This window comes from Rhinichthys klamathensis, unplaced genomic scaffold (genome assembly GCF_029890125.1).
Source record: "Rhinichthys klamathensis goyatoka isolate OS25496 unplaced genomic scaffold, OSU_Roscu_1.1 h1tg000019l_1, whole genome shotgun sequence".
Lineage (NCBI taxonomy): Eukaryota > Metazoa > Chordata > Actinopteri > Cypriniformes > Leuciscidae > Rhinichthys > Rhinichthys klamathensis.
Window position 1 is genome coordinate 890,606 of NW_026606570.1, and position 144,179 is coordinate 1,034,784.

General features: G+C 40.7%; 2 protein-coding genes across 2 annotated transcripts; both read right to left on the reverse strand.

The window, feature by feature from the left end:
• Positions 1–669: 669 nt before the first annotated feature.
• LOC130071111 (piggyBac transposable element-derived protein 4-like) lies at positions 670–59,942 on the reverse strand. Its single transcript, XM_056235734.1, has 3 exons — positions 59,856–59,942; positions 2,297–2,389; positions 670–2,095 (listed from the first exon to the last, which is right to left on the reverse strand). Exon 3 carries the CDS (start codon positions 1,984–1,986, stop codon positions 670–672), a length of 1,317 nt encoding a protein of 438 aa, XP_056091709.1. The 5' UTR covers positions 1,987–2,095; positions 2,297–2,389; positions 59,856–59,942.
• Positions 59,943–65,963: 6,021 nt separating this feature from the next.
• On the reverse strand, positions 65,964–72,875 carry sat2b (spermidine/spermine N1-acetyltransferase family member 2b). Its single transcript, XM_056235747.1, has 6 exons — positions 72,696–72,875; positions 67,301–67,352; positions 67,108–67,191; positions 66,492–66,593; positions 66,367–66,407; positions 65,964–66,188 (listed from the first exon to the last, which is right to left on the reverse strand). The coding sequence occupies exons 1-6, from the start codon at positions 72,756–72,758 to the stop codon at positions 65,964–65,966; spliced, it is 567 nt and encodes a 188-aa protein (XP_056091722.1). The 5' UTR covers positions 72,759–72,875.
• Between the last annotated feature and the right edge of the window lie 71,304 nt (positions 72,876–144,179).

Sequence of the window (144,179 nt, forward strand, 5' to 3'; positions counted from 1 at the left end):
GGAGTGGTAATGGCCTATCAATATTAATGAGATTCAGACCAGGGGTGTGACAGACACTCCCCCAATGGCTAATGGGCCATCAAGTGAGGCAGCCTGAACAAAGAATGAGAGGAGATTCAAAGGTTTTCAATCTGTTTTATTGTAATTCCTCTATGTGGAGAAACTAAATGCTCTAAATTTGCTCTAAGCAAATCAAATGTGAGTAAAATAAATAAATAATCAGTCAGCTATAAACAAAGCAATTGTGAGCGATAAATAAACAAAAGTAAAGGCAGGTATCTCACAGTAAATGCTTATGCCCTGTTGATGCGGGCTCTAAGCAAATCAAATGTGAGCAAAATAAACAAAAGTAAAGGCAGGTATCTCACAGTAAATGCTTATGCCCCATTGATGCGGGCTCTAAGCAAATCAAATGCTGCGTGTATAGTACCGGTGAAAAGTTTGGACACATTACTATTTCTAATATTTTAAAAAATAAATAAATAAGAGTAACACAGTCACACATCTTTATGCCACTCTTGAAAACAGTTCCTGTTCAACTGAAGACATAAGCGAACTTTGCATGCCTGGCATTTCCATGGTGTTAATTGCTTTTTACCACGCACTGCTTTGCAATGCACACATGTGCGGCGACCAAGTGTGGCAACATCCCTGCCTTCTGATGGCAGCTCAGCTCCTGGAACCGGTACTATTGGTCCGTTTTGGTGCCGTTTTCTGTGACACACCACAGAGGTCTGTGATAAGTTGCTCCATAAACTCTTTATGAGACAAGTTACCATGTAGCTCTTTGTGCACAATGAAAGAGTTGGTGGAAGCAATGTCCAAGAAGTGTAGAAAAATCGTTCTGTACCACTTCATGGTTTTGTGCTGTGTTGTGTAGTACTGTAACAGCTGATCAGACAGGTCAACACCACCCATATGTTTGTTGTATGCAGTCACAGGTGCAGGACATGGAAATGTCTTTGTCCTCCATGTATCCTGTGTTTTCACCCTCCTCTGTGCAGTGTCTCGCGTATAAGCAGGATGGATGGTAGAACAGACAGATACCTCTCGTGTGTCCATCCACTTCACAAATACAAGAGGTCCATCCCGAATCCACCTGATGGATCCCCTGGCAGATTTTTTAGCGAGTGAATTAGCTGCATTCCGAGGGCAGTCCTTCCTGTTGTCCCTGTAAGTCCCACATGCACCAAACTTCACTGCAAACATGTCTTTTAGGAGCTTTGGACTTGTATAAAAATTGTCCATGTACACATGGTACCCAGAACCCAAAAATGTGTGGTCTAAAAGAGATGTTACAGCATCATATGACAGTCCATGGCCTGTGGGAAAGGTGTTCTTTCCTGTGTATACAGAAAAGTCCACAGTGAATCCATTCGATGAGTCTGCAAGAACAAACAACTTGAAACCCCACCTGGTTGGCTTGGCTTTCATGTACTGTGTCATACCTGTGTGTGCTTTGCATGCCACCATTCTTTCATCCACAGCTAAGTTTCTTTTAGGATGATAGATGGCTTTACAAGCATGACGAATGGTGTCCATGAGAGGTTTGATCCTGAAAAGACGGTCATGTTCAGGTGTGCCCCTCTTCCTGTCATTCTCCTTATCTGCATCTGGGTGACTCATGTGCACATTCCATGAAATGGTGCGGTATCTGTCCCTGGACATAACTGTGGCTGGAAAGGGTACGGAGAAAACCCTGCTTTGCCGCCAGTAGTCTCTGATGGAGCTGACCTTCACCATTGCCATGTAAAACAGCAGCCCAATGTAGCGGTACATCTCACTGATGTTGACATCTGTCCATTTGTATTTGCAGCCCTTTGCAGTTGCCTTGGCAGCCTGGGCATTGGTGTTGTGGCACAGAGTTGACACAGCACTTTCTGAAAAAAATAGTTTGAATAGACTCATGGGCGAATGCGAGTCTACAGAGCTCAGTTGCAGTCCAGTTTCCCGTGCAGGAAGGAATCGCAGTGTCTGTGGAACCATGTCAACATCAGTCTCTGTTTTCCATGATAGAGTGGACTGCCTGTTGCTTGCCTGCTTGTTTGCCTTGGCTCTCTTCGGAACTGGTGGATGGACGTGTTCATTGTCACATCTGTTAAAAGGAAAAAGCGTGAGCATGCTGATAACACAATCAAATAAACTGTATTATTATCATTATCAATCACTAATTGCCATGGATAATTTTTTTTTTTTGTAATTTCACACATGAATAGGTAGCCTACTTTTACATTATGATGATGTAAACACAATTAGGCTAAATTTCATCTGTAAAATATTACGTCTGTGCACTTACTCAGTATGATTCTCGATCGCACTGAGAACTGAACGACACCTGCGTGTCCCTCTGCGAGGTGCTGGCGAAGGAGAGCATGATGCAGACACATTCCTAAAAAAATAATAATAATAAAAAAAAAACTGTTAGCATTAATTATCCAAAGTAAACTGATGGACAATTAATGGGTATGGATGCACAATGTATGTATATATCTGTTGGGCCATGGGACGGAGATATATCTGTTGGGCCATGGGACGGAGAAATATCTGTTGATGGCTGTGTTGGAACAAGTTTGTTGTAAAATATGTCATATTTTGTTTAATTTGATAACAGATTTATTTGTTATATGCCTGTAATTATTTAGTGTTATTCATGGCTTTAAATCTCCTGTTCACTTTATTTATGGTTTAGAGCTCCACCTAGTGGCAAATTTGACATTTCTTTAATTCTGCGAATTCTGGTATTCACGTGAACCAGGAAGTAGTGAGTGCTCCATGCGGGCAGCATTTTTCTGTAATCTCAAACCTTGCAACAGCATCGCTTGTAAGTATTTATTGATTTTGCATGGATGTTTATAATACTTGCATATAAATGTGAACTGTTACAGTTAAATACAGTTATTAATAATTTTCAATTAGGCTATTGCATTAGCCATATTGTGCTTGTATTCATTATATTTACATTACAAAAATGTCACGTTTAATTGTAAGCATATTATTGAAATGTTTATTTGTTGTGTTTGTAGTTTCACTCTATACCCAAGACCATTAAACCTGTGGACAAACAAGGCATACTGTCTTCAGAGTCGTGTGAGGGAAGAGTTTATCTGACTGTCAATATACTAAAATGATGTTGAGGACAGTACAGTGAAAAAGCGGCTGCAGGAAAGTTACAGTAGCAGCTCGTGAAGATTCAAGTAAATTGAAAGAGTATTGTGTACGCAATGGAATCCACACCCTCACTCAAAACCAGATCCTGTTTGTCATGTTCACGATCGGGCAGTTCCTCTACAAATGCTGCAGCCGCTCTGGCCAGAGCAAAAGCTGAAGCAGCCAAGGCACGTTTAATGTATGCAGATGAGGAGGAAAAAATAAAGGTGGAGAAAGCCAAATTGGAGGCAAAAATGGATAAAATGGTGTTAAAGAGAGAAACTGCTGCAGCCGTAGCCGAAGCAGAGGCCTTAGAAGCAGCGGTTGACACCAGCAGCGTCCATAGTAAACATGCTCCTCCACTGGAAACAGCTCCAGTTGATGTTATGCAGCGGACATGTGAATACGTGGAACAGATGAATCTACATGAAGCGACAGAATCAGCATCAAAAGCAGACCCACTTCTTCCAGATGAGATCATACAGCCACACACAGAGTTTGCAGACAGAAATTCTGTTCCCGCTCCACGTTTCAAGGAAGAGAGTTGCTCAGACGATGCTGAATTTTGCCACATGCAACCAAGAAAAGATTCTGCACAACCATCACAATTCTCACCAGCCATGAATCATTCTTCTGGTAACACTCCAATTAATAACCAGCGTAAAAAGCACGCACGTTTCAACAAAAGCAGCACACCGCCTTTCGCAATGGCAAGTCCAACACCTCAACCTTCCCAACAAGACAAGACAGACATTTCGGACTTTGTCAGATATTTTGCTCGGCGTGAACTTAACACTGGTTTAATACAGTTCAATGACCAACCAGAAGGCTTCAGAGCCTGGCAACGGTCCTTTCATAATGCTGTAAGTGGTTTGAACTTGACACCTAGTGAAGAAATGGACTTGTTAGTCAAATGGTTGGGAAAGGAGTCAGCTGAACACGCTAAACGCATGAGGTCAGTACACATTAATCAGCCATTGAAGGGTCTTGACATGATATGGACTAGACTTGAAGAGTGTTATGGTGCTCCAGAGGTCATCGAAAGAGCACTTTTCAAGCGTGTTGAAAATTTTCCGAGAATTTCAAGCAGAGATTACTCAAAGCTTCATGAATTGAGCGATCTTCTTATGGAAATAGAGTCAGCTAAAGCAGATGGATATCTTCCAGGCCTGTCATACCTGGACACAGCTAGGGGCATCAATCCCATAGTTCAGAAGCTGCCATTTAATCTACAAGAAAAGTGGTTGTCACATGGATCTGGTTACAAAGAAAGGAATGGTGTTTCATTTCCTCCCTTCAAGGTCTTGGTTGATTTTTTAAGTCAGCAAGCTAGAATAAGGAATGATCCAGGGTTCAACTTTGCAACTCAGACAGATTCACTTTATAAAGCAGACAAGGCAGGTTGGAAGCCAAGCAAATCAAGAGTAGTCTCAGTTAACAAGATAAATGTGTCTTCCCCTGTTCATTTTGATACAGATGAAGAGGAACGGACAACTGAGGATGATGAGAGACTTTGCCCCATTCACAAAAGACCTCACTTACTAAGGAAATGCCGTTCCTTCCGCGAGAAGCCTTTAAAAGAACGTTTTGCTTTTTTGAAAGAGAAGAAAATCTGTTTCAAGTGTTGCTTAGGCACAACACACACAGCTAAGTACTGCAGATTTGTGACAAAATGTGCAGAGTGTGGAAGTGAGAAACACATTTCTGCACTACACCCAGACCCAGCTCAGTCCGCTCAAGAGGCAACCTCCTCATTACAGCATGGCGGGGAGGGAGTTTCCACGGTACCAGCAGAAGTGGAAGCTAATTGCACTGAGGTTTGCAGAGGTGACCTTAGTAATAAGTCATGTTCAAAAATCAGCTTGGTGAAGGTCTATCCTAAATGCCAGCCTGAGAAAGCACTGAAAGTCTATGTGATTCTTGATGAGCAGAGCAATAAGTCATTAGCTCGTTCTGAATTCTTTGATGCCTTCAAAGAAAATGGCCCAGCTTCTCCGTATACCCTTAGAACTTGTTCTGGAGTGACAGAGACCGTCGGTCGAAAAGCATCATACCAAATCGAGTCTGTAGATGGAAAGGTAGTCCTCTCCCTACCAAGTTTGCTAGAGTGTAACAACATACCGGACAATAGGGCAGAGATTCCAACACCCAGTGCTGCTCTCTATCACTCTCACTTGAAGCCTATAGCTCCTTTGATACCAGAGTTAGACCCAGATGCTCCTATAATGATTCTTCTGGGTCGTGACATTATCAGAGTCCATAAGGTTCACAGACAGATAAATGGTCCTCATGATGCTCCTTATGCACAGAAGCTTGACCTAGGATGGGTGATAGTTGGCAATGTATGTCTGAACGGCATTCACAAGTCCACGACTGTGAGTACATTCTTCACTAATACAAAAGAACAGCGCCCATCCATCTTTGATCCCTGTCCAAATGTTTTTCATGTGAAAGAGAGAAACAGTGATGAGTGGAGAAATTACAATGGAATGTGTTCTGTGGAGCAACTTGTTTACAATCACAAAGGTGATCAGTTTGGTCAAGAAGTGTTTAAGGTTACCTGTGATGACAACAAAGTGGGCCCATCTATCAATGACCTGTCGTTCCTTCACATCATGGAACAAGAGCTGGAGAAAGATGAAAATAACAGCTGGGTAGCACCACTGCCTTTCAAAGCTCCAAGGTCCAGACTTCCCAACAACAGATGTCAAGCCATGAAAAGGTTGTCCACTTTGAGACGTAGTCTAGAGAGAAATCCGGAGATGAAAAAGCACTTCTTTACTTTTATGGGCAATGTTTTTAATAAAAACCATGCTGAAGAAGCTCCCCCTCTCATGGAAGGAGAAGAGTGCTGGTACTTGCCTCTCTTTGGTGTATATCACCCTAAAAAACCCGGGAAAATAAGAGTTGTCTTTGATTCCAGTGCCCGTCATGAGGATATCTCGCTGAACGATGTTCTTTTAACTGGGCCAGACCAGAACAACACTCTGCTTGGGGTGCTCATACGATTTCGACAGGAAGCTGTGGCCATAACAGCTGACATTGAACAAATGTTTTACTGTTTCTTAGTGAGAGAAGATGACCGCAATTTCTTAAGGTTCCTGTGGTTCTGTAATAATGACCCATCTGAAGACATCATTGAGTACCGCATGCGGGTACATGTTTTTGGCAACAGTCCATCTCCTGCTGTAGCCATCTATTGTCTCCGGCAGTCTGTCAAAGGTGGTGACCCTGAGGTCAAAAACTTTGTGAAACGTGACTTCTATGTCGATGATGGTTTGAAGTCTCTTCCTACAGTTAAGGCGGCAGTGGACCTCCTCAAAAACACACAGAGGACTCTTGCTGGTTCCAACTTAAGGCTTCACAAGATAGCTTCAAACAGCAAAGAGGTTCTAAAGGCCTTCCCACCTCAAGATCATGCCAGTGATCTCAAAGATTTGGATCTTGGGTTTGACATGCTTCCTACACAGCGCAGTTTGGGATTGAATTGGAGTCTGAAATCTGACACTTTTGCCTTTGAAATAGCTACTGAAGCAAAGCCCTTTACTCGTCGAGGTGTCCTATCCACCATTAATAGCATCTTTGACCCTCTTGGTTTTGTGGCTCCAGTTACAATCCAGGGCAAATCAATCATGAGAGAACTTAATAACCAGAATGATGACTGGGACTCCCTTCTTCCCAAAGAAATGGAGGAAAAATGGGACATGTGGCGACTTTCACTTAAGGATTTAAGTAAGCTCCACATTCCAAGATGCTACACAAACATATCACCTTCTACATCCACACGAAGGGAGTTGTTTGTTTTCTCTGATGCATCTACAAAAGCAATAGCTGCAGTGGCCTACCTTAGATTGACGGATACATGTGGAAGTAACCAAGTTGGCTTCATCATGGGTAAAGCAAAACTCAGCCCTGAGCAAACGGTTCCCCGTCTTGAGTTGTGTGCTGCGGTTCTGGCAGTAGAACTGGCAGAGTTCATCACATCAGAAATTGACATACCCTTGGATGACACTGCTTACTTTACTGATAGTAAAGTTGTGCTAGGCTACATATACAATGAGACCCGACGCTTCTATGTATATGTCAGCAATCGAGTCCTCCGGATTCGCAAGTCTTCACATCCAAATCAGTGGAAGTATGTGCGCACAGATGAGAACCCAGCAGACATTGCAACAAGGTCTGTCACTGCTGCTCATCTCCAAAACACCAAGTGGCTGCAGGGACCAGATTTTCTGATAAACAACCCTCAGACTCTACCTGAAGAGAACACATATGAGCTTGTGAATCCTCTTTCAGATGCAGAGGTACGTCCTCAAGTCTCCACATTGAAGACCACAATGATGAGTAAGAGTCTTGGAGCACAACGCTTCTCCAAATTTTCCACTTGGAAGTCCATCACTCATGCCATTGCACGTCTTCTCCATATATCTCGTCAGTTCCATAAAGATTCTATAGCAAAAACATCAAGTTGCAAGGGCTGGCATTACTGTTTCAGTGCTCCAACAGTTGAAGAACTCTCTTGTGCTGAAAAAATAATCATCAAAGCAGTCCAACAGGAGACATATTACGAAGAGTATAAGAGCTTGGAAACTAGGGATAAGCTTTCCAGAAAAAGTCCACTTAAAGCCTTAGACCCTTTCATAGATGCAGACGGCCTGCTAAGAGTTGGCGGGCGATTGACAGAATCGCAAATGGAGCTTGATGTAAAAAAGCCCCTTATCATCCCTGGGAAACATCACATTGCAACACTTTTAGTCAAACATCATCATGAGAACGTGCAACACCAGGGACGACATTACACAGAGGGTGCAGTGCGTGCTGCTGGCTATTGGGTTGTTGGTGGTAAGAGACGTGTTTGCAGTGTCATTCATGAATGTGTTACATGCAGAAGACTTAGAAGAGAACCACAGACTCAAAAAATGGCTGACCTTCCAGCTGATCGTGTATCCACTGACCCTCCATTTACGAATGTGGGACTAGATGTTTTCGGCCCATGGAGTGTGGTGGCACGACGTACCAGAGGCGGTCATGCGCAAAGCAAAAGGTGGGCAGTAATATGCACCTGCATGAGTGTGAGAGCTGTGCACATTGAGCTTATTGAGTCTTTAGATACATCTAGCTTCATTAATGCCCTGCGGCGTTTTCTTGCTATTAGAGGGCCTGTGAAGCTCATCCGTTCGGACAGAGGAACAAATTTTGTAGGTGCTTGCAAGGAGCTTAACATTTCCTCTAATGTTGACAATACCTCTGTTGCAAAATTTGTCGTTGACCAGGGCTGTATTTGGCAGTTTAACCCACCTCATGCATCTCATATGGGTGGGTCCTGGGAGAGGATGATTGGACTTGCTAGAAGGATACTAGATGCAATGTTCCTACAGGTGGGACCTTCAGCATTAACACATGAGATACTCTCCACTCTAATGGCAGAAATTGCTGCTATAATCAATGCTCGACCTCTTGTCCCAGTGTCGACCGACCCAGAAGACCCATTCATACTTACACCCAATGCACTCCTAACTCAAAAGGTTACAGTTGTTCCTGCCCCAGCAGGTGACTGGGTCAAAGACCTTCATACCCGGCAATGGCGCCGAGTACAACACTTGGCTCAAACTTTCTGGGCTAAATGGAAAAAACAGTACCTAACTCTTTTGCAACCAAAAAGAAAGTGGTCCACTAGTAAGCCTGACATTGAACTAGGAAGCATTGTGCTCTTGAAGGATGAACAGCAAAAAAGGAATGAATGGCCAATGGGACTTGTTACTCAAGTTTTCCCAAGCAAAGACAACAAAGTCCGCACGGTGGAAGTCAAGGTTGTAAAGACTCTGCTTGGGTCTGATCAATGGGGAATTTGCATGTCATAATTAATAATTAATAACTAATAATTATTCATACAGATTTGGATCAGCCCAGTCTTACATGTTAATAAATCTCCCATTAAGGGAGGCTTTGTCATTTTACCTGCGTGCATACATGTGTATCCCCACAATTAATCACAAATGAATTGTAACTAATTATACAGACCACGTTTTACAAGACAGGTAAAATTAATTAGCTCAATTAATTTATAGAGTTGTGAAAACAAATTCTGTGGCCACAAGAATTAGTTTTCTTGCTCTATAAAGTTTACACATACCCGTCTGAGGTATTTCTGTAAAGAGCTCGTAACGTTATCGAAGCATATCAGTGACTTGGGTTATGAGCAACAGGCAATAAGTCAATCAAAAGGATATAATGTATTTAATGAAGCTGAACTACTTAAGCATTTACTACAATGATACATGTATTTACAAACATTAAACACAAACTAAGACGACGCGGGGCGTTTAGACAATTGGTACCCATGTAAACATGAGTTGGAGAGAGAGAGAGAAAGGGAGAAAGTTGGTGAGAGAGAGCGAGGGAGAGAGACAGAGCTGGTACAATTTCACCTCGACATCAACCTTTCTGAAACAAGACGAAAACACCATTGTAAGGCTTCTTAGAAGCTGTAACGGGAATGATACTTGCAAAGCATATGAGGTCTGTGTGTGTCGCGGGCTCCTTGCGCGGTCTGGTCGGCCCGCATGTTGAACGAAGGTCCTGTCCTGCTTGCGCGCGTCGTGTGGAGCGCGGCCGCAGCGTTTTTGCACGGCCCGTCCCGGCGCGTGCATGGTTGGCCGCTTGCGCGTGGCCCCTTTGTTCCATGGGGGATCACGTGGCGTTCGTTGGCTTTCGGCGCGAGTGTTTGAAAGGCTTAAAGTCTTTGAGGTGACGTTACCCGAGGAAATAGTTCGGCAAAGTCCATTTCCTTTCCTGGGAGACGAACTCGGGAGTAAGTTAAAGAAGAGACGAACTTTAGACGAACAAAAGAAAAGATCCATGGTGGGATCAGATCTCCATGAGGAGATCGCTAGCATCACATGTTTCTCTGAGAAGGTCAGACTGCAAGAGAGAGTTGGGCGGAGCCGCGCTCCTACATTTATCACCTCGGAGAAATCCATCCCCTTCCTGTTCACTGGGCCAATCGGGGAATGGATGTTGCACGCGGGAACCCTTGGTTTATTGTCCTTTGTTTGGAAGAACGTGCCCCTCGTGGTAGAGGGGTGTGTTCAAGGAGGGTGTATAGTTTAACAGTTTGAATCTTCAATGGCGGTAAAACCTATTAAAAATACACTTTACTTTATATCTCTTTGCATATTCAGATAGCCCGTTCCATGAGCATTTTAGAGGTGTCAAACACATCAAATGAAAGTCAAAGGAAAAATACAGAGGTATTTAATATGCATAAAGAAGGTATTTCTAATGTCTATTTATGCCGTGGCCAAACAAAGATATTTCACTGTGACATGGGGAAAAACACATATACATTTAACAAAATATATTCAATGGTTTTTATGTCTTTACCCAACAGAAATGTCCGTCTCTTTGTTCAGAGACATTCTGCGACATTCCGATGGGTTATAAAGTCTGTAACAGGAGCTTCACTCGTGTGTTGGGGGAGGGAAGGGCTCGTGTGTGTGTGTGTGTGTGTGTGTGTGTGTGTGTGTGTGTGTGTGTGTGTGTGTTACATTCAGTCTTTTTGGGTCTTTAGCAGGATGTATTTAGTTATTCAGATTCACCCTTTTAGCCCAGTCCTTACAGTCCCCCCTTTTTGTCTGATGAAGTCCCTGTGTGGACTTAATCGGACAACAATCATCACAATGGACGGATGGCAGGTGAATCATGACTCATGCAGCAGGTGGTTATTAGGGCTGAGGATTCAGCTCTATGAGGTTCGAAGCTGCCTCTGGCCTGGTCTCTGACTTGGCACCCCCTTTTTGCGGGTTTCGTCCGAAACCTTTCGTGAGCTTGGCTGAAGATGTTTTGTATCTCGTTGAGTCTCCTGTATAGGATGAAGGTCAAGCACAGTGTCAGGGTGTGTCTGACTACCATAGAGGTACACCGTGCAGTGTCGGCTGCGGTCCAGGCTTGGACAACAGGTGAGGTAGTCAGAATGGGTAGTCGAGACAAAGCTTGGAGAGCTGTGTCGATAGGAGCAATGTCAATTAGCTGGGATCACCCCCCTTTCGCAAACCACAACTCCCGTTCTGGAGTTAGGGTGAAAGTGTGGTACCTGGAGAAGGATGGGATTTCCAGTTTTAATTTGTACTCTTTGCATGGAAGATGGTATCATGCCAGGTCGTCAAGCTGAAGGATGACACTTTCCGGTGCTTGGATTCACAGGCTCTAGTGGAGCGAGGTGACACAGGTGTCAGTGTCATTCTGGTCGTAAGTGAGTGCAGCTGTGCGCACAGGAGTGTTAGCGAGCCGCCTGTCACTTACACTCTCTGCTTGGGTCTTGATGCCTTGAGTGCGTAGCTTGGCTTCGGCAGGGCAGCGGGTGTCGCTGATCTGCAGCCCGCAGATTCCGTCAGTGTTGTCTCTGAGGAAAGGCTTGTTAGGGCAGAGATAGTGAATTTCTTTGGTCAATGTGCACACGTACGGGTTCGGAGCTTAGGCCGGCTTTGTGTTGCTGTCGTTGCAGTCAACCCCGTCCGGCGTGTGGATCTTGATGTGAATGTTACTTTTCAAAATCTGACCTTGACAATGTTCTTGAGCCGGTAGATTCGGCTTGACTCTATGATGGGCAAGTTCGAGAGAAAGCCCCCCCCCCCTTCTCTGCTTGTAGTCGACGCAGAGAGGGATGGCACTACCCAGAGAGTAGGAAAGGTGTATTTGTAAAGAGTCAGTTGGCGTGGTGATGGCGGACGCCAGCACGGTTTTCACGAGGCTTAAGGGTATCAGGTGCGGTGGAATTCTACCCCTGGCGAGGCTGTCGATGGAGGAGTTCACCCCCTGCAGCAGGTTTGTCATCAGGGCTGTTACCAGCTGCGTTTGAGCAAAGTCATTCACAGTTCCCTTCAGTGTCTTGTCGATGGTCTGCAGGGATGCACTCTGTTGTGAGTGCTCTTTTATCTGTGGAATCTCAGTCTGAATTTCGGCTACATGCCGTCCCACGTTGGCGAGGTTTGGTGCATTCATGCTGGACATACAAGTGTTAAACAGAGTTCTGACGGCAGTGCGGCGGTGGTTGTGGCCACCTGCTCCGCTAGCGTGACAGTCATTTTCTCAAGTTGCTTGGGCATGTGTTCAACCACGGTCTCAGCGTGAGTGCGGGAGTCCTTTGTCCATCGGCACCTACCCAGCTGTATTGTGTTGTTACGCTGGGGTAGTGTTCTGTAGGCGTTGTAAGGATCAGGTGGCACATTCACTTTCTGAGTGCGCGTCCGGCAGAAAAGGAGTCCTGGTGCCAGACCTGGTGAGATGTCCGATTGCGGTTGCCCTCTGGTTGGCTGGAGGCACAGCAGCATCCTGGTAAAAGTGAAAGGGAGAGAGAAAAAGAGAAAGGGAGAGAGAGAAAGGGAGGAAACATTTCGGCAGGTGTTGTCCTTGGTTGGCTCGGACAGTCCTTTCACGCCGGTATGCCACTTGCTTCGGTGTCTTGCAAGTGTCTCTGGTGCTGCGGCGTGCAGCGGCATACATTGGCATTACCCCCCTTTTGCACTGTGGCATCACAAGCTGTGGCGCGGTGATGGCATCAGGTGCAGAACGCTGAATGTTGTTGAGTGCACGCAGCATGTGCTTGTTGACGCAGGTTGTCTGGAGCACCGGTTGTCGGTTTGTGCAGACGGCGTCCGTGGGTGGTTGGAGGGGTATGAGTGGAGGTTTCTCATAGTGTCCATTGTTTTGTCAGTCTTTGGTAAGCTGAAAGGTTAAGGTCAGGTTAGGCAGGGGCTCTGTGGCATTCTGGCACACTTGTTGTGAGTGATTAATGTGTGGCCCTAAAAGTTCAGAACTACTGCTTAATAGGTTTGTTAAGCATTTACCATAAAGCTAAGTGTCTCTTGTGTCCTTATCTTAGCTGTGACTGTTAGGCTAAGTTTTGTGTGGTTCCGATGGTATTTCCTGGAAAGGACATAGCCGAGATGAAATAAATGACGTAAGGTGGTTCTTATGACTAAATTACTTCTCTGGACTTAGAGATGGTTCGACGAAGTGAACGATAATAGGGAAAAGGACAGCTTTCTTATTTAAATTCTGCTTATTGTCAATCCTCAGGACTCTAGTAGTGGTGTTGAAGGGTCACAAAACGAGTGCACTGGTTGAAATTAAGCCAAAATAACAAATAAGGGGGTCTGTTTCCTTTCTGGGCCCTATAGGAGATGGAACCACACTCGGACAAGAGAGGCAAAAAAAAAAATTAAATCATATAGATGACCTAATAGACCAGGGAATAGCTGCTTGCTATTATTATCAAGGTCAAAGGAATGAAATAATTAATGAGGAAAATAAAATAAAAATTAAAGCAAAATGGAATAAAATCATCAAACACAGGAATGATCTGAAGTCGAGAATAATCAGTGGCATTAGTGACTAAACTTTGGATTTGCTTTGATCAACACTTTATAGTGGGTTGTAGCGGTTGCATGTTCAAAACCACCTTGTGTGTGTCCCTCCAAAGGTTTAGTCAACATGCAGATGAAAATTCCTATGGTTATACAAATTCTTCTGTAGTTAGTTACGCAGTTTACATGTAGTTAAACTTAAGTTTAATTAACAGGGGATCTGCGAAGTTAGTCTTCAACGGTTAGCAAGGAGTATTCCTAAACCAGTGAAGGTGAACTTTAGCTAATAAGAATTTCAAACACGGAAAGTGGATAATTAGAAACCCTAACTGGTGTTGAGGAAAGTATTCTAGAATACTTTGCCCTGTGGAACACAGGCGGTGATTAAGGGTTCAAGTAAATGATGCTAGCTGCTAACTGTGGAAGTTATTTAGCTTAGCCTATGCTGTACGGGAGCTAGGTTAGGTTAGCTTAGCCTAAGTTACCTTGATGCTAAGCTAGGTTAGCTTAGCCTAAGTTAGCTTGATGCTAGGCTAGGTTAGCTTAGCCTAAGTTAGCTGGATGCTAGGCTAGATTTAGCATCAAGGTAACTTAGGCTAAGCTAACCTAACCTAGCTCCCGTACAGCATAGGCTAAGCTGTACGGGAGCTAGGTTAGGTTAGCTTAGCCTAAGTTACCTTGATGCTAAGCTAGGTTAGCTTAGCCTAAGTTAGCTTGATGCTAGGCTAGGTTAGCTTAGCCTAAGTTAGCTGGATGCTAGGCTAGATTTAGCTTAGCCACCCAGGCTGGTTTGTTTACAAAAGTGACATTACGAGTTAACACTTCCTGTGGCAAGTTGTTGTCATGGGAACCAGAGCATGTCAGAACAATTCAACAGTACTTGAAGAATGTCTGTACATTTTACATGAATCACACACGTTTTAACGGGTTAACAGGAGGCGCCTATACTTTGTTTTTCAAGAACTTGATGTTCCATTTAGTAAACTGCAGATGTGTTTTGGCATTTGCTAATTGTACTAATGGAACTTTGCTCTTTACTTTACATGACTTATTCTATTTGTTTACAAAGTAAGGAAATAGAATTGCTGCAAGTCAACGCTTGTCTAAGCGTATGTAGTTACGTCCCTTCTCGTGCATAAATGCTGATTTTTCAGCACGTGACTTGGTTTGATCGCTTAGTAGCTTTCTGCTTGTAGATGCAGCCAAAATTTAGGTGAATTACATCAATCTAGCAACAAATTTATTTATTTATTTTTTTTCTGAGGGCCTTTACATCGTAGAAAGGGGAGCATCACCCGGGTCTACATAGATAACACTGTTCTGAGTTTTCTTTGTCAGAAACAGGTTTTAGTCATAACGCGATTTGGATTTATTTTTAACCAAAGCGGAATGGATATCGGTACAGATTACAAGCTGCTGAGATGATACCTTTTTCACACAGACTTACGCTTTAATGCTGAAGTTACTGATACCAGTTGAGAATCTAAGGCTCTTTTACTTGAAGTAGTGATGTCAATTCCAGCTATTGTTTTATCGGCATTTAGACAAGCCAGCGATCGAAACACGTATTGCACGTTTTGTTTTAGTTGGATCGCGATGATCAAGTGCACGCCCGTGGGTTAACGGTAGTTTAGAACTCAGGTGATTTTACTACACTCTGGCGTCAAGGTAACGTATACCCTATTTGGAGCTGGTGTTCTATGTAACTCTTCACTGTCACGGAACCTAATGTTTAGCGGTGCCGATTTACTCAACATCTAGAAACCGTTTGTTTCAAAAGAGTCGTGCATAGTCTGTCGGCCGTTGAGGCTTACATGTCCGTCTAAGATTCCTTTAAATCAGTAAAATTCTAATTTTACAGACGCAGAGTCTTGCAACTCTTTGAGCACACTTTCATCTACTTTTAAAAGTTTTATGTCCGATGTTGATCAAGGACCTTTTAGCTGAGTCTTGCACGGTGTTCGTGCAGTGTGTCTTCTGGTTTTGCAGTTCAGGAATTTGGGGTTTTAGGAATTCTTACTGAGGGGACCTTCACGCATCGTTGAGTGGGCATTGCGTGGGGGCAGAAGAACTATGGTGGCTGACGGGTTTTGGAGGGAAAGTTTCTTGAAACTTGTGTCCTCAGTCACAGGTTCGTTGTAAGTTCCACAGCAAACTCGTTCGGAGCCGGTGGTGGTAGCACAGGTTCTTCTAGGTCTGTGCTGCTGGGTGTCTGTGACGTGTGTTCACCGGTTGGAGACTGCAGGTGAAAAATCAATGTCCTGTAGATTGTCAGAGATGTGTGGAAGGCGGGCTTTTTCACCCCCCTTTTCAGCTCTTGTGCGTTGGCTGAAATGTGCGGACCGGTCAGGGGAAACTTGTGGTGTGTGTTTCCCCTTTTCAGGTCATGCTGCAGTCTAACAGAGTGTGGCAACTCTGTGTGATCGGTGCCAAGTTCGTGTTCGAGATCTTGTCTCTTTTGAACGGGCTTGTGGATGGTCGCACGGGCCTCTTTTGGGTTTTTCGCAGGCCGTGCGCTTTCGAGTCTCTTTCAGTTCGGTCTCTGCTCTTTGCAAGAGGCTTCACTTTGTCGGAGTTTCTCGTCGAGTTCCTCTCTGGTTCTTTTCTCTGACTATTCACTTCGGTCTGTGTCGATGAAGGTTAGCCAGGGCAGTTTGAAGTCTTTCCACTTCCTTTTGTAGCTCGGGGTCGTTGTCATCCTCGGCGTTGCAACCTTGTGCTCCAGGGCGATGCGGCTCCTTTGTGGAGGCGTGCTTGCGCGGTGAGCTGGAAAGCGAGGTTTTGACGTGTTTGGCCCAGTCTTTGTCGTGGGAGCTTTGGCTGGGTTGGTGCGACATTAGCGTGTCCACGTCTGCGTCTAGCTGCTCTTGGCTCGGGCTCTGTCACTGGCGACCTTGGGCAGGAATGGAGGTGTCATGAATGTCAGCCATGTCTCCATGTTGTCCCAGCGGGTTGTGGGACTGTAGGACCGGAACATACTGGCTTCACTGTGGGCGAGAGGAACACAACACACACAGAGAGACCAATGCAAGTTCGTCTATGTCTAACGAGCTATAATACCGGCTAGGCCGTGTATGAAAATTCTGGTTAACTGAGGCAGACAGTTAAACCGTTCGGTGGGACAATTTGGGTAGGTCATCATGTGTCTGAATGAAGGTTTTTGACAGGGCGCTAGCTTAGGGGTCACCTGTTTATGCTAACGACTTGGTTGTCAAACTATTCTTCAGCTTTCCTTGGTGTCTCAGAGAGGTTCTGTCTCTAGGTGAACTGAAAGGAACAGAGCACAACAGAACAGAGCAATGGCAAGATAGCAAAGTTTGAAGTAACATGCAACCATCAAAAATGGAAAGGTCTGTAATGAAATGGCATTAATAGTACACGAGAAGTGTTAAAAGGGGAAAAGGAGGCCTAAGCCTGCAGTTTGTGGCTTTGAGAGGGAGCCAAACACTCCCATGACCGGGGAATCTCTAGATTCTGTGGCCAATATTAAGTGGATGGGTTTAATACCTTTTTCTAGTTTGCCTGGGGTGAAATGAGGTCATTCCGCTCGAAGTCAGCATCGTGGTTGGTCCTTCTGTCGCCCCAAACACTTGACAGCAGTGTCCCGGGCCTTTCGGTGCATCTGTACCTAAGTGCGCCCTCTCAAGCAACTTGACCTGGAACACAACCGGCGGTGCCGAATTGGTAATGTCGTGTTGCGGGCCGCACGAAGGGAAAGATACAGGAAAGTCCGAGACCCGTGCTCAGTCAGTGCTGGTGACGCAGATCAGACGAACCACCCGCCGGACCTCGAGCAGAGCTGACTGTCAAATCGCCACAGCCCGAGAGAGATTTCTACCTACAAACACAAAACAGGATGAAGAACAATTGAACCTCAACGTGAATTAAAGCTCTTTTATCTAAATCAAATTGAGTGTCTCTTTTTTTTTTTTAGAAAAATCAAAGGCAACGGCTTTACTAAAATTATGGTAAAAACAAAGGGAATTATGACAATGTTAATTATCAGAATAACCTAGTCTCCCTTCGGAGGAGAGTTTTAGAGCCGCAGGAAGAGCACAGGAGGAAGCAGGCTGTAGTGGCGCGTTTGGGCCACAAAGGGGTTTGGGCCACTTCCTCTTAGTGGTCAAGCTGGCTGACAGAGAACTTGGTTTAAATTGCATTCAAACTGGTTTAAATACGATTCAAATCAAGCGTATTCATAGATGTTAAGTAACTTCTAGAACAGCAAGGAGACAGTTGTAATAAAATCAAATCAAAATTATTAAAAATAATTTGAAAAGGGAAATATAGAAAAAGCCATAAAACAATTCCCAACGGGCAATGAGACTTAATTCAAATTAACCTTGAAATCTGTTTGTTTCAAACCAAATTTGAATAAGTGTAGGAAATTAAGGGTTGGCCTTATATTTGATGATCACGACCACAGTGAGGTGTCAGTGGTAGTAACCAACATAAGATCAACTGGGAGAAAGCCATTTCAAAACAGAGCGGTCATCAGAAACTGCTAAGACATAATTTTGAATTTTTAAGTTCAAATGTGGTTTGAACCAAAATCCAAAACAAGTGCACACAGTCAAGGCAGGGAAAATCATGTTAGTAAACGAGGCTGTAAATTGCCATGCATTGAAAGTTAGAAACACGAGTTCAAAATCTCACTGGTAAACTTTGAAGTTGTGGGAAGAGAAAATTGAAGAAAAGACACTTTACCGCTAGTGTCCACACGATGGCGCTATTTCGCTCATGGAGGGCATGGAGGCAATCTGATACTGGAAAACACTCAAGGGCGCACCCTAGCGTTTGGCAGTAGTATTGCAACCAGCCCGCTTTCGAGTGTCTCGGGGGACATGCACTGTCTCATTTAAATCTCGACGGATTTCTTTCCGGTGCTATACTTATTTTAAACACATTGGCAGGTTTTCTTCGCTGCGTTGTGCAAGGAAACAGGAATTATTCATCTGTTTTTCAACTCCAAATAACATTTATCAAATGGCATTGATTAAAAATGTTTTCAGTTTTGGATTTTTATCGGTGCTATATTTATTTAACACGTTAGCAGGTTTTCTTCGCTGCGTCGTGCAAAAGGAAACAGGAATTATTCATCTGTTTTTCAACTCCAAATAACATTTATCAAATGGCATTGATTAAAAATGTTTTCAGTTTTGGATTTTTATCGGTGCTATATTTATTTAACACGTTAGCAGGTTTTCTTCGCTGCGTCGTGCAAAAGGAAACAGGAATTATTCATCTGTTTTCAACTCCAAATAACATTTATCAATTGGCATTGATTTTAAAGGCGTTTCACCGCACTCACGATAAACAAGGTGCCAGACAGACACAACTAAACAACTCAGAAAATAAATAAACTGTCTGCACACTTGAATCCTTTAAAGCAATTTTAATCGCCAAGCTTTCGGTCACAAGACCGAAAGCTCAATTGGCATTGAAAATGTTTTCAGTTTTGGATTTTCGCGGTGCTATATTTATTTAACACGTTAGCAGGTTTTCTTCGCTGCGTCGTGCAAAAGGAAACAGGAATTATTCATCTGTTTTCGACTCCAAGCATATATCAAATAGCACTTGTGATAATATGCTTTTCGGTTTTTTACAATTGAGTAGCTAAGTCAATGTTTTTTCAAACAAGGAGTTCAGGCCTTTTAAGGACAGTAAAAGAACATCGTTTTACCGAAACCTTGTCTTCCGCAATGTCAGAAGAATCTCGTTCTGACAGAGGAGTAAAAATTATTAAAAGTGTTGTTTATGCGCAGAGGTTTCTCTTCCATCTGTGCCAGAACAAATTTAATACTAAGGAAACTGCAGTTTACTATTAGCGATTAAAAGTGACTAAGATGTTTGAACATTTAGCAGCTTGTTAAATCAGATGGGGAGTTCGCAAGCGTTCACTCCGATGCGCACGTGTAATATTAAATATTACATAAACAATATTAAATAACAATATACTAGGGGTGTGACGAGATCTCGTGCCACGAGATCTCGCGAGACTAAATATGACGAGATTTCTCGTCGAGTGAAAAAGCTGTCTCGCGATAAACCCCATGAATATTCCACCGCTACACTCACATTCGCCTAAACTATCGTTTTGTTGTTTTTATAAAAAAATAAAAACCATTATAAACTAATGCAAAAGTCTGCTCTGCTCATCCAGCACGAGTTGCCGTTGCAATCAGTGCAGCACGAATCACAGTTCACTGATCGCGTGAGGATGGCGGAGGATTCGTTGCGCAACAGACTAAACGTCTGGTAAATGTCTTATCATTTAGAATGCGCGCTCAGCACCGCTGCTCCCTATACGCGCGGTCACGAATTTGTAAGTGAAAGTAAAACACAAGCTCCCTGATGTGCATTGCGCACAAATTAGGCTGCATACATAAAATAATCCGTCTCCCAATACCCATCTCTGGACTGTTTATTTGCGGCTCTGGTCTCTGTTGGCACTGCGAATATTGAGAGAGCACTGTAACGTACAAAGGACAACAGACAAGGGAGGCTCCGTTTCTGAACTTATAATCGGAACGCAAGAACAACTGTAGAGACAAACAGCCTCGTTTCTCTCGGCCTTTTCCGAACTCACCGCATTAACCCTATAACTGCCGGTCCAAAATAAAAACGCAATTTCACAACAATTATAAAGAGTCTGTGTGCTTATGGTTGCACTCGCACTTATTGTTTGCACTTAATAAGACTAAGAGAAAACAGTTATTTATTTTTGTTATTTATACTGTTTTTATTTCTCTGTTAAATGTATGTAAAGGAGTTCAGTTAAGAGGTCACACACAGCCTCAATCAGAAGTTCTGAAAGCTCTTAAATGTACAGTAAGGTCTGAAGAGACTAATGTGAAATTATACAGGAGAAAAGCCAGTCAATAAAAACCTTTTACAGTGCTTGAATATTGTTTTCTTTCAATGCATTTGATAATTCATACTCATAAAGTAGACCTGAAATGACATGCATTAGAAGATTATAAGTTAAAACATTGAAAAATGCACCTGCATACTATTTTTCCAGTCATGAATTTTGTCATTGAGGATTTCTGAAAAATTGTGCAAAAATCTCGTCTCGTCTCGTTCTCGTGAACCCAATCTCGTGTCTCGTCTCGTCTCGTGAGATAAGCGTCTCGTCACACCCCTACAATATACACATTAGATTGAATCTGAATTGCTCATAAACAAGTTTGAAATGCCCGCATTCTCCACCAAACTGTAAAGACTCTGCTTGGGTCTGATCAATGGGGAATTTGCATGTCATAATTAATAATTAATAACTAATAATTATTCATACAGATTTGGATCAGCCCAGTCTTACATGTTAATAAATCTCCCATTAAGGGAGGCTTTGTCATTTTACCTGCGTTCATACATGTGTATCCCCACAATTAATCACAAATGAATTGTAACTAATTATACAGACCACGTTTTACAAGACAGGTAAAATTAATTAGCTCAATTAATTTATAGAGTTGTGAAAACAAATTCTGTGGCCACAAGAATTAGTTTTCTTGCTCTATAAAGTTTACACATACCCGTCTGAGGTATTTCTGTAAAGAGCTCGTAACGTTATCGAAGCATATCAGTGACTTGGGTTATGAGCAACAGGCAATGAGTCAATCAAAAGGATATAATGTATTTAATGAAGCTGAACTACTTAAGCATTTACTACAATGATACATGTATTTACAAACATTAAACACAAACTAAGACGACGCGGGGCGTTTAGACAATTGGTACCCATGTAAACATGAGTTGGAGAGAGAGAGAGAAAGGGAGAAAGTTGGTGAGAGAGAGCGAGGGAGAGAGACAGAGCTGGTACAATTTCACCTCGACATCAACCTTTCTGAAACAAGACGAAAACACCATTGTAAGGCTTCTTAGAAGCTGTAACGGGAATGATACTTGCAAAGCATATGAGGTCTGTGTGTGTCGCGGGCTCCTTGCGCGGTCTGGTCGGCCCGCATGTTGAACGAAGGTCCTGTCCTGCTTGCGCGCGTCGTGTGGAGCGCGGCCACAGCGTTTTTGCACGGCCCGTCCCGGCGCGTGCATGGTTGGCCGCTTGCGCGTGGCCCCTTTGTTCCATGGGGGATCACGTGGCGTTCGTTGGCATTCGCGCGAGTGTTTGAAAGGCTTAAAGTCTTTGAGGTGACGTTACCCGAGGAAATAGTTCGGCAAAGTCCATTTCCTTTCCTGGGAGACGAACTCGGGAGTAAGTTAAAGAAGAGACGAACTTTAGACGAACAAAAGGAACTATACTCTCATTCCTGCGTAATAATCAAGAAACGTCACTGCCGTACCATGAGTGCAGCAGGCGTGATGATATGACGCAGCGCCTGAAAATAGTTCCGTTGTGTTGACGGAAGGTGGCCTATTTTCAGGCGCTGCGTCATATCATTACGCCTGCTGCTCTCATGGTACGGCAGTGAAGTTTTTTGATTATTACGCAGGAATGAGAGTATAGTTCCTAGCCATATCAGCCTAGAAAATCGCAACTTTACATTTTCCGTCGGTCTTAGTGCACGATGTAACTACAGAAGAGTCAAGTTTTAAATAGGAAAAATATCGAAACTCTTTGGTCATTTTTCTTTTAGAAATGCTAATGGTCTTGTCCACTTCAATGATGTATGCTAAGCTATGCTAACCGTGGTACCGCCAGAACCGGAGATCGGCTGAATGGATTCAAAAACGGTAAAACTCAACAGTTTAACTCTGGGGAAGTTGTAAAATGAGCCTATTTCCAAAAAAAGTGGAGTATCCCTTTAAAGAGAGTTATTAATAATTTTCAATTAGGCTATTGCATTAGCCATATTGTGCTTGTATTCATTATATTTACATTACAAAAATGTCACGTTTAATTGTAAGCATATTATTGAAATATGTTTATTTGTTGTGTTTGTAGTTTCACTCTATACCCAAGACCATTAAACCTGTGGACAAACAAAGCATACTGTCTTCAGAGTCGTGTGAGGGAAGAGTTTATCTGACTGTCAGTATACTAAAATGATGTTGAGGACAGTACAATGGCCCATATAGATGAAACTAAACTGAACATTTATATATCTGTTGATGGGCCATGGGACGGAGAAATATTGATGGGCCGCGTCACCGCGAGTATCTGTTGATGGGCCATATAGACCGCACGCATTTAGTGATACACGCAATGAACGGATCGTTCGCGAACGACACATCACTACATTTCAAACATTTACACATGTATTCAGTTATTTACGCAAGATATAGTGTCATAGGCTAACCGAAACTGAACATTTAATTATATAAAAAATATATTGTATTTAGACCTCTTTTACCGGAGCCTGAAATATTTCTTGTTATATAACCTAAGCAGTTATTCACAAACAAAATACATTACGCATAAGGCACTATTTTAGCATAAGTAGTGTCATAGGCTAACCAAAACTCAACATTTTTATATAAAAAATATATTGTATTTAGACAGTATCACATATTTTACCGGAGGCTGAAATATATTTCACTAAATCAATAGGCTATATAACCTAAACATGCAGTTATTCGCAAAAAAAATACATAACGCATAAGGCAGTATTTTAGCATGATAATCAGTGTCATAAGCTAATCAAAACTATATATATTTAATATACAAATATGTTTAGAGAGTAATATCACATTTAAAAAGTTTACACGAGCGTATAAACGAATGTTAGGGATATTGTGAGGCAATCTTTTCTGTAAGATGTCAAAAGCTAGGCAAAATATAGTCTGAAAATTCATTTGAACTCTATACGATCAGAAAAGAAATTATAAAACACTAAACAACTTACTTCGAGCTTGTATCCTCGGCGGGGTCAATTTGTTCTTCAAAATGCAGCCGTTCGTCGTCGGAGTTACAATCTTCCTCTGAGGAAAAGGTGAATTCTTCCTCGCTGTCCAGAATCATCTGAAGGGCCTCTTTGTCGGAGTAGCGTGCCATCCTCAAAACGCAATGAACTATCAGTGAATACTTCGTGTTTTTATGCCATTGATCGCTGCTGGGTGTGTGCGATGCATAACGTTAGATCACCTATTTACCATGTGAAAAGCGCTAGGGCTAGCGCTAATTAAAGATAATGAACTGAGACCGAAAAAACTGTACCTCTCCTTGGTTTCAAACGAATTACATAAACTGGAAATATTTCTTTTTTTAATAAATTACTTCATTTAAAAGAAGAGAATACAAGCTTTAAAAAGACACATGTCTCGTGGTTCTGTGATAAGTATTGACTTAGTTACAGTTCATTTTTCGGACGCGTTTCAGAATGGACTTCACTGACAGAGAGAACGCAGAACGCGCATCATGCTTATTTTTCTTTATTTGGCGAAAAGCACAATACTTTGTTTTTATTGTGAGGTTCCACAAAAAAAATACAAACTTAACAGGATCGAATGATGTATAACACTTATATGTAAGATCAAAATCAACAGAGTAATTTGAGTCTCTTTTGCACTGATAAGGAAAAAAGTCAGCTGGTATCGCCGGCGATACCGCCGACCCCAGAGGGTTAATGGCCGTGTGAGCGTTGCCAGTAAGCGCGCGCGCTTGTGAGCGGGCACGTGACTTACATTCACAGCCCGACCAGTTATGAGCACTCAAATACGGCGGCTCGCTGACAGCGACAGCTGGCTGTTTTACATGTGACTTCCCGGCTGCTTTTAAACGGGGAACGTTTATGAAAACTTGTAATGTGCGAGCAGCGCCGGAGGCGATGTGTCTGTTAGTAAGCGTGAGCGCTCGTGAGCGGGGACCTAACTTACATTCTTAACCTGACATGTATGAGGCTGTTCTGGCCGTGTGACAGAGCGGGCAGAAAATAGGCGTGAGCACAGAGTTGTGGGCACGTTTCCTACATCTAGCACTCGAGCGGCATTTGCCAGCTTTATGAGAGTGGGCTCTGCGGGAGACACGGGGGGTATCGTGCTTGTGTTGAAGGGTGAACACCGAGATGTGGGCACCTTTTCTACACTCAAGACACCAACGGCGTGAGCCGGATAACCAGACATTATACTCACTTGAGATTTCTCTGGGTTGCCGCGAGAACGGCGGATGTGTGCAGGCGAGCGGGTTGCATTACCGGCTCGTTGGCTGCCAAATACACCGCTGCAGTAGCCTTATCTAAGGGGACTGACAGGGCGAGACATTTCGACGGCGACGCGCAAGCCCGTCCGGGTCGAGAGCTTGAGAGGGCTCTGCATGACGCGAGGGCGGGGTAGCTCTCTTGTAACTTAAAGAGAGCTAGCCGCGTGCTCGTTGGTCGAGCAAAACTGTATAAAAATTTCTGCTCTTACCACGCATCCAGTACGTCGCGTATGTTGATGCCCGTCCGGGTCATGCAGAGAGCTCGAGAGGGCTCTGCATGACGCGCGAACGGCGACGCGAGGGCGGGGTAGCTCTCTTGTAACGTAAAGAGAGCTAGCCGCGTGCTCGTTGGTCGAGCAGAACTGGGAAAAGTGTTTGTATGAGGGTGCGCGCACAAGTAGTGGGCACGGGACCTACATGTGACACAGATGATGCCCGTCCGGGTCATGCAGAGAGCTCGAGAGGGCTCTGCATGACGCGCGAACGGGGACGCGAGGGCGGGGTAGCTCTCTTGTAACGTAAAGAGAGCTAGCCGCGTGCTCGTTGGTCGAGCAGAACTGTATAAAAATTTCTGCTCTTACCACGCATCCAGTACGTCGCGTATGTTGATGCCCGTCCGGGTCATGCAGAGAGCTCGAGAGGGCTCTGCATGACACGCGAACGGCGACGCGAGGGCGGGGTAGCTCTCTTGTAACGTAAAGAGAGCTAGCCGCGTGCTCATTGGTCGAGCAGAACTGGGAACAGTGTTTGTATGAGGGCGCGCGCACTAGTAGTGGGCACGGGACCTACATGTGACACAGATGATGCCCGTCCGGGTCATGTAGAGAGCTCGAGAGGGCTCTGCATGACGCGCGAAACGGGGGCGCAAGGGCGGGGAAACTCTCTTTGTAACGTAAAGAGAGCTAGCCGCGCGGCGCTGTGGTTAAAGACTTCGATTCGAGCCCGCAGGGCTCCTCGCAGTGCTCGCATCCTCCATCGAGAGGGCGAGGCTGTGTGTTCCTGGCCCAGGCAGAGAGCGCAGATGGGCGGTCTCCAACGCTGAGCGGCTCTGCACGAGCCATAGGAAATGCGAGACATCTTGAAAAAGACGTCTCGCTGCTCTTTTAGGAAGAAAACACAAAATACAGAGATAAAAGGATATGTCGCCGGATAGCGTAGCTCGCACGGATGGCTGAAGGTTGCGAAGACGGCCGGCTTCCTCAGCGCTGTCCTAAGCTGGCTGTTTCGCTTGTTCGACGGCGGCGGTGGCTTCTCTCAGATCCAGCGATGCGAAGAGCTTGCTGAAGAGACGAAAAATCAGGGATGTCAGCCTACAGCCCCTATTTTATACGCTAAGCCATGCGCATTCTGGCGGGCTGTGACGCTATGAAGGCGCGGGCATCCTTCATTGGGCGTGACGTCACGCCGGGCTCACTGGTAGGCTGCAGCAGTTGCCCACAGGGCAGCCAATGAGCACGCGATATGGCCTGCTCTAGGTCTGCTAGCTGCTGCACTGCGTTGACAATGAATACAAAATTAAGGATAATTTTTTGGCTTCAATATCTCGAGAAGATGAATCTTTCCCGTAGCGTAAGCTAAACTTACGCAATACGAGAGAACCTCTCGTAAGAGAACTGAACATATCAAAAACGTGACAGTGACGTGTCAACGGTCGATTTGGCCAGGTGGTATTAGGCTTGTTTGAGATGCGCCTTGCCTCGCCTGAAATGTATGCGAGAGTAGGCGGCTGCAGTGAGGGGAGGAGTGAAAAAAGTGCAGGCAAGCCGGACAGATCTCTCATCTCGCAGTGGATCAGACACCTGTGAGATCAAAGACTGATATCACGGGATTCACGCTCGTGCACGGTGTTGCTAATAAACTGGATGTAATTTAAGTTCTGTTGCTTTTATATGAAAATAAATATAATGAACAAGACACCCAAAGTACTTATTTAATTCCATTTTAAATAGGCCTACGTGTTTATCAATAATTTTTTCTTTAATACAGACATATATATAAAAAAAAAAAATTACATCATATAACCCATAGGCCTATGAGAGTTTGGGAATATCCCATAGACTGTGGAATATCCACACATAATTTATACACATAAAACATGATATCAAAGGTTTAAAATCAAATATTTTAAAAGAGAACAATACATCACGGTTGTTTAAACCAATGAGCATTAAGCTGTGTCGTCAGCAAGTTGTTTCCCATCATGCTTTTGATCAGCGCAGTCGGTGGAGAGCAACTCCACGCGACTGCAGAATCTGACACGTGCGCCTTGTGGTCGCGAGAGTTTTTTGACATACGTCGGCATGACATCAGAGCAAGGCGGACTGCACTCGGACACATTTCTAACCGGCATGCATCTTGCGGTGATCGCCGGTGATCGGTTCTGCGCAGATTTTGCTCATCTCAAACAAGCCTATTTATAGCATAGGGGGCGGGATACTTTAGATTCTAGAGAGCATTTGATTAGAAAGAAGATGTGATATAGTCCTATAGAAATCCATGATCCATTTTAGCGGAAGTGAGAGACTGTAAGTTTTGAATGCTTATATCTCCTAAATGCGAATTTTGTCATTGTTTTGGAACACACCAGCTTATTCATAACCTTAAAGAGCATATTGCAGGTTAAAAAAAATCTAAATTAATATATAACCTTGTATGAAAATACCATATGAAAAGGTAATGCAGGATTTAAAATGTTTTAAAACGACATAAGGGCACAAATTTAGTAGATAAAGTGAGCATTTCTTTGACTGCTCGTAAAAACCGTTTTTTTTTCAACATCGCGTCATTTTACGTCACCAGAGGGAGGGAGCCTCAGCAGCGCAGATAGGTTTGTATGTAAGAGCGGGTAAATTTGCTTTTTTATACTCAGAATGACAATTTGGAATGTAAAGAACAACATACAACATATACAGTTATTTGTTTTATTAGGAAAATACCATATACATAAAAAGAATTGGGCTTTTTTTCACATTTTATAAATGCCTTCACATTATATGTACATCTCTTGGAACAAACTAAAAACAAAAAAGCAATGAAAACATGTAATGCTTTGAAAGCACTGGATTTTATGTAAAACTTTTTTTGTATTTATTATTTCCTGGCAGCTAATGTTAATGTGATATTGTGAATATGTAAAACCTCTTGTTCTTGTGGCATCGAATAAAAAAAAAAGTCAGTGAGAGCGGTCGTGAATCAGTGTTTTCGGTAGTTTTTGTATTTTAATTTATCATCGTCATGGTAAATTATTGTGTTTGTGGAGGTTGCAAAAACTCCGGCCTGTCAGGACATCGAGTCCACAGGTTTCCTAACAAGAAAAGGGACGGTGCTGTATATCTTTCGTGCCTGTGTGCGGTTTGTGCAGCTGCGAGACAGGATTTCTCTTCTGCATCGGCTTCGAAAAACGCGGTCGTGTGTAGCGTAGCCTACACCAGATCGGAGGAACAAAAACGTGTATATCAGGTATAAAAATATCTATCTGTCTCTCGATGAGAAAACGCTAAGTTATATCATGTAACGTTAGTCTGGATGGATATTAATGAGCATGACATACGCGCCTGATCAAAGCTTATAGTTTATTCTGTTATTGGTAAATTCCAATACTCCTAGATGACCAATAATAGCTTTGCTATTAACTGATATACGATGGTAATAATCTGTACAATATTGTGAGCACAATGTATATCATTAGCGAACGTGTATATCTATAAGTTAGCAGTGGTCTCTCTCACCACGACACCTGCCGTGGCGGCGTTTCAAATAGGCCTATAGGCTATGGCATTCCCCTCTGTGCATGTAGAACAACGACATTATCGAACGATATACACCTCACATTTTACCAAACAGAATGAACGATGCACTATTAACTCTATTACACTATTAATTAAAACTCACAGTGAACAGCATTAAATATAAAAACACATATACCTTACCTTTTTGTTGCAGTGCAGTTTTTATTGCAGTGGTATAATGTTTTGCCGACAGTACAGTCCTCATTTTTTTTATCGCTGCTTCCATTCTCCTGATTGCTATTATTTAATTTCTGCGTTAAAAAAAACATCCAGGGAAGATTGAATAGGCCTGTTCTTTTAATGTTTACTCAGTATCTGACAGCTAGGCTAATCAAAAATACGCATGATTAAGTGATGCAATAAACTGCGGCTGCGCACACTCACTCCACGCAAGTTTTTTTAATAATAATACTTTTGCAATAATGTGTGTCTCCTCTGACCGTTGTTCTGTCTAACATTAATCCTGGCTTGTCCCTGCTCTCTCAGCAGCATAGCAGGCTCATAATTGTAAGGCTGTCTCCGTGGTCTGTCATAGGAGTAAGTCCGAAATGTCATTGCGATCCATTGTTTTCCTGTTGTTTGAATGGTTTGAATCGACCGCTCTCCCGCCCGTTACGTCACGCCCGTCACGCCCATTTTCAGATGCGGAAGTAAATTTTTTTTTTATTTTTTTTTTATTTTTTTTTTATTGAACATTAAATGAACAAAACACAATTTACAAAATCTCTTGTTGGGAGACTCATGTGCAGAACATAGTTAAACACAGTTAAATAAAACAAGTTTCGATACAGAAAATAAATACAAATAAATTTAAAATAAATAAATTAAGCAAAGGCATAGTCCATAAGGCATGTCAAAGTTATTCACATACACATATTGTCCTCAGTCTACATATATTCTTAAAATAAAGTTACATGGAAGCTTTACAAATTATAATGACAAATATTTTGAGACATCTTCACAAAGAGAGTAAATGTTATCACTGGAGTCTTTCAGAAGTTTCAAAGAAGCAAAGTATTCCCTCAGTTCAATTTTAAACACCATTAGGGATGGATTTTTGTTTTGCCATTTACATTTATGAATATGGTATTTACCCATAATTGTTATGATACTGTAAATTCTAATAAGTTCCTTCGGAAGGTTTTCATTACCAAAAGAATTTGCTCTAACTTTAATTGTATACTTATCTCCATTTTTATTTCCAGCCAATTCATGACATCTTGCCAGAATCTTTTTACCACTGGACAACAGAAAAACAAATGTTCAATAGTTTCCTCTTCCTGGGAGCAGAACACACATGGCTCCACTTCAAAACCAAATCTCTTTTTAAGCATTGCTGCTGCTGGATAATATCCATTTATAATTTTGAATTGCATTTCTTTGATTTTAGGAGGTATAGGCCATTTCATGAACCTGATGTATTTATTTGTTATTTTGTCATCATAATGCCTTATTTTAATATTTTGGTCAAAATCATGAAATAGTCTACATTTGAATATTTTGCTAATGCAATTATTATTAAATTTTTTGCTATTTAGGGGAATTTGGTTTAGTTGCAGTTTAGGCAAATTTATTTGACTTTTGGAGTAATTTAAATAGTTTTGTATCATATTTAATAGGGCTATTGGTATTGCTTTACATACCTTATTATAATCCCTTATTAAACTTTGTATATTAAATTTTGTTTTAAAATCCGTAAACCTTAGAAAATTACCTTGTTCATCTAATATATCTGTGATGAAAATGATTCCCTTTTCAAACCAATTTCTGAAAAAAAGTGTTTTTCTACTTATTGTTATCACTCTGTTGTTCCACAAAGTGGAGCCATGTGGTGTAAAATTATGAGTAAACACCATCTTCCAGTAATGAAGAACTTGTTTATGATATTCAGACAGTTTTACTGGCAATTTGGATACCTCGAAATCACACTTTAAAAGGAACTCTAAGCCTCCCACATTATCAAAAATATTTTTGGGAATATGATACCATATAGAATCAGGTTTATCTAAAAAAGCTTTTACCCAGTTAACTCTAAAAACTCCAACCATAGATTCAAAATCAATTGTTTTTAACCCCCCTTTATTATAGTCCTTTACAAGTTGTGATTTTTTGATGTAGTGCGTTTTATTACGCCAGATGAATTGGTAAATTATAGTATTTGCTTTTCTTATGTTTTGTGAACTAAAATAGAGAGAATAGCTTGGGTAGATTAATTTAGAAATCCCTTCTGATTTTGACAATAGGTTACGTCCTAAAATAGTTAAGTCTCTTGTTAACCAATGATTTAAGTTTCTTTTTATTTCTTCAAATTTCTCTGTGATATTTTTAGATTCTCTTATTACCAAGTTTTTTGATAGATGGATGCCCAAGTATTTAACATCATTTTTAACAGGAATCATCTCCAAGACTGTCTCAGTGCAATTATATAAAGGTAATATTTCACATTTTTTTAGATTAAGGCAAAGGCCTGATGCCCTGGAAAAAACAGAAATCACATTTAAAGCCTTCTGAAGAATTGATTTGTCCTTTAGAAATATCACTGTATCGTCAGCAAATTGGCTCATTTTCAATTCGGTGTCAAAAACTTTTATCCCTTCAAGGTCTTTATTATTTATTACAAAATAGGCCAAAAGCTGTGTACAGAGAATGAATAATTTTAGTGAAATTGGGCACCCTTGCCTTATTCCACAAGAGATATTAATTCTTGGAGTGATGTCTGATTGAAGTGAAATATAACTGTATATTTGGTCATAAAACATTCTGATTACCTTACAAAAGTTGTTACCAAACCCAAAAAGTTGGAGCGATTTCAGTAAAAAGTCATGTTCGATAGAATCAAATGCCTTGAAAAAATCAATAAACAATATTAGGCTTTCTGTGTTAACCCTCTGGGGACCAGAGTGTTTTTGGGGCCCTTTGGATGTTTTGACAGGCTCTGACATTTGTGCTTTTTTCAGTTGCTTATAAACATATTAATGGCACAGGTGAAATTAAACTCTATTTAGCACAAACAGGTCTACCATAATGTGTGAGCAACATGTATGTACATGTTTGTATTTTTGAGAGAATATTGTTTATGCGTGGTTATTGAAAAAACTAAAAAATAAAGTATTTGAAATAAGGACACAAAAAACATACTAAATATGAGTCCACAAGACTTTTGACTAATGTACGTTGTTGCCTAGAGTTTTTGCTTCAAAATGATCTGAAAATCATCCTTCTTATCATTCACATAAAACAATAGATTGTTTTAAATTGTGAAAAACATTTTTTTGTTTGCCAAGGCAATATGCGGATGGGCGGAACGGCCCAACCCCTATCATGAATAATTAAGTGGTTCTCAGACAGTGACCCTGCATAATAATGAGCCTTTCATTCAGGGGTGTCACACAAGAAAGAATGTAAGGACAATTTATATATATATATATATATATATTATATGTCATTGCATTCTTTCTTGTATATATATATATAGCCTACATGTATATATATACATATATATATATATATATATATATATATATATTGTCATTGCATTCTTTCTTGTATATATATATAGCCTACATGTATATATATATATATATATATATATATATATATACACACACACACACACACACACACATATATATATATATATATATATATATTTACAAACAATCAAAATATAAATGAAAGCCAGAAGCACATGTATATATATACATATATATATATATATATATATATATATATATATTGTCATTGCATTCTTTCTTGTATATATATATAGCCTACATGTATATATATATATATATATATATACACACACACACACACACACACATATATATATATATATATATATATATATATATTTACAAACAATCAAAATATAAATGAAAGCCAGAAGCACATTTTTAGTCATACCTGGAAACAAATCCTGGTCAAATGCTATATGGGCCATTCTACAGAATTGGTTCAAAGTTACAGTTGGAAACATCTTGAAAAGAAAATAGTCTTTTCCCATAAATGTCTTATAAAGTATTATTTTTTAAAGTAGACCAATACAATAAAAATAAACCAGTCGCATTTCAAAGTCGCTCGCGAAATGACCGCCAGGTGGCGCAAAGGGACATTTATCAAAACGTATGTGGGGCTAATGTCAATTAACAGTAAGGATGAAATTCTACAAGTTATGGTAATTTACAAATAAGCCTACAACAAACATTTATTTTTAAACAAATATTTTTAAATATGCAACATGTACGTTTAAACAACAAACAATACAATCTGAACCAGCGCTTCCTGTATTGAGACATGCAGCGCGTTTCAGTTACGATCCTGGTTCCAATGGCCTTAATACATTCACGGCTTTTTAAAATGTCACAAAGCGTTTTGAGATGGTTTTGAATGAAATATTGAAGTTTATAATTAGGGTATTTTGGCACACCACGCCGAGTGGCTATGCATTATTCTAAAATCTGGCTTTATTCTGGCATGTTGAATTAGAGTTTGACAAACGCGGCGGCGGCGCGTTCATTTGGATTTATTTTTCTCATAACAGCTAAAAGAACTTACTGCGTAATTGTTGGTCATACAGATAAGATATCATCTTTTAAAACTGTAAAAGGTCTACTTTTATTCATGTAGGCTAAAGTAGGCCTACACTCTCTGGCTAACGACAAAACGTTTTCTCGCTTATGTGAGAAACAAACGTTTGGGCATTTCCTCAGTGAGAAAATTCATAGCAGAGCGGTAGAACTGACGGTTCGATCATCAAGATGACATGGGTTCAAATCCCGAACAAACATGGTCTACTGCAAATTTTATATTTATTAATGCAGAGAGATTTGTCTAGCTCTAAAACTCTGTTACACCATACAGTTTTTTGGTTATATTTATAAAATAAAATTACCATGCATTTCCATTTTACACTATCGAACAGAACGACGTTGCATCTGTACCAATCGTACGAGGCTACCAATCATAATTTCAAAAGCAGTTCTGTAAAAAAAGTAATTTTACATATATAGCCTATATATATTTTTTTTTATTTTTTTTATTAGGCCTATTATTATTATTATTTTGATTCCCTACAACCTAGAGTTTTTAAAAACATGGTTTTAAGTAAAGTGTGATTTGCCAGGAGGGACGGGGATTTCCTTCTGGTCTAAACATCCCTGCTTCTGCTGAATTATTTGAATCCCCACACCCCTCCCTCCACAGCTAATCAATGCTATAGGCTACTTCACCAATAGACCATATCAAATATAAAATAGAGATATGCAACAAGCACGTTTAAACAACGACAAACAATAAAATCAAAACCAGCGTTTCAGTTGTTCATTAGTTCAAGTGGCCTTAATGCATGCACGGCTTTTCAAAATTTCACAAAGCGTTTTGAGATTATTTTGAATGAAATATTGAAGTTTATAATTAAGTGTTTTGGCAGACCACGCCGAGTGGCCCTATGCATTTTTCTAAAGTCGGGTTTTATTCGAACTTTTGCTAACGACAAAAACAGTTTATCTGTCGTCTCTGTCTCCGGGAACTGCGCGTCACAAAAATGAACCGAAAGCCACTTCAGCTCAGTCACTATAAGAAATCGGCTCTGTCTAAAGCCTTTAAATGTCTAAATATTCTGGCTAATAAATGTTATCTGATTATGTAATCCATATGAAAACGAGAGGTACAGAGGATGTACTCAAACATGTAGCCTGTAAGCGCTTCCCAATGAGAAAATGACAAGACAAGGGTGAAAATCTCGCTCTAATTAAATGTAGCAGGCTAAATCGCCCTGAATTAAAATGTAAAAACAGATCAAATAATGCATTTGTCGAAATGTTGCGATATTGTTTCATTTAAGTTCATAATTATTCAATACATGTTATTTAATTTAGCAGCATTACCACGAAGCACCGTGGTTCGATATTTATTTGAATAAAAAATAAAAATAAAAAAACTTAATTCACAAATTGCATGCCTGGTTGAAAGGATCCAAAGATCCCTGTAGACTTTAATATTGAGTTGAACATTTTGTTCATGAAAACAAATTAACATGCGTTTTTTCAGATTATATTTAGTTTTGCTTGGAAAAAGCTGGCCCAAACCAGTTTTATTTCATCAATTACTGAAATAATTAAATATTTAGTAATAAGCTTTTATGACAGAAATATCACTAGGCTACATGTAACTTAAATCATTTAATTCCTTCATTATCAACACTGTCTAGAATAGCGATTTAAGTGTGAATTGTGACTTCTCTTTGTGTTAAATCAGCCTCAGACTCCAATAGCCGGTGGGGGGTTGGAGGGACAGTTCAGTGCTGTATCGAGCGCGCAGGACAATAGGCATAGGTGTTAATGTTCCTCTTTCATATGGAGAGCGAGGGAGACTAAATAAACTTGTTAAAAAGAGATTCAGCGCGAGAGAGGCAAAGAAAAACGCATGTTTTAATTTAATTATGTTGCTTTGGACAATTTTCGTTTTGTAGGCCTACTGTTTTAATTGTTTAATATAGCTGTCATTTCTTTGGCAATACAAATTTAAAATGTCGCAAGAATAAGATTAGCCTAGTGTTTCTTATTTTGCATCGCAAAAGAAATAAACTCTAAACCCGATGCAACCCTGTTTTAAATAAAAAAAACTGTCCCGACACTTTATTTAAACCTTGAAATGTTCGAACTTGGTTTCAAACTTAAGTAATTTTAGTGTTCTTTTACATTACACAATAATTTAGCAGACTAAAGACGTGCTTCTTCATTTTCATTTTCTGATGCAATCGGCTGACAATCTTCCTTCATCAGTTTATGTCCTTTGTGCAGCGGCTGCGGTTCCAGGAATGTAGCAAATTTATGTTGTAATAATAATTAAACAAAACTCTTGACTTTAAATAAGTAAACAGTTATAAACAGTTAGCTATTTAAGCATCAAGAAGGTTAAACATAAACGCTGTAGGGCAACATCGGTTAACAACATGTATGCTACATTGAGATTCGATCCGAGTCGATTGAAGCTCCTCGAAGCTCGTGTTGTTGCGTTAACCACTGAGCTATCGTCTATACGTCTGTGACTGTTTTTATTGCAATGTTTTACTTTTTCATTATTTATTCAATTTCATTTCAGTAGCCTAATTTCAGTATTGTGATTATGAATTATTTTAACTACGTTTCACTTGTTGAATTCATCTGCTACCAGCTTTCAAACGCTCTGAATCAGTGCGGTGCGGCAGCAGATTACGCATTAGAGAGAATAAACAAACACTTTTCAGAGTCTATGATTGTAGCGCCTCTTGGCGGTAAAAGGCAGCAAATACACCCCACATTTTACCGCCGCGGTGGAACGGCTGATGTGGGCATTGTCATGGCTTGCCTCGACATTTGCGTTTGAATAGCGCGCGTCCTCCGTGGGCGTGTCAGATTAACGCGTAATGAAGTGTAATGAGCTGGGGAAAAAAAATCTGACAGCACTCTCTTTTCATACAGATTACATAAACTGAGAATATTTGTTTTTTATATAAATTACATCATTAATAAGGCTCTGGTAATCTAACATGTCCATAATTAGTCTCACATTGTTATGAATATGTCTACCTTTAATAAAAGCTGACTGAAATTCATCTATTAACTTGTTCAAGACATTTTTTACTCTGTTAGCATATACCAAAGCTAGTAATTTATAATCATTGCAAAGTAGAGTTATAGGTCTCCAATTATCTAATAATAATAAGTCTTTATTGGGTTTGGGCAGCAAGGTTATCAGACCAGTTTTCATTGTTGGGGATAACTGACCATTTTTTATGCAATCTAGATACGCGTTAAATAATAAAATTTTAATATCAGACCAAAAAGTCTTAAAAAATTCTATAGATAAACCATCAATGCCCGGTGATTTACCGTTTTTCATTTGTTTTAAAGCCGTTTCAATTTCTGTTAAGGTTAAATCTCTTTCTAGTAAAAAAGTGTCTTCATCTGTTAGTTTTGTTACATTTTCGTTTACACTTTTCATAAAGGCATCACAATCGTCACTCTGAAATTTTTTCATATATAAGTTGCTATAGAATTGACATACTTCCTCTGTTATTTTATTTGTGTCTTGAATGATATTTCCATTTTGTTTTAGTTTTGTTATACATTTTTTAGTCTGTCTCCGTTTTTCAAGGCTATAAAAATATGATGAGTTTTTTTCCCCCTGCTCAATCCATTTGGCTTTTGATCTTACAAAGGCGCCTTTTGCCTTCTCCAAGTATATAACATAATTGGTTCTGGAGTGTGTGTAACTCTTGTGTCTCTTCTACAGTTATGTTAGGTTTTCCACATAATAAACTTATCTTTTCAACTATTTCCTTTTGTTTACGTTTACGGTTATCAGCTATTTTCTTTCCAGTTTCAATAGCCTGTTGCTTTACTTGAAATTTAAACCACTCCCATTTACTTATATCTGACAAGTCCATGTCATTAATTTCAAGACACAATATTCTAATCTGGCTACAGAATTCTTCATTCAGCAACAAGGTATTGTTAAATTTCCAAATATTGTTTGATTTTTGTTTTTGTTTGACTATTGAGACTGACAAACCAATAAGACAATGGTCCGTGAGAGGAGATGATTGAATATCACATTTGGGTGTAAGAATAGTAATATTTGGAGACACAAGCCAATAATCTAACCTTGAGCATAGGTTAGCATCTGCTGGGCTGATCCATGTAAATTGCATAGTTTTAGGGTGTGTCACTCTCCAATAATCTACCAAGTTATTGGATAAACAAAAATTGTTTAACATGTCATTATATTCTGGTTGTAACCCCTTGGGAGGTTTTCTGTCAAGCCAGGAATTAGGTGCTATGTTAAAATCACCTCCTATTATTATGCTATCCGTGCCATAATTTTCACTCCATTCCCTGATAGCTTGAGTTAACTTTAACATCATATTTCTATTGAGAGACCTGTTGTTGTACCCATATACATTAATCAAAATAATTTTAAAATCAAATACTTCCACCACAACCATTAGCCAGTGACCTGCTTCATCACTTTTATAATCAACAATTTTCCCCATAAACCTAAAAAATAAAATCATCACTCCTGCAGAATGAGAAGTTCCATGTGAATACAAAATATTGTCTCCCCATTGTTGCTTCCAGAATTTTTCATCGTCCTTGTTAGAATGTGTCTCTTGTAACAAAATAAGGTTGGCTTTGACTTCCTTACAAAATAAAAAAATGGCCTTACGCTTAATGTTATTCTTTAAACCTCGAACATTTAAGGAACTAAAACCAATAGACATACGAATGAAACAAAATACACGCTCTTATGCGCTTAAAAAAAGATAGGATTTAAGGCAGGAATGAACAATCTGTCATGGATTTCAACTTTGACATTAACAGTAACAGTCCCCTTTAATCAAACTTTCTGAATCACGGTGATGACACTATACTTAACCTGTGAAAGGTGCCTCCACTCTTTTTCCGTCTATAATAGCATACCCTTCCTTCAAGTAAGCTTTCTTCCCGTTACGTCTGGCCTCCTGTACCGTCGGATACAGCTTTGCCCGGGCTTCACGGTCTTCTTTTGACCAGTCCTGTCTGAATTGGACATGCAGCTCCTTGCAGACTCTGGCCTCCCTCGACCTCGTCCAGATCTCGTCCCTCGTCGTCCGCATGCCAAACTGCATGATGATCGGTCGTGGTCTCATGTTAAATGCAGGATCATCTTTCTTTCCCAGACGATGGACAGTATCAACCTTGTCTCGTAGTATTTCCACAGACAACGGAATCACTCTTGTGAGAATACCGATCACCCTTTCTCTTGTATCCTCGTTTTCCTTCTCCGGTAGCCCAATCAATTTGAGATTCCATCGTCGTCCGTATCGCTCGATTTCCCGGCATCTTTCCTTCAGCTCCTTATTCTCTTTTGTCAGCCAATCCACTTGCACTTTGAGTTGAATTATTTCATTTTTATTTTCTGTCACCTCTTTTTCGTTATTTTGGATGCGCTGTTCAAAATTTTCAAACTTTCTTTCGAACGCATCCAGTCTTTCCTCAAATCTTCGTGACAAAGTATGGATAGCATCGTATATGCTATGCCATGCTTACTTCTCTTGATTCATCTCTCTTTTTCAGTTTCTTTGGATTTGGACTCTGTATCGGAGTGTGGTCGCTCAGAGGTTTTGCCATCTGCATCTCCTCTTCAACAAATTCGTCAAAAACTGCCTCACGTATCCCGTCCACATTGTAGTCATGTTCATTGAGGCTAGCTTGGTCCTGAGTGTTAGCCATTTTTTTCCGAGTGTATTATTTTATGCGTCTTTTCATAAAAGTGTCTCACAATAGTCGTTTAAGAGTGATGTTTACCTCACAATGACTTGAGGGGTGACTGTTGTTCAAAATTAACTGTTTTGAATGTCAAAATAACTTTTTCTGTCGGACCCTGCTACTTTTACGACTGCTCACTCCGCCATCTTGCTCCTCCCCCCCCCCGGAAGTAAAATTCTCTCACAAAAACGACTCCAGAAGCCAATGTAACGTATTTATAAGTATATTTTAAAGAAAATCTAATTACTACATTGTTTTTCTATACATTGACTCGTTGGGTCCTCTAACCTGCAATATGCCCTTTAAGGCTAACATATTTATGCTAAAAGCTAAAAAACGTATATTTTTATTTCAGGGGGCCTTTAATGTGTCATTCGTAGTGACCCATGATAGATTTATTTAGAGTCTTTCCTAGAATGGGCAGTTTGTGACTGCGTGATAAATGATAAACAGTAGCACTGGTATTACAAAACATTCAATGCCATTCATTCAATACAGATGAAACTGACAACATTTTTTTAAAATAAATATTACCGACTTTAATGTGTTAAATTGACATCTAAAATATCACAAAGTTAGGCTATTAATTTAGGATTTTGTGTCACAATTATGTCAGTATAGCTGCTCAACTCATCTGTCAGTCACTACTGGAGGTGTCACAACATTCCTATCATTGTTTTGGGCACCCATGCCGCGCGCGCACCAGATTCCACACAACAACACACCTGCGGCTTTGGCTATAGTCACTCACCAAACATCTTCGAAGGACCATGGCGGCGAAGCCAATAAACAGGCTTGGTGGTCGGAAACGACGAGATGATTTATGGACATAGGCTACTTTCAGTTTCAGTATAATCCAGCGGTTCTCAAAGTGTGGGGCGCGCCCCACTGGCGTGACAGGTCTCCTCCAAAACGGGAGGAAATTTTCCGTTTTATGCCTTTTTATCTTTATTCGTTCATGGCGAGTCCGCATCGTCAAATTCATCTTTGCACCGAAAACAGCAGTTTATTAATAAACAATTAAATGTCTCCTTGCTATTTTTTTACACATTCATAATCATTACTTTTGCCGGTTCTTTGTGGCAAGCTTTATGCGTGCGGTCGTGCGCTTGAGTGCGGCTATAACGCTCAATATCCCGTATAGCCTATTGAAGTAATTAAATTAATATAAAGGGGCGATTTGTCCACTAATGGCTTAAATGAACAACTACTAGTCGACTAGAATAAAAACTTTAGTCGGAGGCAGCTCTTATTCCACATATTCTCGAACCAGCAGGCCATTCTGTGTTGAGCGCGCGACCCTGAATGAGCGAGCGGAGGGATATTCAGAAATGCGCTCTCAGCTCACATGCTCTGATCGGAACAAAGGAATATTAAAGTAATTAATCATTAGTTTATATCTTATACACTGCCCATACACTACCCATCATTTTAATCCCATATCAATCACAGTATGTTATGTCTATTTTATCTATTTAAAATATATATATATATCACGTTTTTAAGTAGGCTAAAGGCAGAGAGCTGTGTGCATTCTTCTTCCCTTTGCCACATCATATCTCTGTGAGATGGGCTTTTCAGCTGTTTCAGTTTCACTGAAAACAAAGTACAGATCTCAGCTGAACATTGAGCATGACTTTTGAGAAATTGTGCAATTCAAAACAGGCTCATTGCAGCCACTAATGCAGGGATAAATAGACCTGTCTTGCCAAATGGATTTCTATTCTTTTCTTTTTTTTAACAGATTGCAAAGTGGCACTTTTATTTCTTTTCTATTTTTGAACTTGATACCAATTTTGACACAGCCGCATTTTATTTTCTCTGTTTTTTTAAAGACAATTTTTACTAAAATTGACTAAAACTTGATTAAAACCTTTTTTTGTTTTCGTCGACTAAAATTTGACTAAAACTATTAAGTTTTTAAGTGACTAAAATGTGACTAAAACTAAAAAGCATTTTCGTCCAAAAGACTAAGACTAAGACTAAAACTAAAAGGGCTGCCAAAAACAACACTGTAGTTCAAACCTATATTGTGTGCAGAAGTCTCAAGATCATAACAATGATGGATCTCATGCTGTAAAATTATAGAGCTACTTCAATCAATAATGTAACAACATTATCAAAGATAAGACTCTAAATGAACTCAGTGAATAAGGCAACTACATGATGATTATATACTCATCAATACACAGCCAACATCATCTGACTCATTTTCTCTCTGATTTTCTTGCAATAATCAATGTGTTTTAATCAGATAAAACACAGAGTTAACACAGAGTTACAGCAGACAGAGAAAAACTAACGTTAGAAAGTCAAGGGTCAATATAGCAAATACTGATCACAATCATGGTAACTTCAAATGAAACAATAAATCATCAACATCTAAACCTCTGGTAATTCTCAAACAGAACTGTAAACGTCTGACAGAAATAAAGTCAGTCTGGTTAGTAATAATTAAAGCTGGTACGGCTGTTTGTGGAGTTGTTTAATCCTCCTCTGATGAGATCTTCACAGATTTAATGTCTTCTTTTCTCTTCAGTGGATTTCATCTAAGGATGTGGCTGAAGTCAGTTATAGTTCTTGTTGTTTCTCTATATTGACATTCCCAGAATTCCCTGCGTGACACTTCACATTTGATGTTATTTCATTTAAACAATTATGTTTCTGTTTAGTTTTTGTTATCAGTTATGAACATTTGGGGTTTATATTACATGATATATTGTTTAATGAAGTTATGTTTAATTTAATGTCCAAAGTAAGGTTGCTACAATATTTTTTACGGTAAAATACTGGCATCCAAGCTGACGTTTTCTTACCATAAATTTCACAGGTTTTCTTTACATTGTGTTTCTTTACTGTTTGCCCGTAAATTTAAGTCCCGTAAAACATAAAAGGTTGCCACCATATTCTTTACGGTAAAATACTGGCAACCACAGCTGCCGGTATTTTACCGTAAATTTCACAGTGTTTTTTAACAGTGTAAGCATAGTGATATGTGCCATTGGTTTCTGTGCGTCAGATGCCATGTCACTTAATGTTAATTAATTCCGCATCCCCCAAATCGGTTGCAGGCGATCCGTAAAAGGCCGTGGTGAAAGGTTTGGGATCGACATTTATGAAGTCTTAAATTATAGTTCCCCTTCGTCAGTCACTCTTAGCGTACGCCAGAGGTGACTTGACGAATTGGGGATCTCGCTTGAGAGACCAATCCACTTTCGAGTGTAAACTAAACGAGCCAATGCACATTGGCATGCGATAATTGCACCAGCTGCTGTGCATCTCGGCGCAAGCATATAATGAGCAACAGGTGCGTCGCATATTTGTCTTTCGCTTTGGAGCCAAATGGTGAATGCTGTTCCTGCTCTGCAATCTTATCTGAGAGTGTTTTAACTTAAAAAAACGAGTCTGCTTTTTCAAGAGAAGATCTCTTCAAGCTGGTGTTGGTGTTACAGCGCTAGCCACGATCTCACAGAGAGCAAAACAGTTGTTTTCACAGCTCAGAATGTTGCGCCTTCAATGAGAATGTGAGTGCTCACATCAGGCTTGCACTATCATCCTGTTTGTGTAGCCCCAGTCATCTCTGGGTGCTTCAGCACCAGAGAGAGCAGTTTCCTGAAAGAGCATGTTTCTGGATGCGGTCGTTTCCTGTCCTCATTTGACGGCCACGGTCACTGTTTCACGTGCCTGGGCTTAAGCGTGTTGAGACTGCGTTCGTGGGTGGTTCATGTTCTCTCATGAGAGCATGACCACGTCGGCACGTTGTTTGTCTCCCCTTTCTCGTAAAGGCTTGAGCGTTTAGCATGCCGTGTGCCGTCGAGCTGCCGGCTGACAGCGCGGGTTGTCACGGCAACCCAGGGCGCGTCGTTCGGCGATCTAGATGCGCGGTCGAGACTCAAGTGCCTCAAACAAGGTGGAGTCCCTTTGCCTATTCCCCGATCTAGTTCCTCTTCTGGTAGCCACCAGAAAAAGGCTACTTTGGCTAATAGCACTGGTGATCCGATGGTTACAGTGAGCATTCCCCGACGAGACCAACTCCTCGGGCCCCTCACTCCTCTAGCGCATCGCAAACATGCTGAGACTGCGTTCGTGGGTGGTTTATGCTCTCTCATGAGAGCATGACCACGTCGCATTGTTGTTCGTCTTGCCTTTCTCATGAGGGCTTGAGTGCTCAGTGTGCCGTGTGCCATCGAGTTTGATGGCCACGTCTCGCATGCCTGGCAGCTTCCGGATGGGATTACTGGTCCTTCTCATGAGTTAACCAAGCATTTCATTTGGGGCTCCAGGGAGATAGGGCTGTTACGCTCTGGAATTGAAGATGATACTGAGTTCCCACTATAATGGTGTGTGTGTGTGCTCATGCTGAATCAGATTCAGACTTGACAGCCACACTTTCCCGGGCTATTTTGGGGCCGCATTGCGACGCATAATCGCCTTGCCCCGCCCCCGTGCCTGCCCGGATGTCTGTGAAAAACTTTGGCAGTTTGGAAGCATATTGGCGCCAATATGGCAAGCCAAACATGCCAAAATCTGCAGAAAAGGGGTTTCCTCTCTCACTACCCTTGGTGATGGGCGGCTGTGCTAATTGCAGACCACCTCTTCCCTGCATGTGATGGTAACCCTACAATTCTGTGGAAAGTCAAAACACTTGATGCACGAGGGTAGTTCTGAGTCAGGGTTGAGCTGCGGATAGTGACTGACCGTGGTTTAAGTCACAGCACTGGCCCTCGGTCAGACGATGTCCACTCTGGTGGTCCAGGAGCGCCCTATGGCTAAACCTTGGAGAGGTGCGAGACATCGCCAAAGTTCGCTTTCTCAATGCTCCCATCTCACGAGGTGGCCTTTTTCTGTGACACTGTTGGAGACTGTGCCCAGCGGTTCTCCACAGTTCAGAAGCAGGCTGAGGTAACCAAGAGCTTGTCCCGATGTGCTACCAGAGTCACTCGTGGGGTGCCCCTCAGTCTGTTTGTCGCCATGGGTGTCAGTCCCCTGCAAAAAACAAACAAAAAAAAACTCAGTCACAGCCAGCTCTACTGTGATGTCGAGCCTTCGCAGGAAGACGCCGCCAGCCACCTGTCTCAGCGGCCCTGAGACGGGGACCCAGAGTTAGACACAGCTGCTCTTCCCTGGTGAAGGGCCAGGCAAAGAATCTTGTTTAATCAAATGTTGTTCCGCCGCTGGCGTCTCAGTCAGCGGTACCCAAATTCTCAGTAAGAGCAGCATCTCTATCTCTGGGCCTCAAGAGGGCGTGGATGGCAGTGCCTGGCTAGCGCCCCCAGCCCATCTCGCTGGCTCATCCGTACCATCAGACTCGGCTATGCGATTCAGTTCGCACGGCGCCCTCCCAAGTTCAGGGGCATCCACTTTACCTTCTTTTGAATAGACATTATTTTTACTTTTTTGAATAACAAAGTTCAGGGGCATGTATTAATATGCATGTATTCACCTAGAATACTGTCTAATGGCTGCTCTGTCAAGTGTTCATCGTCAGTTGGGAACCTGGGTGTGCTCTTTGATACCAATCTTTCATTTGAAAGCCACGTTTCTATCATCTGTAAAATATATCTAAATTACGACATATGCTTTCAATGAAAAATGCGTTAGTTTGTGCGTTCATGACCTCTAGGCTAGATTATTGTAATGCTCTACTGGGTGGTTGCCCTGCATGCTTAATAAACAAAGTCCAGTTGGTCCAAAATGTAGCAGCTAGAGTTAGGGACTAGAACCAGAAAGTATGACCATATCAGCCCGGTTCTGTCAACACTGCATTGGCTCCCTATTAAACATCGTATAAATTTTAAAATATTGCGGACTACTTACAAAGCACTAAATGATTTAGCTCCCCAGTACTTGAGCGAGTTCTTAACGCATTATAGTCCTTCACGTCTACTGCGATCTCAAAATTCTGGCCAGTTGATAATACCTAGAATATCAAAATCAACTGCAGGCGGTAGATCCTTCTCCTATTAGCACCTAAATTTTGGAACAGTCTTACTAACATTGTCCAGGAAGCAGACACACTCTGTCAGTTTAAATCTAGACTAAAAACGCATCTCTTTTAACTGGCATTCATATAGAACATTATACATTTATATTATTCAAATCAGTTAAATTATTATTAGGCTGCAAAGATTAGGTCAGCCGGAACCGGGGACACTTCCTATAACACCGGATGTACTCGTTACATCATTAGAAGAATGGCATCTACGCTAATGTTAGTCTTTCTGTTTATTCCGAGGTTTACTGAAGTCAGCCGGATCCGGGTCGTATCCAGATCAGATGGTGGACCTGCGCCTGGACCCATCCACAACGCATCCCTGAAGTGCCTCATCAGCCCTGTGAAGGCCTCATCGACACGACAGCCATCGGCACTGATCCTCAACAAACTCGTCTCCATACCGGCGTGATGACTCCGACTTCCAACCAGATGGAACTGGATAAATATTCTGAATGTTCTGATCCAATCTGACTTCTGACCTGTAATGCTGCCTGAATCATAATCATACACTGTTCATTCGTTGGCCAGAGGAGAACTGGCCCCCGACTGAGCCTGGTTTCTCCCAAGGTTTTTTTTCTTCATTCTGTCACCTGATGGAGTTTTGGTTCCTTGTCACTAGGGTTGGGTACCGAAACCACGTAACCGGTATGTAACCGGACTGAATCAAAACGCAGATTTCGGTGCCTCATTTCGGTGCCACTGCCTGAACTATCAATTAAAATATTTGCCCTCTGGTTCTCCGAAACGGACGTAAGAAGCATCATTTAACATGTATTTAGCATCTTTAACGCATACGATCGTTCAGTGCATCGCGTGATCATCTAGCCTGGCTGCACCCTCCTACGTGCTTCCGCTTAATTTTCATTTTCCTTCAGTACTACGTCTGGGTTTGTGGTCTACTCTTTGGTTTTCTCCGGTCAATTTTTTACTGGTCCAATCAGCGAACAGAGGGAGTGGCTGAGAACGATGACGTTGATGTCGTGCGCTAGTTTGAGTCGTCATACGTCACGACCAAACGTTAGCGATTGGTTATGGCAGATCCAGAGTGGCTCTGGTCAGATCCAATAGTTTTAAACTGCAACAGAGTACCCGCCTTTGTGGTAAAGGGACTGCATTATTTTTCCACTGTAGAATCTCCATGGTTCAGGTAAAAAAAAAAGAATCATGTCACTCACATTCACATTAACACATTTTCACATTAAGTCATGTGAAAAATTTGTATTTACTTGATGTGTTTAAAAACTGTGCTATTAAATTTGCCAAAAAATCCTTTATTTAATAATGCAGAGAGATGACCACTGCCCTTAATCCTCGCTACAGACCCCCATCCACGGATGATCTGTCCAACACTCTTATTCCTGCATGGTAATCTGTTGAGAAACAAAATGTTATTCAGGAGTTAGCACAAGTGAGTAAGGCTGCTATTACATGTGATGGGTGGACCAGTGTGGCACAGGACCACTATTTAACAGTTATTGTGCACTACACAAGTGATGGCCACATTAAGCAGATGCTAAACACCAAAGCTGTGTATGAGTCACAGACAGGCCTCGTGGGGGCAGATGAGATAAAGTCCATTCTGGAGGAATTCCAGATAAACACTAAAGTTGTAGCTGCCACAGTAGACAACGCCGGCAATATGGATGTTGCACTGAAGAATCTGTAGCTTTTAAAGGTGGGGTGGTTTGCCCATACTCTAAAGCTGGCAGCACAGAAGGTTTACAGCATCAGTGCCGTTACAAAGTGGTGTGCCAGACTTCGAGCTGTCGTGGTGTGGCTGAAGAGGTCCTCCATTGCTAAGACCGTCCTGCGTGAGAAGCAGAAACTTCTCAGTAAGTAGCGTAGCCTTATAAATCACAAAAAGATATGTTTGTTTCAAACATCTTCAGTAGATTGTAATTCAAAATGTGCATTTGTGTTTCAGATTTGCCAGAACACAACATGATTCTGGATGTCAGAACACGGTGGAACTCCCTTTTCCTGATGGTGGAGAGATTTTTGGAGCAGTACCCAGCCATCCAGCCAGCATCACTTGACCAACGAATCAGGAAGCCAATGGAGAAAGACAAGTGATAGACAATACGATCAGTTGTGAAATTAAGAACATAATTGTTGATATTTTATTCTTATCTTCACATCTTCTTTTTCCCCCCAGACTGGAAAGGCTGACAGATGACGACTTCCAGAAAGCAGAGGATTTTATAAAAATCATGAAGTTTTTGTACACCTGCTAAAATGCTTGCTAAAATGCTGTATTTTTTTAACGCATGAACGAATTGTTACGAAACTCGGTATGGGTCATCAGTACGATGCCCTGAAGGAGCCTGAGAAGTTTCGATACACCTCAACCCTCTGTGTATCCAGTGAGAAGTCCCCCACATGTGGCCAAATTCTCCCCATACTGACTAAACTGGAGGCGCATTTCACGGTGGCTGAAGAGGACACTCTATTTATTAGTGCTTTGAAAGAAAAGGTCTGGGGAGATCTGGAAATACGATATCAGGTATTTTCCATTTCCATTAAGAGCTTATGCTTTAAAAGAAAGAAAGGAAAACCACATCATTTTAACTGTTAGAAACTAAATAGTTTGTCATGTTTTTATAACAGGATGAAGACATTCAGAGAGGCCACATTAATGGACTTTCCTCCAGGAGGCCAGATTAATGGACCATCGCTTCAAAGGCAACCTTGGATGTGCTGTTGCTGCTGATGCTTGGGGCCGGTTGAAGAAAGCAGCAGTTTGTAATGAAACAGAACGTGTATTTTATGCTCAGCCTTGTTTCCCATGCCATGTTACAATTTCTATGATGAAGTATTACTATTTATATGTGCAACATTATTTCTACAGCTTCCAATGGAGGGCCTTCAGGACATTAACCCTCTGGGGTCGGCTATCGCGCCGGCGCGACGAGCTCACTTTTTTCCTTATCAGTGCAAAAGAGACTCAAATTACTCTGTTGATTTTTATCTTACATATAAGTGTTGTACATCATTAGATCCTGTTAAGTGTCTATTTTTTTTATGGATACTCACAATAAAAACAAAGTGTTCTGCTTTTTGTCAAATAAAGAAAAATAAACATGATGCGAATTTTGCCTTCTCTCTGTCAGTGAAGTTCATTCTGAAACGTGTCCGAAAATAAACTGTAACTCAGTAAATACTTGTCACACAGGCACGAAAGATTTTTCGTTATGAAGCTGAAATTCTCTTCTTTTAAATTAAGTAATTTATATAAAAAACAAATATTCTCAGTTTATGTAATCTGTATGAAAAGAGAGAGATGTCATTCTTATTCCTTTCAGCTCATTATAGTTAGGGGCCAAGCACCGAAGGTGCGGAGGCACCTATTGTATCTGTTCAGATTCTTTTTATTATAATTATTATTGGGGGCCAAGCACCAAAGGTGCGGAGGCACCTATTGTAATCATTGGCGTTCTTATTAGGGGCCAAGCACCGAAGGTGCGGAGGCACCTATTGTATCTGTTCCGGTTCTTATTATTAGGGGCCAAGCACCGAAGGTGCAGAGGCACCTATTGTGTCTGTTCCGGTTCTTATTATTAGAGGCCAAGCACCGAAGGTGCGGAGGCACCTATTGTAACTGTTCCCGTTCTTATTATTATTCTTCATTCTTCCGACTGGGCGTCTATGGCAGCCCATAGAACCGTTTCCGGGAAAGTTATGAAATTTGGCACACAGATAGAGGACAGTCTGAACTCTCACCATAGCAATTTTGGAGTCTCTAAATCAATCCCACTAGCGCCACCAACTGTCCAAAGATTCACTCATGTTTATGCTAATAACTTTAGAACCGTAAGGGCTAGAAACAAAATTCTTTGTTCCTCTGATTCCTGAGCTCAAGCCGATTCGATCATGACGTCATTTTCCGTCATGAAAAATTTTCCGCCATTTTGAATTGTCCAAAAAACCTACTTTTGCGAACTCGTCCTAGACGGTTTGTCCGATTTTCACCAAAATTGCACCAGATCATCTCCAGGCAGTGCCGACAAAAAGTTATGGAATTCAAGTTGATTCGCTTAACAGTTTTTCGGTAAACGTGCAAACTAATTTTACGTAGCGCTTGCGAAAACAGACGTAAGGCTGTATCTCCGCAATGCTTAATCGTATTCAGACCAAACTTGGTACATGTCATCACAAGCATGACCTGAGGCTACATGCTGCGTTTCGGCGCAGTGCCACCTACTGGTCCGGAGATATGAAAAATGACTATTTTCCCTCATAACTTCTGAACGGTTTGTCCAAAAATCATAAAAGTGGTCTCGTTAGATTCAGGGCGTCATGCTGAGTCGACTGATATCCAATTTTCCCAGTTCGGCCAATTTGGCTGTCGGCCATTTTGAATTATGTGCTAAAATTCTGTATTTTTTGAACGCATGAACGGATTGTTACAAAACTCGGTATGGGTTATCAGTACGATGCCCTGAAGGAGCCTGTGAAGTTTCGAAACAGCGCCAGCTAGTGGTCAAAAGGTAAAATTAAATTTCCAAAAAGGCTAATAACTTTTGAAAAAATATGTTTATTGTAATGACACTGATCTTAATAGATTCCTTGGGTCATGCCGAGAACATAGATACCAAGTTTGACGTATTTGGACGAACTTCCTGTCCGCCATCTTTATTTACTTTCAAAACCTTCTTTTTCGAACTTCTCCTAGACCATTTGTCCGATTTTCACCAAAATCGAATCATATCATCTCCTGACCATGCCGACTAAAAGTTATGGATTTCGTGACGATAGACAAAACCGTTTTCGTATACCGCAGCAGCAAAGTTGAGGCATGCTGCCAAAATGACTATTAAGTCTTTATCTCTGCAATGCCTTAAAATTTTACACCAAACTTTGTATGTGTCATTGTCACCTCACTCTGACCACATCACATCGATTTCGTAACTGCGCCACCTATTGGTCGAAAGTGATAATCCATTAAATCATACTTTTAGTTAATGTACCGTAATTCCTCAAATAAAAGTCGGGGCCTTTATTTACCTAAACTGCAGAAGGTAACCGGCTTTTATTTGAAGCAGGCTTTTATTAGAGGCAGGCCTTTATTAAAAAAAAATCAAAATCAAATTTCCGTCTGGGTTCCAAATGCTCCTCAAGACATTTTCGTTTTCAATAAAGTTGTTGAAAAGACCGTTATACTTACTAGCAGCACTAAATGATATCTGTGTTACATCTAATACTACCATCTATTGGCTGTACGTTACGATGAACTTGAATGCACATTAGGGGATGTTTACACGTGGCCACTTCATGCGTTTTCTCAGATCGGAAAGCTATCTGATTTATCAAAAAAATTCTACTTAAATCTGCTCACAAATGCATTTTCGCAAAACGGATATAAATCGCGCTATGTGCATAATTAATGGAGTTCACGCAACCGAAAGCAACAGATATGAGCTGCTGCATTTGATAGATCAGCCAATTTCAAAATCAAAAGACCACAATAAGAGAGCGCGGCAACAGCCCTGGTAAGATCATTTCGTTTCTTTACTTTTAATGATGAGGAGTATTGTCTGCGACTTACTTTCACTTTAATTTGCAATAGTTTGCACGTTTGCTTTATGAATATATGCTCAGCTGCCGTGATGCGTGTTGCAGTAGCGTTGTCACAACTTGCTATAACATTACATAGCCTATAACAGTGGTTCCCAAACTGTGGTCCGCGGACCACTAGTGGTCCGTGAGGGTACTGCAGGTGGTCCGTGGAAAGGCAAAATAAAATACAAAATAATATTTTTTTACCTTCATTTTACCAGGAAATTCCCATAAAAAAAGTAAAAAGAATATGTAGGCCTATATTGATATACAATTTTAATTAAATTGTCAAGTTATTGTGTGATTACTAAAATAGGCTAGTGGCCTATTTCGGATCGGTGGATAGCAACAGGTTCTCTGAAGAGAAAAGAGGCAGAGGCAAATATTTTGACATTATATAAAATTTTGTCTGATTATAATTTGACCAACAGTAATTCTGGATTGCCTCCACTAAACAAGTAAATAAGAAATAAGCAAATCAGAACACTGCTCGCCAAAACAGCAGTATGCGTGTGTGAACCACTAGTGTTTCTTGCTGTATCTTTTACTGGGGTCTCCAACACGTCGCTCGCGAGCTACCAGTAGCTCGTGGCCTGATTGGAGGTAGCTCGTCAAATGCTACATATCGTGTCATTTGTTCGTCAAGTTCGTTATTTCATGTAGGCGCACGGCAAGCGCGCTCATAATTGAAGCGATGCGCTCATTTTTTCCAGGCGCAGCGAGATGAAAACACCTCAACTTTTCATAATGCCGCAAACGCATCGCAGTTCATGTGACAAGAACAAACCAATCAGCTTCATCCTTTCCGTAAACATTGAAAGCTCAGTCAACATGAACAATGGGGGTGCACCCGACCCAAACACTACGGGTGTTTTTCTCTTCTCCGTAAATAAATCTTGTAGCAGAGCTACAGCAAGCGTTTTTCGATGGTGTAAATCTATTAGCTACTAAAACTTCTTTGTCGTTGTGGAGAGCGCAGTGCATGGTTGCATAGCAACGACAGACAGCACGGGAAATCGGACCGAATTTTACTTTTAATAATAAAAGATGGCTAATGTGCATCAATGTAAATGGCAAGTAATTTATATTTTTTTGACTCATTCTTTTAATAAAAATTATTTAAAGGCTGAAATATGTGAGGTTTATCTTTTTATAAAACCTTTTTTGTCAAAACTTTATTTGAATTTCATTTTACTATATTATGTGCCTATAGGGGTGGCAGGGGTTGGCGGCAACGTAAGTATCTGGATATTTGCCGCGGGGCGAGGGCTTCGATTACCTCTATCTTTTTTGACCATACATGTTTGCATCCCTGAAATTAACCTGATTATGCCCTCGGGCGCTTGAGTAAATAAATCAATTAAATATGTGGCAGCCGTTGTGTGCAGTAAACGTTCTTTTAACAAGCTGTTGTACTGATGTGATGACCAGTTATAGTTTTAGTGCTAGTAAGTCTATTTAGAGGTGCGGACTAATTCAGGTAGGACTGTGTGTAGACATATTTTATTATGTGTATTATGAGGTGGTCCGCGAAAATTCTTGATTACAAATAGTGGTCCACACACACAAAAAGTTTGAAAACCCCTGGCCTATAACACGCTCTCACACATTTATTTCTTAGCGTTTTTGGGAGGAGTAAAATTTAGATACGTGGTTTCAACAATCAGATGCATTTGATTTACATTTGTGCAGTTTCGTCTGGAATCTTGTCTCAGATCTCCTCCTGAAGAAGTGGTTTGAGTGATCGGCTTTAAATCGTCTCGAATGCGCTTCGGATGGCATTTATACCTGGTCTTTTCACAATCAGATAGCCATCAGATCACAGAACACGCATGAAGTGGACAGTTGTAACATTTCTTCAATGAAAGGCATTTAGGAGATTATCCACACTAATTTTCCCCCGGCCTCTATTTGAGACCGGCCTTTATTTGTCCGCGTTGATCACGCACCCGGCCACTATCAGAGGCCCGGCGTTTATTTGAATACCGGTTTTTATTTGAGGAATTACGGTATATGATTTTTCAGCCATTTTACCAATCACCCAGCAACACCGGGATGGTCTTGTTCAACAGAGCTCCTCTAACACTATCTAAGTTCTGCTAGATCCTTGTTGGAAAGGGCCCGTCCTCATCTAGCTTCGATTCGAGTTTGGTGCGATTTGGCCTGGGCATTCCCGAGATATAAGCCCACAAAGATATGCATTTAAACGGACATTACTCCCGCCCCCAATCACCCAGCAACACCGGGATGGTCTTAAAATGTCCTTAATTGCTCCTTGCTGCAGTTGATCTGCCACTCCAACCCATGATGGCATCTGTTGCCGCTTCTTGCGCTTGGCCCCGGTAATGGCTGCTTGCAGCTATATTTCTTCTTCTTCTTCCGACTGGTCGTCTATGGCAGCCCATAGAACCGCTTGCGGGAAAGTTGTGAAATTTGGCACACTGATAAAGGACAGTCTAAAAAGTCAATAGAGCAAATTTAGCGTCTCAAAATCAATCCCTCTAGCGCCACCACCTGACCAAATTTTCACTCATATTAACCCTCTGGGGTCGGCGGTCTCGCCGGCGATACCAGCTCACTTTTTTCCTTATCAGTGCAAAAGAGACTCAAATTAATCTGTTGGTTTTGATCTTACATATAAGTGTTGTACATCATTCGATCCTGTTAAGTTTGTATTTTTTTTGTGGAACCTCATAATAAAAACAAAGTGTTGTGCTTTTCGCCTAATAAAGAAAAATAAACATGATGCGCGTTCTGCGTTCTCTCTGTCAGTGAAGTCCATTCTGAAACGCGTCCGAAAAATGAACTGTAACTCTCCAAATACTCAGTCAAACAGTTATACAGGCACACAGGCACGAAGCCTGAATTATCTTCTTTTAAATGAAGTAACTTATATAAAAAAACTTTTTTCTCATTTTATGTAATCTGTACGAAAAGAGAGAGATGATAGTCGTTCTCGTCTCAGCTCATTAAAGTTAATTTGACCACGCCCACGGAGCGCGCGCTCTATTCAAACACAAATGCTCTGAGGCGATCCACGCCCACATCAGCTGGATAACCCACCGAAAGAGACTCAGATTTACGACGCTGTGAGGAATAATAGTATCTTAATAATAATCCTGGAAAAAATTACCTCAGAAGTCCAGGTAGTTTCATTTGGAGGAGCAACGGATCCAGCCGAGGAATAGGTACATTATTTATTTTCAAGTGCTTTGTTCTAATCGCGATATGGAATAGTGTCTGTAAACAAAAAGACTGTTTGAGTCGCGTTTTTTTGTGTGTGAATGAATGAACAGCTTTTACCTAACTATATTCCAATACTGAGATGAGTAAAAATCGACTGAAATATGTTGAAATAAAATATTTTTGTATAAGCAACGTATTAAACTGCAAATTAACATTTATATGTCCTAATCATAAAAACGATGTTACATATGAAAGACAAGATGTCGTTTTTACTGTAAAATACTGCCACATCAAATAAGCTTGTTTGCTAAGATGTTATTATAGTGTTTGTTCGATTGTAGGCTATATTTATTATTATTTCCTTTATTTTAACCAGGAGAATCACATTGAGATATTTCTATCTCTTCTTCCAGAGAGACCTGGTCAAGACGGCGGCACAAAAAAAAAAAAAAAAAAAAAAATTCATACACAAGAATCATTGAAAAGGAATATCACAATTTACACATTCACAGACAACATTGATAAAAATGAGTCAAGGAAAACAGTTACAATTTCCTTTAAAACATTGAGTAAAAGACGTTTCAAAGAGGTCAAGGTTGGAAGTGCATCTAGCTTCAATACATTTTGTAGTTCATTCCAAGTCCAAGGAGCGTAAAAAGAAAAAGCACTTTTACCAAAATCTGACAATACCCTTGGGACTTTTAGCCGGAGGCGAGAGCTAGACCTAGTTTGATAGGTATTTGTATAATAGATTAAAAGATTTGAGATATGAGAAGGTAACTTACCTAAAAGAGCTTTTGCAATGAATAAGTACATATGTAGTTTTCTCCTTTGATGTAAAGATGACCAAGCTAAGGAATCATAAAGAATACAATGATGTGTCCGTGACTCTGCACCAGAAACAAAGCGTAAAGCAGCGTGATACACGCAATCTAATTTTCTGAGTAGAGTAGTAGCTGCATGCATATATAAGAGATCACCATAATCAATGATGGATAAAAAAGCACTCTCTACTAATTTCTTTCGGGCCTCAAATGGAAAACAATTTTTTGAGCGAAAAAAGAAGCCTAATTTTGGCCTAAGCTTCTTCAGCAACATATCAATATGTACATCGAATGCTAATCTTTCATCAAGCCCGATTCCTAAGTATTTATAGGAACTGACTCTTTCTAGAGGAATACCATTAGAGGTTGAGATTGAGATATCAGCTACCTTGGAACGGCCACGACTAAAAATCATATATTTTGTCTTTTTTGTATTTAGAACCAATTTTAACTGAGACAATGAATGCTGCAAAACTTGAAAAGCATTCTGTAAATGGTTCAAGGCTTGATTTAAAGTAGGTGCTGTTGTATGAATGATTGTATCGTCTGCATACAAATGCAGTTTCCCTGACTCTATTCCATTGCCTAAATCATTAATGAAGATAGAAAATAAAAGAGGGGCTAAAACAGATCCTTGGGGAACCCCGGTATTGACTTGAAGGAAAGGTGAGTTATAGTTTTCCACAGACACACATTGGGTGCGTTCTGAAAGGTAATTATCAAACCAGCTTAAGGCTGCTTCACTGAGGCCTATAGACTGAAGTCTCTGTAACAATAATTTGTGATCTACGGAGTCGAAAGCTTTTGATAGATCGACGAATAATGCGGCGCATGACTTTTTACTATCTAAAGAGGATATAATATCATTAGAGACTAGCATGGCTGCAGTAATGGTGCTATGTCCTGTTCTGAATCCTGACTGGTAATCATGAAGAATATTGTTAGCCGATAGAAATTGTTTTAATTGATTATTTATCAGTGATTCAAAAACTTTCGCTAAAACTGGCAATCTGGAAATAGGACGGTAGTTAGTTGGATCTAAGGGGTCTCCCCCTTTAAATAGTGGGGTAACCATTGCCGATTTCCACGATTTAGGTATAACATTAGAAACGAGACTTAAGTTAAATATAGAGGCTATAGGGTCTGATACGAGATTAGCGGCCACTTTTAGAAAATAAGGCTCGATTTGATCGAATCCTGCCTTTTTTTTATGTCTAAATTCGTTAGGGCATTGTGAACCTGCGCAATGGTTATGGGTGCAAAATTAAAAGATTCTGACGGGCAATATTGAATAGGATCAGCATTTAAGATATTAACACCCGAATTAGTGGCATCGGACGTGGAACCTACTGAAGTAAAATGATTATTAAAAGTATCTGCTATAACTTCTCTGCCCTTGACTACAGTGTGATTAACATTTAAATGCTCTGGAAATTTAAATAGTTGATTTGGTACTGAAGTTGACTTAATTAATTTCCAGAACTTTGTGGGATTATTTATATTTTCATTTATGGTAGACAAATAATAATCACGTTTTGCACTTTTGATTAATTTTGTGCATTTATTTCGTAACGCTCTGTAGGTGATCCAGTCTAGGGGATTGTTAGATTTCTTGGCCTTAACCCAAGCAGCATTTCTCTGTTTTATGGAGGTGGAAACGGTGTCTTTAAACCAAGGGTTATTTTTTCCACTTATCCTAAATCTTTTGACTGGAGAATGTTTATCACAAATTGATAGAAATATCAATTTAAAATAATCCCAAGCTAATGTAACATCAGGCATACTGGAAACTGCACCCAGATCACTATAGTAGAGATCGCGTAGAAAAGCTTGTTCATTAAAATGCTTAAAAGATCTTTTAAAAATATAACGTGGTGGATTTCTAGGAATTTTACAATTTCTCACACAGACAACTGCACAGTGATCACTAATGTCATTGCAAAAGACTCCAGATGCTGAATATCTGTGGGGAGCATTAGTTAAAATTAAGTCCAATAAGGTAGATCTGTCCAAATCCTTATGATTCATCCGAGTTTTTGAATTAATCAGCTGTAACAAACAATGAGAGTCACAGGTCTCCTTGAAGAGATCAGAAGATGGCGACAGCCAATCCCAGTTGAAGTCGCCAAGAATAATCAATTCATATTTAGTCCAATCATGAAAAAAGTCCGCAAGTAAAGTACATACCTCGCTTGAAGACGATGAAGGCGGGCGATAACAACCAACCACAATAATATCGGAGCCGGCAGCGAGATTTAATTTGAGTGCTAGAAGTTCGAGACCATTCGGTTTGCTGGTTGTCTGTATGCAGGAACAGTTTAAAGTGGATCTCACATAAATCGCAATTCCTCCTCCTTTTTTTACACGATCAGATCTGAAGACTGTATATGAATCGATATTGATCATATCATTTGTGACTGAGGCATTTAGCCATGTCTCAGTTATGACCATTATGTCTGCACCAGTCGTGTCGGCCCAAACTCGTAGAGAGTCCATTTTATTAATCAGACTACGCACATTCAAATGAAAGAAACGTAATCCATGAGAAGATTTGAGATCGTTGGGCATTTGTAATTGGGATAATGTTGGACCAGGGTTGGGGTGAACATTACCCGATAATAGAAGCAAGATGAAAAATAGCCATGATCTCCTTGCTTGGCCATCTGTGGTCGAACCTTTACAGCAGGTAGGCATTGCTCTGGCTGAATATCTCCCGTTCTCATGCAGCCACAAGCAGCGTAATCCACGCGGGACATCACCGGAAGCGAGTACCGAATCACGAGAAAGTTCTCTCCAAGATATCCGAAGCATCGGGCCATGCTCATTAGGCGATACCGGAGCAGTCCCGGCATACAAAAGATACCATTGCGGCCATAGACAGAGCGCAGTCACCTCGAGCTCACTCTGGCCACTTTCAGCGGTGTCCTCGACGCCTAAAGGTGCATCGATCCCCGATTTCCTCGAGGTCATGCAGCAGCACAGAAGAAGCACAAAGAGGGGTAAACTCATATTTAAGCGTTATCTGGCCGCGTGCATCAAGAAAAATAGAAAAATAAATAAAATAAATAAATATATATTCAAATAAGTAGCCTATGACTCTTTGATTAAACAGTGGAGGACAAAGGAAGAGAGCAAACACACACATCTACACACATGCCGCCATCTTGAATATATTTTCAAACTAATTAATCCGCAACTGTGAAATATGTATGATAAAATGTATACTTTAGTATATACAAAGAAAGATTACATTTGAAATATACTTAAAATTTTAATTGTTGTTGCAATTGTAACCTTTTTATTAAAAAATATATGTAGGCTACATATAAATAAATCTTAGGTAAATCTTAAAAGCTCAATATAAGCCTCCTCTTTAAATTATTTGTATTGTGTTTTATTAGTGACACATATGGGATATATTCCCAAACTTTCTGTAAAAACAGTATGATAATTAACTGCACAATTACTAGAAATTTTTACATTTGATATTATACAATTTGCAAGCACAATTTGCAAAATAAATAAATAATTGGAACTGTGAACCAATTTTGTATATATATATATATATATATATATATATATATATATATATTGTCATTCTTGTGGCTCAGTGACACACCTGAATGAAAGGGTCATTAGTATGCAGCCCCATTATGCGCTCATTATGCGGGCCCATTGTCTTCTCAGGTGTGAATCACAGCAGGTCACACCCCTGCGCATATTGCCTTTCCAAACAAAAAGTGTCATTTTTAAATTTAAACCAATCTATTGTTTTATGTGAATGATAAGGCAGGATGATTTTCAGATCATTTTGAAGAAAAAACTCTAGGCGACAACATCCATTAGTCAAAAGTCTTGTGGACACATATTTAGTATGTGTTTTGTGGCCTTATTTCAGAAACTTTAAGTTTTAGTTTTTTCAATAACCACGCATAAACAATATTCTCTCAAAAATACAAACATGTACATACATGTTGGTAACACATTATGGTAGCCCTGTTTGTGCTAAATAGAGTGAAATTACACCTTTGCCAGTAATATGTTTATAAGCAACTGAAGAAAGCACAAATGTCAGAGTATGTCAAAACATCTCAAGGACCCCAAAAACACCTTGGACCCCAGAGGGTTAAGTCTAATAACTTTTGAATCATAATGGGTAGAAACAAAATTCTTTTTTCCTCTGATTCCTGATTCCACCTACTGGTCCGGAGATATGAAAAATTGCTATTTTCGCTCATAACTTCTGAACGGTTTGTCCAAAAATCATAAAAGGGGTCTCGTTAGATTCAGGGCGTCATGCCGAGTCGACTGATAGCCAATTTTCCCAGATCGGCCATTTTGGCTGTCGGACATTTTGAATTATGTGCTAAAATGCTGTATTTTTTTAACACATTAACGAATTGTTACGAAACTCGGTATGGGTCATCAGTACGATGCCCTGAAGGAGCCTGAGAAGTTTCGAAACAGCGCCACCTAGTGGTAAAATTTATTTCTCAAATGCTTATAACTCTGGCTGTGGTTGACTTATTTTCACGGGAGTCATCTCGTTGAGGTCTTGAATGCTTGCCGAGTCCACAGATACCAAACATGCTAGGTTTTGACTTACGGTTTGTGTAGCGTTGTGATTTAGCGCTTAACCCTCTGGGGTCTGAGGTGTTTTTGGGGTCCTTGAGATGTTTTGACATGCCCTGACATTTGTGCTTATTTCAGCTACTTAAAACATACCATTTGCCAACATATAAATTTGCTGTATTCAGCACAAACTCTGCTACAATAATATGTGAGCAAAATGGATGTACATGTTTGCATTTTATAGAAAAAAAATATTATGCGTGGTTAGTACGTTTTGGGGGAAAAAATGTCACCGCAATAAGGCCATTTAACACATGCTGAATAGTTGTCCACAAGACTTTTGAGTTACTATTCTTGTAGGGTAGAATTTTTACTTCAAAATGAAGTGAAAATCATTCTGACCACTCTTTCACAAACAACAATATAATGATTTAAATTTCTTACGTCAGTTTTTGGTCAGCACTGCTGTATGTGTGGGAGTGTGAATGGCCATGAATAATGTGATTTACACCTGGGAAGACTAAAGGCACTCCCCCAATGGCCCAACAAGGTGCTGTGAGGCAGCCTGAACTAAGAATGATTCACTGATGAATAAAAAGTTAAAAAGAACAGCATTTATTAAAAATAGAAATCTTTCCTAAGAACGTAAAGACTTAAAGTCATTACTATCACTTAACACATCCTTTCAAAAAACAAACATAAAAAGACCAAACTTGTTTTTTTATATATATAAAAAAAGTGGACTGCCTGTTGCTTGCCTGCTTGTTTGCCTTGGCTCTCTTCGGAACTGGTGGATGGACGTGTTCATTGTCACATCTGTTATAAAAAAGAAAAAAGCATGAGCATGCTGATAACACAATCAAATAAACTGTATTATTATCATTATCAATCACTAATTGCCATGGATATTATTATTTTTTTTGTAATTTCACACAAGAATAGGTGTATATACTTTTATATACTTTTACATTATGACGATGTAAACACAATTAGGCTAAATTTCATCTGTAAAATATTACGTCTGTGCACTTACTCAGTATGATTCTCGATCGCACTGAGAACTGAACGACACCTGCGTGTCCCTCTGCGAGGTGCTGGCGAAGGAGAGCATGATGCAGACACATTCCTAAAAAAAAAAAAATAAAAAAAAATAAAAACTGTTAGCATACATTATCCAAAGTAAACTGATGGACAATTAATGGGTATGGATGCACAATGTATGTATATATCTGTTGATGGGCCATGGCCCATGGGACGGATAAATATCTGTTGATGGCCCATATAGACCGCACGCATTTAGTGATAGGACTACACGCAATGAACGGATCGTTCGCGAACGACACATCACTACATTTCAAACATTTACACCTGTATTCAGTTATTTACGCATGATATAGTGTCATAACCAAAACTGAACATTTAATTATATAAAAAATGTATTGTATTTAGACCTCTTTTACCAGAGCCTGAAATGTATTTCTCGTTATATAACCTAAGCAGTTATTCGCAAACAAAATAGGCTACATTACGCATAAGGCACTATTTTAGCATAAGTAGTGTCATAGGCTAACCAAAACTCAACATTTTTATATAAAAAATATATTGTATTTAGACAGTATCACATATTTTACCGGAGGCTGAAATATATTTCACTAAATCAATAGGCTATACCTAAACATGCAGTTATTCGCAAACAAAATACATAACGCATAAGGCAGTATTTTAGCATGATAATCAGTGTCATAAGCTAATCAAAACTATATATTTAATATACAAATATGTTTAGAGAGTAATATCACATTTAAAAAGTTTACACGAGCGAATGTTAGGGATATTGTGAGGCAATCTTTTCTGTAAGATGTCAAAAGCTAGGCAAAATATAGTCTGAAAATTCATTTGAGCTCTATACGATCAGAAAAGAAATTATAAAACACTAAACAACTTACTCCGAACTTGTAGGCCTATCCTCGGCGCGGGATCAATTCGTTCTTCAAAATGCAGCCGTTCCTTGTCCGAGTTATAATCTTCCTCTGAGGAAAAGTGAATTCTTCCTCGCTGTCCAGAATCATCTGAAGGGCCTTTTTGTCGGAATACCGTGCCATCCTCAAAACGCAATGAATCTATCAGTGAAGAAACTTCGTGTTTTTATGCCATTGATCGCTGGGCGTGTGCTATGCATAACGTTAGATCACCTATTTACCATGTGAAAAGCGATGGGGGCGTGGCGGCCTCAGCTAATTAAAGATAATGAACTGAGAACGAAAAAACTGTACCTCTCCTTGGTTTCAAACGGATTACATAAACTGGAAATATTTATTTTTTTAATAAATTACTTCATTTAAAAGAAGAGAATACAAGCTTTAAAAAGACACATGTCTCGTGTCTCTGTGGCAAGTATTGACTTAGTTACAGTTCATTTTTCGGACGCGTTTCAGAATGGACTTCACTGACAGAGAGAACGCAGAACGCGCATCATGTTTATTTTTCTTTATTAGGCGAAAAGCACAACACTTTGTTTTTATTGTGAGGTTCCACAAAAAAATACAAACTTAACAGGATCGAATGATGTACAACACTTATATGTAAGATCAAAATCAACAGAGTAATTTGAGTCTCTTTTGCACTGATAAGGAAAAAAGTGAGCTGGTATCGCCGGCGATACCGCCGACCCCAGAGGGTTAAAAAACATTTGCCGATATCTTCGAAACCGCTAGTCCGATCGAGACGAAACCACCGTCAGAAGTTTGGTAACATAGGTTGATAGCTATATGCTAATACCCAAATGCCAAAATATTGATAGTAAGGGGTAGTAAAATTCAATCAAAGTCACGTGTCAGTCATTTTTTACGTGTTTTTTCATATAAATGTCTATAACTCTGAAGCGAATTGAGATATTTTCACCAAATTTGGCACACACATGTATGGGCTCATTCTGAGGACACATGAAAAAAATGGTGGGATTTTGCCTCTTGGTGGCGCTATAATAGAACAAAACATGAAATTCCCATTGACTACAATACAGTTTTGTGATGTAAAATGCTGTACTTAACAAATGCATTGCTGTAACATTATGAAACTCAGAATTTGCCACCAGCACTATCCCCTGAAGGTAGTTCAAATTAAATTTCCAAAAATGCTAATAACTTTTGAAAAAATATGCCTATTGTAATGACATGATACCAAGATTGACGTATTTGGACGAATTTCCTGTCCGCCATCTTTATTTACTTTCAAAACCTTCTTTTTCGAACTTCTCCTAGACCATTCGTCCGATTTTCACCAAAATCGATTCATATCATCTCCAGACCATGCGGACTAAAAGTTATGAATTTCGTGACGATAGACAAAACCGTTTTCGTATACCGCAGCAGCAACGTTGAGGCATGCTGCTAAAATGACTATTAAGTCTTTATCTCTGCAATGCCTTGACATTTTGACCCCAAACTTTGTATGTGTCATTGTCACCTCACTCTGACCACATCAAATTGATTTCAGAACTGCGCCACCTATTTGTCGAAAGTGATAAACCATTAAATCATCTTAAAAGTTACTGTATATATGATTTTTCAGCCATTTTGCCAAAATTCTCTTAAAATATCTTTAATTGCTCCTTGCTGCAGTTGGTCTGCCACTCCCACCCATGATGGCATCTGTTGCCGCTTCTTGCGCTTGGCCCCGGTAATGGCGGCTTGCAGCTATATTTTATTACGTGTTCGCTATTCAAACGCAAATATTGAGACAAGCCATGCCAACGCCCACATCAGCTGGATAAAACATCCAGTTTAATAAGAATATTGTACTTTACCTCGTCTTGCTGCGCTGTGAGGAATAATACTATCGTAATAATCCTGGAAAAGTTACCTCAGAAGTGCTGGTAGTTTCATTTCGAGGAGCACAGATTCAGCTGATGTAGTAAGTTATTTATTCTTAAGTGCTTTGTTCTAATCGCGTTATTGAATAGTGTCTGTAAACTCCACAAAGACTGTTTAAAGGGTAACTAAACCCTAAACCAGTGTTTCTCAAACTTTTTCTGCCATTCCCCACTTTGAAGGTAGGGAAGGGTTTGTGCCCCACCTGTCCCCATGCAATTGCCCCCAAAAAATGTTAATAAACTAGACTTTAAGTTAAAATGTATTTTATTAACATGACATTTTAAAAACATAAACATGACAGTAGATAAAAATAATAATGCATTGTGTTTGTATTTTGCCTCTGATAACATCAAATTCAGAAACGGAGAAAACAAAAGTGTGGTCTAGTTGTACTTTGCTTTATTTTGTCACTTCGCAAACTGCATGCAAAAAGAACAAACAAAATTGAAAAAGAATAATAATAATCTCAGGGTTTTTCCTGGCTCAAAACGAGGCGGAGGTGGTAAAATCCTAGTAGGCCTACGTATTTTAGGTATTTTTTGTTTTAAAGATAAATGAATAAATCTGGTGCACTTTGAAAGTTCAAAATTAAGTGATTAACTATTTAATGTCTGCAATGAGCCTGTTTTGTAGTAGGCTACACATATTTTCTGAGCCAGAGACGGAGAGCGCTCACCGCTTGACATCACAACTATTCAGTGTTTTCAACCACATAATGTTTATTTTAGGTTTCAGACATTTAAATTCACATAACTAAGTTACTAAAAAAGAAATACATTTAGAGTTTGTCCAATACACACTTATGTCTATGGAAGCGGCAATAATATTTATTATTAAATATTTATTTCCATTATAATTAGACGACACGTATTATTCATATCAAATACACATTGTGTAAGTAACTTTCAAGTTTACTCTATGCTTTACCCAGTTCACTGGCCACTTACGTTACTTTCATGTATTTCGGGAGACGTGGATAAATTGACGTAAACTTGTTAAATCCAACGGATCCGAATCTCTAAAATGCGGCATAAACTAACGCCCATCGCATATAGCTCAACTAAGGTGTTTAAACAACAAAACACATCCACTTGCTCATATTTGACAATCAGAATATCAGATATTTCCTGCCTTAGCCAACAAATGTGTGAAATAAAAGCAGATAATCAGTCATTCAGCGCTTGTGGCTGTGGTGTGACAAGCAATGACGTGTCACCATGGAAACCATAATAAAGGTTCTAAACCTTTCGATCTAAATAACGGGCGCCTCTAAAAACTTCTAAACTTGCATGTGAAAAGGTTAAGTAAGGCTTACATTTAAATGTGTCGTTGTTTTGAGTTTATGCTCAATAAATAAAGGAATTAATAGAGATGGGCACAAACATTACCACATTTTCTCCTGTTTGTCGCACCCCACTTGTCATGTTTCTATTCCCCACCAGTGGGGCGCGCCCCACACTTTAAGAAACGCTGCCCTAAACCAACTTTTTTTAGTTAATGATCTGTAAGAATGGGGCTTTATTAGTGCTGGTCATTGATTCGAGTAACTTTTTTGACATTTGGGTATAAAGTGTTTTAATTCTACAATATATGGTGTAAAAACGTCTGAGTGCTGCCCTCTTCAGTTTGAACGGTGGCTACTGCAGTTGAATTTTCCTATTGGATGTTTGCTGTGCTTTGTGACGTAAGCGGTGAGAGCTGACGTAAGCAGGTTCCAGCTCACCACGCCCTTGGTACGAGCTTACCACGCCATTGGCAGTATAAAAACCACCTTGTTTCGTCAAAACCACTGCGAGTCAAGAGTTGGAATTACGAGTATTGAAAACGATCAGGATAGAGTATTTTAGCATCTATTTAGCATAGCATTTATATAGTTATTTAGATTAATTTGTCTAGCCTAGTTAGTTAGTTAGTAGCATAGTACAGTTAGGATAGCTTCAAGTTAGCATAGATTTATCTGTATTTAGTACAGTGGTCAGGATGGTAATGGAATAGAGGTGGAAATGGGCTTCTCCACACAGCTCGCGCCGAAGAGCGACGCAGTGCCAAACACTGCTCCTCCTGCATGGACTCCACCGCGCAGCGGCGTCTTGATGTGAGTGATCATGTATATTTTAATCACAATTTATGGTTAGACTAAAGTTAATCCTCTGGGGTCGACAAACGCGCCGGCGCATTTTGCTGGATTTTTTCACATAGCGGCAAAATATCAATATGAATATATGCCTACATGCCTACAGAGAGCGCGCGCTATTGACATCAACTCGACAAAACTCATCAGATGCCGATCGCGATGCGGGAGTTAAGACCGCACTTTGCGCCAGCGGCTTGAATTGATATGGCCCTGTGTCCACAGACAATTCACAACTCCTCCACTTCAGGTGAAGGTGGGGGAGAAAAGTCCTCGACTTCAAATGACCGCTCTGTTGCAAAGCTACTTGCGTCACTCCAGTCACTCTCCATTTTAGAGTCTGACAGCAGCTGTCACTGCGGGTCTCAGGTGCACGCAAAAGTCTCAGATGCACGCAAAAGTTGTTTTAGTGTTTAGTTACCCTTTAAAGACCTTCAACTTACCAGCAAGTGTTGACAGAAATGTGTGCTACATCCGTGCAGTGTTGCGTTTCACTCTGCCTCTGTTTGTTTCCATTGACAATGGGCTCAAATAAGCTGGTAAGGCGTTGCCATATGGCAACAATTAATTTCTACTCATTTCCTTGTTATTCAGGAAAAAAAATACATATTGCACTATGGGAATTAAAAGGGCAGGCCTTAAGGTAGCCAATGATGTGCTGTTTTTAAGTCAATAGTAGCATCAGCTCTTCCATGTAATGAGAGTGATGATGAGTTAGCCAAATGATTGGGAATGATAGGAATTGAATGATAGGGATCTACTTATTTTTGGTTTGAATGAGTTCCAAGTATATAAATCTATCTTTTTTTTTTTTTTTTTTAAATGTGCAATTAAATAGAAAAGAAAATCATAATTTTTTAGAAAAATATTTTTGATATGTATGATTGAAGCTATTTCATGTAATAAAAAACTTATTTGAAAAAATATTCCATGGTTAGAACATAATGAACACCATAGAGGGCTAATTACAACAAAAACAGTACTTGCAAGAGATTATTTATCACTAAATGTATTTCAAAGATATCAAAATGAGTTTGCATTGAACAGTGGCACAAAAAATAATTATCATACATTTTTTCAATTTTTTTATTTTAACACTGAATATATTGCATTAAAAGACACAAACCAAAAATATACACTAAGTATTCCTAGTGACATTACCTAAACTTGTCAGATGTCTTAATGTTTTTAAAGGTGCTTCCTGTGCTAGATTATCCAGAGCTATTCCATGAAAGCGGAGAAAATGCCAGCCTTCCTTAGCTGTGAGGTCCTCTGCACCTTTGGCTAAATAAAAGTCTAAAGAGGGCTTGTTCCAATCCAGTACAGAGAACTGTAAACGCACACAATGCTGCTCTTTGGCCACCTATACAGTAAAAAACAAAACTGCATTTACTATTTTACATTAAAAACACACTGCTCAATAGCTGATACAACAAAGTTTGTTTAACCACAACATATGTACAATAAAATGTAATACCATGATGCAAAATGTTATCCAGATAATATAGAATTATATATAAAAAATATTTCTAAAAACTCACTTTGGCAACAGTTGCCATTAAAGCCTTTCCAATGCCTTTACCTGTAGCATAACCAGAGATGAGTGAGTCAACACACAGTTCTGCATTTTGGTTCAAACTCTGGGTCACTAAGAATATATACACACCTCTGTACTCTGTCATCACATACAGATCCTCCATATACACAGTCCTTCCTTTCCAGGTGCTGTACGTATAGAAGAAGAGAGCATAGCCAACCTTAGTGTGTCCTGTGGAAAACCAGCTACAGTAAGAATACTTGTGAAGACTATATATTAAAAAAAAATCCTAAAATGTCATTGTACTCCACTCACTCTGTGTTTATTATTAATTATTATTAGTGTAATGCATCCTGATTTAAAAAAAATTCTTTATGCTTTTACTATTCTTTTGTCTATGCTCTCATTATTCTTTAATCCCTCCCTGCTTTGAACAATGACTGAAACTTTGTATTACTGGCACTTCTCGTGTTTATTGCCTTCTTATGATTAATTGCTAGTTGTACTTGTCCTCAACTGTAAGTCCCTGCTAAATTAATAAATGTAAATGTGATGAGAGATCTTTTTTGTCTATATTGAATGCAACTAAAATATCTATTGATAAAATAACAAACATATAAACTACATTTAATGTAATAGGTTATATCAGGTAAACCAAAGATTTTAAGTTATTGTTTTCCATATATTCCTACCCTGTTTTCTCTGCACATTATGTCATTTTTGGTCTTCTAGGAGTCATTATTACCATCTTTAGACATGTGCTCCTCAGGTACCTCAGCTACAAGACACTGGTAAAAAGGATTGGGGCCAAATCCATCCCTCTCCAACTCTAAAAGAAAACAAAGAAAACCAGTAGAACCAGACTCTAATTAGTAAGCAACATGTGGCTTCATTTTGGCTGTAATAACAATAAAATAATGGGTCAGCTTTTTGAAAACCTTTATGGGATATCTTCACTTGGTCAGGCATCTTTTCATAAACAGCCAATTCCTACAATAAAACATACACAGATAATCGCAACTCATTTTGCATTCAACAATCATTGGGTGTGCATCTCAATCAGCTCCCTCATTCAGTATTCAGGGCACTTATGTCTGTCGGCCATGTCGGTCTGTTGGCTGTCTCAATCGTAAAAATCCTAGCAGTGCACTGAAACATTCGCTACCTTAAAAGTCAATGCACCGTGAAAACCAGAGAGCATCGACTTAATGGAAGTTCTGGAGTGCAAATCATAATTCACGTGAGCATAATCACTGCAACACATTATTTAATTATATTTTAGCATACACATACATCACTAGACAGGTAATGAACATAATCTAGGTAACATTTATAATTTATTTACAGTTGAAATGTTGCACACACTGTAAGACATTTCATGTTAGTTTAACTTGGAATTGGAACCTGCTGCCTTGAAAATCGAAGTTCACTCAACTTGAAGACTGCCTTTGTTTCAACTTAGAAATTAAAGTTAATGAGCTAATTAAAGGCACGCACACTATGCAAGAATTGAAACTTAATATAACAGCTTCAAAGTCATTTCGGTGGTAAACAAACTCGAATCATTCTGGTAGTAAAGTTTGGGGGGGACGCCGCTGGAAAAACCAGCAATGCAAGTTTGAGAGGAGCGCCCCCGGCAAAACTCGCGAGAATGACGACATGCTTTACGGCAACGACGTCACACACATCAACAACAACATTTTAAGCACGAAGACACTTGTGCGCATTTCAGACGTGATACTCGACGATGGAAAAAGCAAAGAAAACGCGGTCGGAAGAGACTAGGAAAAGGAAAAGAGAATCTGAGGAGTGAGAAGTTTCTCAGAATCAGAATCAGAATCCCTGAGAAGTGAGGAACCGGACAAGAGTCCCACTCGGTCGGGCTTTCACTTGTTGGCGCGAGCTAAAAAGCAGCACTGGATGCAACAGTGATGCTGACCTGGCGATCTTGTTGATGGACTAGTAAGTAAATCTTTTTGTGTGCATTTTATTTTGTGATTTCACCGGAATGAATAGAGAGTCTCTGCAACAGCGATAGATTGAAGAGCGCATCCGAGTGAAGACTGCGCGCACGCCGCCACAAGAGACACTATGTATGTATCCTTGACACTGATAGCAGCGGACACGAGCGCTCAGGTTGAGTTCAAAAACACATTTTAGCGCTAGATCTCTTATTTAAAGGCACACTATGCAAGATTTGTACCTTAATATAACAGCTTCAAAGGGGTATCAGGCCGTGAGTGCAGAGACCAGTCTATGGCAGACGCTCTGCGTGAGTGGTATTTACGACAGTAACGTTAAATACAAGTACTCCACAGCGACTCTAGGGGTCGCTGTTTGACAAAAACGGAATTCCTGCATAGTGTGCCTTTAAGTGATGATTGGTCATTATTGAAGACACCTGATGTTAACAAGCAGAATCTGTCACGGGATGGTCTAAAGTGAGACGAGGATACAATTGCAGAGTAAGGTGGTGTTTATTAAATAATAACAAAATAAAAACAAACTATAAACAAAACTACCCCATGGGGTAAAACAAGAGAAGATTCAGGCGGAAACAGGAACCACGAGGGAACAGGAAACTTGGACAACGAACCAGCACAGGACTACAAACACAGGGAGGCTAAATAGGGGAACAAACAAAGGAGGGTAACGAGAAGGGCAGGTGGGACAAATTAAACAATAATCAGATAACAAGATGGGAGGGGCTAGACAATAGACATGAGAGCACATGGCACAAAGGAAACACATGACAAGCCATGTGCTCACAATAAACAGAACTAGAACAGAAGAACATGACAAACCGGGAATTTCAGAGCTCTGTCACCAACTAAGATAAAACTAGACAGAAGTGACAGAACCCTGACAGAATCACTGAAGGAGAAAATCACAATTTTTAAGTCACCATTATGGAGATCAGTGCTAGCTTTAGTTGGGCTCTTGACCCTTACATTGATAACTTTAGATTTTGTTTGGCTGCTGAAACTGAGTGGTGAACAGCCAGATAAACACAGAGAAAAGGTGATCTGATGGTGTTGGTTGTGTTTTACCAGAATCATCATTTGAACTGAATCACTGAACTCATTTAGAGCCTAATCTCTGACCTAGATTTATATTGTTAATTACAGCATCACAGTGATTCTACAGCATAAGATCCAGAATTTTCAATTTAATCCAAAAGATTTCCTAAAAGTTGTTCTGATAAAAGAAATCTTTCTTTTAGGCACACACAGACATCTATAATCAGTGTATGAATCTCAACAATGGTGACAAACAATTAGGAAAATTATTCAATTAGGTAAAGGAAATTACTAAGACAAATCAGATCATAATGTATTTATACCACAATGCATGATGAGAGCCATGAATGAGTTTTGAATGGTGGCACCCAGAATGCACGGCAACATGCTTTTTTATTGTCACCATTGTTGAGATTTACAGGCTGATTATTGATGTCAGTGTGTCTAAATTAGGGATGTCACGGTACCAAAATTCCAGTAGTCGGTACCGATACCATTAAAATGTTACGGTTCTCGGTACCAATTTCGGTACCACAGCAAAATCAGTTTGAACTATTTTTTCTTCTATAATTTATTTAACTATTTGAAAAAAATATATATATATTCAATTCAATTCAATTACTTTATTATTTATGATGGTAAATTTATGAAAGGATTGAAGGCTACATGCTGTTTAAACAAAAATATTGATGATATTGAGAAATATTGCTTATAAAAAAAGTCAAGTGAAAAATAAGCAACCTTCTATGCACACATTATTATTATTAGTAGTAGTATCTTTAATTAATGGAGACGTAGTTAAATCTATTGTACAGTAGCCTAATATAATTATTTCTGTCAATTTCTTTAAGTTAAACCAAACTTTTATTTTGACAGTTTGCCGTGAAGACCTTTTGAGTTTCTGTGCGTGTATGATATGACGATAGTTTTTCTCAAATGAAACGGTTAAGTAAAATGCTCATGAAGTGACTCTCGGAGATGAATGGAATCATGTCATCATATCGTGAGGCAGCAGAGACTGAAAACAGCGCGAGCGTCACGTCGTGCTTCAGTGTGTGTGTGTGTGAGAGAGGTAACGTTTAATGAAACCGTGCGTCTGCGCCGTTCATTCACACAGAGACAAGCAGAACATGAAGGGTTCATATTTAAATAGTCTTTTTGCAGTGTAATATACACAGACACCACATCAGCAGCGCCGCTGGTCGCCATGTCTCAGCGCTTTCATGAAGAGGACGCAACTTCACACCCTGTCACGGAACACACACAGGAGGCTGAAAATCCAAATGCAGTAATTTTAATTTAAAGGGCAATCCAAACTCATAGTCATCCAGGCAGGGGTCAAAATCCAAAACAATCCAAACACGAACACAAGCACAAAACCAGCAACACGAAAGCAGACCAGGAAGTGGTGTGACATTATACAACGACTCCGTACACATACTAACACAGACAGGGAATATATACAAATATCTAACAAGACTAACACAGAACAGCTGGGAACAATGATTACGGGGAACAGCTGAGTGCAATGAACTGATGAGTGACAGTGACAGACAGAATGCTGGGAATTGAAGTCAAATGTGAAGGATACCGTGAGAACGAGGACCTCTAGTGATAAACAAGGGAACACCACCAAACACTGTGACACACCCTTCGTGCATGCGCATCCAGAACCGGGTTGGTACCACCGGGACTTGGTACCGTGACGTTAAAAATTTTTTAGTACCGACTTGGTACCGAAGTACCGAATATTTTGACAACACTAGTCTAAATAAGATATTTTTTCAAAGGGTTTCGATCAGAACAACTTTTAAGAAATATTTTGGTTTATATTGAAAATGCTGATAATTGTTTGCTATAAAATCACAGTGTTGCTGTAATCAACAACGTAAAGAGTCTCTAAATTAGTTTGGTGATTCAGGTCAAGTGATGATTATGTTAAAACACAACCAACACCATCAGATCACCTTTTCTCTTTTTTTATCTGGCAGCTAAACAAAATCTAAAGTTATAAATGTAAGGGTCAAGAGCCCAACTAAAGCTAGCACTGATCTCCATAATGGTGACTTAAAAATAGTGATTTTCTCCTTCAGTGATTCTGCTTGTTAACATCAGTTGTCTTCAATAATGATCAATCATCACTCAATGAATCACTTAATTAGCTCATTAACTTTAATTTCTAAGTTGAAACAAAGGCAGTCTTCAAGTTGAGTGAAATTCGATTTTTCAAGGCAGAAGGTGAACTTGAAGTTAAACTAACATGAAATCTCTTACAGTGCATGTATGTGGGTCAATGACAAATAAAGCTTCAAAAAAAGGTATTTTTTAAAAATCTTTTTAAAATTGATATAATGCATATTTTTGAGTCAGGAAAAATATGTATAAACAAGCTTCAATAGTTAACATAATTTTATTTATAAGTGAAATCTTAGCCTTAGAAAGACCCTTAGAGTGTCTACATTGCCTAACACATTATTATTTTGTGGTTGTGCATTTCATTCATATTAATTTATAATTATTGCATTCTAGTTGCCTTATATTTAGAATCTTTAGCATCTGATTGTACTTTTAAAAGATAGAAAAATAATCATACAAGTATACCAGTCAACTCAAATCAAGCCACCTTTATTATTATTTTTACAATACTGGTTGTTTGAAAGCAGCTTTACAGTGAGAACAGGAAATTAATGCAACAAAGATTGTTTTGGCTGTACAGGAAAGTCAAGAAAGTCATTGTCCAGTTTAAGTAAGTTGCGTTGATTCATTTCCATTGTAAAAATCATTAGTAAATGCATTCAATATATTGTATACAATAACTATTCATAATCTAGTTTCCAGAGATTTAAAGATTTAAGATACCAAAATATAAAATAATATTTATTATTTGACTGAAAATGAATTCAAACGAAATAGGTTTTATAGATACATCCCATTAAATTTATCAAATTATTTTAAAAAGAAATTATGCACTTGGACATAAAATACATGCACGTCGTGCAATAACAAGCCAAGTAGGCTATTTATCATAAAGTTCTTCAAATAAAATTTACAATAAAGTCAGGAAGATATTGCTGTTGTTCATAAATACCAGTTGTGATGTACAATGAGGACGTTGTCACCGGAAATAGAATCACCAGTGTCGTGAGCCAGGGTCCTTACTACTGTCCTTACCAGTGTCCGAATTCGTGTACACAATTTGTGATAGGCTATAGGCCTACAGATTCGCGACCTAGGAAGCTATAGGATCTGGATTGAGACGCACCCACTGTCTTTTAAACACACACGTAACAAACCATGCATGGTGTTTGCTCACCATAATCATGCGTTCTATATCTTTGCAGTCTTCAGGTTTGGCTGGACATATTGTAAACTCCATTTTGCACAAGTCAACTAGCGTTTTCTGGTTTCCTGCACTACCTTTGACCAGTGACTAAAAAGCCGACTGAAGGCTACACGCGTTCGTCCTACGGTTCGTCCACCAGAGAGCAGCGAGACGTGTGTAAAATGTGTTCAAGAGCGTCATATATCACAAATACTGCGCAGCCTATTGGCAACACATGTTCGAATCACATACTTTATTGTCTTCATTTTCAATAAATATTGTCTTCATCTTCATTTGATTGAATACAATAAATAATACATAATAGATAGATAGATAGATAGATAGATAGATAGATAGATAGATAGATAGATAGATAGATAGATAGATAGATAGATAGATAGATAGATAGATAGATAGATAGATAGATAGATAGATCTGTTATTTACTTTAACCTTATTCAGCCATTTGATTTGTGGCATCACTGTGTCATATGACAGCTGAAGTCATCTGTAAAGGACAGAGTCCTGGGTTGTTGGCACACAATCACGCAAAAGTTAAATATTAAGTTTTTGTTAGAGTAAATATGCTGTGATTGGAAAGTTCAAAAAGAATAGACAGCACTGAGCAATAAGAGGGGAATAATATAGGGGAATACCAATATCGGAAAATTTGTCTCCCACACCCCTTTTCCAAGTTTCTTTTTGACACAATAATGATTATAGGCTACATTTAAGTTTGCTTCCCACTATCATATGGTTTGGGAAAAAGTTGTATAGCACACAAGATGTAGCTACTAATAGCTTTTTTATTTATTCCAAAGACAAATGCTTTGGACAGAGATTGTATTTTTTTAATTTTTCAATCCCTCCCAACCCAGAACAAACTACCTTAGATGATTAAACAATAGTAATTATTTAAACAGTAATGTTAATTAATAGTACAAAAGTACAAAAGATAATGAAAATAAATAATATTAATAATAATGAGACAAAAATAAAATAAATAGGCAACAATAGTAAAATAATGACAATTTAAAAAAAAATAGTTGGATACCACAATCGACAATCAAAGAGTAACAATGATACAGCAATAGCTTTTTAATAACATTTTGCAATCCATGGAAGAAAGAAAATCTTTCTTTGAAATCCTTGAAATCCTTCAAAAAGAGTTTGAAGGAACATTAATGGCCTATTTATAAATGGGTGAACTATTGGCTACTTTAGGCTATTTCCTGGCTTAAGACTACACCTTTTTAATCTAACTGAGTAGGCAATTCAGAAAATGTGATTCAACTGACTTCAGCTGAATAATGACACTAATGTCTTTTTTTTTACTGCATGATTGAATGTTTGCACCATCCTGTTTATCACTGTAAAGCTGCATAATCTGTATAAAGCCCTATATGTAAATAAAGGTGACTTGACATTTCTAAGAATAAGATTTTTTTCATGATCAACGTAGGTTTATCACATTTCCTTCCTCAATTTAGGCATTTCTAGCATATTGTGTGCGTATTAGCAGCACGCCCACCTCACTCAGCTCATAGAAAGAGCCGCCCCATTCAGTGCAAAGACCCTCTTACACGAGCAGCTGAATCCACTGACGAAGAAGTGACGGGAGGGGATATGCTTAATAAAACAGGCGTATAGTTACTAAATTTTATGTATACGGATTTATATTTAACGTTTTATTCAGATCAATCTCAGCTTTTCATCCTTGGTTCAAATACTGCGGTGAAGAAGAAATAGGTTGAACACGCACGTATCCGCGGTAAGTGTTCTTGCTCACTTTATAGCGGTTTGTTTCCTGATCAACTTGACATATTGTGAATATCAACTCATTAACATCTGTAATATACATTTAAACCAAGACCAGGTATTAATTTAGTTTTCCTACTGAATTATTAATTCTCCATAAGGTTTTCAGAATAGACCCAGCCAGTTCTCTTTCATCATCTCGTGTTCGAGATCCACCTATGGGAAGGGCATCCGTACCTGACCTCTGCAGAAGCATCCAATTGCACCAAGTCTGGCTAGACAGACAGAAGCGCGCAGCCAATGCCAGGTAAGGCCCCGCCCCCTACCTGAAGGCATATAACGCCTGCAAGCACTGCTATTCTCCAGTTAACATTCGCTTCTCGCAATCTCTGCACATACACAGTTCGATTGGATTACACTGTTCACTTTCGTGTCTTCAGGAGGACATATCGACTGATCAGCCACCGCCAGACGTGACAGTCGTTTTTCAACCTATCAGCTGTGTTCTGCATCTGGAGCCGCCCGCGCTCTCGCCGTTCTCTCCACCTCCTCCTTCCACGGCTGCCCGCCACGGATTTTTCCGAGTTCTTCGCCGATATGTCGCTGTCTAAACCTTCCGCTTCTCCGGGGAACAGCCTATCACGCGTGTGGTGCTCTCATCGCCGCTAAGGACCTGCACTCATTCTGCGTGGTCTGCTTGGGCCTCAAAAACGCTCAAGAAGCCTTAGAGAACCCAGAGAATTGCAGTCATTGTCTTATGCTACCCAATAAGCTTTTAAGGTACCGGGGGACTCCCGGGGCATCACCTCACTTATTTGGGCTGACCAGCCCAATCCTGCTTTCCCCGAAGAGGACATCTTTGCGGGCAACCTCCCGCTCGTCGACGAACCAGCCGGTTCCGGCGACGAGGATGACACGGCCCTTCTTGGGGTCTCAGAGGACGAGGAGGCCATCCCGCCCTCTGGCGTTCCCCAGGCCATCGCCCACGCGGCTTTGCCTCAGTCCATCCTCCTGGAGGTTTGTGAGCGAGTGGCTGCTCGCCTCAACATTGAGTGGCCGGCTCCACAGAGCGCCACTGACCAGGAGAGGGACATTTACGACGGGAAAGTTCTGGGACCCCCTCCCGGCCCGAGAAAACAACTCTTCCCCATCCTTCCAGCGTGCGTGAAGCACATGAGGCACAACTGGAGCGACCCGTTCGACTTCAAACACGGTCTCACGAGCCTTGAGGTTAAGGATATGGCGGCCCTTGGCATGGGTGACCCCCCCGCTATCGAGCCTTCCATCGCCAGGCACCTTAACCCCGCCCAGGGAGGGCTGCTCGCTCCCCCTAAACCGGTCTTGCCCAACAAGATGGACCATTTTTCTGCCTCAGTTCACCAGGCCGCATACAAGTCATCGGCCTTGGCTGTCAGGGCCCCGAACGTCTCTTCCCTCCTCACGGAAAAAGGAACACCTTCTCTGCCCTTGTGGAAGGAGAACCTCACGGTGAACGACCTCGTCCTCCGTAACGCTCGGTAGGCCGTCCAAGCCTGCGGGCGCTCTATGGCGCTGTCTGTTGTGGGAGAGCGCGCACTCTGGCTTAACTTGTCGGGCCTCCCTGACAGTGAGAAGAGGCGCATCGCGGGCGCGTCGGTGGAGCCCGGCCGGGCTCTCTTTGGCCCTGCCGTCGCATTAATGCAACAACGGTGTGACAACAAAAAGAAGGAAGACGAGGGCTTCAAGTTATGCCTGCCTAGGAAGGCGGCCCCACACCAGGCGCCCCCTGCACGTTTGCCTAACCCACCTGCCATGGGACGACATTTCCATCAGGGCAAGGAAAGGCCCCGCAACAAACCCCCTGCCCCACGGCAGAATAACCCACCACCTGCTAAGCACTGGGGAAAATCGACTCCCGCCGCGGCTGCGGCTGGAAGACCATCTAACGTTACCCCCACCGACTCGAAACGCAAGCGGCCTGCCTGATGTTCGGCCGATGGGGGAATCGAGTCCGCATTCACGGGCCACGAGCCCATGGGCCACTCTCTTCTTGTTTCAGAACCCCTGTCCAAAAGACGCAGGTTTTCCCGCGGATGGGTCGGTTCCCCCCTGCTCGAGGCTGCCCAGCCCAAGTGTTCAGTGGACGTTGTGTGTTCCCCCCCCCGCCCCCACGTTCAGGGGATCTGTCATGAGGCAAAGTTCAAAAGCAGTGTCACCACACCGCATACACTCTGTTCCCCTCACCCAGTTATTAAAGGCTTCGGCCCCAGTGTTTCCCCAACACAAAACACACACAAAACAAAAAAACACATTAAAACAAACGAATCAACTGAATTCGTTACGGAGAGAGGATCTCTCTCCACAGAGAGAATTAATCTCCCTGCAGAGAGAGAAAATCTCTCTGAACCCCTGCATGTCGCCCCTAGTTTGTCCACAGGGGGGCGCCATTGCATCATAAATGAGCCAGCTGGGCATACACAGCGCCGCCCCGGGAACACTCGCGAGTCACGAATGGGCTTGGCAAACTGTTTCGGCTCCCGAGTGGGTGTTGCGTACAATAATGCAGGGCTACAGACTGCAGTTTGCAATGAAACCTCCTCATTTCAACAGCGTTTTCTCTTCACACATGGAAGAGAGCGCCTCACACATTCTGAAAGAGGAAATATCCTCTCTCCTAAACAAGGGAGCGATTCAGGTGCCCCCCCCCCCCCCCCCCCCCCCCCCCCCCCCCCCCAATCTGATGAATCAGGGATTTTATTCTCGTTATTTCCTGGTCCCAAAGAAGGACGGCTTTCTCCGCCCAATCTTGGACCTTCGTGTGTTGAACAAACATTTGAGGAAGTACAATTTCAGAATGTTAACTCATGGCTCGCTCGCCCGCGCCATAAAACAGAACGACTGGTTCACATCGGTCGATCTGAAAGATGCTTTTTTTCCATATAAGCATTTATCCGCCACACAGGAAGTTTCTTCGTTTCGCCTACCAGGGCACATGTTACGAATTCACAGTTCTGCCGTTTGGACTCACCCTAAGTCCTCGGTGCTTTTGTCTGTGTGCACAGGCGGGCTTAGCACCCATGAGAATGTGAGGTCTAGCCAGACTTGGTGCAATTGGATGCTTCTGCAGAGGTCAGGTGCGGATGCCCTTCCCATAAGTGGATCTCTCCACTTGATGTTTCAGAGAACCGGGGTTACGATAGTAACCTATTGGTCTGTCTGTACAATCGCACTGACACAGATGCGAAGCTGAAACGCACTGATAAACGTGACGCTGCCGCGAGGTGCATTTTTTAAACTCTTAGTTTGTACATTCCTCCCTCCAAAACAGGAGGCTCTGACTAAATAATTGGGGTTTCGAAACAGGACCTCCAAAGGACGCCCTCCAAGCAGGCTGCTTAATAAATATTTTAGTAAACAAAATAAATTAACTAATTCATTTTTAAATAAATTAACATTAGAGTTTCATAAACGAAGAAATACATTTGATAAATATAGGCCTACAGCTGGCTTTTATGCTGTAGTGCAGAAATAATAATAAAAATATAGCTGCAAGCAGCGATGATGGGCCCAAGCCGGTGGCACCGCAACCCCGGTGCCTTTAGTTACCTAAAGGCACCGGGGTGGCGGTGCCGCCGGCTTTGGTCCTTCATCGCTGCTTGCAGCTATATTTATATATATATATATATAAAAGAAGCCGGTGGAGGTGCCCTTTCATCGCTGCTCGCAGCTATATATATACAGGTCCTTCTCAAAAAATTAGCATATTGTGATAAAGTTCATTATTTTCCATAATGTAATGATAAAAATTAAACTTTCATATATTTTAGATTCATTGCACACCAACTGAAATATGTCAGGTCTTTTATTGTTTTAATACTGATGATTTTGGCATACAGCTCATGAAAACCCAAAATTCCTATCTCAAAAAATTAGCATATCATGAAAAGGGTCTCTAAACGAGCTATTAACCTAATCATCTGAATCAACTAATTAACTCTAAACACCTGCAAAAGATTCCTGAGGCTTTTAAAAACTCCCAGCCTGTTTCATTACTCAAAACCGCAATCATGGGTAAGACTGCCGACCTGACTGCTGTCCAGAAGGCCACCATTGACACCCTCAAGCAAGAGGGTAAGACACAGAAAGAAATTTCTGAACTAATAGGCTGTTCCCAGAGTGCTGTATCAAGACACCTCAGTGGGAAGTCTGTGGGAAGGAAAAAGTGTGGCAAAAAACGCTGCACAACGAGAAGAGGTGACCGGACCCTGAGAAAGATTGTGGAGAAGGACCGATTCCAGACCTTGGGGGACCTGCGGAAGCAGTGGACTGAGTCTGGAGTAGAAACATCCAGAGCCACCGTGCACAGGCGTGTGCAGGAAATGGGCTACAGGTGCCGCATTCCCCAGGTCAAGCCACTTTTTGAACCAGAAACAGCGGCAGAAGCGCCTGACCTGGGCTACAGAGAAGCAGCACTGGACTGTTGCTCAGTTTTGCATGTCATTCGGAAATCAAGGTGCCAGAGTCTGGAGGAAGACTGGGGAGAAGGAAATGCCAAAATGCCTGAAGTCCAGTGTCAAGTACCCACAGTCAGTGATGGTCTGGGGTGCCATGTCAGCTGCTGGTGTTGGTGCACTGTGTTTTATCAAGGGCAGGGTCAATGCAGCTAGCTATCAGGAGATTTTGGAGCACTTCATGCTTCCATCTGCTGAAAAGCTTTATGGAGATGAAGATTTTCATTTTTCAGCACGACCTGGCACCTGCTCACAGTGCCAAAACCGCTGGTAAATGGTTTACTGACCATGGTATTACTGTGCTCAATTGGCCTGCCAGCTCTCCTGCCCTGAACCCCATAGAGAATCTGTGGGATATTGTGAAGAGAAAGTTGAGAGACGCAAGACCCAACACTCTGGATGAGCTTAAGGCCGCTATCGAAGCATCCTGGGCATCCATAACACCTCAGCAGTGCCACAGGCTGATTGCCTCCATGCCACGCCGCATTGAAGCAGTCATTTCTGCAAAAGGATTCCCGACCAAGTATTGACTATTGAGTGCATAACTGAACATAATTATTTGAAGGTTGACTTTTTTTTTTGTATTAAAAACACTTATTTTATTGGTCGGATGAAATATGCAAATTTTTTGAGACGGAATTTTGGGTTTTCATGAGCTGTATGCCAAAATCATCAGTATTAAAACAATAAAAGACCTGAAATATTTCAGTTGGTGTGCAATGAATCTAAAATATATGAAAGTTTAATTTTTATCATTACATTATGGAAAATAATGAACTTTATCACAATATGCTAATTTTTTTTAGAAGGACCTGTATATATACACTACCGTTCAAAAGTTTGGGGTCAGTGAGAATTTTATTTTTATTTTTTGGAGGAAAGAAATCAATACTTTTATTTATCAAGGAATAATTAATTTGATCGAAAGTGACAGTAAAGACATTTATAATGTTACAAAAGTCTTTTGAACTTCCTATTCATCAAAGAATCCTAAAAAAACAACAAAAAAAACTGTACAACTGACAGACCAACAACTGTTTCAACATTGATAATAATAATAAATGTTTCTTGAGCATCAAATCCTCATATTATACTGATTTGTGAAGGATCATTTGACACTGAAGACACTGACACTGGTGATGCTGAAAATTCAGCTTTGATCACAGGAATAAATTACACTTTACTATATATTCACACAGAAAACAGCTGATTTACACTGGAATAATATTTAATACTATAACTGATTTTTGTTGTATTTTTAATCAAATAAGCGCAGCCATGGTTAGCAGAAGAGAATTCTTTTAAAAGTATTTATAATCCGACCCCAAACTTTTGAACGCTAGTGTATACACTAATACACTCTCCAATACACTCACCGGCCACTTTATTAGGTACCCCATGCTAGTAACGGGTTGGACCCCCTTTTGCCTTCAGAACTGCCTCAATTCTTCGTGGCATAGATTCAACAAGGTGCTGGAAGCATTCCTCAGGGACTTTGGTCCATATTGACATGATGGCATCACACAGTTGCCGCAGATTTGTCGGCTGCACATCCATGATGCGAATCTCCCGTTCCACCACATCCCAAAGATGCTCTATTGGGTTGAGATCTGGTGACTGTGGAGGCCATTTTAGTACAGTGAACTCATTGTCATGTTCAAGAAACCAATTTGAAATGATTAGAGCTTTGTGACATGGTGGAAGTAGCCATCAGAGGATGGGTACATGGTGGCCATAAAGGGATGGACATGGTCAGAAACAATGCTCAGGTAGGCCGTGGCATTTAAACGATGCCCAATTGGCACTAAGGGGCCTAAAGTGTGCCAGGAAAACATCCCCCACACAATTACACCACCACCAGCAGCCTGCACAGTGGTAACAAGGCATGATGGTTCCATGTTCTCATTCTGTTTACGCCAAATTCTGACTCTAACATCTGAATGTCTCAACAGAAATCGAGACTCATCAGACCAGGCAACATTTTTCCAGTCTTCAACTGTTCAATTTTGGTGAGCTCTTGCAAATTGTAGCCTCTTTTTCCTATTTGTAGTGGAGATGAGTGGTACCCGGTGGAGTCTTCTGCTGTTGTAGCCCATCCGCCTCAAGGTTGTGCGTGTTGTGGCTTCACAAATGCTTTGCTGCATACCTCGGTTGTAACGAGTGGTTATTTCAGTCACTGTTGCCCTTCTATCAGCTCGAACCAGTCTGGCCATTCTCCTCTGACCTCTGGCATCAACAAGGCATTTCCGCCCACAGAACTGCCGCTCACTGGATGTTTTTTCTTTTTCGGACCATTCTCTGTAAACCCTAGAGATGGTTGTGCGTGAAAATCCCAGTAGATTAGCAGTTTCTGAAATACTCAGACCAGCCCTTCTGGCACCAACAATCATGCCACGTTCAAAGTCACTCAAATCAACTTTCTTACCCATACTGATGCTCGGTTTGAACTGCAGGAGATTGTCTTGACCATGTCTACATGCCTAAATGCACTGAGTTGCCGCCATGTGATTGGCTGCTTAGAAATTAAGTGTTAACGAGCAGTTGGACAGGTGTACCTAATAAAGTGGCCGGTGAGTGTATATATATATATATATATATATATATATATATATATATATATCAGAGAATATTACTTGCCTTACCTGATTAAAACAATGAAAAAATTGAAATAAAAAAATAACTAGGGAATCACTAAAATGAGAGATTTATTCTGCTTTTATGATACACTCAAAATATTCCACAAGCAATCATTTAAATTTAATGATATTCAGAACAGAACAAGAATAAAAAAAAACTATAAACAATAAATAACCGAAAAAATTTAAAGCGAAAGTGAAAGTAAGCTGTGTTGGGCTCACATTACTCTCTCATTCGAATCAAACTGTTTTAACATTTGCAATGTATTTGGATGCTAAACTATTCTTTATTATAGGCTTTGTACTTCACTCACGTTCCAATATCGACAGAAAAAACATCCACATTCAGACCAAAATAGACGACTTCCTGTTGGGCTGGCTTAAAACTTAGAGCACGAAAGTTGTTTGGCCCGATGAGGTGTATATGTGTACCGAGTTTCATATTATTACACGGAAGTGTGTTTGATTTATGGACCAAATATTCAGACCAAGTTTATGGACCAAGTTAATTTAATTAATAAACTAATTATATAAAACTATTGTCTATGCACTACAATTAAACTGGTTAAATGCCTTTACTTTATTAATAAAACTTATTTAAAAAATACAAGGCTTAAGACATTTATTTTCTTTTTTAATGCAGGCCAAACCACACAGCAGTGAAATGGTTAATCTAGCCCCCCTCCCCCTCCGCTACCCACACGCACACACACAAGCACACAGACAGGCACAGACACAGAGATATGGCAAGCCATTTTAACATTTAACAGCTAGACTGGATATGTGTTGCAGATATCTGTAATTCAGTTTTGCCTAGTCAAAAAGAACATTTCAGATATCCACAACTACATTCTTCCGAAATTACGTTGTAGATATCTGTAACTGGAATTATGACTAGTCAAAATGGCGTTGTAGATATTTCAAACTGGAGTTAGGGATACTCATAATTTAATTGTAGATATTTATTATCAAGTTATAGATATCTTGAAATTAATTTGGATTAGAGATATCTGAAATTTGAGATATCTGTAACTTTCATTCTGCCTAGTCAAAATGTAGTTACAGATATCTTGAATTAGAGTTTTGACTAGGCGAAATGACGTTGCAGATATCTGTATGCACTTTAGGCGGGAGCAGAGCATGTTTTTAATTATATTAGCTACTGTTTTAACCTGAAATCAATACCTACAGGCTATCATGGGTTTTTACTGTTAAAAAATAAAATAAAAAACAAGAACTAATCTGAACTAAGAATTTTTTTTCTCATCTAAGGAAGTAAATGTTATTGCACTGCCATGCCAAGAATAGCATGCATGTAAGCATCTTTATTAAAGTGAATTAGTGTGAATCTCTCTCATGCGTAAATCCTACATCAACAATAACCAGTGTTGGGAACGTTACTTTAAAAAAGTAATTAGTTATAGTTACTCACTACTTGTTCCAAAAAGTAACTGAGTTAGTAACTGAATTACTCTATAATAAAAGTAACTCGTTACCAGGGAAAGTAACTATTTGCGTTACTGTTAAAAAAAAATGTGCTATATGTCAAAGAATTTGGATTTTATTTTTAGCAGTTTTCACAAGTCAGTTGAAATGAGTAGAACAGACAGGTGTTTGTACGTAACTTTCAATATTTATTGCACGTCGACAGACAGCAAGAGGTTTGTCCTGCACCTCAAGTATTATCTTTGTAAGAAAAGTAAACAGTTACACCATATAAAGTGCATTTAACTCTAGCGAATTAAATCAAACTCTCTCAACCTGAGACAACTGGTCAAGTTAACAACCTGTACTTCCAAGTGTTTTGTTCACAACAAAAGTAAACATTTAAACTACAAATTCTTAATTAAATAAATCAAACTCCCAATGTCAGACAACTGGTCTGGTAGACATTCTGTACTTCAAGTATTTTCTTCAAAAGTAAACAGTTAAATAATATAAAGTGTGTTTGCAGTAACTGTAGCAAATTAAATAAATCAAACAAACTCTAACAACCTGAGATAAATAGTCTGGAAGACATAGGCTGCTGTATTTCTTTATCTTAATTAAAAAAGTAAACAGTTTAACAAGATGGAGTGCTTTTAAAGATTGAACTTTAGCTCCATATAGCTGTATCTATATACCTAGATCAAGCAGGGACACTTTGTGTGCATTTTATTTTGTGATTTCACCGGAATGAATAGTCTCCGCAACGGCGATAGATTGAAGCGCGCGTCCGAGTGAAGACTGCGCGCGCCGCGAGCCACAAGAGAACAACTGTATCCATGACACTGATCGCAGCAGCACGAGCGCTCAGCTGGATCTCAAAAACAACAGATTTAAGCGCTAGATCTCTTATTTAATAGCGAACTAAATGAATGCTCTGCTAGTTAACTGGATATGTTTTATTTATTTGTATTAGGTAACCGTTCTATGACATTAGTATATTTTTTACTAACCGTATATTTACGTAGGCTATATTGCGTCGTTGTACCCAGCACTTCTGAAAGTGCACTTCCGAATGCGTCTCTGTCCCCCACACATTTCAAACCAAACTGACGCCCATGAATCAACGCATAGTAACGCACCGCATTTAACGTCCAGTAACGTTAACGGCGTTGTAACGACGGAAAAAGTAATTATTTAGATTACCCCGTTACTGAAAAAAATAACGTCGTTACCTAACGCAGTTCTTTTAAACGGCGTTATTCCAAACACTGACAATAACCTACGGTAATTTTAAAGTGTGTATGTCAGGTTAAATTTGTAATTATGATTAACACAAAATAGTTAGGGCAAATACACGTTTGACAAGTTGTTGTATTGTTTTGTATGATTTTCGATACCTAAAGGCAGAATATAAGATGAAAAAGTTCGTTATTTTCAGTACTCACTTAAAACGATACTGGTTACTAACGTAACCTCGGTTCTCTCTAGAAGAGGGATTGAGTATTGCGTAAGTTTAGCTTACGCTACGGGAAAGATTCATCTTCTCGAGATATTGAAGCCAAAAAATTATCCTTAATTTTGTATATGTTGTCAACGCAGTGCAGCAGCTAGCAGACCTAGAGCGGGCATTCTAGCGCGCTCATAGGCTGCCCTGCGGGAACTGCACAGCCTACCAGTGAGCCCGACGTGACATCACGTCCAATCGAGGGCGCTCGCGCCCTCGCCGCGTCCTAGCCCGCCAGAATGGGCGTGGCTTAGCGTATATAAGCGGGGCTCGGAGGCTGATTCTCTGGTTTTCATCGACTGAAGCGAAATAGCGCTTGTGGCGTTTAGCACGGCAGGTTACGCAATACTCGTTCCCTCTTCTAGAGAGAACCAAGGTTACGTTAGTAACCAGTATCGTTCTCTTACGAGAGGTTCTCTCGTATTGCGTAAGTTTAGCTTACGCTACGGGAACCCATTGTCCACGCCGTGCGCGCCCGCATTCACCTCATGAGTCACAACACTTCTGTGAACCCAGAAAGTGGGAACAACACGCATGTACATAAGCGCGAGCATAAGCGCGAGTACTATGAGCGTATAAGCGCGTGTAAACAAGCACTGACAGGCAATACAGAGCGGCCGTGTGTGGCCGGTGTATAGGCATATATAGCACATAACCTGAAACAGCGCAGCTCAACCAGAAGAGCTGAATTCACGTGAGGGTAGTCTACGCATGATAGTATCTGGACAGGGCTAGCCTCTCACTTAAACAGACAGCAGTTTCGCCTGCAGGGCGGGAACTTCTAGGTTATAAAACCTGACAAAGGTGGACGGGGAGGACCAGCCCGCCGCCACACATATGTCTTGAATGGAAATTCCGCTTGACCATGCCCACGACGAGGCCACGCCTCTAGTGGAATGAGCCCTGATGCCCAAGGGGCACTGCAGACCTTTTGCCGTGTAAGCGGCTGCGATTGCGTCTACTATCCACCTGGACAGGCTCTGTTTCGAGGAGGCGAGACCTTTAGTGCGCCCACCGAACGAAACAAACAGCTGCTCAGAGCGCCTGAATGGGGCGGAGCGCGTAATGTACAATCTCAGAGCTCTGACTGGGCAGAGGAGATTAACATCACATTCACTATCGGATGCTGGCAGAGCCGATAGAGAAATGACCTGTGCTCTGAATGAGGTGCCAACCACTTTGGAAACGTAACCATGTCTAGGCTTGAGGATGACTTTAGAGTCATTCGGGCCAAACTCAAGACACGACGCGCTTACAGACAGCGCGTGTAAATCCCCCACGCGTTTGACTGATGACAGTGCGATCAGAAAAACAGCTTTGAGCGACAGGTATTTCAGGTCCGCCGTGTCCAGGGGTTCAAAGGGGAATGCTTTCAGGGCCTCTAGGACCAGTGAAAGGTCCCACATAGGAACCGAGGGGGGGCGCGGGGGGTTCATCCTTCTGGCTCCTCTGAGGAAGCGGATGATAAGCTCGTTTCTGCCTATTGACTGGCCATGCATTGATTCAGAGAATGCTGCGACAGCCGCCACATAGACTTTGAGCGTGGAGGGGGATCTGCCCCTATCCAGCAGCTCCTGAAGGAAACTGAGCAGCCGCATGACCCCACACGTTCGCGGATCCAGGTTTTTGCTAGTGCACCACTTAGAGAACACAGACCATTTGGACACGTAGAGCCTTCTGGTAGAAGGTGCTCTAGACTGCGAGATAGTGTTCATTACTGCGTCTGGCAGGGATACCCGTTGATCACCCACACGTGTAGCGACCAGCGCTCCGGGTGGGGATGCCAGATCGAGCCGCGCGCTTGAGAGAGGAGGTCTGCTCTCAGCGGGACAGGCCATATGACAGCCGCATTAGCTCTGGGAACCAAGTCTGGTTCTCCCAACGCAGGGCTATGAGGAGCACTGAATGGCGCGTTTCCCTGATTCTCTTGATCACCTGTCGTAACAGAGATACAGGAGGAAATGCATATAGCGGACGGCTGGGCCACGTCCGGGCAAGCGCGTCCCTGTCCTTCGAAAAGAACGTCGGGCAGTGAGCGTTGTCTTGTGACGCAAAAAGGTCGACTTCCGCTTTGCCGAAAAGGCGCCATAATAACTGGACTGTTTGGGGGTGCAGGGACCATTCTCCCGGGGGAACATTGTCCCTGGACAGTCTGTCTGGGCCGTCGTTCAGGTGACCCGGCACATGTACAGCTCTCAGTGAGCGCAGATGGTGCTGAGACCAAACGAGGAGGCATTCCGCCAGATTGCAGAGGTTCCTGGATCTGACGACGCCCTGGCGATTTAAATAGGACACCACAAACATGTTGTCCGAACGGACTAGAACATGGTGGTCCTGAATGAGCGGGAGAAAACGTTTCAGCGCGTTCTCGACCGCTATCATTTCCAGACAGTTTATATGGAGGAGTTTTTCCCGGTCTGACCACAGTCCGAAGACTTGTCTGCCCTCGAGGGTGGCGCCCCAACCTGCGTTGGACGCATCCGTCGAGATGACCTTCCGTGAAGACAGGCGAGCCATCATGGTCACTGAGTCCAGTTCTATTCCTAAAAAGGAAATTGACTGACTGGGCAGTAATGAGCTCTTGGTCCAGTTGACCGTGAGACCTAGGCATTTCAGATGGATGAGAAGCGCAGTTCTGTGAGATAATAGCTCTGTCTCTGACTGTGCTAGAATCAACCAATCGTCCAGATAGTTCAAAATTCGCATGCCCTGAGTTCTCAAGGGGGTGAGAGCTGCGTCCATGCACTTCGTGAAAATACGGGCTGCTAGGGACAGGCCGAACGGCAGGACGGTGTATTGATAAACCCGATCGTCGAAGGCGAATCTCAAGAATGGCCTGTGACGGGGTATTATCTGAATTGAGCGCGGATCTGAATCGAACTCTGGTCGCTGCGCTGTGCGGGCTCGAGAGACTGAACCGGAGGAGCGGGCGCAGCGCTTGCGCTCTGTGTGCTTACATGGGGCGGCTCGCTGAAAACAGTGACAGGCTGTTTCATATGCAGCTTCCCGATTACTGTGAATGGGGGGAGCTTTGTGATCACATTGTGATGCGCGAGCGGTGCCTTGAGAGGCGTGCAAGCTTGTAAGCGCGGGCGCTCGTGGGCGGACGCGTGACTTACAACCATAGATTGACCGGCAAGAGCTTGCGCTTTGTGGCGTGTGTTTGACAGCACTGGCGAAGCGCGTGTTAGTAAGCGTGAGCGCTTGTGAGCGGGCACGAGACTTACGTTTATATTGTGGCTCATGTGGGACTGCGCACTGTGGTGCGCGCGCGGCTTGGCCGTGTGACAGAGCGGGCAGATAGAAGATGTGTGCACGTGGGCACATCTGCTATGGGCAACACTCGAGCAGCATTTGCCTGCTTCATGAGAGTGGGCTCAATGTGAGACACGGGAAGTGTTGTGTTTACATGTAGGGGTGAATACTGGGTTGTGGGCACTTTTACTCTTTATGAGATTTCTCTGGGTCGCCGTAAACCTAATATAACCTAACAGTCTATTGACAGTCTCCTACAGTCTACTAATACTCTAATGACAGTTAGTTGACATGTAGTTGAAAAGTTACTTATAGTTAGTAGAATGTCTAAAGTGACTATCGAAATAAAGTGTAACCGAGGGGCGTCGAGGAAAACGGATCGCTCAGACTCTCTCATGTCAGCCAGCGTCAACCAAAGGTGCCTCTCAGTTACAGTTAACGAGGCCATGCATCTCCCCAGGGCCTGGGCCGCAGACTTGGTAGCGCAAAGGGAGAGATCCGTCACGCTCCTCAGGTCCGTAACGGCAGCTGGGTCCCGGCCTTTCTCGTCCCACTCGCGGAGGAGATCGGCTTGGAGAATTTGTAGAACAGCCATTGAGTGCAGGGCGGAAGCTGCTTGTCCGGCGGCGGCGTATGCGCGACCGACAAGGGCAGATGTGGTACTGCAGGCTTTAGATGGTAGGGCAGACTTTGAGCGCCATCTCGCGGAGGGCGGGCAAAGGTGCGCTGCGACAGCTTCCTCAACCTTTGGAATGGAGCTGTATGCTGTATCCCTTCTCGGCGGCGCCGTCCACTTGGGAGAGCGACGCGGAGACAGAGGAATGAAGCCTCGCGGAGAAAGGGGCATTCCACGATTTAGCCAGTTCTGAGTGCAGCTCAGGGAGGAAGGGCGCGGGCCTGGAAGCGGGCGCTTGACGGCGGCGACTCTGAAGAAAGCAGCCATCAAGCCTGTTGGGGGCGGGCTCCTGAGGCGGTGACCACTCGAGCCCGAGGCGGTCGACGGCCTGTGACAGGAGGCGCATCAGTTCGGCTTCCGCTCCAGCGCGTGTTCTCCCAGACTCCTGAATAGAAGAGGAGGCGGAGCGTTGAGAGCTCGACCAGTCCTCGCTATCCGAAGCTAGGATGGAACAGCTATCTCCTGCGGCGGGTCCATCCGCGTCGTCCTCAGACTCGACGGCAGGGCGGGCCGTAGCCGGCGGCTGCGTGTCGGTGAGATTAGGCGGGTAGGGCGTCGGCGAGGCTCGAGGGAGGGACTCCGGCGAGCGCGTCGCGGCGGCGGCAGGCTCCTGCGGCCTTTGTGAGCGGCGCTTCTTTTTCCTGCGCGGTGCAGCAAAGGGCGGAGAGATAGCTTCGTTCTGGAAGGCTTCGAGTCGAGCCCGCAGGGTCGACATCGGAAGCTCCTCACAGTGCTCACATCCTCCTGAAGAGAGGGCAAGAGCAGCATGTTCCTGTCCCAGGCAGAGAGCGCATATAACGTGGCGGTCTCCGACGCTGAGAGGGGCTCTGCACAAGCCGCAAGTGGACCGAGACATCTTTAAAAAGACGCTCGTGCTCTTTTAGATGCTCGGAATTGCAATGAGAGAAGGATACAACGCCGGATAGCGTAGCTCGCTTCGGAAGGCTGAAGGTGGCGAAGGCGGCCGGCTTCCTCAGTCACTGTCCTAGCTGGCTTTGTCGCTGTTTCAACGGCGGCGGCTTCTCAAGGTCCAGCGATGCGAGCAGCATCTCTTAATGAAGAGATGAAAATCTGAGAATCAGCCTCCGAGCCCCGCTTATATACGCTAAGCCACGCCCATTCTGGCGGGCTAGGACGCGGCTTGGACGTGACGTCACGTCGGGCTCACTGGTAGGCTGTGCAGTTCCCGCAGGGCAGCCTATGAGCGCACTAGAATGCCCGCTCTAGGTCTGCTAGCTGCTGCACTGCGTTGACAACATATACAAAATTAAGGATAATTTTTTGGCTTCAATATCTCGAGAAGATGAATCTTTCCCGTAGCGTAAGCTAAACTTACACAATACGAGAGAACCTCTCGTAAGAGAACTGCTCCTCCCCCCAAACGGATCGCTTGACGTCATAAGAGGGAGACGTCTCCCCAGGTTGCTGAGAAAGTGAGTTTGTGAGCGGTGTTGATAATTGTACGAGTGATAGAGCGAGAGGATTAGTGATTAGGACATTTATTTATTTAGTTAGCTATTTAAAGGTTCTCTAAGCGATCCTGGGTGACGTCACTTCTTGTTGACGTTCGAACTATTGTCAAACAAAACGGAGGCTAGCTAGACCCTCCCTCCTCCTCATCTGCACACTAACCCCCCAAACCACACCCCCAAACCCTTCTTGTCGGTCATTGGCTGGAACAGTTTGTTATGTTTCGTGGAGCGGGTCGCCGCAGTTTGTTTTTGTTGCTGTTTGTGGAGCCTGGGCTGTCTACAGAGATCGCGTTTCTTTACAGTGTGTTCAGGGGACAGGCAGCCAGCGGATAGTGAGGAGATGTTTGCTGTATGTGACAAAAAATGTTTTGGCCTAAAAAACGCGTGACATCGCTTAGAGCACCTTTAAGTTAGGTAGTTAGTTAGGTATACGCAGGCGTATTTTCACGATGGTGAATTACTGCGTTTGTGCAGGGTGCAAAAACACCGTTAAAACCGGTCACAGAGTCCACTTTTTCCCAAAAAGCAGGTCTGTGTTGCGTGCCTGGGTAATCTTTTTTTTGGACCAAACGCGCTGACTTCAGTGCTGCTTCGGTATCCAAGACTTCGGTCATTTGCAGCGCCCATTTCTTCCAGTTTTTATGTTTCCACTGTTCGATCGCGCCCGCTCTCTCTCTCTCTCTCTGTCTCTCTCTCTCCACTTCAGTGCTGCTTCACACACACACACCAACATATTCCAGCATTGCTATCTTGACATTGCAGCCTGTTCATTATAGCCACGGAGCTTCAGAGCTAAGGCGGAGCTACAGATTATGTGTCCCTAAATAACCCGCGTATTTAACAGTAGTTCCGCATTAATTAATTTGCACGTGAGTTTTATTTATTTTTATACGCGTGTATATTCATGCACCGAACCGTGACGCCCGTACCGTTTCGGTTCAATACGAATACATGTACCGTTCCACCTCTAAGTTATGCCTATATACACCTGCCTAACTCTCCACTGGTTCTCTTCACACCAGATATTTATGTTTCTTCGATAGGAATTATTTAAATTTCTGTTTGGCTCCTCATCTGTCTCACGCCTGCGAGGCTCAAAATTGTATGGCTGTGGGCCATCGTAAGTTTGAGGGGGATTTTGAATCTCCTTAGACTCAAAACTCTCCATACTTGAATATAACTTTTTTGGAACGTCTCCCTCTTCTGACGTCACAGCTCAGCTGTGTTTTAAAAATATGATCTTGACAGAAATGGCTATAAAGCTTACTTTAGGGCAATTACAGTAATAATTTTAATGATAATTACATTTTCACTCAGACATCTAACCCTTATTTAATATATATAAAAAAATTAACCTGACATACACACTTTAAGCATGATCATAAACATAGAAATGCATGGCAAACATTGCATGTTGCCAATATTTTTGAGAAACCCGCAGGCTAATGCTAATGAATAAAATTTGTGTCATGCTGGAAACATTTTCTGGTGTTTTTCGATTACATGCCATGACTGCTTCTTTCTTCTTCCATTCATAGAAATAAGGAAATTAACCCACTTCTTCTTTGATTATGGTGGGGAGGGGAAATTACGCATTCATGGATATCTAAAATAGAGCAACCTCATTCAAAATAATTTGCTCTAATCATAATGACGTTTGAGATATCTTTTCAACTTTCATTCTGTCTAGTCAAAACTGAATTACAGATATCTGCAATTGTCATTTAAGATGTGTGACGAGTTGAATGTTGTTTTCAATGACGTCATTGCAGATATCTGTAATTCAGTTTTGCCTAGTCAAAACTGAATTACAGATATCTCTATCTGTCATTTCGACTAGTCACAATTACGTTACAGATATCTTAAATGATAATACAAACTATCCAAAATATAATTACGACTAGTCAGAAAGACGTTGTTGATATCTACAATGTTAATTCCGGATAGTCAAACTTAGCTTTTAAATGTTAAAAGGGCTTGCCATACAGAGACGTAGGCTCAGAGAGAGGCTCACCATATTCAAACCAAAATATCTGACTTTCTGTTGGTCGGAGCTAATGACTGTAAATTAGAAAGTTGTCCGGCTCGAGGAGAACAATATACATACCGATTTTTGTATCTGTAGATAAAACTAATCCCTCCACTTTTGACAAAAGGTGGCGCTACTGAGCCCTCACCACGCCCGTTTCTGAAACTTTGCACATGTCTACTGGCTAATAAATGTAATGTGTCTGTCGAGTTTCATGCAATTTCAAGCATGCTAAGAGTTTGATGCGTTGCTACGGCAACAGTATCTAAGATATCAATAATCTTTTCACAGGTCTACATCTGCCGTCTGTTTACATTATACACATAAAGTTTGAAGCAAATCAGGTAAAAATAAGAGGGTTATTTCAAAGCATTTTGAAAGTGACACACTTCCTGCTGCCAGGAAGGTCCAACACAGGCTGATTGCCTCCATGCCACGCCGCATTGAAGCAGTCATTTCTGCAAAAGGATTCCCGACCAAGTATTGACTATTGAGTGCATAACTGAACATAATTATTTGAAGGTTGACTTTTTTTTTTGTATTAAAAACACTTATTTTATTGGTCGGATGAAATATGCAAATTTTTTGAGACGGAATTTTGGGTTTTCATGAGCTGTATGCCAAAATCATCAGTATTAAAACAATAAAAGACCTGAAATATTTCAGTTGGTGTGCAATGAATCTAAAATATATGAAAGTTTAATTTTTATCATTACATTATGGAAAATAATGAACTTTATCACAATATGCTAATTTTTTTTAGAAGGACCTGTATATATACACTACCGTTCAAAAGTTTGGGGTCAGTGAGAATTTTATTTTTATTTTTTGGAGGAAAGAAATCAATACTTTTATTTATCAAGGAATAATTAATTTGATCGAAAGTGACAGTAAAGACATTTATAATGTTACAAAAGTCTTTTGAACTTCCTATTCATCAAAGAATCCTAAAAAAACAACAAAAAAAACTGTACAACTGACAGACCAACAACTGTTTCAACATTGATAATAATAATAAATGTTTCTTGAGCATCAAATCCTCATATTATACTGATTTGTGAAGGATCATTTGACACTGAAGACACTGACACTGGTGATGCTGAAAATTCAGCTTTGATCACAGGAATAAATTACACTTTACTATATATTCACACAGAAAACAGCTGATTTACACTGGAATAATATTTAATACTATAACTGATTTTTGTTGTATTTTTAATCAAATAAGCGCAGCCATGGTTAGCAGAAGAGAATTCTTTTAAAAGTATTTATAATCCGACCCCAAACTTTTGAACGCTAGTGTATACACTAATACACTCTCCAATACACTCACCGGCCACTTTATTAGGTACCCCATGCTAGTAACGGGTTGGACCCCCTTTTGCCTTCAGAACTGCCTCAATTCTTCGTGGCATAGATTCAACAAGGTGCTGGAAGCATTCCTCAGGGACTTTGGTCCATATTGACATGATGGCATCACACAGTTGCCGCAGATTTGTCGGCTGCACATCCATGATGCGAATCTCCCGTTCCACCACATCCCAAAGATGCTCTATTGGGTTGAGATCTGGTGACTGTGGAGGCCATTTTAGTACAGTGAACTCATTGTCATGTTCAAGAAACCAATTTGAAATGATTAGAGCTTTGTGACATGGTGGAAGTAGCCATCAGAGGATGGGTACATGGTGGCCATAAAGGGATGGACATGGTCAGAAACAATGCTCAGGTAGGCCGTGGCATTTAAACGATGCCCAATTGGCACTAAGGGGCCTAAAGTGTGCCAGGAAAACATCCCCCACACAATTACACCACCACCAGCAGCCTGCACAGTGGTAACAAGGCATGATGGTTCCATGTTCTCATTCTGTTTACGCCAAATTCTGACTCTAACATCTGAATGTCTCAACAGAAATCGAGACTCATCAGACCAGGCAACATTTTTCCAGTCTTCAACTGTTCAATTTTGGTGAGCTCTTGCAAATTGTAGCCTCTTTTTCCTATTTGTAGTGGAGATGAGTGGTACCCGGTGGAGTCTTCTGCTGTTGTAGCCCATCCGCCTCAAGGTTGTGCGTGTTGTGGCTTCACAAATGCTTTGCTGCATACCTCGGTTGTAACGAGTGGTTATTTCAGTCACTGTTGCCCTTCTATCAGCTCGAACCAGTCTGGCCATTCTCCTCTGACCTCTGGCATCAACAAGGCATTTCCGCCCACAGAACTGCCGCTCACTGGATGTTTTTTCTTTTTCGGACCATTCTCTGTAAACCCTAGAGATGGTTGTGCGTGAAAATCCCAGTAGATTAGCAGTTTCTGAAATACTCAGACCAGCCCTTCTGGCACCAACAATCATGCCACGTTCAAAGTCACTCAAATCAACTTTCTTACCCATACTGATGCTCGGTTTGAACTGCAGGAGATTGTCTTGACCATGTCTACATGCCTAAATGCACTGAGTTGCCGCCATGTGATTGGCTGCTTAGAAATTAAGTGTTAACGAGCAGTTGGACAGGTGTACCTAATAAAGTGGCCGGTGAGTGTATATATATATATATATATATATATATATATATATATATCAGAGAATATTACTTGCCTTACCTGATTAAAACAATGAAAAAATTGAAATAAAAAAATAACTAGGGAATCACTAAAATGAGAGATTTATTCTGCTTTTATGATACACTCAAAATATTCCACAAGCAATCATTTAAATTTAATGATATTCAGAACAGAACAAGAATAAAAAAAAACTATAAACAATAAATAACCGAAAAAATTTAAAGCGAAAGTGAAAGTAAGCTGTGTTGGGCTCACATTACTCTCTCATTCGAATCAAACTGTTTTAACATTTGCAATGTATTTGGATGCTAAACTATTCTTTATTATAGGCTTTGTACTTCACTCACGTTCCAATATCGACAGAAAAAACATCCACATTCAGACCAAAATAGACGACTTCCTGTTGGGCTGGCTTAAAACTTAGAGCACGAAAGTTGTTTGGCCCGATGAGGTGTATATGTGTACCGAGTTTCATATTATTACACGGAAGTGTGTTTGATTTATGGACCAAATATTCAGACCAAGTTTATGGACCAAGTTAATTTAATTAATAAACTAATTATATAAAACTATTGTCTATGCACTACAATTAAACTGGTTAAATGCCTTTACTTTATTAATAAAACTTATTTAAAAAATACAAGGCTTAAGACATTTATTTTCTTTTTTAATGCAGGCCAAACCACACAGCAGTGAAATGGTTAATCTAGCCCCCCTCCCCCTCCGCTACCCACACGCACACACACAAGCACACAGACAGGCACAGACACAGAGATATGGCAAGCCATTTTAACATTTAACAGCTAGACTGGATATGTGTTGCAGATATCTGTAATTCAGTTTTGCCTAGTCAAAAAGAACATTTCAGATATCCACAACTACATTCTTCCGAAATTACGTTGTAGATATCTGTAACTGGAATTATGACTAGTCAAAATGGCGTTGTAGATATTTCAAACTGGAGTTAGGGATAGTCATAATTTAATTGTAGATATTTATTATCAAGTTATAGATATCTTGAAATTAATTTGGATTAGAGATATCTGAAATTTGAGATATCTGTAACTTTCATTCTGCCTAGTCAAAATGTAGTTACAGATATCTTGAATTAGAGTTTTGACTAGGCGAAATGACGTTGCAGATATCTGTATGCACTTTAGGCGGGAGCAGAGCATGTTTTTAATTATATTAGCTACTGTTTTAACCTGAAATCAATACCTACAGGCTATCATGGGTTTTTACTGTTAAAAAATAAAATAAAAAACAAGAACTAATCTGAACTAAGAATTTTTTTTCTCATCTAAGGAAGTAAATGTTATTGCACTGCCATGCCAAGAATAGCATGCATGTAAGCATCTTTATTAAAGTGAATTAGTGTGAATCTCTCTCATGCGTAAATCCTACATCAACAATAACCAGTGTTGGGAACGTTACTTTAAAAAAGTAATTAGTTATAGTTACTCACTACTTGTTCCAAAAAGTAACTGAGTTAGTAACTGAATTACTCTATAATAAAAGTAACTCGTTACCAGGGAAAGTAACTATTTGCGTTACTGTTAAAAAAAAATGTGCTATATGTCAAAGAATTTGGATTTTATTTTTAGCAGTTTTCACAAGTCAGTTGAAATGAGTAGAACAGACAGGTGTTTGTACGTAACTTTCAATATTTATTGCACGTCGACAGACAGCAAGAGGTTTGTCCTGCACCTCAAGTATTATCTTTGTAAGAAAAGTAAACAGTTACACCATATAAAGTGCATTTAACTCTAGCGAATTAAATCAAACTCTCTCAACCTGAGACAACTGGTCAAGTTAACAACCTGTACTTCCAAGTGTTTTGTTCACAACAAAAGTAAACATTTAAACTACAAATTCTTAATTAAATAAATCAAACTCCCAATGTCAGACAACTGGTCTGGTAGACATTCTGTACTTCAAGTATTTTCTTCAAAAGTAAACAGTTAAATAATATAAAGTGTGTTTGCAGTAACTGTAGCAAATTAAATAAATCAAACAAACTCTAACAACCTGAGATAAATAGTCTGGAAGACATAGGCTGCTGTATTTCTTTATCTTAATTAAAAAAGTAAACAGTTTAACAAGATGGAGTGCTTTTAAAGATTGAACTTTAGCTCCATATAGCTGTATCTATATACCTAGATCAAGCAGGGACACTTTGTGTGCATTTTATTTTGTGATTTCACCGGAATGAATAGTCTCCGCAACGGCGATAGATTGAAGCGCGCGTCCGAGTGAAGACTGCGCGCGCCGCGAGCCACAAGAGAACAACTGTATCCATGACACTGATCGCAGCAGCACGAGCGCTCAGCTGGATCTCAAAAACAACAGATTTAAGCGCTAGATCTCTTATTTAATAGCGAACTAAATGAATGCTCTGCTAGTTAACTGGATATGTTTTATTTATTTGTATTAGGTAACCGTTCTATGACATTAGTATATTTTTTACTAACCGTATATTTACGTAGGCTATATTGCGTCGTTGTACCCAGCACTTCTGAAAGTGCACTTCCGAATGCGTCTCTGTCCCCCACACATTTCAAACCAAACTGACGCCCATGAATCAACGCATAGTAACGCACCGCATTTAACGTCCAGTAACGTTAACGGCGTTGTAACGACGGAAAAAGTAATTATTTAGATTACCCCGTTACTGAAAAAAATAACGTCGTTACCTAACGCAGTTCTTTTAAACGGCGTTATTCCAAACACTGACAATAACCTACGGTAATTTTAAAGTGTGTATGTCAGGTTAAATTTGTAATTATGATTAACACAAAATAGTTAGGGCAAATACACGTTTGACAAGTTGTTGTATTGTTTTGTATGATTTTCGATACCTAAAGGCAGAATATAAGATGAAAAAGTTCGTTATTTTCAGTACTCACTTAAAACGATACTGGTTACTAACGTAACCTCGGTTCTCTCTAGAAGAGGGATTGAGTATTGCGTAAGTTTAGCTTACGCTACGGGAAAGATTCATCTTCTCGAGATATTGAAGCCAAAAAATTATCCTTAATTTTGTATATGTTGTCAACGCAGTGCAGCAGCTAGCAGACCTAGAGCGGGCATTCTAGCGCGCTCATAGGCTGCCCTGCGGGAACTGCACAGCCTACCAGTGAGCCCGACGTGACATCACGTCCAATCGAGGGCGCTCGCGCCCTCGCCGCGTCCTAGCCCGCCAGAATGGGCGTGGCTTAGCGTATATAAGCGGGGCTCGGAGGCTGATTCTCTGGTTTTCATCGACTGAAGCGAAATAGCGCTTGTGGCGTTTAGCACGGCAGGTTACGCAATACTCGTTCCCTCTTCTAGAGAGAACCAAGGTTACGTTAGTAACCAGTATCGTTCTCTTACGAGAGGTTCTCTCGTATTGCGTAAGTTTAGCTTACGCTACGGGAACCCATTGTCCACGCCGTGCGCGCCCGCATTCACCTCATGAGTCACAACACTTCTGTGAACCCAGAAAGTGGGAACAACACGCATGTACATAAGCGCGAGCATAAGCGCGAGTACTATGAGCGTATAAGCGCGTGTAAACAAGCACTGACAGGCAATACAGAGCGGCCGTGTGTGGCCGGTGTATAGGCATATATAGCACATAACCTGAAACAGCGCAGCTCAACCAGAAGAGCTGAATTCACGTGAGGGTAGTCTACGCATGATAGTATCTGGACAGGGCTAGCCTCTCACTTAAACAGACAGCAGTTTCGCCTGCAGGGCGGGAACTTCTAGGTTATAAAACCTGACAAAGGTGGACGGGGAGGACCAGCCCGCCGCCACACATATGTCTTGAATGGAAATTCCGCTTGACCATGCCCACGACGAGGCCACGCCTCTAGTGGAATGAGCCCTGATGCCCAAGGGGCACTGCAGACCTTTTGCCGTGTAAGCGGCTGCGATTGCGTCTACTATCCACCTGGACAGGCTCTGTTTCGAGGAGGCGAGACCTTTAGTGCGCCCACCGAACGAAACAAACAGCTGCTCAGAGCGCCTGAATGGGGCGGAGCGCGTAATGTACAATCTCAGAGCTCTGACTGGGCAGAGGAGATTAACATCACATTCACTATCGGATGCTGGCAGAGCCGATAGAGAAATGACCTGTGCTCTGAATGAGGTGCCAACCACTTTGGAAACGTAACCATGTCTAGGCTTGAGGATGACTTTAGAGTCATTCGGGCCAAACTCAAGACACGACGCGCTTACAGACAGCGCGTGTAAATCCCCCACGCGTTTGACTGATGACAGTGCGATCAGAAAAACAGCTTTGAGCGACAGGTATTTCAGGTCCGCCGTGTCCAGGGGTTCAAAGGGGAATGCTTTCAGGGCCTCTAGGACCAGTGAAAGGTCCCACATAGGAACCGAGGGGGGGCGCGGGGGGTTCATCCTTCTGGCTCCTCTGAGGAAGCGGATGATAAGCTCGTTTCTGCCTATTGACTGGCCATGCATTGATTCAGAGAATGCTGCGACAGCCGCCACATAGACTTTGAGCGTGGAGGGGGATCTGCCCCTATCCAGCAGCTCCTGAAGGAAACTGAGCAGCCGCATGACCCCACACGTTCGCGGATCCAGGTTTTTGCTAGTGCACCACTTAGAGAACACAGACCATTTGGACACGTAGAGCCTTCTGGTAGAAGGTGCTCTAGACTGCGAGATAGTGTTCATTACTGCGTCTGGCAGGGATACCCGTTGATCACCCACACGTGTAGCGACCAGCGCTCCGGGTGGGGATGCCAGATCGAGCCGCGCGCTTGAGAGAGGAGGTCTGCTCTCAGCGGGACAGGCCATATGACAGCCGCATTAGCTCTGGGAACCAAGTCTGGTTCTCCCAACGCAGGGCTATGAGGAGCACTGAATGGCGCGTTTCCCTGATTCTCTTGATCACCTGTCGTAACAGAGATACAGGAGGAAATGCATATAGCGGACGGCTGGGCCACGTCCGGGCAAGCGCGTCCCTGTCCTTCGAAAAGAACGTCGGGCAGTGAGCGTTGTCTTGTGACGCAAAAAGGTCGACTTCCGCTTTGCCGAAAAGGCGCCATAATAACTGGACTGTTTGGGGGTGCAGGGACCATTCTCCCGGGGGAACATTGTCCCTGGACAGTCTGTCTGGGCCGTCGTTCAGGTGACCCGGCACATGTACAGCTCTCAGTGAGCGCAGATGGTGCTGAGACCAAACGAGGAGGCATTCCGCCAGATTGCAGAGGTTCCTGGATCTGACGACGCCCTGGCGATTTAAATAGGACACCACAAACATGTTGTCCGAACGGACTAGAACATGGTGGTCCTGAATGAGCGGGAGAAAACGTTTCAGCGCGTTCTCGACCGCTATCATTTCCAGACAGTTTATATGGAGGAGTTTTTCCCGGTCTGACCACAGTCCGAAGACTTGTCTGCCCTCGAGGGTGGCGCCCCAACCTGCGTTGGACGCATCCGTCGAGATGACCTTCCGTGAAGACAGGCGAGCCATCATGGTCACTGAGTCCAGTTCTATTCCTAAAAAGGAAATTGACTGACTGGGCAGTAATGAGCTCTTGGTCCAGTTGACCGTGAGACCTAGGCATTTCAGATGGATGAGAAGCGCAGTTCTGTGAGATAATAGCTCTGTCTCTGACTGTGCTAGAATCAACCAATCGTCCAGATAGTTCAAAATTCGCATGCCCTGAGTTCTCAAGGGGGTGAGAGCTGCGTCCATGCACTTCGTGAAAATACGGGCTGCTAGGGACAGGCCGAACGGCAGGACGGTGTATTGATAAACCCGATCGTCGAAGGCGAATCTCAAGAATGGCCTGTGACGGGGTATTATCTGAATTGAGCGCGGATCTGAATCGAACTCTGGTCGCTGCGCTGTGCGGGCTCGAGAGACTGAACCGGAGGAGCGGGCGCAGCGCTTGCGCTCTGTGTGCTTACATGGGGCGGCTCGCTGAAAACAGTGACAGGCTGTTTCATATGCAGCTTCCCGATTACTGTGAATGGGGGGAGCTTTGTGATCACATTGTGATGCGCGAGCGGTGCCTTGAGAGGCGTGCAAGCTTGTAAGCGCGGGCGCTCGTGGGCGGACGCGTGACTTACAACCATAGATTGACCGGCAAGAGCTTGCGCTTTGTGGCGTGTGTTTGACAGCACTGGCGAAGCGCGTGTTAGTAAGCGTGAGCGCTTGTGAGCGGGCACGAGACTTACGTTTATATTGTGGCTCATGTGGGACTGCGCACTGTGGTGCGCGCGCGGCTTGGCCGTGTGACAGAGCGGGCAGATAGAAGATGTGTGCACGTGGGCACATCTGCTATGGGCAACACTCGAGCAGCATTTGCCTGCTTCATGAGAGTGGGCTCAATGTGAGACACGGGAAGTGTTGTGTTTACATGTAGGGGTGAATACTGGGTTGTGGGCACTTTTACTCTTTATGAGATTTCTCTGGGTCGCCGTAAACCTAATATAACCTAACAGTCTATTGACAGTCTCCTACAGTCTACTAATACTCTAATGACAGTTAGTTGACATGTAGTTGAAAAGTTACTTATAGTTAGTAGAATGTCTAAAGTGACTATCGAAATAAAGTGTAACCGAGGGGCGTCGAGGAAAACGGATCGCTCAGACTCTCTCATGTCAGCCAGCGTCAACCAAAGGTGCCTCTCAGTTACAGTTAACGAGGCCATGCATCTCCCCAGGGCCTGGGCCGCAGACTTGGTAGCGCAAAGGGAGAGATCCGTCACGCTCCTCAGGTCCGTAACGGCAGCTGGGTCCCGGCCTTTCTCGTCCCACTCGCGGAGGAGATCGGCTTGGAGAATTTGTAGAACAGCCATTGAGTGCAGGGCGGAAGCTGCTTGTCCGGCGGCGGCGTATGCGCGACCGACAAGGGCAGATGTGGTACTGCAGGCTTTAGATGGTAGGGCAGACTTTGAGCGCCATCTCGCGGAGGGCGGGCAAAGGTGCGCTGCGACAGCTTCCTCAACCTTTGGAATGGAGCTGTATGCTGTATCCCTTCTCGGCGGCGCCGTCCACTTGGGAGAGCGACGCGGAGACAGAGGAATGAAGCCTCGCGGAGAAAGGGGCATTCCACGATTTAGCCAGTTCTGAGTGCAGCTCAGGGAGGAAGGGCGCGGGCCTGGAAGCGGGCGCTTGACGGCGGCGACTCTGAAGAAAGCAGCCATCAAGCCTGTTGGGGGCGGGCTCCTGAGGCGGTGACCACTCGAGCCCGAGGCGGTCGACGGCCTGTGACAGGAGGCGCATCAGTTCGGCTTCCGCTCCAGCGCGTGTTCTCCCAGACTCCTGAATAGAAGAGGAGGCGGAGCGTTGAGAGCTCGACCAGTCCTCGCTATCCGAAGCTAGGATGGAACAGCTATCTCCTGCGGCGGGTCCATCCGCGTCGTCCTCAGACTCGACGGCAGGGCGGGCCGTAGCCGGCGGCTGCGTGTCGGTGAGAAGAGGCGGGTAGGGCGTCGGCGAGGCTCGAGGGAGGGACTCCGGCGAGCGCGTCGCGGCGGCGGCAGGCTCCTGCGGCCTTTGTGAGCGGCGCTTCTTTTTCCTGCGCGGTGCAGCAAAGGGCGGAGAGATAGCTTCGTTCTGGAAGGCTTCGAGTCGAGCCCGCAGGGTCGACATCGGAAGCTCCTCACAGTGCTCACATCCTCCTGAAGAGAGGGCAAGAGCAGCATGTTCCTGTCCCAGGCAGAGAGCGCATATAACGTGGCGGTCTCCGACGCTGAGAGGGGCTCTGCACAAGCCGCAAGTGGACCGAGACATCTTTAAAAAGACGCTCGTGCTCTTTTAGATGCTCGGAATTGCAATGAGAGAAGGATACAACGCCGGATAGCGTAGCTCGCTTCGGAAGGCTGAAGGTGGCGAAGGCGGCCGGCTTCCTCAGTCACTGTCCTAGCTGGCTTTGTCGCTGTTTCAACGGCGGCGGCTTCTCAAGGTCCAGCGATGCGAGCAGCATCTCTTAATGAAGAGATGAAAATCTGAGAATCAGCCTCCGAGCCCCGCTTATATACGCTAAGCCACGCCCATTCTGGCGGGCTAGGACGCGGCTTGGACGTGACGTCACGTCGGGCTCACTGGTAGGCTGTGCAGTTCCCGCAGGGCAGCCTATGAGCGCACTAGAATGCCCGCTCTAGGTCTGCTAGCTGCTGCACTGCGTTGACAACATATACAAAATTAAGGATAATTTTTTGGCTTCAATATCTCGAGAAGATGAATCTTTCCCGTAGCGTAAGCTAAACTTACACAATACGAGAGAACCTCTCGTAAGAGAACTGCTCCTCCCCCCAAACGGATCGCTTGACGTCATAAGAGGGAGACGTCTCCCCAGGTTGCTGAGAAAGTGAGTTTGTGAGCGGTGTTGATAATTGTACGAGTGATAGAGCGAGAGGATTAGTGATTAGGACATTTATTTATTTAGTTAGCTATTTAAAGGTTCTCTAAGCGATCCTGGGTGACGTCACTTCTTGTTGACGTTCGAACTATTGTCAAACAAAACGGAGGCTAGCTAGACCCTCCCTCCTCCTCATCTGCACACTAACCCCCCAAACCACACCCCCAAACCCTTCTTGTCGGTCATTGGCTGGAACAGTTTGTTATGTTTCGTGGAGCGGGTCGCCGCAGTTTGTTTTTGTTGCTGTTTGTGGAGCCTGGGCTGTCTACAGAGATCGCGTTTCTTTACAGTGTGTTCAGGGGACAGGCAGCCAGCGGATAGTGAGGAGATGTTTGCTGTATGTGACAAAAAATGTTTTGGCCTAAAAAACGCGTGACATCGCTTAGAGCACCTTTAAGTTAGGTAGTTAGTTAGGTATACGCAGGCGTATTTTCACGATGGTGAATTACTGCGTTTGTGCAGGGTGCAAAAACACCGTTAAAACCGGTCACAGAGTCCACTTTTTCCCAAAAAGCAGGTCTGTGTTGCGTGCCTGGGTAATCTTTTTTTTGGACCAAACGCGCTGACTTCAGTGCTGCTTCGGTATCCAAGACTTCGGTCATTTGCAGCGCCCATTTCTTCCAGTTTTTATGTTTCCACTGTTCGATCGCGCCCGCTCTCTCTCTCTCTCTCTGTCTCTCTCTCTCCACTTCAGTGCTGCTTCACACACACACACCAACATATTCCAGCATTGCTATCTTGACATTGCAGCCTGTTCATTATAGCCACGGAGCTTCAGAGCTAAGGCGGAGCTACAGATTATGTGTCCCTAAATAACCCGCGTATTTAACAGTAGTTCCGCATTAATTAATTTGCACGTGAGTTTTATTTATTTTTATACGCGTGTATATTCATGCACCGAACCGTGACGCCCGTACCGTTTCGGTTCAATACGAATACATGTACCGTTCCACCTCTAAGTTATGCCTATATACACCTGCCTAACTCTCCACTGGTTCTCTTCACACCAGATATTTATGTTTCTTCGATAGGAATTATTTAAATTTCTGTTTGGCTCCTCATCTGTCTCACGCCTGCGAGGCTCAAAATTGTATGGCTGTGGGCCATCGTAAGTTTGAGGGGGATTTTGAATCTCCTTAGACTCAAAACTCTCCATACTTGAATATAACTTTTTTGGAACGTCTCCCTCTTCTGACGTCACAGCTCAGCTGTGTTTTAAAAATATGATCTTGACAGAAATGGCTATAAAGCTTACTTTAGGGCAATTACAGTAATAATTTTAATGATAATTACATTTTCACTCAGACATCTAACCCTTATTTAATATATATAAAAAAATTAACCTGACATACACACTTTAAGCATGATCATAAACATAGAAATGCATGGCAAACATTGCATGTTGCCAATATTTTTGAGAAACCCGCAGGCTAATGCTAATGAATAAAATTTGTGTCATGCTGGAAACATTTTCTGGTGTTTTTCGATTACATGCCATGACTGCTTCTTTCTTCTTCCATTCATAGAAATAAGGAAATTAACCCACTTCTTCTTTGATTATGGTGGGGAGGGGAAATTACGCATTCATGGATATCTAAAATAGAGCAACCTCATTCAAAATAATTTGCTCTAATCATAATGACGTTTGAGATATCTTTTCAACTTTCATTCTGTCTAGTCAAAACTGAATTACAGATATCTGCAATTGTCATTTAAGATGTGTGACGAGTTGAATGTTGTTTTCAATGACGTCATTGCAGATATCTGTAATTCAGTTTTGCCTAGTCAAAACTGAATTACAGATATCTCTATCTGTCATTTCGACTAGTCACAATTACGTTACAGATATCTTAAATGATAATACAAACTATCCAAAATATAATTACGACTAGTCAGAAAGACGTTGTTGATATCTACAATGTTAATTCCGGATAGTCAAACTTAGCTTTTAAATGTTAAAAGGGCTTGCCATACAGAGACGTAGGCTCAGAGAGAGGCTCACCATATTCAAACCAAAATATCTGACTTTCTGTTGGTCGGAGCTAATGACTGTAAATTAGAAAGTTGTCCGGCTCGAGGAGAACAATATACATACCGATTTTTGTATCTGTAGATAAAACTAATCCCTCCACTTTTGACAAAAGGTGGCGCTACTGAGCCCTCACCACGCCCGTTTCTGAAACTTTGCACATGTCTACTGGCTAATAAATGTAATGTGTCTGTCGAGTTTCATGCAATTTCAAGCATGCTAAGAGTTTGATGCGTTGCTACGGCAACAGTATCTAAGATATCAATAATCTTTTCACAGGTCTACATCTGCCGTCTGTTTACATTATACACATAAAGTTTGAAGCAAATCAGGTAAAAATAAGAGGGTTATTTCAAAGCATTTTGAAAGTGACACACTTCCTGCTGCCAGTGTTGGCGCTATAACTTTGACTCACAATAGTCACATCCATGTGACCGACCTCTTACAACGAACACACTGCTGAAGTTTCATCAAGATCAGTTAATGTATAAAGAAGTTATAACACACTTCCGGTTTCTCTTTTCGTGCCATAATTTCGTTTCCTCGCCACGGCCAAACCATTCGAGATATCAAAAATCCCCTGGCAATTTTTGAGACTTCCGGGTAGCCCTATGGTTGAGATGCACGTGTAGTGTAGAGCTCCATCTCAGGTCTTATTATTTGCTTTAATCCGACAGATTGTACTGCTTAACTCAAAGATAATGGCTTCTGAAAACAAGAAGACAAGTGCGGGTACACAAATGAATCTAAAATTGTACACTACCAGGCTTAAAAATAATCAAACGCCGGCCAAAGACCCATCGGAAGACCAAACGGACCCGGCTCTGTTATTGGCGCTAAAGCAGCAAGAGTCGTCGATGCGTGATATGATGAAGCAAGTGGTAAAGGAAACTGTTCAGGAAGTTTTGTCAGGTGAATTTAAGCAGATGAAAGAGATGTTCGAGACATCTATTTCAGCCATCGAACAGCTCACAAAGGACGTGAAAGCGCAGGCCGAAGTCTCTGACATTCTAAAGAGGCAACAAAACACCATGGATGTCTCGCTCCGCGCTGTGAAGAAGGATATGGCTGAACGCGATGGCAGGGTTTCCGCGGAGTCATAAAAAGTCATAAAACGTCTTAAATTTAATAATAAGAATTTTAGGCCATAAAAAGTCATAAAAACGTACGGATTTTCCATACAAGGTCATAAATTACATTTAGCCGTCTTAATTGATATGCTCATTCATTCATTATCGCGATATAATTTTTTCTCTATAAAACGATATCAAGAGTTCGATAAATGTTCGATAATGTTTATGCGCCAAAAAGCGGAACGAAACTCATTTGAACCGCGCGCGCCTCCCAGACTGTTTATCCGCTCGGCTCAAAGTCCAAACGGCAGCGCAGCCATAGACAGTATAAGAAGTGGACAGAGCCATCTCATTGGAACTCAGTTGAGACAGTTGAAGCCCATTTTTAGCGATTTTTGAGCACTTCCGTTCCTGACGCGCAGACTCAAACCGACTCAAACTAAGCTTGATGACGTGAGCAACCTGTCTGACAGACGTTACTCTTCTAGTAGCTGTGCGTGAAAATTGCCAACGTTAATCTTGCAGAGACGGGGAACTTGAGCAAAGAGTTCTTTGGCGTGAGTGAGCAGCAGTAAGTATTCCGTTGCTTTTATGGACTCATTATCTATGGGCTTCTCCCTTGACGGGACGTCCCCCCGATTGCCTGCGAGCTTCTCCTCCTGTCTGCACGGTAATTTCTGTACAGCGCGACAGAGAGTCGAGTGGTTATGACGCAATCGTTAGCCTATTTTTACTAAATCTGTTTCTACGGGGCCATAATGTAACATAGAAGGTAATGGAGCCCTTTATACATTGTCGTGTTTCTTTAGAAATAAATAATGGACAAATGGAGTCTTTAAACGCCTCAGATGTAAAGTTGTCCGCTGTCAAAGTGACGCCAAAATGAATGGGAGTCAATGGAAATGCTAACGCAAGTGAAGTTCTGCTACAACATGGCGGCACCCGGCCGGCTTCAACTTCCGGTCGATGGATTACCCCCTTGAGCGCAGCGCGAGTTCACTAGCAGACGCGTTTACTCTGATCGTCTCGCTCACGAGATCCATTGAGAAGCGCTTGAATTCAGCGAAGAACACAAATGTCTCATTGATTTAAGCCAGTTTAAGCAGATGAAACAGCGCTGACAAACAGGAGAAACACTGTGCGCAACTATACAGTCAGAAAGCTTTTCCGTCTACAAATTCCCATCATTTACCATGGATTTACTGTAAAGTTAGCTTAGTAATATTAACTGCACCATGTGGGATATACATATTGAATTGTATTATTTTAGGGGTGTAACAATATATCGTAAAAAAATATTTTACTGTGTGAGAAAAAAATTCAAGTTTTCAGAGTTTTAGTGTCAGTACTACATTACACTACTATATATAATGTTGAATATAATGTATAATAATGGAATGGGGGAATATTTGTGGGTCCTGATAATACCAAATGTCTTATGTTACCTGACCAGTAAAAAGTGTCCAACATGATAAAAAGTGCAAGAATATTCGTCTAAAATGATTCTGTATTTTCAGCTTCAGAATCATTCATGAATATTTTTATTCTGGTGTCACCATTGTCCTTGGGTTAAAAGCACAGAGTCCAAGCCATACTCATTTAAACCCAAAATATAATATCAAAGTTAGCATTTTAATCAACAGTACATTTTTTGTTAACCTTTTATCATATGTCTTGGAGTATCACTATAATATCGTATCGTGAGTTCAGTATCGTGATATGTATCAAATCGTGACATGAGGGTATCGTTACACCCCTAATTATTAATGTAGACAATGTATTAAAGGACTAATGGAATATAATTACAGTATTTAATGTATTTAGGCTATACTGTTTTTCATACATTTCATGAAGATACGTGCCATCAAAGTCAGGCAACACAAACCTGTTTCAAGACTTGAAACAATATCCCCCATTAGCACATGCAGAAACTAAGAAATTAATTTTCCAATAAAGATATAAATTTTGTTAAGGAAAAATGACAAATGTTTGAATGTTCTACCTCAGATTTGTGAAATGTTCACCTGTTTGGCAAGTGTTTGTCATGATATGTTCTGACAAAAAAAAGAGTAGTTTAAAACGCTCTGGTTTCTACAACTTTCAGTTAGGAGCAAAAATCTGCCTTTAAACTTGAAAGAAATAAAGATTTGACATTTATCGTCATAATTATCGATATTGACTGATATATATTATCATGATAATTGTTAAGTGTTGTTCCTGTGTTATTGATACTTAGGAAAAGGGAGCCTTCAGTTTGTTACTCTTAAGAAAATGGAACCTTTAAATAATGAAACTTTTGAAAGGAAGTTATTTTTCGTAATTCGTGTAGGTCATAAATTTAAATCATATTGGTCATAAAAAGGTCTTAAAAAGTCTTAAATTTGACTGACTAAACCCTGCAGAAACCCTGCGCGATTGAGAAATTAGTCAATTACGAGAAAGAATCATAAACCAAGAGGACAGAGCCAGACGTCTTAACTTACGGCTCGTAAATCTACCAGAAGGCGCTGAAGGCTCTGACCCAATTGGGTTTCTCCAAGAAAACCTTAGTAAATGGTTTCCAGCTTTAACAGGCCGCAAAGTTGAAATTCAGAGGGCACATCGGATATATGGACCCCGCTCCGGTGGACGTCCGCGCACGCTGATCTTCTGCTTGTTGAGGTACGGCGACCGAGTCAAAATTCTCCGAGAGGCCAGGGCTCTGAAATCACCGCCATCCCATGCCAGGTCGAATCTGTACTTTTTTGCGGATTACAGCCCCGAGACGACTTCTCGACGGAAGGCCTTTGACGCGATCAAGAAACAGCTCTACGCAAAAGGCTATCATCCTTTTTTGGTTTATCCTGCCGTCTTAAAGCTTAGAGAGGAGGGCGGAGAAGTTCACGAGTTTCAATCACCATCGTCGGATGCCGAAATCTTTCTTGCCGGTAAGCAGAATGCTGATAGTGAAGAGCCGGAATGCAGCAACAACTTTGACGTTCTTGCTAATTCGGAGAGTGGTCATGGATTGTAGGATTGTAAAATTGGCACCAAACTTTGGTGGGCATCGAGAATCATCACTTCAAACATATGTGGATTTTTCACTAATATAAGCAGTCTGATGTAGCGATCTGAGCTAGAGGGGCTTGGGACGGTTGCGTCAGTAGCTGCGTTTACATGGACACTTATAATCGGATTGACGGCTCAATCGGACTAAAAAACCTTCATGTAAACACCTTAATCGATCCGATTGAGCTCGATCCGATTGAAATTTTGATCGGATTGAAAGGGGTGGTTTACTCCCTTTGTAATCCGATCGAGAGAACATGTAAACACTTGATCGGATTGAAACCCGAAACTAAAAGGACTGCGCATGTGCAATGACGTTGAAATAGCGTAATGACGTATGACGCACGGAACGAGCTGTTCTTCTTGGTGAATAAAGTGAATATAAATGAGTGTTCCGTTATTAAAAAATTCTCATTTCACTCAGCGTCTGTGAAGTGGAGCAGGACAGCGTCCCAGCAGTGCTTGTTTCAGACTCTCATCCATGGACGACTGGTTTTGGGCGCGGGGTTTTACTGCATGATCAATATAAGCAGCACGACAAAACGGTTCATGCTCATCGTCTCCAAATCATGACCAGAGGCGGATAAATATATTAAGTCTGCTGTTTAAAACAAATAAAGCACCAAAATAGAGGAGAATAGTTATGCGCGAACAGCAGCATATTCGTGCAGTGCGCATGTCAAAAAATCAATTCCGATTTGAATCTTGTGACATATAAACGCACACATCAACCCGATTACTTTATTTATCGTTCATGTAAACACCGTGTTCGAATTCATCAATCGGATTGATTTCATTCCGATTGAACCATGTAAACGCAGCTACTGTTCAAGGAGCTCCGCGGAGTATCTGATTATTATTTTCGTGTGAGTTTAACCAAAGACAGAGACAGGCAAGTTATGCCGCCTCAGTTGTTAAGGGTTAACAGTTTTCGTTTTAATGTTCAAAGTTTTCCCGGTTGGGAGCTTGTTGTTGCCAGAGCTGATCTTTTTTTTTTTTATTACATGCAGTGTCACAAATGTATCCGTTTTTTTATTACATGCAGTGTCACAAATGTTAAATCGCAAATGTATCCGTTTATTTTCCCAGTACAGGAACCGGTAGAGTGGTCCAGGATTTAGTATTGATTTCATGGAACGTAGGAGGTTTGAATTCAAAAGTGAAACGGACTAAATGTTTACATTATCTTAAGCAAAATAAGGTATCCATAGCATTAATACAAGAAACACACTTAAGACAGAAGGACGTGCATCGCTTTCAAAATAGACACTACAGACCTGTTGCATATTCCTCAGCCAACAATAAAACAAAAGGAGTACTAATTTTATTTAGTAGGAAGTTCAAAGCCCAAGTTGAATATATTGGATCTGATAATGCAGGTCGAATGGCTTATGTTTGTGTTGTCATTAATAATAATAAGTTTTGTATATCGTGCATTTACGCTCCAAATGATCATAATCCTAATTTTTTAGCACTATTGACAAAAACACTTTTAGATTTTGAAGACTATCATTTAATAATCGGAGGGGATTTCAATCAAGTGTGTAATCCTGCCCTTGATAAATCTTCAGGTCTGGTGGTAGATACAGCGCACCCTCCTGGTGAATTTAATATATTCATGGAAGAGCTCAATGTAATTGATGCATGGCGCTCAAGGAACTTGGCCATTAAAGATTATTCATTTTATTCATCCCACCATAAAACGTATTCTCGAATTGATTATATTTTTGTTTCACCTCAACTTGAGAGTTGTATTGTGTCCACACAGATTCTTCCTATTCTTATATCTGATCATGGTGCGATACTGTATACACTTCTTATAGGGGACAGAGTGAACTCCAAGACGAGGCGCTGGAGATTTAATAATGCTCTCTTGAAAAACAGGGACTTCATTTTACAGCTTAATTCTAATCTTGCAGACTTTATTCTTCGTAATAAGGACTCTGCTGCTAACCCACAATCCCTGTGGGAAGTAACTAAATGTTTTCTGCGAGGTAATTTTATTTCCTTTTCCTCGCGTCTCCATTCGGCTAGGAAAAAGACTTTATCTGATTTACAAGCTATGATCTCTCTAATAGAAAATAGGCAAAAATCAGCATTTTGTGAGTCTAGAGAAAAACAGCACTGAAAAAAGAATATAATATAAGAATATAACTCAGCAACGCAACATATCACAGAATTTATTATTCATAGGACTAGAGTCAACTACTATTATCATAATGAGCGGTCAAGCAGACTTCTGGCTTTAAAAATGAAGGAAGGGGAGTCTTTGTCATATATAAGTGGTATTCAAACACCCCAGGGGCTGATCACTCACAACCAGTAAGAAATAAATTGCACATTTATGGAATTTTACTCCACATTATACACCTCAGAAGCGGATCCAAATGATAACACAATGAGAGAATTTTTAGCCGACCTAGACCTTCCCTCTTTATCTCCGGAGGAAGCTATGGCTCTAGGTGCTCCTGTAACATTAGAGGAGTTGACAGGAGCTTTAAAATCTCTGAAATTGGGCAAGTCCCCAGGTTTAGATGGGCTTCCTCCTGAATTTTTTCAGGAGGTATGGGATCAGGTTGGACCATTGATTCTGGCTTCAATAAATTATGCCATTGAACATGGGAGGTTTCACCGAGACCAAAATACATCTCTAATAACTTTACTTTTAAAAAAAGACAAGCCACCATTTTGCCCCAAGAGCTACAGGCCTATTTCTTTGATATCTTCAGAATTAAAACTTTTTGCAAAAGTATTTGTAACTCGAATTGAACCGCTGATTGGTAAACTGATTAGTGAGGACCTGACTGGTTTCATCAAGGGCAGACAGGCCTCTGATAATGTCAGACGGCTTTTCCACATTCTTAACATCCTTGAAACATCTAATAATCCAGCAGCACTTTTCAGCCTAGACGCTGAAAAAGCCTTTGACAGGCTTGAATGGAGATATCTCTGGGCAGTTCTTAAGGTATTTGGGTTTGATTGTAATTTTATACAGATGATTAAAACACTATACAGCTGCTCTCAGGCAGTGGTTCAAACAGGGCAGGTTATCTCCAATTCTTTTCCTCTTAATAGAGGGTCTCGGCAAGGCTGTCCACTATCGCCAATCTTATTTGCTCTATCCTTAGAACCTTTAGCACAGGCCATAAGACAAAATCCTATGATTGCCCCAATAATTATTAAAGATACAAGTCATAAAATTTCACTATATGCTGATGACATAATTCTTTATTTTTCTGATATTACTAATTTGCTTCATCAGATCATGAAACTTTTTTCTAGTTTTAGTTCCTTTTCAGGATATAAAATAAATTGGGAAAAGTCCCTATTAGTTCCTTTAAATCATGCAGCAAAGAAGACTCCCCTCCCTGACACCTTACCCCTCGATTGGCACACCTCAAAATTCACTTACCTCAGTCTATGTATTCCCCCCTCCTTTTCAAATGCCAGCTTTGAGAATTATGCCACACTTAAGAGTAAAATACAGGCAGATTTACAAAGGTGGTCATCTTTGAAATTGACATTACAAGGGAGGATCGCGTTAGTAAAGATGAATATACTTGGGCGTTTACATTTTTTATTCTCCATGTTACCACTCTCTCCCCCTAAAGATTATTTCATAGACCTTCAGAGGATGACTTCTAAATTCATTTGGAATAACAAAAAACCCTGCATCAAATTTGATACTCTTAAACGTCCTAAGTCTATGGGTGGTCTTTCATTGCCGGACTTTAAGTTGTACTATTGGTCTTTTCAGTTAAAGTCTTTAAACTCTTGGTTAGATGTTCAACCTTCCCGGGTTCCACAGTGGAAATTAATTGAGGAATCATTGGTTGCTCCTCAAAGGCTGCAGGATGTGTTATTTTCAGGAATCAAACTTAAAAAAGCTTCTAAAGAATTTGGCCCAATTATAGCTAATTCAATATCCACATGGCGTCTGGTAGAGAAATATGTTAATCACTCATCAAAATTTTGCATACAGTCTCCTATTTGGAACAACTACCACTTATTACGAAACATGAAACCATTCACTTGCTCACTGTGGTCAGACAGAGGTATTAACACTTTAGATCATATTTATGATGAGTCAGGTTTAAGGACATTCCGGGACCTGCAGTCTTTTGGATTAAAGTCTCTTCTGTTCTATCACAACTTTTGGAATTGACAATCGATCCTGAGCCATGTCTTTTCCTTCTTAACAATGTCGCCTCTGATGCCTTTACGTTAAATCAAAAATGGATTCTGTTCTCTGGGTTAACAGCTGCCAAGAAAGCCATAATTAGTTCTTGGTTTCCTCCTAATTCATTGTCAAAACAGCAATGGTTGTCCTATTTTATAGATATCGTTCGTTTGGAACGATCCTCTGCCTTAATTAATAGAGCAAAGATTAAAACTATTGGGCACTGGAGCCGAATTCATGACAGCCTGATTTCTATTATTAAGACTTAAGTGATCTAATGGTGTAGGAGAGTACACCAAGATGTAAATCAAGGCAAATGTGACTGTTTTCCTGTTATTTTATAGATGCTTTAATCATCTTTATCTCAATAGACACTTTCAATCTGTAAATGACCTATCTCTGGCATTGTATATAGTTCCAATTTAATTTAAATAATTTTTTTTTCTTTTTTTTTTTTCCTCATTACTATTATTATTCCTTTTGTGTATCTGTCTCTATTGTGTATATATTGTTATTTGTTATCAGCTATGTCTTCCACACTGAAATAATTCAGAGAAAATGCTAATGCTGGTAACTTTGTTTGTAAGAAAAACAATAAAGTATTGGTCATAAAAATCCCCAGGCAATTTTTCATCCTCAATGTCTTGACTTCATGCTGACCGACATTCGTGCCGTGTGTTTGAATTCTCTAGGAGGAGTATTTCAAATTCCATTGCATGTGTTTTCCAAACAACCCTAAATAGCCGACTTCCTGTTGGGCTGGGGTAAAAAGTAAGAGTATGAAGGATATAGGAACCGATGAGATCTATATATGTACTGAGTTTCATATTATTACATGCAAACGTGTTTGATTTATGGACCAAGTTTTCGGAGCCCGTTCCAGGGGGCGCTGTCGAGCCCCCCTGCCACGCCCGGGTACCAGCTTCAGCCCGGCCCTGATGGCCGTGGGTTCTGACCCGTGTGCAAAGTTTCAAGAGTTTTCGAGCACGTTAAGGGCCCCAAAAGTGCCGAATAGTCGTTAGAATTTTTAAAAAATATATATCCTAAGGAAAACAATAGGGCCTTTGCCCTTTCAGGGCTTGGACCCTAAATACAAAATCTATGTCATTGTGGGTTTTTTAAACATTATTTACAAGTAAACCAACAACAACAACAACAGATTTTAAGTGTGCCTTTGGTCTTTTGGGTCCCCCTGTATTGTTTTGTACATTGGTTGTCAATTTAAAGTGTCCCAAGGGACAGTATGCCTACAGCAGTTCTTGTGCTCTGGGTTTGTGCATGCAATGACAGAATAGGCCTATCTGGACAAGCACATTATCAGGTTTTGGAAGTCATTTAAAAACAAAAGTGTTTTCTGTGTCAATACAATACAAACTTCTCCATTCTCTGCTGACTGAAGCACAGGCTCTATTCTTCAGCACAATGGTGAGCCACAAAATTCAGATAACAGAAACCCTTTAAAGGGCCCCTATTATGGATTTTTGAAAATGACCTTTCATGTAGTGTGTAACATAGCTCTAAGTGATTGAAAACATCCTGCAAAGTTTTAAATCTGAAAGTGCACCGTATATTAAGTTATTTTTAGGGCCCAAGCCTTGAAAAGGCGAAGGCCCTATTGTTTTCCTTAGGATTATTATTATTAGGGCCCAAGCCCTGAAAGGCACAGAGCCCTATTGTTCTTTTTAGGATTATTAGGGCCCAAGCCCTGAAAGGGCGCAGAGCCCTATTGTTCTTCTTAGGATTATTAGGGCCCAAGCCCTAAAAGGGCGCAGAGCCCTATTGTTCTTCTAAGGATTATTAGGGCCCAAGCCCTGAAAGGGCGCAGAGCCCTATTCTTTTCCTTAGGATTATTTTTTTCTTTTTTTTCTCTTTTATTAGGGCCCAAGCCTTGAAAAGGCGAAGGCCCTATTGTTTTCCTTAGGATTATTATTATTATTATTATTAGGGCCCAAGCCCTAAAAGGGCGCAGAGCCCTATTGTTCTTCTAAGGATTATTAGGGCCCAAGCCTTGAAAAGGCGAAGGCCCTATTGTTTTCCTAAGGATTATTAGGGCCCAAGCCTTGAAAATGGGTGGCCCTATTGATTTCCTTAGGATTATTAGGGCCCAAGCCTTGAAAAGGCGAAGGCCCTATTGTTTTCCTTAGGATTATTAGGGCCCAAGCCCTGAAAGGGCGCAGAGCCCTATTGTTCTTCTTAGGATTATTAGGGCCCAAGCCCTGAAAGGGCGCAGAGCCCTATTGTTCTTCTTAGGATTATTTGCTATTCTTCTTCTTTATTAGGGCCCAAGCCCTGAAAGGGCGCAGAGCCCTATTGTTCTTCTTAGGATTATTTGCTATTCTTTATTATTATTATTTTTTTTACATTTTGGGCACTTTTGGGGCCCTTAACGTGCTCGAAAACTCTTGAAACTTTGCACACGGGTCAGAACCCGCGGCCATCAGGGCCGGGCTGAAGCTGGTACCCGGGCGTGGCAGGGGGGCTCGACAGCGCCCCCTGGAATGGGGTTTGAACACTTGTCCATATATCAAACACGCTTGCATGTAATAATTTAGGGTTGTTTGGAAACGCATGCTCAGGAATTTGAAACACTTCTCCTAGGGAATTCCTTCGATCATCGCCAAACTCGGTGTGCATGAAGTCCAGACATTGAGGATAAAAAATTGCCAGGGGATTTTTGATATCTCGAACGGTTTGGTCGTGGTGAGGAAACGAATTTATGGCGAATAATGGAAACAGGAAGTGTGTTATAACTTCTGCATACATTAACTGATCTTGATGAAACTTCAGCAGTGTGTTCGCTGTAAGAGGCCGATCACATGGATGTGACTATTGTGAGTCAAAGTTATAGCGCCACCAACTGGCAGCAGGAAGTGTGTCACTTTCAAAATGCTTTGAAATCACCCTCTTATTTTTACCCAATTTGCTTCAAACTTAATCTGTATAATGTAAACACACGCCAGATGTAGACCTGTGAGAAGATTATTTAATATCTAAGAGAATGTTGCCATGGCAACGCATCAAACTTTAATATTCTTTTTTGATGCTTGAGACTCTTAGCATGCCTGAAATTGCTTGAAATTGCATGAAACTCGACAGACACATCTCATTTATTAGCCAGTAGACATGTGCAAAGTTTCAGAAACGGGCGTGTTGAGGGCTCAGTAGCGCCACCTTTTGTCAAAAGTGGGGGGATTAATTTTATCTACAGTAATAAAAATCGGTATGTGTAGTGTTCTCCTCGAGCCAGACAACTTTCTAATTTACACTCAATAGCTCCAACCAACAGGAAGTCAGATATTTTGGTTTGAAAATTGTCATTTTATGTCTCTCTCTCTCTCTGAGCCTACGTCTCTGTGTGTGTGTGTCTGTGAGTGTGGGGACGGGGAGGGGGAGGGGAAGGGGAAGGGGAAGGGGGAGGGGGAGGGGGAGGGGGGATAGATTAACCATTTGACTGCTGTGTGTTTTGGCCTGCATTAAAAAAGAAAATAAATGTCTTACGCCTTGTATTTTTTAAATAAGTTGTATTAATAAGTAAAGGCATATAACCAGTTGAATTGTAGTGCATTGAAAATAGTTTTATATAATTAGTTTATTAATTAAATTAACTTGGTCCATAAACTTGGTCAGAAAATTTGGTCCATAAATCAAACACACTTGCATGTAATATTATGAAACTCTGTACTCATATAGATCTCATCGGGCCAAACAACTTTAAGCCAGCCCAACAGGAAGTGGGCTATTTTGGTCTTAATGTGGATGTTTTGCAAAACCAGGCTCTACATTTTTACCCACTCCTTCTAAGTGGTTTATTTTATTCCCACCAAACTTTTTCAACATGATGAAAATACATTGAAGAAGCATAATTGTGAATATCTATTGAATATCTCTAATTGTTTTGCTATGGCGAGGGATTAAAGTCATGTAAAAAAATAAACACTAAAAGCCTCATATCTTCTAAAAATTTAATTATACACCATTTATTTCTAGATAAAATTATACAAATATCACAACTAAACCCATTTTATTCTTGTTTTCAATTTAAGAATAATGTACAAGTTTAAAAACAGCCAGGATGCACTATTCAGTTAAAAAATAAATATATCAAATAATACATAGGGCTATACTGCCCTCTTGTGTTCAAAATCAGGTAGGCCTATTGTATTTAAATATATTAGGTAGCCTATGTGACTCCGAGAATATTTTCTCACCGGTTATTTGACGTGTAACACCGGGGGCTTTTAAATCGTAAAAGTAAAAAGTGAAAGTAAAGTAAGGACGTCCGCATGGACATTTATAGTGGTGGCGCTCACAGTGCGCTCGAATGAATTTCTATGGAAGTAGAAATGAAAAAATGTTCGCTCTGTTTTGCTCGCTCGTCGCCATGGACGCTCACCGTTATGAATGCCAGTGCAGCCGCATACTTTTTAGTGTCACTTTAAAATTAGCGCCATATCAGGGACCGATTGCTTCCGGTTTTCAGGGAAAACACAACAACAAAAGAGTAAATGACAGATTCGCTTAAATAGGCGCTTTTACACAAAATATTCCGTCATAATTTTTCCAGTCAGCTCTTCACTCTCGTGATTAATGAATTTTGACTCCTGTTGCTGATCTTTGCTGCAACTTTCGTTCTGCTCACAATTTAGTAAGCAAATACGTTCAAGTTTTAATTGTAGTGACTAAATGATTTTATTATACACACATACACACCAAATTGACGGTGGGGGGCCATGGTATATTTAAATCTGCATATTGTAATATCTGCTGGGCACCCATAGTCTAGTCTTATTAAATGTATGCTTCATCTTTCATTTTTAATTTGTAAATTTGATCAATAAATTCAATTATTAATAAGACACTATATGGCTGTTACTCTAGGTAGGGGTGATCAAATTAAATCGTTTACACTGAAAAATAACAATGCATTAAATAATGTGAGATTGTTTTAAATATGAGTTGGAAAGAATGATACTTTTAAACATAACACTAAACCGTCATTAGGTGTCGCCAGGCGACCGTCTTAATGAGCGAGTCATTGATTCATTCGTTCAAATGATTCGTTCGAACGACTGAGTTATTCATGAATGAGACAGGATGTTTATGGATTGGTCATTGAATCTTTGAGTCAATCGATTCGTTCAAAATTCTGAATCATTGAGTCTCTTACAGCGACAAGAGTTTAACCCTTGTTCAAGTTTAAGGCCTTGTCTTTTTGGATATATATCTTTTTTTTTAATTCCAAAATATGCATACAACCCATATATTTTAAATGTATTGTTTGCTTTAAATTAAATTAAGATTGTATGTTTGGTAATTTAACCTGAATGAATTTAAAATGAATGTGCTATATTTCAGATCAATATATTTGTTTTCCTTAAAATTTGAACTAACACTAACTTTATTCTCATCTGAATTATAAATAATTTATTCCTGTATAAAATAAAAACACATTTGAATTTTCTTTTTTAATCAATTTAGAATGTGTAATTGAAAAATAAACAGATTAGGGCTCTGAGGACAATAAATGAAAATCAATGCGATTTGGTGAATGTCCAAAAGATGGCACCCACAGACTGTTTTAAATGGGGTTGGATAAATATTTTTTGCTTTTAGACAGTGTGTGCGTGTGATTTTAGTTGGGTGACAGTTGTAGGTTACAGTTTGACAAGAGTTTATAGTTTGACAAAAGCACTTTGTTGTGTTTTATTGCGAGTGTACACAAATATAAGTAAACACTTTGCAGTTTGAATGATGTCCTCTATGAACAAAATGACGGAGTATGTTTTTATGTGTAACAGTTCAATCGCACCCGCACCCGCACCCGCACCCGCACCTCACCCACACACACACACACACACACTGAAACCTGAGTGAAGTACAAAGCCCATAATGAAGAATAGTTTAGCATCCAAATACATCGCAAATGTTGAAACAGTTTGATTCTAATGAGAGAGTTACGTGAGCCAAACACCACTTACTTTCACTTTCGCTTTCAATTATTTCGGTTATTTCTTAATTATAGTTTTTTTTTTATTCTTGTTCTGTTCTGAATATCATTAAATTTAAAGAATTGCTTGTGTAATATTTTGAGTGTATCATCAAAACAGATTAATTCTCTCGGTTTTGTGATTCCCTAGTTATTTTTTTTATTGTTTTCATTGTTCTAATCAGGTAAGGCAAGTGATATATATATATATATATATATATTTGTTTATATATATATATTTTTTTTTATATATATATATATATATATATATATATATATAGCTGCGAGCAGCGATGAAGGGCCAAAGCCGGCGGCACCGCCACCCCGGTGCCTTTAGGTAACTAAAGGAACCGGGGTTGCGGTGCCACCGGCTTGGGCCCGTAATCGCTGCTCGCAGCTATATATATATATATATATATATATATATATATATATATATATATATATATATATATATATATATATATATATATAAAAAAATATATATATATATAAACAAATATATATATATATATATATATATATATATATTTATACACGGCCAAACCGTATATCTCGAACGGTTTGGCCGTGGCGAGGAAACGAATTTATGGCGAGAAACAAGAAACAGGAAGTGTGTTATAACTTCTGCATACATTGACTGATCTCGATGAAACTTCAGCAGTATGTTCATTGTAAGAGACCGATCACATGGATGTGACTATTGTGAGTCAAAGTTATAGCGCCACCAACTGGCAGCAGGAAGTGTGTCACTTTCAAAATGCTTTGAAATCACCCTCTTATTTTTACCCGATTTGCTTCAAACTTCATCTGTATAATGTAAAAACACGGCAGATGTAGACCTGTGAAAGGATTGTTTAATATCTAAGATAATGTTGCCATGGCAACGCATCAAACTTTAATATTCTTTTTTTATGCTTTTGAGACTCTTAGCATGCTTGAAATTGCATGAAACTCGACAGACACATCTCATTTATTAGCTAGTAGACACGTGCAAAGTTTCAGAAACGGGCGTGGTGAGGGGCTCAGTAGCGCCACCTTTAGTCAAAAATGGGGTATTAGTTTTACCTACAGTAACAAAAATCGGTATGTATATTCGTCTCCTCGAGCCGGACAACTTTCTAATTGACAGTCATTAGCTCCGAACAACACAAAGTCAGATATTTTGGTTTGAATGTGATTTTCAGGAGAATTTTCTCCCTCCCTCTCTGTGTGTGGGGGGTTTGGGGAATTTGACTGTTATTTTAATGGTGTTCAAGGTTTCAGGGGCTTTTGGGGCCCTTAACGTGCTTGAAAACTCTTGAAACTTTGCACACAGGTCAGCGCCCACAGCCATCAGGGCCGGGCTGAAGCTGGTACCCGGGCGTGGCAGGGGGGCTCAACAGCGCCCCCTTGAACGGGGTCCCCAAAACTTGGTCCATAGATCAAACACGCTTGCATGAATTAATATGAAACTCAGTACACATATAGATCTCATCGGGCCGAACAACTTACCCTCGGTCAAGTTTTACGCCAGCCCAACAGGAAGTCGGCTATTATGGGTTGTTTGGAGAACGCTTGCTCAGGAATTTGAAGTACTTCTCCTAGAGATTGCATCCGTTTACCGCCAAACTCGGTCAGCTTGAGGTCAACACATTGAACATGCTAAATTGCGGACGGATTTTTGATATCTCGAACGCTTTGGCCGTGGCGAGGAAACGAATTTATGGCGAGAAAAGAGAAACACGAAGTGTTATAACTTCTGCATACATTAACTGATCTTGATGAAACTTCAGCAGTGTGTTCGTGGTAAGAGGCCGATCACATGGATGTGACTATTGTGAGTCAAAGTTATAGCGCCACCAACTGGCAGCAGGAAATGTGTCACTTTCTAAATGCTTTTGACAAAAGTGGGGGGGTTAGTTTTATCTACAGTAACGAAACTCGATATGTATATTGTACTCTTCGAGCCGGACAACTTTCTAATTTACCGTAATTAGCTACGACCAACAGGAAGTCAGATATTTTGGTTTGAATGTGGATTTCAGATTCTGAGTTTTTAGCTACTCCTCCTAAGTAGTTTATTTTATTCATGCCAAACTTTTTCAACATGATGAAAATACATTGAAGATGCTAAATTGTGAACAGATATTGAATATCTCAAACGGTTTTGCTATGGTTGAGGGATTCAAGTAATGTCAAAAAAAGAATCAGGGCATGTCTCATATCTTTCTAAAATGTAATTATACACCATTTATTTTTATATAAAATTATATAAATATTAGAACTAAACCCATTTTATTCCTTTTTTTCAATTTAAGAATTATTTTTAAGTTTAAAAACAGCCAGAATGGTTGTTTAGTCAAAAATAATAATAATCCAAATCATATATAGTGCTATACTGCCCTCTTGTGTTCAAAATCAGGTAGGCCTATTGAATTTATATATATTTATATATTAGGGATGTTACTATGGGAATATTTTCCCACCGGTTAATCAACGTGTGATTGTGTAAACCAATTGTGTAAACCTCCCGCTGGGGGGTTTAAAAACACTAACTTGAAAGCGAAAGTATAATATGGACGTCCGCACGGACATTGAAATGGTGGCGCTCGAATGAATTCCTATGGAAGTAGAAATTAACTAAACGTTCGCTCTGTTCTGCTCGCTCGTCGCCATGGACGCGCACCGTTATGAATGCCAGTGCAGCCGCATACTTTTTAGTGTCACTAAAATTAGTGCAATTTCGGGGGCCGATTGCTTGAATTGTGAGTTCGTCTATTATTTTTCACGGAAAACACAACAATAAAAGAGTACAATGACAGATTCGCTTAAATAGGCGTTTTTACATAAAATAGCCTATTCCGTCATCATCTTTTCAGTCAGCTCTTCACTCTCGTGATTAATGAAATTTGACTCCTGTTGCTGATATTTGCTGCAACTTTCGTTCAGCTCACAATTTAGCAAACACGCTTCAAATGTGTTTTTATTTTATTTTTGTGTATGTGTGTGTATATGTATGTATATATATAAATATAGCTTATGTTTCAAATATGAGTTAATTAACAATCGTTGGAAAGAATGATACTTTTAAACATAACACTAAACCGTCATTAGGTGTCGCCAGGCGACCGTCTTAATGAGCGAGTCATTGATTCATTCGTTTGAACGACTGAGTCATTCATGAATGAGATAGATGTTTATGGATTGATTGGTCATTGAATCTTTGAGTCAACCGATTCGTTCAAAATGCTGAATCATTCAGTAATGAGAAAACACGTTGCTGTGAGATGCTCGATGGTTCTGCTGTGATCTTTGTTTAACTATTTTCGCTGCTGAAACAGAAAAAAAGTCAATATTGCATCTAAAATGTAAGTGATTTGACTTGTGTGTGTGTGTGTGTGATTGTGTGTGTGATTGTGTCTGTTACAGTGATAAGAGTTTAACCCTTGTTAAACTTTAGGCCTTGTCTTTTTGGATATATACAGTGGGTACTCAACCAGAATAATACTTTTACCGCCGCCGCTCCCGCGGCGGTAAAATTCTGGTGTGTATTTGTTGCCTTTTACCGCTAAGAGGCGCTACAATTACAGACTTTGAAAAGTGTCAGTTTATTCTCTCTATTGCGTAATCTGCCGCAGTGCCGCTGCTCATTCAGAGCCATTGAAAGCTGGTAACAGATGATTTCAAGTGAAACTTGTAGTTAAACGAATTCATAATCACAATAGGCCTACTGAAATTAAATTGAATAAAGTGAAAACATTTCAACATAAAACATCGCAACCGAAACATATTAGGCTATCAATGAGGGTTTGGAAGAGCATAAGACTATATTTAACAGCGTTCAGACGATAGCTCAGCGGTTAACGCAACAACATGAGCCGCACTACGCTTCAAACGATCTGAGATCGAATCTCAATGGAGCCAATTTGCTGTTGGCCGAATTCGTTTATGTTTTACCGTTCTTGATGCTTCAATAGGTAACTGTTTATTAGCGAGTTCATTAACTGTTTACTTATGTAAAGTCAAGAGTTTTGTTTAAATTATCAATGGCACATTACAACATAAATTTGCTACATTCCAGTAGAGCCGCTGCACGACAAAACTGATGAGGGAAGATTAGCTGATCGCGTCAGAAAATGAAAATAATGAAGCTTGTCTTTAATCTGCTAAATTATTGTTTTGTGAATCATTCACGAAATTGAGGTGATAGACAGTGATACCCGGCCATAGCAACGGAAGAAATTTTTTAAAACAGATCCATAAATTGAACAAATCAGAAAAGACTGATTTTGTTGACTTGGCTACACAAAATAACAGACTAACTAAATAGTATTGCTTTCAATATAAAAAACAAATGAAAATGTAAAAGAACACTAAAATTAATTAAGTTTGAAACCCCATTGCACATTTTTAAGGTTTAAATAAAGTGGGACAGTTTATTTGTTTAAAACAGCTGGTTGCATTGAGTTTAGAGTTTATTTCCTTTGCGATGCAAAATAAGAAACACAGAATCTTATTCTTGCAACATTTTAAATTTGTATTGCCAAATAAATTGCAGCTTAATTAAACAATTAAAACAGTACAAAACGAACAAAACGACATAAATTAAGAACATGCGTTTTTCTTTGCCTCTCTCTTGCGCTGGATCTCTTTTTAGCAAAGTTTATTTTGTCTCCCTCCAAAAAAAAAAAAAAAACCTGTAACAAATGATTTTGCCTTTGTTGCTTCAAAGACACAGCATGCCTTGTTGAATTCACTTACAATAAAACGAGGTTGAATTAAAGAGCTCTTTATCTGCTTCGTTTCGTCAACAGTTAATGTTTAGATAATGCCAGATTGTTGACAATCATACACACTGCTTCAAACATTCTAAAACTCTATAAAAACAGTTGAAACAACTGGATTGAACACTTTAATTTAAATTTTGTGTGAAAAACTTTAAATACAAAAAATACACTATATTTATAATTAAATAAGATATAGGGCCTACATTTGGACACATCGAGAGATTTATCCTTAAAAGAATTTAGCCTTTGCCTGCTCATTGGGCTGGCTATCCGACATCTCCATATGAAAGACGAACATTAACACCTATTGTGCACGCACGATAAAGCCACTGTCCCTCCAAACCCCCACAGGCTCTCTGAATCTGAGACTGACTTAAAACAAGAAGTCGCAATTCACACTTAAACCGCTATTAGACATTAGCATTAGGCTATTAAAGTGTTGATAATGAAGGAATTAAATAATGTGAGCTACATGTAGTGATATTTCTGTCATGAAACTTTATTACTAAATATTTAATTTCAATAAATCATTCAATTTCAATACGTTTTTCTTTTTTATTCAAATAAATCTCGAACCACAGTGCTTCGTTGTGCTGCTGTTAAACTAAATAACATTTATAGAATAATTATGAACTTAAATGAAACAATAGCGCAACATTTCGACAAATAAATTATTTGATTTGTTTTTACATTTTAATTCAGGGCGATTTAGCCTATTTAATAGAGCGAGATTTTCCCCTTGCCTTGTCCTTTCCTCATTTTTAAGCGCTCACATAGTTAAACATGTTTAAGTAGATCCTCTGTACCTCTCAGTTTCAGATGGATTAGGCTACATAATCAGATAACATTTATTAAATATTTAGACATTTAAAGGCTTTAGACATGAGCTGAGGCAAGTGGCTTTCGGTTCAGTTTTGTGACGAGCAGTTCCCGGAGACAGAGACGACTGCTAAAATGTTGTTAGCCTAATATGAATAAAAGTTTACTAGAAGCCTATTAAGTTATTTTAGCTGTTATGAGAAAAATAAATCCAAGTGAACGCGCCGCCGCGTTTGTCGAACACTAATTCAACATGCCAGAATAAAACCCGACTTTAGAACAATAGCGACACTCGACGTGATGTGCCAAAACTATAAACTTCAATATTTCATTCAAAATAATCTCAAAACGCTTTGTGACATTTTGAAAAGCCGTGGGCCTACATTAAGGCCACTGGAACCACGAACGTAGGCTACTGTAACTGAAACGCTGATTTTGATTTTATTGTTTGTCGTTTAAACGTGCCTGTTGCATATCTTTATTTTATATATTTTATATGGTCTATTGGTGAAGTAGCCTAAGCCTATTAGCACTGATTACTGCGGAGGAAGGGGGTGGGGGGTTAAAATAATTCAGCAGAAGCAGGGATGTTTAGACCAGAAGGAAATCCCCGTCCCCCCTGGTAAATCACACCTTGCTTAAAACCATGTTTTTAAAAACGCAATGTAGGGAATCCAAAAAATAGGCTATATAGGCCTAGGCTATATATATATATATATTTTTTTTTATTATTATTATTATTTTTGACAGAACTGCTTTTGAAATTACGATTGGTATTAGATGTTAAGTCATTCTGTTGGATACTATTTGTTCCAGTGTAAAATGGAAATGCATGGCAATTTTCTTTTATAATATAAGCAAAAACTAGGCCTATATGGTGCATAACAGAGTTTTAGAACTAGACAAATCTCTCTGCATTAATAATAGGATATAAAATGCATTAATAGGGTAATATAAAATTGACAAAAGTCCTTGTTTGTGCGGGATTTGAACCCGTGTCATCTAAATAATTGAATCGTAAGTTCTTCCACTCGGCCATGAATTTACTCACTGTGAAATGCCCAAACGTTTGTTTCTCCAGTGTGTTCGCTCACATGAGCGAGAAAACGTTTTATCGTTAGCATAAAACACCTTTTACTGTTTTAAAAGACGATATCTTATCTGTATGACCAAAAATTACAGAGTAGGATAGCTTCTATCCTAGAAAGTTCTTTTAGTTGTTATGAGAAAAAATAAATTCAAGGGAAAGCGCCGCCGTGTTTGTTGAACTCTATTTCAACATGCCAGACTTTAGAATAATGCGTAGCGCCACTCGGCGTGATGTGCCAAAACACTTAATTATAAACTTCAATATTTCATTCAAAAACATCTCAAAACGCTTTGTGACATTTTGAAAAGCCATGAACGTATTAAGGCCACTGGAACCAGGATCGTAACTGAAACGCGCTGCATGTTATCTCTCAATACAGGAGCAGAAGCGCCGGTTCAGATTTTATTGTTTGTTGTTTAAACGTGCGTGTTGCATATTTTATATATATATAATATATATATTTGATATGGTCTATTGGTGAATTAGGCAAAGCATTGATTACTGGGGGGAAATCCCCCACCAGCATATCGCACCTTGTTACACAATGTTTTTAAAAACGTAGCCTATGGAACCCCATGAAGTTTTTTTTTTTTTTCTGTTTTTTTAACAGAACTGCTTTTGAAATTACGATTGGAATTATTATACAGATTGATATAAATTCAGTCAATCTTGTGGATAATATTTGTTCCTTTGTGTAAAATGGAAAAATGCATGGAATTGTATTTTATAAGTAGGCTACCGTGTTTGGACAGGATTTGAACCCGTGTCATCAAAATTATTGAAACCTAAGTTCTACCACTCGACCACAACTTTTCTCACTGAGAATTTCCCAGAAGTTCGGTAGTTCAGCAGTCAGTGCGCGCACACGAGAGAAGCGCTCTTCTTCAATCCTCTCATTCCTCAATAGTTTAGCGTCATTGCACCTAATTGCGAGAGAGGCCTATTTTAACTTTTGATTCATAAAATGTTCTGCTCTAAAAGTTTGTTATATTCTGTTTAAATGTAGCCTACTTTTACTTTACGTTTTGCTTTCGTTTAATTTAACTGAATCTGTTAGCCTATAGGTTAAACTATTTATATTTTTATTATTATTATTTTTTTGTTCTAAAGGTTTGTTCTATTCTCTTTCGTTTGTTTATTTTTATTTTATTTTTTACATATTCAATCAGTCTCAACTATTTCATCCTTACTGTTAATTGACATTAGCCCGTTTCAAAATGCAGCAATTGCGGCTGTTTTGCTAAATGCCCCTTTGCGCCACCTGGCGGTCATTTCGCGAAGGACTTTGAAATGCGACTAGTTTATTTTTGCCGCGGTGGATTTGCCGCGGCACGAGTCGCGGCGGTAATAGGCATTCTGGTTGAGTACCTACTGTATCTTTTTATATTAAAAAATAGTCATTCAACCCATATATTTTAAATGTATTGTTTGCTTTAAATTACATTAAGATTGTATGTTTGGTAATTGAACCTGAATGAATTTTAAATGAATGTGCTATATTTCAGATCATATATTTGTTTTCCTTAAAATTTGAACTAACACTAACTTTATTCTCATCTGAATGATAGATTATTTATTTCTGTATAAAATAAAAACACATTTGATTTTTCTTTTTTAATCAATGTAGAATGTGTAACTGAAAAAATAAACAGATTAGGGCTCTGTTTGATGACAAGAAATGAAAACCAATGCGATATGATGAATGTCCAAAAGATGGCTCCCACAGACTGTTTTTAAATAGGATTGTTTGATATTTTTTGCTTTTAAACTGTGTGTGTGTGTGTGTGTGTGTGTAAGAGATTTTGGTTGGGTGACAGTTGTAGTTTACAGTTTGACAAGAGTTTATAGTTTGACAAAAGCACAATGTTGTGTTTTATTGCGAGTGTACACAAATATAAGTAAACACTTTGCAGTTTGAATAATGTCCTGTATGAACAAAAGGACGGAGTATGTCTTTATGTCTACATTGTTCAATTACGCCACACACACACACACACACACACACACAAACACTATTTTTCTAATCAGATCAGGCAAGTAATATTCTGTCTTGTCTCTTAAAAAAACAATATATATACATTTATGTATATATATATATATATATATATATATATATATATATATATGTGTGTGTGTGTGTGTGTATATATATATATAAATATAGCTGAAAGGGCCAAAGCCGGCGGCACCGCCACCCCGGTTATAGCGCCACCAACTGGCAGCAGGAAGTCTGTCACTTTCAAAAAGCTTTGAAATCACCTGATTGCTTCAAACTTCACTACTATGATGTAAACACACGGCAGATGTAGACCTGGATGTAGACCTGACCTTTCAGAAGGTTGCTCTCGCATACTTTGTGGTTGACATGTGCCCTCAATGCACACTTTTGCAGAGCCCACACTGATACAAGCTCTACAGCACACTTCTTTTCGACAGTCAAAGCAGGGTTACGTTTTTGCACGTCGTGCACAATAACCCTAAAGGCACCAGGGTGGCGGTGCCACCGGCTTTATATATATATATATATATATATATATAAATAAATATAGCTGCGAGCAGCGATGAAGGGCCAAAGCCGGTGGTACCGCCACCCCGGTGCCTTTAGGTAACTAAAGGCACCGGGGTTGCGGTGCCACCGGCTTGGGCCCGTAATCGCTGCTCGCAGCTATATTTATTATTATTATTATTATTATTATTATTCTAACGACTATCCGGGCACTTTTGGGGCTCTTAACGTGCACGAAAACTCTTGAAACTTTGCACACAGGTCAGAACCCGCGGCCATCAGGGGTAGGGCTGAAGCTGGTACCCGGGCGTGGCAGGGGGGCTCGACAGCGCCCCCTGGAACGGGGTCCGAAAACTTGGTCCATAAATCAAACACGCTTGCATGTAATAATATGAAACTCGGTACACATGTAGATCTCATCGGTTTATATATCCTTTGTACTTTTACTTTTTACCCCAGCCCAACAGGAAGTCGGCTATTATGGTTTGTTTGGAAGCGTATGCCCCTGGAATTCGATATACTCCTCCTAGAGAATTCAACCAATCGCAACGAAACTCGGTCAGCATGATGTCAAGACATTGAGGATGAAAAATTGCCAGGGGATTTCTGATATCTCAAACGGTTTGGCCGTGACGAGGAAACGAATTTATGGCGAATAATGGAAACAGGAAGTGTGTTATAACTTCTGCATACATTAACTGATCTTGATGAAACTTCAACAGTGTGTTCGCTGTAAGAGGCCGGTCACATGGATGTGACTATTGTGAGTCAAAGTTATAGCGCCACCAACTGGCAGCAGGAAGTGTGTCACTTTCAAAATGCTTTGAAATCACCCTCTTATTTTTACCCGATTTGCTTCAAACTTGATGTGTATAATGTAAACACTCGCCAGATGTAGACCTGTGAAAGGATTATTGATATCTTAGATACTGTTGCCATGGCAACGCATCAAACTTTAATATTCTTTTTGGATACTTTTGAGACTCTTAGCATGCCTGAAACTGCTTAAAATTGCATGAAACTCGACAGACAGATCACATTTATTAGCCAGTAGACATGTGCAAAGTTTCAGAAACGGGCGTGGTGCAGGGGCTAAGTAGCGCCACCTTTTGTGACAAAAGTGTGTGTGTGTGTGGGGGGGGGGGGGTTAGTTTCATCTACAGTTACAAAACTTTTTCAACTTGATGAAAATACATTAAATATGCTAAATTGTGAACGGATATTGAATATCTCAAACGGTTTTGCTATGGCGAGGGATTATGTCAAAAAGAATCAGGAAATGTCTCATATCTTTCTAAAATGTAATTATACACCATTTATTTTTCTATAAAATTATACTAATATTAGAACTAAACCCATTGTATTCCTTTTTTAGTTTAAAAACAGCCAGAATGGTTGTTTAGCCAAAAAAATAAAAAAATAAAAATCATTCATAGTGCTTTACTGCCCTCTTGTGTTCAAAATCAGGTAGGCCAATTGTATTAAATTGTAGGGATGCTACTATGGGAATATTTTCCCACCGTGACTCCGCTGGGGGCTTTAAAATCGCTAACTTGAAAGCGAAAGTAACGGACGTCTCCACAAGACGTGCAGCTGTGAGCATTTTCGTTTCATTTTAAAAGAAGCCCCGGTTCGGGGGCGGATTTCTTGAATGTATTTTACAAAATCACAATGTTGTGTTTGATTGCGAGTATCCAAAAATAAGTAAACACTTTGCAGTTTGAATGATCTTCTTGAATAAAATGACGGAGTAGCCAATGTTTCCACTGTTCGATCGCGGACGTCCACACGGACATTGATAATGGTGGCGCGTGCAGAGCGCTCGAGGGAATTCCTATGGAAGTAGGAATGAACTAAAAAACGTTCACTCTGTTCTGCTCGCTCATCGTCGTGGACGCGCAGCGTTATGGATGCCCGTGCCGTGTGATGCAGCATAACACAGCAGAGAGAGACGCTCACTCTCAACTCGTGATTAATGAAATTTGACTCCGGTTGCTGATCTTTGCTGCAACTTTCGTTCAGCTCACAATTTAGTAAGCAAACCTGTTCAGGTTTTAATTGTAGTGACTAAATGATTGTATTAAACACACACACACACACACACACACACACACACACAAACACACACATCAAATTGACGGTCGGGGGCAATGGTATATTTAAATCTGCAAATTGTAATATATGCAGGGCACCCCGGTCCAGTCTTATTAAATGTATGCTTCATCTTTCATTTTTAATTTGTAAATTTGATCAATAAATTCAATTATTTAGAATGATAAGACACTATATGGCTTTTACCCTAGGTAGGGCTGATCAAATTAAATCGTTTACACTGAAAAATAACAATGCATTAAATAATGTTATGAGATTGTTTTAAATATAAGTCAATTAAAAATCGTTGGGAAGAATGATACTTTTAAACATATCACTAAACCGTCATTAGGTGTCGCCAGGCGACCGTCTTAATGAGCGAGTCATTGATTCATTCGTTCAAACAATTCGTTCGAACGGCTGAGTCATTCATGAATGAGACAGATGTTTATGGATTGGTCATTGAATCTTTGAGTCAACCGATTCGTTCAAAATGCTGAATCATTCAGTAATGAGAACGCGTTGCTGTGAGATGCTCGATGGTTCTGCTGTGATCTTTGTTTAACTATTTTCGCTGCTGAAACAGAAAAAAGTCAATATTGCATCTAAAATGTAAGTGATTTGACTTGTGTGTGTGTGTGTGTGTGTGTGTGTGTGTGTGTGTGTGTGTGTGTGTGTGTGTGTGTGTGTGTGTGTGTGTGTGTGTGTGTGTGTGTGTGTGTGTGTGTGTGTGTGTGTGTGTGTGTGTGTGATTGTGTCTGTTACAGTGATTGTTTAACCCTTGTTAAAGTTTAGGCCTTGTCTTTTTGGATATATATCTTTTTATATAAAAAAATAGGCATACAACCCATATATTTTAAATGTATTGTTTGCTTTAAATTACATTAAGATTTGTATGTTTGGTAATTGAACCTGAATGAATTTTAAATTAATGTGCTATATATCAGATCATATATTTGTTTTCCTTAAAATTTAAACTAACACTAACTTTATTCTCATCTGAATGATAGATTATTTATTTCTGTATATAATAAAAACACATTTGATTTTTCTTTTTTAATCAATGTAGAATGTGTAACTGAAAAAATAAACAGATTAGGGCTCTGTTCGAGAACAAGAAATGAAAACCAATGCAATATGATGAATGTCCAAAAGATTTTTTTGCTTTTAAACTACGTGTATGTGTGTGTGTGTGTGTGTGTGTGTGTGTGTGTGTGTGTGTGTGTGTAAGAGATTTTGGTTGGGTGACATTTGTAGTTTACAGTTTGACAAAAGCACAATGTTGTGTTTTATTGCGATTGTACACAAATATAAGTAAACAGTTTGCAGTTTGAATAATGTCCTGTATGAACAAAAGGACGGAGTATGTTTTTATGTCTACATTGTTCAATCACGTCTCACACACACACACACACACACACACACACACACACACACACACACACACACACACACACACACACACACAAACAATTTTTCTAATCAGATCAGGCAAGTAATATTCTGTCTTGGCACACTTCATATAACTTTCAATCTTGTGTACTTATTTCATGTGTCCATTAAGTCCATGAGACCGTAGGGTGTCTCATTTTTCATTTTAGGATTCAGAAGTTTGCTCACGCATATGATATGTGCCCTCAATGCACACTTTTGCAGAGCCCACACCAATGCAAGCTCTACAGCACACATCTTCTCAACAGTCAAAGCGGGGTTAAGTTATTACCCGTCATGCACAGTAACCCTTAAGGCACCAGGGTGGCGGTGCCACCGGCTTGTTTATATATATATATATATATATATATATATAAATATAGCTGCGAGCAGCGATGAAGGGCCAAAGCCGGCGGCACCGCCACTCCGGTGCCTTTAGGTAACTAAAGGCACCGGGGTTGCGGTGCCACCGGCTTGGGCCCGTAATCGCTGCTCGCAGCTATATTTTATTATTATTTTTTATCAACCTTTCGGGCACTTTTGGGGCCCTTAACGTGCTCAAAAACTCTTGAAACTTTGCACACTGGTCAGAACCCGCAACCATCAGGGCCGGGCTGAAGATGGTACCCGGGCGTGGCAGGGGGGCTCGACAGCGCCCCCTTGAACAGGGTCCGAAACCTTGGTCCATAAATCAAACATGCTTGCATGTAATAATATGAAACTCGGTACACATATAGATCTCATCGGTTCATATATCCTTCGTGCATTTACTTTTTACCCCAGCCCAACAGGAAGTCGGCTATTTAGGGTTGTTTGGAAACGCATGCAATGGAATTCGAAACACTTCTCCTAGGAAATTCGTCCAATCACCACCAAACTCGGTGTGCATGAAGTCAAGCAATTGAGGATGAAAAATTGCCAGGGGATTTTTGATATCTCGAACGGTTTGGCCGTGGCGAGGAAACGAAATTATGGCGAATAATGGAAACAGGAAGTGTGTTATAACTTCTTCATACATTAACTGATCTTGATGAAACTTCAGTAGTGTGTTCGTTGTAAGAGGCCGATCACATGGATGTGACTCTTGTGAGTTAAAGTTATAGCGCCACCAACTGGCAGAAGGAAGTGTGTCACTTTCAAAATGCTTTGAAATCACCCTCTTATTTTAACCCGATTTGCTTCAAACTTCACTACTATAATGTAAACACACGGCAGATGTAGACCTGTGAATGGATTCTTGATATCTTAGATACTGTTGTCGTGGCAACGCATCAAACTTTAATATTCTTTTTTTATGCTTTTGAGACTCTTAGCATACTTGAAATTGCATGAAACTCGACAGACACATCACATTTATTAGCCAGTAGACATGTGCAAAGTTTCAGAAACGGGCGTGGTGAGGGGCTCAGTAGCGCCACCTTTTGTCAAAAGTGGGGGGATTAATTTTATCTACAGTAATAAAAATCGGTATGTGTATTGTTCTCCTCCAGCCAGACAACTTTCTAATTTGCACTCAATAGCTCCAACCAACATGAAGTCAGATATTTTGGTTTGAAAATTGTCATTTTATGTCTCCCTCTCTCTGAGCCTACGTCTCTGTGTGTGTGTGTGTCTGTGAGTGTGGGGAGGGGGAGGGGGGCTAGATTAACCATTTCACTGCTGTTTGGTCTGGCCTGCATTTAAAAAGAAAATAAATGTCTTACGCCTTGTATTTTTTAAATAAGTTGTATTAATAAGTAAAGGCATATAACCAGTTGGATTGTAGTGCATTGAAAATAGTTTTATATAATTAGTTTATTAATTAAATTAACTTGGTCCATAAACTTGGTCAGAAAATTTGGTCCATAAATTAAACACACTTGTATGTAATATTATGAAACTCGGTACACATATAGATCTCATCGGGCCAAACAACTTTAAGCCAGCCCAACAGGAAGTGGGCTATTTTGGTTTTAATGTGGATTTTTGGCAAAATCAGCCTCTGATTTTTTTACCCACTCCTCTTAAGTGGTTTATTCAATTCCCACCAAACTTTTTCAGCATGATGAAAATACATTAAAGAAGCTAAATTGTGAATGGCTATTGAATATCTCAAATTGTTTTGCTATGGCGAGGGATTCAAGTAATGTCAAAAAAGTAAACACTAAAAGCCTCATATCTTCTAAAAAATTAATTATACACCATTTATTTCTAGATAAAATTACACAAATATCAGAACTAAACCCATTTTATTCTTGTTTTCAATTTAAGAATAATGTACAAGTTTAAAAACAGCTAGAATGTGCTATTCAGTTAAAAAATAAATACATCAAGTAATACAAAGGGCTATACTGCCCTCTTGTGTCCAAAATGATATCAACTCAGTACATAAAACTTTTTTATCAGGTATGGTTATTGTAATTAAATATAAATATATTAGGTATGTGGCTGTGAGGATCTTTTCCCACCGGTTAATCGACGTTAGACACCAGCGAGGCCTTTTAAATCGCTAATATAAAAGTGAAAGTAAAGTATAAGGACGTCCGCACGGACATTTATAGTGGTGGCGCTCGCAGTGCGCTCGAATGAATTTCTATGGAAGTAGAAATGAAAAAACATTCGCTCTGTTCTGCTCGCTCGTCGCCATGGACGCGCACCGTTATGAATGCCAGTGCAGCCGCATACTTTTTAGTGTCACTTTAAAATTAGCACCATATCGGGGGCCGATTGTTTCCGGTTTTCAGGTAAAACACAACAACAAATGAGTAAATGACAGATTCGCTTAAATAGGCGCTTTTACACAAAATATTCCGTCATCATTTTTTTCAGTCAGCTCTTCACTCTCGTGATTAATGAATTTTGACTCCTGTTGCTGATCTTTGCTGCAACTTTCGTTCAGCTCACAATTTAGTTAGCAAACACGCTTCAAATGTGTTTTTATTTTATTTTTGTGTATACATGTGTGTGTATATATATATATATATATATAGCTTATGTTTCAAATATGAGTTAATTAACAATCGTTGGAAAGAATGATACTTTTAAACATATCACTAAACCGTCATTAGGTGTCGCCAGGCGACCGTCTTAATGAGCGAGTCATTGATTCATTCGTTCAAACGATTCGTTCGAACGGCTGAGTCATTCATGAATGAGACAGATTATGGATTGGTCGTTGAATCTTTGAGTCAACCGATTCGTTCAAAATGCTGAATCATTCAGTAATGAGAACGCGTTGCTGTGAGATCCTCGATGGTTCTGCTGTGATCTTTGTTTAACTATTTTCGCTGCTGAAACAGAAAAAAAGTCAATATTGCATCTAAAATGTAAGTGATTTGACGTGTGTGTGTGTGTGTGTGTGTGTGTGTGTGTGTGTGTGTGTGTGTGTGTGTGTGTGTGTGTGTGTGTGTGTGTGTGTGTGTGTGTTACAGTGATTGTTTAACCCTTGTTAAAGTTTAGGCCTTGTCTTTTTGGATATATATCTTTTTATATAAAAAAATAGCATACAACCCATATATTTTAAATGTATTGTTTGCTTTAAATTACATTGAGATTTGTATGTTTGGTAATTGAACCTGAATGAATTTTAAATGAATGTGCTATATTTCAGATCATATATTTGTTTTCCTTAAAATTTGAACTAACACTAACTTTATTCTCATCTGAATGATAGATTATTTATTTATGTATAAAATAAAAACACATTTGATTTTTCTTTTTTAATCAATGTAGAATGTGTAACTGAAAAAATAAACAGATTAGGGCTCTGTTCGAGGACAAGAAATGAAAACCAATGCAATATGATGAATGTCCAAAAGATTTTTTTGCTTTTAAACTATGTGTGTGTGTGTGTGTGTGTGTGAGTGTGTGTAAGAGATTTTGGTTGGGTGACAGTTGTAGTTTAGCAGTACAGTTTGACAAAAGCACAATGTTGTGTTTTATTGCGATTGTACACAAATATAAGTAAACACTTTGCAGTTTGAATAATGTCCTGTATGAACAAAAGGACGGAGTATGCTTTTATGTCTACATTGTTCAATCACGCCTCACACACACACACACACAAACTATTTTTCTAATCAGATCAGGCAAATATTCTGTCTTGGCACACTTCATATAACTTTCAAACTTGTGTACTTATTTCATGTGTCCATTAAGTCCATGAGACCGTAGGGTGTCTCATTTTTCATTTTAGGTTTCAGAAGGTTGCTCACGCATACTTTGTGGTTGATATGTGCCCTCAATGCACACTTTTGCAGAGCCCACACCAATGCAAGCTCTACAGCACACATCTTCTCAAAGGTCAAAGCGGGGTTACGTTATTGCCCGTCATGCACAGTAACCCCAAAGGCACCGGGGTGGCGGTGCCACCGGCTTGTTTATATATATATATATATATATATAAATATAGCTGCGAGCAGCGATGAAGGGCCAAAGCCGGCGGCGCCACCACTCCGGTGCCTTTAGGTAACTAAAGGCACCGTCGTTGCGGTGCCACCGGCTTGGGCCCGTAATCGCTGCTCGCAGCTATATTTATTATTATTATTCTTTTTCTATCAACCTTTTGGCCACTTTTGGGGCCCTTAACGTGCTCAAAAACTCTTGAAACTTTGCACACGGGTCAGAACCCGCGGCCATCAGGGCCGGGCTGAAGATGGTACCCGGGCGTGGCAGGGGGGCTCGACAGCGCCCCCTGGAACGCGGTCCGAAAACTGGGTCTATAAATCAAACACGCTTTCATGTAATAATTTGAAACTTGGTACACATATAGATCTCATCGGTTCATATATCCTTCATGCTCTTACTTTTTACGCCAGCCCAACAGGAAGTCGGCTATTTAGGGTTGTTTGGAAACGCATGCTCAGGAATTTGAAACACTTCTCCTAGGGAATTCCGCCGTTCGTCTCCAAACTCGGTGTGCATGAAGTCAAGACATTGAGGATGAAAAATTGCGAGGGGATTTTTGATATCTCGAACGGTTTGGCCGTGGCGAGGAAACGAAATTATGGCGAGAAACGTGAAACAGGAAGTGTGTTATAACTTCTGCATACATTAACTGATCTTGATGAAACTTCAGCAGTGTGTTCGCTGTAAGAGGCCGATCACATGGATGTGACTTTTGTGAGTCAAAGTTATAGCGCCACCAACTGGCAGCAGGAAGTGTGTCACTTTCAAAATGCTTCGAAATCACCCTCTTATTTTAACCCAATTTGCTTCAAACTTCATCTGTATAATGTAAACATACGCCATATGTAGACCTGTGAATGGATTCTTGATATCTTTGATACTGTTGCCGTGGCAACACATCAAACTTTAAAATTCTTTTTTGATGCTTTTGAGACTCTTAGCATGCTTGAAATTGCATGAAACTCGACAGACATGTCACATATATTAGCCAGTAGACATGTGCAAAGTTTCAGGAACGGGCGTGGTGCAGGGACTCAGTAGCGCCACCTTTTGACAAAAGTGAGAGGGTTAGTTTCATAGTTTTACCTGCAATCTTAAAACTCGGTAGGGATATTGTTCAGATCAAGCCGGACAACTTTCTAATTTACAGATTTTGGTTCCGAACAACAGGAAGTCAGATATTTTGGTAAGAATGGGATGTTTTGGAGTAATCTCTGTCCCTCTCTCCCTCTCTCCCTCTCTCTGCATACCTCTGTGTCTGTGGGGGAGGGGGATGTGTCTGTTTGAGTGACAAAGCTTTTAATTATTGTTGATCAAGGTTTTGGGGGCTTTTGGGGCCCTTAACATCCTCTAAAACTCTTCAAACTTTGCACACGGGTCAGAACCCGTGGCCATCAGGGCCGGACTGAAGCTGGTACCCGGGCGTGGCAGGGCGGACCGACAGCGCCCCCTGGACTGGGATTCGAACACTTGTCCATAAATCAAAGACACTTGCATGTAATAATATGAAACTCGGTACACTTATAGATCTCATTGGGTTGAACAACTTTCGTGCTCTAAGTTTTACAACATCCCAACAGGAAGCCGGCTATCATGGTTTGTTTGGAAACGCATACCCCTGAAATTCTATTTAATTCTCCTTGGGAATTGATCGGATTTCAAGCAAACTCGGTCAGCATGACGTCAAGACATTGATGATGCTAAATTCCGGAGGGATTTTTTATATCTCGCACGGTTTGGCCGTGGCGAGGAAATTAATTTTATGACTAAAAAAGGACACATAAAGTGTGTTATAACTTTGCTCGTTTTACCTACTGTTACAAAACTTGCCACGCATATTGTTCTCATCAAGCCAATCGACTTTCTAATTTAAAGTCATTAGCTCAGAGCAACAGAAAGTCAGATATTGTAGTTTGAATGGATTTCTTGTCCCCCTGCCATTCTGTTTGTGTGTGTGTGTGTGTGTGTCTGTGTGGGGAGGGGAGGAGGGGAGGGGGGGGGGGGGGGGGGGGGGCTCTTTGAGTGATAGTTTAGTTTAAACACCAACTCATACATAGGGCCATACTGCCCTCTTGTGTTCAAAATTATATACATATTTGGTATGTGACTGAGGATCGAGAGCTTTTAAATACGGACGTCCACATTGATAATGGTGGCTCTTGCAGAGCGCTCGAATGAATAAATTAACTAAACGTTCGCTCAGCTCTGCTCGCTCGTCGCCATGGACGCGCACCGTTATGAATGCCCAGTGTTTCCCCTAGGATTTTTTTTCAGGGGTGGGGGGGGGATTGGGGGAACTGCTAGTGTTGCGGAGCGGGTGTATTACGAATACGTGGTGTAAATTTTTTAGCAATCAAAAAGCATGTCTAATTAATTGAAATAGTGTATTATGAATCATTAAACGTATACAACATTTTAAAAAAAATATGAAAAAAAATGTCACACTAATTCTGTGTTGTGTTTTTTCTGGTAATAAAATGAAGACATAAAACACAAATTTGATCATTTATCATCAATTTTAATCATATGAAATTAAATAAACTTTTTGTCAAATAACGTGCTGCACAATGAGCTTTACTGTTAAAGTCCCCATGAATTCAAAATTGACCATACTTACTTTGTTTGCTTAAATTGATCGTTTTGTGGTTAACAATTCATCCATGCAAGTCAATCCACACAAAAAAAATTGTTTGGCTTCGTAATCTTTAATCAAAATCTGAAATTTCCCCTCCCCTCTGCGTTGGAGGACCTTGCCTGATGACGTAGGTTTCACGGTTTGGGCGTCTTCTTAACATCCGTAATCACGCCCCTCCAACTGACAGTAGACAGGCTGAATGAAAACACCTACTTTTCTAGATCCAATCAGGTGCTAGTTGGGGAAAAAGCCACGCCCACCATTTTGCCTCATTTAGTATTCCGTTTCTCTCGGAAATACGTCACAACACTGGAGAAAAGTCGTTTGCAACTTCCGGTTCACGGGGACTTTAAAATTAAAACATGGATTATTCCTTAAATTCAGTTTTGATGATAATTTATTTGGATTAGTGTTAGTATTATTACATTGGGACATATCTAAATTCTACTGTACAACGGTAATATATTTCTGTCAAGTTAAACCGAACTTTTATTTTGACGGGTTGCCGTGAAGACCTTTTGAGTTTGTTTGTTTATGTCATAATGATAGTTTTTCTCAAATGAAGCGGTTAAATGATCACGAAGTGACTTTCGGAGTGGATCTAGAGCCTAAATACTAGTATCTATTAATAGGTACTAGTATCTAAAAGGTAATTTTCTCTCTCTCTCTCTCTCTCTCTCTCTCTCTCTCTCTCTCTCTCTCTCTCTCTCTCTCTCTCTCTCTCTCTATCTCTGAGCCAATATGGCAAGCCGTTTTAACATTTAATCATTTTAACCTACTAGTCTCTATTTTCATGCTACTAGTACTTATTTTTTAGATACTAGTATCTATTCCATTAAGTACTAGTACTTATACATTAGCGACTAGTGCTTATTCTGTTTAGAATATTCAAAGTGCTTATTTAATTTTTAAGCTAATTTATATTTTCAGAGCAGAAAATCCGATTTTTCTGCTTATTCAATATTGCATCTAAAATGTAAGTGACTTGACGTGTGTTTGTGTGTGTGTGTGTGTGTGTGTGTGAGAGAGAGATTGTGTCTGTTACAGTGACAAGAGTTTAACTCTTTAAGGCCTTGTCTTTTTGGATATATATCTTTTTTTTATATAAAAAAAGTGCATACAACCAATATATTTTAAATGTATTGTTTGCTTTAAATTAAATTAAGATTGTATGTTTGGTAATTGAACCTAAATAAATTTAAAATTAATGTTCTATATTTCAGATCAATATATTTGTTTTCCTTCATTTTAATCAACACTAACTTTATTCTCATCTGAATTATAAATAACTTATTTCTGTATAAAATAAAAAATCCAGAATAATCCAGACCAACCAGAGCGCACTATTTCTACAACATCATCAGTGCTGAAGCGGAACTACCAGAGCCGTTCGGCAGATAGCGAGCAGATATTTTGTGTCACGTCGTGCACAATAACCCTAAAGGCACCAGGGTGGCGGTGCCACCGGCTTTTTATATATATATATATATATATATATATATATATATATATATATATATATATATATATATATATATATATATATATATATATATATATATATAAATATAGCTGCGAGCAGCGATGAAGGGCCAAAGCCGGCGGCACCGCCACCCCGGTGCCTTTAGGTAACTAAAGGCACCGGGGTTGCGGTGCCACCGGCTTGGGCCCGTAATCGCTGCTCGCAGCTATATTTTGCTATTCTTCTTCTTTATTATTTTTAGGGCCCAAGCCTTGAAAAGGCGAAGGCCCTATTGTTTTCCTAAGGATTATTTATTATTATTATTATTCTTTTTCTATCAACCTTTCGGGCACTTTTGGGGCCCTTAACGTGCTCAAAAACTCTTGAAACTTTGCACACGGGTCAGAACCCGCGGCCATCAGGGCCGGGCTGAAGATGGTACCCGGGCGTGGCAGGGGGGCTCGACAGCGCCCCCTGGAACGCGGTCCGAAAACTGGGTCTATAAATCAAACATGCTTTCATGTAATAATTTGAAACTCGGTACACATATAGACCTCATCGGTTCATATATCCTTCATGCTCTTACTTTTTACGCCAGCCCAACAGGAAGTCGGCTATTTAGGGTTGTTTGGAAACGCATGCTCAGGAATTTGAAACACTTCTCCTAGGGAATTCCGCCGTTCGTCTCCAAACTCGGTGTGCATGAAGTCAAGAAATTGAGGATCCCAAATTGCGAACGGATTTTTGATATCTCGAACGGTGTGGCCGTGGCGAGGAAACGAATTTATGGCGAATAATGGAAACAGGAAGTGTGTTATAACTTCTGCATACATTGACTGATCTTGATGAAACTTCAGCAGTGTGTTCGCTGTAAGAGGCCGATCACATGGATGTGACTATTGTGAGTCAAAGTTATAGCGCCACCAACTGGCAGCAGGAAGTGTGTCACTTTCAAAATGCTTTGAAATCACCCTCTTATTTTTACCCGATTTGCTTCAAACTTCACTACTATAATGTAAACACACGCCAGATGTAGACCTGTGAATGGATTCTTGATATCTTAGATAATGTTGCCATGGCAATGCATCAAACTTTAATATTCTTTTCTTATGCTTTTGAGACTCTTAGCATGCCTGAAATTGCTTGAAATTGCATGAAACTCGACAGACAGATCAGATTTATTAGCCAGTAGACATGTGCAAAGTTTCAAAAACGGGCATGGTGCAGGGACTCAGTAGCGCCACCTTTTGACAAAAGTGGGGGTGTTAGTTTGATAGTTTTACCTACAATCATATAACTCAGTACGCTTATTGTTCAGATCAAGCCGGACAACTTTCTAATTAACTGTCATTAGCTCAGACCAAGAGGAAGTCAGATATTTTAGTTTGAATGTGGATGTTTCTGAGAATTTTCTCTCCCTCTCCCTCTGACAGAGAGAATGCACCCTGCCGTGTGTGTGTGTGTGTGTGTCTGTGTCTGTGGGGGGGAGGGGCTCTTTTAGTTTAAACACAAAATTATACATAGGGCCATACTGCCCTCTTGTGTCCAAAATTATATTTATATATACATTATACATATATTTGGTATGTGACTTGAGGACCGAGAGCTTTTAAATACGGGACATTGATAATGGCCACGTGCAGAGCGCTCGAGGGAATTCCTATGGAAGTAGGAATTAACTAAAGTTCTGCTCGCTCATCGCCGTGGACGCGCACCGTTATGAATGCCCGTGCAGCCGTTAGTTTCATTTTAAAATTAGCGCCTTTTCTGGGGCCGATTGCTTGAATTGTGAGTTCAATAGCCTATTATTCTTCATGGAAACCACAACAACAAAAGAGTATAAAAGTTTGGTGTGAACGCAGCATAATGAACAAGCTGCGATCTCAAGATTGCAATGCTGGAGTGTGTGTGTGTGTGTGTGTGTGTGTGTGTGTGTGTGTGCGTGTGAGAGAGAGGCGCGGGCGAACTGTGTGTGCGTGTGTGTGTGTGTCTGTGTGGGGAGGGGGGGAGGGGCTCTTCTAGTGATAGTTAGTTTAAACACAAAATTATACATAGGGCCATACTGCCCTCTTGTGTCCAAAATGATATTTATACATATATTTGGCAAGCATGTGACTGAGGACCGAGAGCTTTTAAATACGGACGTCCACACGGACATTGATAAGGGTTGCGCTTGCAGAGCGCTTGAGGGAATTCCTATGGAAGTAGGAATGAACTAAAAAACGTTCGCTCTGTTCTGCTCGCTCGTCGCCATGGACGCGCACCATTATGAATGCCAGTGCAGCCGCATACTTTTTAGTGTTACTTTAAAATTAGTGCAATAACGGGGCCGATTGCTTGAATTGTGAGTTCAATAGTCTATTATTTTTCACGGAAAACACAACAACAAAATAGTACAATGATAGATTCGCTTAAATAGGGGCTTTTACATAAAATAGCCTATTCCGTCATCATCTTTTCAGTCAGCTCTGCACTCTCGTGATTAATGAAATTTGACTCCTGTTGCTGATATTTGCTGCAACTTTCGTTCCGCTCACAATTTAGTAAGCAAACACGCTTCAAATGTATTTTTATTTTATTTTTGTGTATATATATGTGTGTATATATATATATATAGCTTATGTTTCAAATATGAGTTAAAGATACAATATGTAAGTTTTTTCGCCACAAGAGGGCGCAGTTTCCAACAATAACAAAGGCGTATGTGTATGACGCAGTGAACAGCTGAATGATGGGACTTGCTGTCAAGCTGATGGATATAATAATGTTTATGGATGAGTGCAAACCTTCATGTTTTTTAACATTACAGTGTTATGAAGCAGGTCGCGATTGCGAAAGAGACAGATATCGTCTCTTTAGCAATCGCGAGTCGCGACCTGCTTCATAACACTGTATCCGCGGGACTTACACGCGAGTCCCGCGAATAGAAAGGAATAAGGACATTTAGAGCTGGATTACACACACAGGTCAGTTTATTAGACGAATTAAACTTGTGAGGTAATGCAGCGCTGCTTCACTTGGTCTAATGTAACACTATCACACTAAACTGCATTTAAATGTGTGTTGAAAGTTATAACGTTATTCTATGTGTTAGTTCGTTTGCTATACGAAACTAGCAAGGTAAGCTAGATCAACATTAGAATAACATACTGACCATATTCTAACATTTCATCATGTTGAGCTAACGTTATAACATTGATTTGTTGTATGTAGTACATTTGCTCACCTGTCTAATAAAGCTGTCAAGTCGTGACTCGTGAAGCTCTGTCAAGTCCAAGTTAGTCGCGGACGTGGAGCTCTAGGCATCTCAAAAACGCCACGCTGATATTGATCCTCATTTTAGTTCTCCTTGTTTGTCCCAAAGTCTGCTTGCCATGGTCTATGTTTGAACGAAACAAGAACTGCGTGCCGCTAAACGTTACGCACTACCAGTTGTCCACGTCTGTCGCCATGGTTACGTCATGGCCATGGCAGTGCGAGCGGAAACCGAGGTTAAGGCGGATATTGCGTCATTGACATGCGACATTTGTTGGCCGGGACTGCCACTTATTTAAAATTGGAATTTCTCTGAAATAAAAAATCTTTGGAGACTTTTGGGATATTGTAAGTACACAACTGCAGGAAATATATCACACTGTGCAAGTGATTTTTGGATATTTTATTACAAAATTATTACATATTGGACCTTTAATTAACAATCGTTTGAAAGAATGATACTTTTAAACATATCACTAAGCCGTCATTAGGTGTCGCCAGGCGACCGTCTTAATGAGCGAGTCATTGATTC

Coding starts and splice junctions, on each gene's coding strand:
- LOC130071111 (XM_056235734.1), bottom strand. CDS start 1,986: ATGGTTCCACAGACACTGCGATTCCTTCCTGCACGGGAAACTGGACTG.
- sat2b (XM_056235747.1), bottom strand. CDS start 72,758: ATGGAGTTTACAATATGTCCAGCCAAACCTGAAGACTGCAAAGATATA. Junction 67,353..72,695: donor ATATAGAACGCATGATTATG/GTGAGCAAACAC, acceptor GTTTTATTGTAG/GAATTGGCTGTTTATGAAAA. Junction 66,594..67,107: donor GGAGCACATGTCTAAAGATG/GTAATAATGACT, acceptor GGTTTTCCACAG/GACACACTAAGGTTGGCTAT.